Source organism: Magnolia sinica, chromosome 2 (genome assembly GCF_029962835.1).
Source record: "Magnolia sinica isolate HGM2019 chromosome 2, MsV1, whole genome shotgun sequence".
Lineage (NCBI taxonomy): Eukaryota > Viridiplantae > Streptophyta > Magnoliopsida > Magnoliales > Magnoliaceae > Magnolia > Magnolia sinica.
This window is the reverse complement of record NC_080574.1, coordinates 133,949,620-134,062,957: the sequence shown is the minus strand read 5'-3', so window position 1 is coordinate 134,062,957 and position 113,338 is coordinate 133,949,620. Positions and strand designations below refer to the sequence as shown.

Sequence of the window (113,338 nt, the reverse complement as noted above, 5' to 3'; positions counted from 1 at the left end):
AGCTTCATCCAAAAGGTGGCACACCATGCATCCAATTTTCATGGTTGGATCAACTTGATTTTTGGGACATTCTATTTTTATGATGGGACAATATTATTGGATGGATCAGATGTCATACAAACAATATGGTGAGCCTTATATGCTAACTAGTTGGACGTCCAACTAGTTGTGTTTGAGCATTCTAGTTGTATGTCCAACAGATTGGCGTGTGGGGCCCACCTAGCATTTTATGATATCATTCCTTGTCCCAGCACGAATGCCCCAAAAGTCAAATCAATTCCATTGTTAGGTGGGTTATGCCATAGAAAACTATGACCAACCTCTCAGAAAACTCCCAATTCCCAGGAGCATCCCATTATCGGGCGCTGCTTCGATGGATCCGAGGAGGGTGGGATCCCTGACTGTGGGGCCTACCATGATGTATTTACCTTATATCCATGCCGTCCATCTGTTTTGAAAACTCGCTTTAAGACATGATCCTAAAAATGAAGCAGATCCAAATCTCAGCCGGACCATAATACAGGAAATAGTGGTGATAGACCCAACTTGATCCGACCCGTTCATGACTGTAATCAGGGTCCTAAATCCAACCGGACCTGTGTTTCTAACCGGTGCAAAACGGTGAAACCCCCATCAATCCAAACCCGTTGAAAACCAGGTTGGGTCCATCAGGTACCCACAGACGAAGCAGATTGCTGCCCAGCATGGATGTACGTGGCATATCCACACCATCCATCCAATTTTTCAGCTCATTTTAGTGGTTGAACCCAAAATTGAAGAACTAAAAATCTGTAATTGGACCACACCACAGGAAACAGTGGGGATAATGACATCTGCCATTGAAACCTTCCTAGGGCCTACAGTAATGTTTATTTTTCATCCAACCCGTTCATAAGATTACAAAGATACAGATGAAATGAAAACACAAATATAAGCTTAATACAAAACTTCTATGGACCCTAAAAAGTTTTCAACTGTATAAGATCAATTCACACTGTTTTCTTTAGCTTTGGATATTATTGAATTTTAGGACCATCCGGTTTAAATGACCTAAAAAAACAGACGGACGGCATGGATATGACACATATATACATCACGGTGGGCCCCACAGAGTTAGTAAGCAATCCAATTTCCCAACAGACATTGACAGCCATAGTAGGGGCGGGGCCTACATGATGGGTGGATTGGGTTGATTTCTTGGGAGATGCAAAATCATGGTGGGACGGCATTTTTAGGTTGTAATGACACAAACAACAGCTAATACTGCCAACTTTCCAGCCAATACTGTTGAATAAGTTTAATTTGGAAGCCCTTACACAGAACAGTCCTTTTTTAATGGGCCGGCGTAAGAAAGCAAGAGACCTATTCGCTGGCCAAAGGAAAAAAGGAAATATTAATGTATCAATGCAAGGTAAACGTGTTTATTGATAATCCAAACTACTTAGAATTTTCTATCAAAGAATCTCTTTTCCCAATTCCCATACATTTAACAAGCCCCTTACAATACAAGAGTCTGTACCATATGCTTCAAATCTATGCATGCATCTTAATTCATAACAATGAGCACAGCCCTATGCATGCTTCGAATGTGGCTGGTTTGGTTTGGTGTAAATACTGGTAAATGAGTGGTAAAAGCAAAATAATGAGTTTCCTTCTGTTCTTCACTTATCTTTAGCTAGGCACAGGCACATTTGTGTGAGGCCTACCTTGATGTATATGTTTATCCAGGCTGTCTATCCCTTTTTTTCAAATCATTTTAAGGTATGAGCTAAAAATTGAGTCAAACTCAACGCTCAAGTAGACTGTACCAAATAGTAAGCTTGTAAGCTTTGGTTGCATTAAATATATAGAGCATTAAATGCAAAAGTAATATGTAGTGTGATATATTTAGCTTTGGATCTACCTCATTTTTGAGGTCATACATTAAAATGATACAAGAAAAGGGATCAACGGCATGGGTAAACAGATGCATCACATTAGGCCCACACAAATCTGCCCATTTGCGGCTAAAGATGGGTGGGAGTAGGATGCAATATACTTACGTGTTTGGAAAGCTTTTGTGTAGAAAATCAGGTTGAAGACTTTGATGTATGGGTTATTTCTACACCATCCATTCATTTACTCAACTTATTTTAGGACATAATAATACGAAAGGATAGGTCCAAAGTACAAATAAACTATGCCACAAAAAATAGTGAGTTCGACGGGTGATGTCATTTTTCCCACCACATCCTATGGTGTGGTTCACTGGAGCATTTATATGTTGTTTGATATTCTCATATTACATATTTATAATTTCCGTAAAAAATAAGGAAAAAAACTGAAAATATTAAGAATAAGCTAAAGCACATGTGATTACGTTGTCTTTAAAATATTATTCACCCCTTCTCAAAGTAATTGAGATTGCTAACAAGTTGTAATAAAATAGTTTCTACGATACAACAAGCTTGTGTGATTTTGCGTTTAGCAAGCACGAAAAAATCACTACGAACTTTATAAACATAATTTGTTTGCGGATAAAATCTTAAAGAAAAATTTCCAAGTCAGTAAAAGATAGAAAACAAAATTATTAGCTTACACCACTACACTGGTCTAGCAACTCTACAACCACACTATCTCACATTCCCTCACACCTTGCTCGCTAAAACACCTAAGCCTCTATACTCCTCTTATTCACCAAGAAAAGAGTAAGTTACTCAACACCCTACTTATTAAGAAAATATTTTCTCCTCTCTTTTTCAATACAAGACTATTCCCAAAATACAAAAAGTCAAGTTTTTCACAAACTGTTTTTATATATTTATATATAATTTTTTTTATTTAAAACATTTTTAATCAAGATATTTTCTATAACATTAGATTTATCTTATTTTTGAGTTCATGTCCTAAAATTATGTGGTAAAATGAGTGGATGGCATTGATAAAACACATACATCATGGTGGGGCCCACAGGCTCTACATACCTTTCAGAATAGGAACATACCAAAGCCGTAGATGCCCCACATACCTTTCAGAATAGGAACATACCAAAGCCGTAGATGTCAACATCTTGCATCTGATGAATTTTATCAGTGAAGCATATAGCGTGGCCAACTTAAGTTTTGGATCTCCCTCGTGATTGGACAGAGTGGATATGACACAAATATCACGGTGGCCCCACAGTGCATGGGGTTGCTTGAATCCCCTATTAATGGTTTCAGGCAATCTTCTTTCGTATCTTAACAAAGTGTTTTATTCAAATCCCATCATTAAAGTCACGTGAACCGTCATTGGCTCTTTAAGGCCCTTTGTTTTTTTTTTTCTTTCCTGGAACTTGTGTTTCTATATTATATTTTTAGAACAATTTCTTTCGATACTCTGGCAATTATGATGTTTGATACACAGGCATTAAGATATTGCAAATGTGATATACAAGTAACTTATATTAAACCGTTCAAATCATAGGTTCCAATTTAGAAAGATATCAAACGAAAATTTAGACTGATGTATTTTATTATTATTTTGGCTGATTGGTGGACATTTATTTGACGGTTGTGATCAAAGATAGTTAATGGCAAAAATTCAGCAAATAAATTCCCATTGATCAGAAGCTAGGATTTCGGAGTTAATGTGACTGTTGGATGATGACCTATCTATATTGGGTAACGTATTCCATTCAGGACGGCCTGCGTATCAACCATCATGCTTTTCCGGAGTATTAAATAGCTCCTCTTTTTTAATGGCCAAGCACCCAAGAATACTGGGTACCCATCCAGTCAAATGTGGAGAATCCGGACTATTCATCTTTGTCTACTTCCTGAGAAAGTCAAGTGGCACATCTCAGGGGGAATAAAAATAGTATGGTTGCACGTGAAGATTATGAATGGTTATCATGATTGAGGTGCTCTATCCAAACCGTTCATATGATGGGACCCGGTGATAACGGAAAATGAAGAAAAGGGGGATTGGAGTACCTTTTACTTTCAATATGGATAGTATTTCTAACCGTTGAATAATTAAAGGGTTCAAATATTTGAATTTTCAATACCCTCCGTCCATTGTAAGGCCCATCATACCAACGGTTTGGGTCATTGACTATAATCCAATTGCTAAAGCGCGATGTATCCTATCACAATTAGCCAGTTAATGTTAGGACATGAGTCCAAAAATGAGGCAGATCCAAAACTCAAGTGGGCCGCACCACAGGAAACAGTAGACCGAAATGCCTACCATTGAAACTTTCCTGTGGCCCACCATGATGTTTATCCACCATCTAACTCACTAATAAGGTGATTTCCACCAGGAGGAATGGAAAATACAAATATCAGCCTCATCCAAAACTTCTGTAGCCCCTGAGAAGGTTTCAATGCTGGGCGTTTCATCCCAACTGTTTCTTGTGCGGCCTACTCGAGTTTTGAATCTTCCTTATTTTTTAGCTCCCATCTTGACATGAGCCAGAAAAACTAATGGAGGAAGCCGATATAACACAAGCATAACAGTGGGCGCCACAGAGCTTATGGTCACAACGACTCTGGCGAAAAGTCAATAGGAAATTCGTTGTTGGGGCTGGTTGTGTCTCCTACTCTGAAGCATGCGTGGGAATGGGTCGGGTTTTGGCTGCAGCACTGGGTGGGTCCAGGTCTATTCACCAAGCCCATGCCCAACCCAGCCTGAAAACTTCTGGTCAGACCATTGACCAGTCTGTCCCAAAATTTAATAAAATGCCTAATTTTTCACTTATATGTTCCTAATCCATACCATTGATCAAGTGGGCCAAACAGACACTTACAATGAACAAAATCAAGAGTCTACATTCAAGATATATGGATTGCCTGACAGGAGATGAGAATGATGGCATAAGATATCCACATATGAAGTAAAAACCTGGATGAGCTAAAATGAGTAAAGCCTACGCCTGCTCTGAAAATTTCATCAGCCATGCATGCCAGACCCAAGCCCAGAACATAGGCCGAGCTAATCGGTCCAAAGCCAGGTCAGGCTCGTCAGCCAGGCGAACCTTACTCTTGTGCTGCCATCCTTCTTAATGCGAATCTTAGGCCTGCTTGCATGCTACCTACCCATTTATATTTTTTTAGTACCTGTTTAAATGCAAATCAAATTCATGAATTTGGCAAAATTAAATTCAACTATTATGAAGTAATTTGTTCAAGTTGGCACCAATTGATAAATCTGCTAATTGCCAGTTAGCAAAAGGGCATAAATAAAGAACATGGTAATTGTTAAAAATAAAAATAAAGTACATTGGATTGCAATAAATCAATTCAATAAAGAGATTACCACCAAAGTGCCTGTTGCACCATTTTAATTCATAATAATGAGCAAAGCCCTAATCTACAATTCCATAAGTTTTGGGTTAAGACTTCAATCTCATGGATAGCAACACATTTCCCCTACAACAACTGGCATTCGCATTTCATTTCATTTCAACCATATTTGTATCAACTAGAGTTGGGTTTTGAAAATTTGATTTTACCAAATGAGCTAATTGTAAAACAAGAGCTAGAACAGAAGGAGCTTATTAGAGTAGCTCTTATTTGATAAGCTTTAATATCATGATGCTCAACATCCAACCATCATCCCATCGGAGTAACTTTTGTCAATGTTCAATGCAGGATGAGGCCCACTAAATGAACATTCACAAATTGTGCTCTAATATCATGATAGTCACTATCCAACCGTTGAAAAGAAATTACCTAATCTAGGAGTTGAAATGAGAGGAATAATGGTTTTTGGCATAAATCAATCCCGGCTCATCTGCAAGACAACCAAACACTGCTAAACAGGTCTGCTAATATGCGATCCAACATGTTTTCCCCAGCACAAGCACAAACATATGGCTGCCAGCCTGCCAAAGAAGATTGATTGCACGAGTACTGAGGATATGAGAAGCATATGATGTATCAGATAGTAACACCCAATCAACTTTCAAAACAGTGGCCCCCAATGTTTTCCTAGTGAAACGCTAAAAGAAACAAACTCAGACACTGGAATCTAAATCATCTACAAACCAACAGGCTCTGGCGGGGAAGATTGAATTTGCAGGGGAGCACACTAGCAAGCATGACAATGGATACGTTCAAGGTACCTACCTCACAAGTTCATCCATCACCTCGCGACTGTGGATGGTATCCATTTGGAAAAAAATGCTACTCATGCCAACGTGTGGAAGGTATTCATTTAGAAAAAAAAAAAAATGCTAGTCAGATGAAAGGATATGTCAGGACAGAAATTCAAAGGCGATCGAACACTTTTACCAGTTTGTCATCCCAATACTACCCCTACTGTTTCCAGGTTTCAAGATAAACAATGGACAGCCAATTTTTTTTTGTAAAAAACAACATTTGGGTTTTCAGTTTGTACTTCATACTTGGTGGGGCCGTGCTTCAGCGATCCAAACCGTTGATATTATGGACCCCCATTGCACAGCCCCCGCGATAAAAATCCCCAATATAACAACCCCTCAATATTTGGCCAACATGTAAACTAGTAGATAAAACAATTATTCTATAGCATCTTCAACATCCCGTTTATCCTGGTTGCATGTCTCATATCAATAAATAATAATAATAAGAATAAGAATAATAATAATAATAATAATAAACAGCAGGCCTGATGTGTTTGCCAATCTCTCCAGTTCGGTATATTTTCATCATAAAGCTTTAACTGTTTACAATTCTTTGTCCACTTTTGCAATTTTTCAATAAAATCGCTGTTAAAAAAAAAAGCCTCCAAATTGTGATACAATGAAAGTAAATTGCAATTGCAGGAACGGATTTTTCTTCATCAGCTTGTGTCCTTTCTCATAACCAGTCACGGAAATCCAGGGTTTCAACATTTTAAGACGATGCCACAACACCCAATCCTATTTTAACAGTTGAAACTGAGAATACAATTTCCCAAAGCAGTTCTACAGCAAACACTGCCTAAGCAACCAAAACTTGTGAAGACCCTTACCTCAATCAAAAAAGATTGATTGGCCTCCAGATTGATGACAAATAACACGCATTAGACTCGTGCAGAATCCTTTTATTGACTGAAGAACCAAAGTTTTCAAAATTTTCCCAATGGTACTACTCTGGAATCATTTGCTCATTATCTGCATCTCCTTCTTCCTCGACTTGAGGTTTCTTTGGAGTGGGACCGGCCCCAGGAGCCTGCTTCTTCTTGATCCCGCTCACAATATCATCGATCCTCAGAAGCATGCATGCAGCCTCAATCGCCGTCTTGAACGTCTGTGCCTTCACATTGTAAGCATCCCAAATCTGAAAAGCCAAAAGAGAAGGTCAATATAGCTGTCTCAAGAAAATGTTAGAGGCTGACACTGCCAAATAAAGGAGAGAATGTCAAGGCCATTCCTGCCAAAAGGAATTAGGGTTTCCTTTGCAGTTCACATGCCACGGGGAGATCCAGGCCATTCATAAGGCAGGATCCACTGTGATGATGCCCTCTCCCAAAAGTAGCTAAGTACACTCAAAAGGTGGGCCTGAAATCCTCATCGAGTATGGAACCACAGTGATGTTTGTTCTCAGCCCATTGTTGGGATGATGCAGTGGAGTGAGAAGAAATGGAATATGGTAGATCATTCTCTCTACAGTCCACATTGCAGGGTGATGTGCAATTGGGTCCACCTATGTGCAGGGTCCCCGCATGGATTGTTTGTCTTAAAAAATTTACATCTGTTAGACAATTATATCCATCTGATCTGTGGCCATTAAAGTAATGGTGGAAAACAAAAACAATTTCGCAGTCAAATTAGCAGCAAGATAAACTGTAGAAGTGATGGATAGGATTATCCCATGGGTTCTATGTTTTTAAAGGTAAACCATCCATCCTGATGCCAGTATATGGGTGGACCCAATCAATACATCACACTGTCACATGTCCTGTGGAAAGATGGCTCTACCATATTCCGGTTCCTCCAGCTCTATTGTATCATTGTATTCCATTGTTATCATGTACGTAGATCCACCCAATTAGCAGGCCTGATTTTTGCGCCCATGCATGTTCACACTGGGTCCTGTAGAACTGCCCCAACCCCGCATATGGATGCCTGCTTAAGGGCATGCTATCAAAAAAGAAAGAAAAGAAAAATCCCTCAATCCAGTACATGCAAATCTCCTCAATATTACTTATAGATGAAAGAGTATTAGCACTAAGCATGAAGGCAAAGCAGCAGCAGGTTCAGATGTGGATGCAGGGAAGTTTCTGTTTCAAAACGTTCAAGTATTAAGCGGGAGCAGGAGCAGGAGCGCAAGTATTAAGTGGGATTCAGAGGAGTGGCACCTGGATAAAAGGTTCATGCAACTAAGGGAGAGTCATACCTTCCGCTCTTTCATATCGGTGATTGCACCAGTGTTTCCGTCTATGCCAATCCACGCATTCTCACCATTTGCATGCTACAAAAGAAATAACCATTTTAAGAAGAGGAAACCACATTTCAATTCAAATTTTTTTTTTTTAACCAAGAAGAATCAAGAGCCATGGCATCATGGTATGAACTATGGAGTATATGTTGAGACCAAAGGTTTCATGATTTGCATCTTGCAAAAGAAAAAAACGAGAACCTAAAGTTAAAAGATATAGAAGATCAAAATGACAAAGGCTCGGGTCTGTGGTTTTACCTTTCCTTGCAGGGCAGTCATTGTTCGAATCACATTCACCCCACGGTTTTGTGCCAAGGTGCATGGGATTGCTTCGAAAGCTACAGCAGCAGCTTCATAGGGCCACTGTTCAAACATGAAAAATCAGAAAGATCAATATGAGAATCATTGGAAGTAACAGCCCAGTGACCAAACTTCAAATTGCAGGAGCAGATTCTGATTCCATGCAAATTGTTACTAGTTCCTTTAACCAAAATAATGATTTGGATGGGAAAAAAAATTGAAACCTGCTTAATGCAGGTTTCATGTGTCGCTAGCCGCCAAGCACCGCAGCAACTCATTTTGGGGTGGTCACAACTCACAACCACATATTCATGCAAATTGCAATTTTCATGTAGATCCAAATGCACTCACAGGATTAACACAATAATGTCCCAAAACAATATGCATGGAAGGATGCCCAAAATGATACTGAGAACCGAAGTTTACCATTTTTATGAATCATCATCATCATAATCATCTTCTAAACCTTATCACAACTAATTGGGGTCAGCTACACGTATTCTATCTCACCATTCCACTATCACGGACTATATCCTCAGTTAAACCATAGATCCTCGGGTCTTTTCTCACTGCCAGCACCCATGTCCTTTTTTTATGAATGATGCAAAATCATGGCTAACGAAAAAAAATAAAAATTTAAAAAATAAAAATAAAAATGGGAACTTTACCTTTTCAACACCTTCAATGGATGAACTATTTTGCTTCAATGTTGCTGATACAGTCAACTCCGTAGCACCACCGCCAGGAACAAGCTTAGGATTTTTTATAATGTTCCGCGCCACAGACATAGCATCCTGTTAAAGCAATGCAAGGTTCAGAACACAATCCAAGTATATTCATATTTGTGTGTGTGTGATTGCACACATACACACACACACACACACACACACACACACACATGTAACACATGCTTGTGTATTATAGGCATCTTCCAGGGTCCTAATGCATCAAACGTGAATAATAATGTCCTATTGCACCTGGTCCTTATAAAAGCGGAAGTGATTCAGATCATTTATTGGATGCGCCCTTTTTTTTTTATGACGGCTAGGTGTCCCTGCCCCTTTAAGGCGAGACTATTCCCTACAGATGCACGCAATCACCCACCAACCACGTGCATCGGGTAATCCACGGGGAGGAGAATTGAACTCGTGTCCATGGGGAGCAAACCCACGACCAAAGCCATTCGTCCAAACCATGACAGGTCTGATGGGCCCTCTCCTTCCAGATTTGAAAATCCTAATCATCCAATCTTTGGCCTTTTTCATCCAGATGAAGTTATTTTCTAAACCATCTATTTCTAGGCCACTAATTGAAGGGCTTGGATCTTCCAATCTGGGAGACTTTTGGGGTATTCCCCATCCATGGTGGGACCCATCATATCGACAGTTTGGATCAGAAAACCATGGATCCCCTCCAGCACAACCTGGTGCATTAGCACATTATGACACATCTTTCCTCCATCCAATAAACCATAAATAACAAGTTACCTGCAAGTTTCTTTCTACTTCATTCAAAAGATCCTTACTAGCGCCTCTTAAAAGAACGGTGCATGCTTTTGGGTCTTTGCAATCAACAATAAATGCAAAGAACTCATCACCAATTTTCTTAACTTCAAAAAGTCCTGCTCCAGTTCCGATATCAGATTCTTGGAGCTCCTCTGGTCTATTGACGACAACTGCTCCACAAGCCTTGGCAACCCTGTTGTTGTCAGTCTTCCTCAACCTCCTTATTGCACTGACACCAGCCTTACTCAAATAATGGCATGCCAGATCACTAAGCCCTTTTTCGGTGATTACCAAGTCTGGTTTGAACTTCAGTATCTGCATGCAGAGGCCCTCGATGTATTCCTCCTCCATCTTCAGAAGGACACCCCTGTTAAAAGGATTAGCAGTTAGTTCTTGATGCAATGTTTTAAATCTCAGTTTCAGGGTACAACCTGCCAAGGGGCCAAACCATTGCAACTCTTTTGGACTCAGCCAAAGACCAATAATCCATGCAATAACTCGTACTGAACATATACATGTTTGTGGAAGCAAGATGATCTGTGGCAGCCATTTCAACTCTTTTGGATTCAGCCAAAGACCAATAATTCATGAAATGATTCGTCCTGAACATATAAATGTTTGTGGAAGCAAGATAATCTGTGGCAGCTTCGTTCATCCTACACTGAAACCAAGTGGACTCTGCTCTGATGAGCAATGAGTTTTAATAACAATCGCTTTAAACAGAGTCAATCTGATCTGGATCCCTCAAGTGCCGCCTTTGGTGGAAAACGCAAGTTCAAAGCTAAATCTATTATCAAGCCAAGGTCCTTTTTGCTTACAAGCAGTCATCTGCAATAAAGATGCGTGTATGGTGGATCACATTAAGAAAGGCATGCATGCCAGAGGAATTATAGAGTGCCGACCAGGTATGGGAGTACATATGGTGCTATGGTTCTGCGATCCAGATTTTTTATGTGAGTATCCCAGTGTTACCAGGACACTTCTAAGGATTTTGCCATGCTGACACTCCTGGACGCGACACAACACTTCAAAACTCATACGGACAGTTTCCTAGTTATGTCAACGAAAAACGTCGTGTTGGAAACTTTATGTGAGGTTTCCATTCACCTTCCTCAAATTTTTTCATTATGTAAATTTGTTTTTATCAAGACAAAGATCTCTCACTCTTAGCCCGTGAGCTTGCCTCCATTCACTTGTTCAGTTGTTCTTTCTTGTTTGGGTTCTAATATTTTAACAGAATAAGTTATGCTCACAAGAACTGCTATTTCCTGATATGATAGCTGTGATTTTTTTGTTTTGATAATCAACTATTTGTTAGTTTACACCTTTCAAAAAGAAAAAAAAAAATTGTTTCTTAATTTAACAACCTGTAATGTGTTTCTATTGACCTGAATATTCTTTCTAATTTCTTTCATATTTATTTTTTTTTTGTTTTATTTAATATTATTTATTTTTGTACGGAAGTGTACCCCATGCCTAGATTTTTGAAGTTACCAGTGCTGGATGCTTCAACACTTGGCACCTGTGCCATGTGTCTAGGTAATACTGGAGAAGCCCCGAAAGTCTCTTATATTTCCGATCCCACCAGACAATCTTTGGTCTTTTCTGAACCTTTGCTGCATTTTTTTCTTAACCATGTACTTAGTGGGCTACTGCCAGAAAGGTTAGTATCTTACTAACTATGAAATATTTGAGACATCCACCATCCATGGAGGGCTCATCAAAACAACAGTTTTGATGGGAACATCACGTGCACGCGCACGCCCCCCACCCTACGCACATACGCAAGGAGGAGAAAGGCCTCATTATCGATCTGGATCGACGACAACTTCTATGGAGGACCTCTTAGTTAGGGGGCTGTACTATGGAGCATTGGAGTGGACCCGATCATCATCAGGATTCCACCATTGGATCTCATGATCGTGGCCTACTACCCTAGATGATCTAGGATTTTGAGTTTTGGTTATTATCATTATTAGAAACATCATGAACGGTTTTGATTGCTTTGATTAGTTGTTATTTTTGTTACTTCGTATCTAAGCAATAGTGTGCGCACATGGCACGGCTTTATAGGTTGAGGGTTTTCTTATGAATAGGCAACCCATGTAGGTTTTTTTTCACTGAAGTTTATGAATAAAATTCTGCGTTTTCTTCTTCTCTAGTTCTCTGAGTTGAAGAATCTAATTGGGTGCAAAACCCTCCCTTCTCGAAGGGCTAACTACCATAGTGCGAAGCCACAACCATCTCATATTGTCCCTACCCCTACACCCCACATCTCTCATCTCCCACAGCCATCACATCTTCAAATTTATCCTTTTTTGGCACTCAAGTTCTCTTCTACAGCAGGTTTCCAAATTCTGGCCCACCAGGGGGCTGAAACTTTGGCGGAGCACCACGCACTCACCGCACATCAAATCGGCCCGAAACTTGGTGTGAGAGTGGGCCTCCCCTGGCCAACCACACCCAAGGAGTCCTTTTTCAGTTTCGTAGGCCCCGCACACGTGTCCAAGTGGGCCTGCTGTCCGCATGCAGGATCCTTCTCAGGTTCTTCTCTCTCCTCTATTCCTCTCCTCTCTCGCCTTAAATCCCAAATCCTAACCCTAGAAAATCCCAGATCCTAAGTACTTCCAACTTTTGCAAACCCTAGGTTTTCCCCTATTTGTAACATGGTGAATCTCTTAAATTAGAGAACAATCCTTTACAGGATTGGATGAATCTACACTCCACTGGGTATTGTTTGGTTTATAATTCTACTTAATCCAGCCTTAAACGTGACTAGGCTTGGACCCCCATAGATTTTCCCTGTTGAATGTTTGAACGTATGTGGGATGTGATTTTTTTTGTGATTGTTTAGAAATTGGTATGATCTAAAGCTTGAAATCTTGCACCTCATATTTAATTTCATGTCCAGCATCAAGTTTGGATCCACAGATAAAGCTCAATGTGTACAGAATCCTGCACCTCAGCAAACTCTACATTTGCTGAGGCAACCCTATATTGCTCCATACACCATTTCTTTAGAACTTTAGAGCCAGAAGGTATGAAAACATACGTGAAGGAATGTGCTTATTCTCAATAAACGAGGTGGCATGATTTTGATTATTATTCACCAAAATGTTGAAAAAAAGAGGTAAAGAAAAACAGCAAAGGAAAATAAAAGCAGATAAATGAGCAGAATGAAACAAAAAACAAATCCGGAATTGTTTATCTAGTAAAGCATGTTAAGCAAGAAGTGTAGAACTCTTACCAGTCTTCTTCTTTAACCAACTCTGCATTTGTTTGATTCTCTCCTTTCTTATATTCAAGAGGGCAATCAAGAAGAATAATTCGTGGGTTCGTAATCTTCCTTCTCATTTTTCCAGGGGCAACAATGTCTTTGTTAATCAAAACTCCTTTAAGAACTTTAGAGTCTTCCAACTGGCCTCCAGGAACCTTCTCAACTTTTATGTATTTCTTTATATCCACATCACGCAAGCCTTGACCAAGGTCCACACCAACCATTGTGGTAGCATCAAGTGCTAGATCCTGGTAACAGAAAAGCAGACCTTAACGACTAGGACCATTTATGTTGGAAGTGTGAAGAACCACCAAATAAGAAACAGATAAATGCAACTGCCAAGAAACCCCCAAAATGGTTATTATCAGTGTTGTCGTTACTTACAGGATTAAATGTTCAAATCTAACTTCTGGAGAAATAGAAAGAATAAAAGAAAAGAACAGAAAGTTCAAATATAGTACATTGAAACTTCAACTGCAATAAATTGTATGTAAAATTCACATACGATGATACAATGCACCCACACATGCCAAGATATCATGTCTGTATGGCATCCTAGACAAGGAAAAGGTGGACCCACCATGAAGATTACATAACAAAAATCAGTCCAGCATACACTTAGGCTGGCCATCCTGTACAAAATAAAAGGACTTCAAATCCTGGCTAGTGGACCAGCCTGATTTTTGTGGCAGGTGATCTTCATGGTGGGGCCACATTTTGCATGGCTTAGAGTCATACACACTTGGCACTCGGCAGCCTTAAACATATTGCATGGAAAGCCCACATACAATGCATTGTAGGTGAATAATCCCCAAAATTCTTTATTCAATTGAAACACCATGTTGGGTCCCTACTCATGGCTCGATGGTAGACCCTATGGGTTTCAACACTAAGGTCATGAGTTTGAGTACCAATGTGTTGTGTGTGAGTGTGAGGGTGTGTTAAAAAAAGAAAAAATTTGAAACACCATGTAGCATCAAGAGATCAAAGCCAGAGCAAGCTTGTCACGTATCCTAGACACGAGAAAAGGTAAGTTGGGCTCAAAGCCATGACCTCAATGTCAAAACACACCATGTACAAGCCCAGAACCGCAAGCTTTCCATCAGTGTTCTAAATAGTATAGCCTACACGCTATGTGGCATGCAAAAAAAAAAAAAAAAAAATCCCCTTTAATGTATGCTACATGAGCCCTAGTGTATGCTACAAGCTACGCAGCATGTTCGTGTATGTAGCATACGCTACATCATACCTTTAGCCTGCGACCCTATGGCTCAGTGGTAGACTCACAAGAGTTTCAACAAGAGGTCATGGGTTCGAGCACCCACTGTGGTCGTGTGGGGTGTGTGAGTGCATGTGGGAAAAAAAAAATCATACCTTTAGAAAAAACACATTTTTATATGTCGTTAGTTCCGGATTCGATGTAAAATGGAGGTGAGTCTGGTGACCCATTCTTCTCACATGCGGCAATGATGTTGAGCTATCCAAACCATCCAAATAGTGGGTCCTACTATAGATGGAGAATACTTATACTTTTACCCATATCAAACAATCTTAACCATCTATAAATGGGTCTCCACTCTCCTTGTGTATGCCTGTGGATTTATGCCATATCATAAATGATATAGAACCCACACTTAACAATAACTTGAAAAGTAAAAAACAAAAGGCTTTTCGAAAGAGAGTTCCAAAAACCCTCTTTTGAAACCCTAAGTCAACACAAGCACCCTCCGCCCCAAATCCCTTTCTTCGAATCTCTCGATCCACAAAGCCATTGAAGAGGACGTTTTGGCCGATCAACCCTCCGCAAGGTCCATATATTTTCAAGATCTTTGGAGCTCAAATGAAGGAGAAACTTAAAAAAATTTCCCCTTTTCACATCCATACGACTACGAAGCTTAAAAATCCAGTTTTTTTAATGATTGAATATCTTCGCAAGCTTGATAGGGATATGTTCTTGCCCCTTATTATTTTTTAATCGGTTCTTTTTCATTTTGATTGAAGATTTATGGTTTCTTTGGGATTCTTCTTTTTTCTTTTTCTTTTTAGGATGTCAGTTTTTATGCAATGTTGTAGCATAGGGGTTGCTTTTTTTTCTTCTTCTTTTTTTTGGCTTTAAAGGCGTGTTGGGGGTGTGTGGCATGTTACTATCCATGTTTTAAATTACGAATGGTGTGCAGCGTAAGCTACACATTACTTCTAGATTTTTCATCAAGGTTGCACTTGGTTGCATCAATTTCTTGATATTCACCAAATTAGACTGATTAATAATGAAATTTGACAAAAATTAATGACATTTGGTGCAACCAAATGCAACTTAAAAGTAATAGGAAAGGATAATCATTAAGTATAAAGGTAAAGAAAGAGCAACAAAACTGATTTAATACTATTACGTACATTATTTTTACTAAAAGTATTAAAAGGATTAACTTATTTTTTATTGGAATAGAAATTTGTAACAACTAATTGAAAACATTAATTGATTTTATTGTCGTAGTGAAAAATAACTTGTAGCGTGAGCTATGTAGCGGGCAGTGTAGTCCATGTGGCATGTAGCATATGCAAATTATCATGTAGTGTAGGCTACATGCGACTTAAGCTATTTTCATGAGCTACGTACCGTTAAGGCTAAGCTATGCTACGTAGCATAAGCTACATGCTACAAAGCACTGCTATTTAAAACACTAGTTACTATGCAATGTTGTAGGATAGGGGTTGTTATCATGGTTTTAAATATCAATATCGGGGGGCATATCGGCCCGGCCAAACGATAAGATTCGGACGTCGTGTATCAATATCAGTCCTTATTGATCCATATCAGCCTGTATCAGTCAGGAAAAAAAAATTTAAGGAAAATATCAAGGGAGAGAGAGAGAGAGAGAGAGAATAATGAGATATTCAAGAATCTATCTTTTTTTGTATTTTGGACATACATGTGATGGTGTATCGGACCATTCTTCGATGAGAATGTTGTTTGTTGGTTTGACTTGTGGAAGGTCAACTAAATGACCCCTATTTTTTTATTTTTTACACACACTTACACTCGCACACACCACGTGGGTACTCAAACCCATGACCTCAGTGTTGAAACACATTGCATCTACCACTAAATGGGCCCTAATTGAACACAAATCAATCATGATTTGCTGAATTAGGGCCTATTGCATTGAAATATAACAAACAGAAGATGAAAATATCAAAAAGAAAGTGAAGGTTTACTTGTTATGCAATTTTTTTTTCATTTTTTCTTTTTTTTTAGGGGCCTACTATGGTGTGTATATGGCATGCATGGCATGCATGCAACCCATGCTTCTTCGGAGGTGTTTGGGTGGCGTACGTGGGGCCCACTGTGGTGTGTATGGTATGGGTTTTAACCGGTCCAGTCCAACATGTGGGCCACCACTTGGTTTTTTAGTGGTTGCCTTGTGGTGTAGTGTCCACGAGACGATGGTGGTGGTCTTGTTGTAAGCTCTTTTTTTTTCTTACCGTTTATCATATTTTTTCCCTATTTTTAAATTAAAACATAGAAGTATCGTGTAGCGTAAGCTACACACTATAGAGGATTGAACACTATGCAACACACTACACCCTATTTAAAATACTGCTTGTCATCTACCTAGGCAATATAAGTTTGTTTTGCCTTTGTTGCGACTCATGATCCAATTTGTGTCGCTACCCACTGGGGCCCACATGCTGAGATTGTCCCATGTTTTGAGCAAGTTTCTTACAGTGAACCATAGAGCATAGAGTCCACCACATGGACAGATCCAATCATCAGACCACTAAGCATGGGATCCCAGTGGCCACCGACAAGCTGGATACTGAGTCGTGATGGAGGCAAAATGAACTCGTTTAATATCATGAGCAGAATCTACAAAGAGATGCTGAGAGAACTTTGGCTAGCATAGATGGAAGGGGAATTTTGCAACATGTGTGCCAACCTGGCACAAGTGAGTAAAAGCAGGGCCATTCACCATGACTTGCCTCTTCAACCTACCTTCACAGTTCAGACAAATTGCCTTAACACTGCTCCATATACAAATGTTGGTCTAGAACTCCAAATAACATCTCAAATACAACAGAACAGAGAATAAACAACAAGAATATGTGAATAACAAGTGGCTGCATATTGAACACACCAAATTAACTGGCCATTATACAGGGTGTGATAAAACGCTTAACAACAAAATATGGAGAGTGGAGACATCAAATATGAGGAGATTACTCACAGCAATTAGGTTCCCAAATTGACTTGTAAACTTTGTGCCAATACAACTTTTAACTAAGCCCAGCATTGTAGCACCTGCCGAAATAAATGTCATAAATGTCTCCATGTCAAGTATCATAAATAAGCATAACATTAGAAAATAGGTTATTGGTATCTATACCAAGCCCAGTGGATAGATACGCTCAAATCTCTCTACTTACTGAAAATAGACGGAAATGGGAATACTATCAGTTAGGGTGGGTATAAATAGTGGCACCCTAAGAGGTAAAAACATGGACTCTAAAATAGGAAAAGAAGTTTGCAGTCTTGTAGAAGTACTACAAAGAGCATGCAGCATACTAAAAGGAAAAACAGAAGAATAACATAGAATATCATGAATCACAACAGTACCAAACACCCAATGCACAGACATCAAATAGGGGAAAAGAGAGAATTAAAGTTTCGATGACGTGATGGGAAGAGATCATAGGAACTCACGATCATTCACATCAATGGACATAGCTATCTTGTCAAGCACAGCAATCGAATCCTCAAGTGCTTTATTGTAGGCTGCGAATGGGCATTAAGTTCACCATCAGCAAAAACAAAATCAACTGCCACGGAAATTTAGGACAGATAACACCCTCCACTGCATCAGATCTTACCTCGGCAAATGACAGTAGGATGATATTTCTTGTTAATAAAGGCCTCCGCCACATGCAGCAACTCACCAGCTTCAACAATTTTTCACTCAAAGAATCAGTGATGAAGACAGATGACTAAGATAAAACTTACCACACATATATACTAAACGATAAATTTTGCAATGACAATGGAAACCCTAGTTTGCCAGTGTTAATATTATTTGACACTGCCCGTAGCATTCCTGATTTAAAGAGTTAATAGTTCCTCAGAATTTGATAGTAAATACTATAGTTTGACACTACATATAGCATAAATCTTGTTAAAGCCCCTAAATATAAAGAAAAGTGTACTCGTAAAATATCCATACCATCATCTTGCTATGGAAATACTAAAAGATAGTCCCTTGATAGTAAAACTATATGTACAGAGTCATCTTGGTAATCTGATCTTTATTTAGAAGACAAATACAAATACAACAGAATGCTGGGCATGCCAACAGGCGAGCCAGAGGCACAGTGCCTGACAACTAAAAAAAGATTACGGCGACATAAAGGGATCATGAGAATGTTAAGACCTTCCTCTACCAAAAAAAAAAAGGGAGTCACATTGGTCATATTAATGCATTGGGTTTAGAGCAGATAGGAAGCATATTGTTATTCCATAAACAGGAGTCGTGAGGCTTAAATATCAAAAGCAAAGGACATACCAAGAACAATGACAGATGTTGTTCCATCCCCTACTTCTTCATCTTGTGTGCGGCTAAGTTCAATCATGGACTGTCAACTCCCAAGAAGAAGGCATTAGAAAAAAAAAATGGAGAAACTTCCAGTTTAGAAAATACCACAAGGTAAATTGCACACACCCCTAAGTGGCACATACTCCATTACAAATGGCATGAAAAGAATGCACCAAAAAAAAAAAAATGAAACAACAACAACAACAACAACTCATTATACGATAGATGGCAATCAAGAAGGTCACAAAGCATACATGGTACATGCTCATAAACATTCTCATGCCACGGGATTCAGAGATATGAGCCATACCTTAGCAGCTGGATGGCCAATATCCAACTCACGTAGTATGGCATTACCATCGTTAGTGACAACAATTCCTGTTAAAGAAATATGAAAATCATATCAATAACTTCAATATATCTGATTTCCAACATAATTGAAAGATATATCTGATTTCCAACATAATTGAAAGATGATATTGCATATCAAAAATGTAACAGAGAGGGATAGCATGTGTACCGCATTAAGGAGTAACCAAACATGAAGGAATTATGGAACACTTAATATTTCCCACTTTTTAAAACACGGAAGCCCTTTTTCCCATGATGCTTACAATGGATCGAAATGTACAAGCGTTAAGTTCCCATCCTCCCCAGACAAAATAACAGCAAAAAGAAAAGCCAAGATAATGCAAAACCTTTACAAAACCTTTCAAATATGCATTGTTCACACCAACATCTATTTCAGAGGGAAATGCCAATATATTGCATTTGTTTGTTTGCAACAGCAAGCTCTCTTTTCACAGGCATTGAACACAGTAAGAATTGTATCAACGATATCCAATGAGGTAAGAAGAGCACCTCCTGCAGCATCAAGTAGCATCTTCAACATGGATCGAGGACCCAAAGTAGTACGGATAATGTCAGCCACAGCCTGCAAGGAATGGGCAAAAAGCAAGCAAAATTAACAGAAAAATACAACTCAATACAGAGAATCATTTGCCACTTGGTATTCTGTAACTTAATGATTCAAATATATAGGACAAACATTGAAAAGGCTATCACAAGTCATGTTTAACAGTGACAAAAGCTAGAAGTGATCCTGATCATTTCAATACGGAAAAAAGGAACACCAAGTGAAGTAATGCAAGAGGGGTTATTTTCACTAAAGATTTTTGAAACATTGGTTTTGTTGAAAGAATATTCCAAATGCATATGTGAATAAAGAATGATCCACCGAGGGGCAGACATTACCCAATACAAAGAGAACGTTTTCCTCGGAAAGACCATCACTACGTTAGCCTCAAGAGGCAGCAATGCGAGTTGTTATGTCCCCATGTCCAAGAAATGCAGCAATATTCAAATGGACCATGCTTAAGAATCAAGCAGTGTTTTAAATAGCATACGCTACGCAGCGTCAAGCGTGTAGCTTACACTATGTAGCTCATGAAAATAACTCAGGTCGCATGCAGCCTACACTATTCATTAATTTGCATACTCTACATGCTACATAACCTATGCTACACGCTGCATGGTTGACATTAAAAGTTATGTTTCGCTAAAACAATAAAATCATTTAATATTTTCAAAGATTTGTAGCATTTTCTATTTTCAATATAAAAAATAGGTATTTTCATTTATTTTAGTAAAATAATAAAGTAACAGCATTAAATCAGTTTAGTTGCTCTTTCTTCAAATGGATCATGCTTAAGAATCACCAAATATCATAAAATTCCTAACCAGTCTAATTTGGTGCAAAAATATCATGAAGGTTCATTATATTTGGTGCAACCACAACCTTGGTTAAAAATCTCAAAATAGCATGTAGCTTACGCTGCACGTTGTAGCTTACGCCTCACACTTTAGAGGGGCGAATGCTACACTACATGCAATTTGTTATTTAAAACACTGGAATCAAGGGAAATTTAGGTAAAAAGGCATAAAGCACATCACATTGCCATCTCTTAATTAAGTAGAATGGAAAAAAAAAAAAAAAAGGGTAATGATCCATGGAAGTATTAAAAAGGAAAAGGGAAAAAACATAGTTCTCAAATTACAAACAAGAAAAAGAAACCATAGCTCTTCCGCCTCAAGCTCGCACATTGAGTGGTGAGTGCATAAACCCACGAGGCTAAAATTTGGGGAACACGTGCAAACATGGCAACATGTATGGGATCCATGCAAGGGTGGATCCCCCATGAACATGCCCTGGACTAAAACTTGGTCTGGCTCAATCATTAGGTGAGCGGTGAGCCAAACATGTATGATTAGACCATTAGCCCACCTGATTAGAGAACCTAATTTTCAGTCTAGAGCAAGATATTAAAAAAAAAAATATCATAACAGTCTTTACATAACAGTAATGATGGGAACAGTTATGTGATACGGGCCGTCAATGGCCCATAATGGCCCATTACGAGGCTGAAACAGGTTTTTTTTTTTTTTAAGAAGTCGTAACGGCCATTGCGGGCCATATTGTAACGGAATGGGGGTGGTCATTACGGCCACCATTACCGTTATCGAATACCTTGGTCTGGGGGCATATTCATGGTGAACCCCACAAGATGAGTGGCCTTGATCCAGCACATGTGAAACATATTACGCATGCTGCAACTCACCAGAACATTTTTCATTAAAAAAGGATAGATCTTTCATAAAGCTCCACTTAACAATGAACAAAATGCAGACTGCAGACTACAAACTTTGCCCTTACCCAACCTCATTAATATTGATGAAAATGATAAGTCATGAAGCAGAATGTTGCAAATACCAAGTTAATGTATGCTTGGTTCCAAGGTTTCAAACAAAAACATGCACAAGATTGTAACAAGTAGGACATAAAAACAATGAAACAGTGCCCTATCAGGCAGCAATGTCGTTAGATCCAAGATTTACCAATCATCAAGCAATATAAAGATCAAAGCTTACCTTTGATGCTTGGATATTGGCATGGTGCACCTTGCTTCCAGATTCCCTTGTCAAAGAATCTTCTGCTCAGTTCAGTTCAAACATACCATGAGACTAAAAAATTATTACTGCTACTGGTGACCAAGTCTTATTTGACAACAACAGAGAATCAGAGATCGTATTAAATTAAAGTAGAGACACATGGAACTTCAATATTGCAACAAGAAAGAAGAAAAGTGCATCATCATGTACTTCAAATCGGAAGTAAACAAGACCAAGCAAAATGGCAAGTAGGGGAATGTGATTATTAAGAGACTGGCTCACAGAAAATGCCTTCAACAGGCTACATAATTATCAGTAGTGCAATTTGATACGCAGTCGAAGCGAATTGCAATGATTAATTTAATGAAATTAGGAGACGAACCCCAGCAAAAAACAGTGAGTGAAAGTGAAGGAACTAATAAGACACCCGATGGGAAAAAACCACACAAATAGACCACATACCCTAAGCAATCAATAGGGTGCATTTTTTGAGAATTGAAATTTTATTAGGAAGGCCGGAAGGCGCAAAAGAACAGAAAAACAAAACAAAGAACAAACCAAACCCTGAGGGTTGGAACCCCCCGGCTATACAAGTAGGGCCCGCCCCGAAGAATCAAGATCCCCAGTCCTTTAGGAAAGAGAATCTTCCGAAGCGTAGCCCTCATAGTTTCACATCTAGCATTTCTCTCCAGCAATGTTGTCAAATCACATATAATCACATAAGCCATCAGCTTGGGTTGATTGCTTATGTGATCACATAATTGCATAAGCGTTCGCTCAAGATGATGGCTTTGTTAATTAAAAAATGGAAAACAAATAAAAAAAAAATTTGTCTAATTACTACAAGTGAATAGATTGGGCATTTTTACCTAATAGTAGTTTGACTATGAGACCATTTATAAGTTCATTTATGTTATATATATATATTAACAATCAACAAGTTACACTAAGAGAGAATTAATTATTAAAATTACTAACATAGAAATTTTATTGATAACTTGAATCTTAATGAGTTGATATATAAAATACAAGTTACAAGTACAACTTTACAAATTACAACTTATTACAATCTACAAGAAATATGATTGTTGGCCATTATGTCATGGCATACTATAGTATGCCATGGTTATACGATTATGCCATCTCATAACCATCGCATATTTTAGTATGCCATGGCATACTTCCTGTATGGCATATGTGACCAACACATATGAGATCTAAGCCAATGTATGCGATTGTACGATCGCACATGACAACACTGCTCTCCAGCAAGATGCTCCACAAGACTGCAAGACGAGTTGAATGCCATATGCTCTAGTAATATGCTCCACAACCTGTTCCTATCTCTGGAATAGGGGCCCAAATTGCAATTCCACTTTCTACTACAGGGGCATTTTTCACATCAGGCTCGAGTGGGGTGGCTTGTGTGAAGCGGTGCACCCTCGGAGTGGGCGGCCCGTGTGAGGCAAGTGGCTCGTGTGAGGCAAGACCCATGTGAAGTGGGGCCCACGAGGGAGGTTCAGCTGAAGACCTGACCTAGGCTATGAGATAAAGGGATTGATTCACCACGCTCTATCAATTCGAGCTTTGAGAGCAAGTGATTAGTTGTCCTGCGTCAAAAGTGGTAATAGAGCAGAAGGTCTCGTGTTCGAGACTCCTTACCGGGGGTGATTAATACAGGGGCATTTTCACACCAGGCTCGAGTGGGGTGACCTGTGTGAAGCAGGGACACACTCGGGGTGGCTAGCCCATGTGAGGCAGGACCCATTTGAAGTGAGGCCCACAAGGGGGGTTCAGCTGAGGGCTTTTTTCAATGCTAAAATCAAGGACATCTATCAAATAAATGTGGGGCCCTATGTGATATATAAGGCTTATCCACACCATCCATCCCCTATGCAGACTGATTTTAGGGCATGAGCATCAACATGATATTTGTGTTTTCCCCATGTCCATGTCTGTGTGAAGTGTGACGTGTGAACTTCGAAACAGGTTAGATGACAAATAAACATCAATGCGGGCCCAGTAAAGGAAATAACTTTCAATGGTGGACGTCTTAAGGCCATTGTTTCTGTTGGTATGGCCCACTTGAGCTTTGGATCTACCTCATTTTTTAGCTCATACCCCGAAATGTTTTGGTAAGATGGATGGATGGCGTGGATATGCCACATATATCATGGTGGAGCCCAAAAGTTTGAAGTCAGTGTTTTTGAACCAATTTTCAAGGTGGAAATACTCCCATATTTTCAAACAAACTGAAATAGTAATAATTACATATTTACAGCCTATTTACAAAGGAATTGAAAAATCAAACAGGCCCTCAAGTTTGCTTGAAAGGAATGTAACTGCAAAATGAGGGCTCCTGCCTCATGATGAAAACTCATAAACATCATCAAATTTTGTCATTTCCTCTTGAATAAAACTAGGAGAAATGTCCACATGCAAAGTTCTACGGGAACCTAACATACAATGCTCTCTATCCCACCCATATGTAATTTGCCTGTAATAATTGAGTTGTACAAATGTTGGGACGCATCATAAGATCGCACTGAATTAAAATTAGGATGGACCATTCAATTGCCAAGCTACACCGTCGAAATCGACAGAAAGCCCCTCATCCAACTCGATGTACATGTTCAACCCACCTAACGAGTGGATCACTCCAATTTTTCACTAGGTGATCTTCATGGTATGTTGCACCATTTTCACAGCTTGGTCTTCCACCCAAGTGACACTCTCAAAAAAAAAACTATTGCTTGTTAAAGTTCCCATACAATGTTGTATGTGAACATTTCACTAAAACTAATGTTTGCAATTCAACTAACTAGTGCATCAATGTGGAGCCTAAGATAAGTAAGAACATCCTGTTATCAGTAATTGTGATTTACACATAGTCCTTTGACTATCTTTTCAATTAAACCACCATTCTCCAATGTCAAAAAATCACCCATCGATCTAATGCAACCTTACATGATCATTACCTTTGGATGATCTAAGCCCATGTTTTAGTTTAGGGAAAGAAATCTAGATTTAAAAGTAAATATCTAAGTTAGTTATCAACCAGTCAATCCCCATACACATGGAACATGTACAATAACCGAATCTTTCATATATTAGGACCTGCTATAGATGGACCACACACCAAAAAATCACACCTAACAGATTTGGTGAAAACCTGCCAGTTGAATGTCAATCATTGGTCAGACTCCTTTTCTAACTGCCCTTTTTTTCCTTTTGAGAATAAAAAACGAATACTTAAACCACTAAGCTAACAGCAAAATTCATCCTAACTGTCTATTTACAATGATAAATAAAATCTTCAAACAGTGGCTAGGATCACTCAAATGGTATGGCTTTTGGGGGATGGCGCCTCCATGGTAGGTCCCAGCAGGTGAAAGGTCTATTCCCAGACATGTAATGTGCCTGATATGTGCAGCATAAAAGTTCTTCATAGCCAGAGAGCATGCAATTCTTTCTCTTTAGTTCATCAATCCCCAACATTTTACTCATTTGGTTACTCAGATTTCTCTTCATCCAATGTACAAAAGTAGAAGCATGCCAATCCCACACCTGTGGTACAGCCCAGCACCTCCAACTGAATTCAAGCCACCCATCCAATCGACCCAGCATGCAGACACTGGAAAACCAGCCAGGCCAACTCATCAAGTGGGCGACAATGTACAAATCAACCCGACAGCTAAAACAAGTAATTCTTAGCCGTCCGTATGTCCCATAAACTGAAGCCAGCTTAACCCTGATTGCTGGGCCAGTCCGGCCAACTGATGAGGACCCCACGCAGACAACCAAAAATCATCCCACCTCGTCCACTCATCAAATTGGCTTAAAACAAGTCTTTCTTAGCCATCCCTTTGATCCACGCGCCCGGATCCGGATCCCTGGGTCATCGCATCGAAACGATGGGGCCCACCTGATGGAAACGCTTAGATGTTGACACTCATTCACTTTTTTTTTTCAAAAAAATGGAAAAAGGAAATAAAAGGCTGTTGCCAAGATCTCCAAAATAGAATTAATCTTTTCTTTTTCTATCGTGATATCGTGCTGAAGAGATTAAAAAAATTATAGAGAGAGAGAGAGAGGAAAATGGGATCATCTGATGGCAATGAAATATTCAGATGCAGGATTTTTCAGCATTTTTCAAGAGTAACTTACTGAGAACGAGTACTGGAGCGTGCATCGCTACAGAGAGAGAGAGAGAGAGAGAGAGAGAGAGAGAGTCTTTCTTCTTCTGGCGGTTTGCTGAGGAAGGTATGAGAAAACCCTCGATGCTTTTGCGGGCAAAGGAGGCACGCGTTAGAGTGTTCTAGTTCTAGGTGGTCATGTTGGAGGGCAGTAGCGGGAAAATGAAGAAAGACAAAACAATGGGGTACGGAGAAATTCCGTACGCACACGTTGCCACATGGACTGTCTTGCGTCCGTCCGTTTCTCCGGCACATTTCAGTAGGACGGGTGCGTTTGGATGCCTGTAATTGGAATCAAAAAATTATATTTGAATACCCATTATTAAAATTAGTTAAGTAAATCAGTATTAATATCTTATATTAGCATTGATAACATTTGACATAATTATAAATCCAGTTTAGCCAAAGATATTAAAAATTAAAAATAAAAATTGTAAGCTTCAAGTGAGCCCACTTTCAAAGATCCAATTATTTCGGGACTTCCGATACATACGTATTTATGCAATTTTGTTGCATTCTATTTCACAATGAAAGAATCATACAACCCCTTAACCTCTTCTCTGGATTATTAAAAAACATTAAACCATTATTACATGTGTGACCCACCTGAAATGTGGGGCTACCAACGAGCTGGCCTGACAAGTTGGGTTTATGGGCCAGGGTTAGACTGAACTATTTGGCCCATGGGACTGGCATAGGCAGAAAACTTAAGCCAGCTTTATTAATAAGACCAAGCTGGGGCCGCGCCTAAGAACCTGTCAGCTCGAACCAGATTCGTATTGGGTGGTGACACATTCATCATCCACCTGGGTGCTCACCCGACGCAGCAGGACGCAATTGGCAGCCAAGATAAAGATGGGACCCGCATCTGTGCAGGGCAGATTGGCTACTACCCGACTAAGACTGTAGGGCTCTCTGTGATGTCTGTGTTTTATCCACTCCCGCTAATGCATTTTGACGGATCATTTCATGGCATGAGCATAAAAAGAGAAAGGTCGTAGGCTCAAGTGGACCACTGCACAAGGAGTAGTGACAATGATATCCACGTTGAAACCTTTCTAGTAGGGGTGCACCCGGGTTGGTTAGGTCCAATCCCAGGGTGAAACCGGAACCGAATCGTTCCTAGCAGTTCTAGGATTTTCGGAACCGGAACTGGACCGTTAACACCCTATAACTGAACCGGAACCGGACCGTGAAAACCGGTTCAGTTCCGGATCGGTTCCACTCTTCTAGGCTTTTTAAAATCAAGCCCAATTGCACTGAGATCGAAACCTTGAACAATTTCTAAAATGTATCAAACTAATTTTTAGGAGACTATATTCCTAATCTCTTAACAATACTATTAAAGTCTTGAAACCATACAACCAGGAGTGTACTGGTATTGCAATGAAATGCAACATGTAGGCCTTAAGTGCAAGATGGATTCTTAGTGAATACTATAAGCTGCACGACGGCAACTGCAAACAATGTAGAATGGGTAGAATAAACATTCAAAGAATATATTTTAAATGTATGTGCAGGCATACTCTAGTGGCACCCTGATTTCACATAAATAGTGTCTGCTAGTTCTGATTAGAGTAATGTTTCAACTGTTGCCCATTCCAAAGTTTAGAATATGAAACATTCTTGAAGTGTATTTTTAGTATGGTTGCTATAGCATGACTTTTGATTATTTTATCATGTTAATTTTGAGAAATCCACCACTGCCAAAACCTATGTAGTAATGCAAGATAAACAAGAATTTTAGTCTGTGATTCGGATCCAAGGTTCGGATCCACAGTTCTGGGCCACGGTTTGGATCAACGGTTCGGTTCGGTTCTACATGCCCCCTAAATCAAAACTGAACCATATCCAACGGTTCTTGTAATTTTGGAACTAGAATCAGAACCGGTGCTATCTAGAACCAGACCAAACTGGACCATTGGATCGATTCCGGTCCAGTTCCACGATTCTACCGGTTCGATGTGCACCCCTACTTTCTAAGGCCCACTGCGATGTTTATTGGCCATTCAACTTGTTTATAAGGTCACACAGATCTAGATGAACCGAAAACATAAATATAAGCTTTATATTTATGGCATAATCCCAAAAATGAAGCTGACTCAAATCTTAAGTGGATGCCACCACAGGAAGCAGCCGTGCTTGAATCTCCACCATTAAAAACTTCATAGATTCCACTGGAATGTTTATTTACCATCCAACCTGTTAATAAGGTCACAAATACCTAGATGAAGAGACCACACAAATATCATCTAGATCCAAAGCTTTAGTGACCCACGAGAAGTTTTTAACAGTCAATTACCACTGTTTCCTGTACTATGGTCCATCTGGGATTTGGAACTGAATCATGCACTAAATGAGCTTTCAATATGGATGAACCGTGTGGATGTAGTCACATACATCACAATAGGCCCCACACTCAGGGTTCCACCCACCTTGGTGGATCCGGGGAATACCTAATCCGCTCATGGGTGTGTCACACACCTCTTACATAGGCGGTGTGTTTAGGTCATCAAGTTCTGTGGCCCCACCACAATGCATGTGTTATATCCACATTGTTCATCCATTTTTCAAGAACCAAAAATGAGGTAAATCCAAAACTCAAGTGGTCCTCACCAGGTAAAGCAGTGGGCATTAAAAAATGAGGTAGATCCAGAACTTAAGTGGTCTACACCAGGTAAAGCAGAGGGGATAGAACGTCTACCATTGAAAACTTAACTCAAGTGATCCGCACCACGTGAAGAAATGGGGATTGAACGTCTACCATTAAAAACTTATTAGGGATCATATAAGTTTTGGGCCAATCTCATATTTGATTTTTCCCTTCATCCAGGTCTTGGTGACCTTAAGAACAGCTTCGATGGCAAATAAATATCACCATAGCCCTAAGAAGGTTTCAAAGGTAGGAATCATTGTCCCCACTGCTTTCTGTGGTACGCAAGCTTTGGATCTGACTCATTCTTTAGCTCGTGCCTTAATATTATCTCACAAAATAAATGTACGGTGCGGATATAACATATACACCATGGTAGGGCCACGGAATTTGGTGACATAAACACACCAAGAGCACACCACGCGATCCATAATCATGACGGGTTGGGTTTCGACCCGTTTGTTTTCACCTAACATCACATCACGGACCAATCGGGTTCGGGCCTAGATTTTTCTTCACAGGCCGGGCTTTGACAAAGCCCAATTGCACTGATAAGACGTACTATGATAGGGTTATTCATGGATCGTACAATAGCATGCAACTATGCATTTCAATTCCTTTATGCTCACACGTGCCCAACTGCCACGTGTCTATATAAAGTCCGAAATAAGAAACACAAGTGCAACAAGATCCAGCCGAACCAAGCCATTGAAGAGGTGGTCACCATCATGAACATTTTACGGCACGAAAATCACGCCAGATCACCCATCCTCAGCAAGACACGTAATATTGAATATGGGCCGTTGGTATGCTCTTTTCCAACTAGATGCTAGATCATCTACCCACTTAGTTCTTCTTAACTGTAGGTTTCAGCTAATGATTTGAGATTAATGACTGATTACCAACAACCGGCTGTAGGTTAGTTTAACCGACAACTCAAGTTCACAGGCACAGAAACGAAAATTCTGAAGCCCTGAAGAAATTGACTGTAGCGTGCTGCCGGTTGTATGCGATCATTTCTCCATCCCAATACAGCCATTCGGTTTGCTAATTTCACACGCACGTGGAGCGCACGCATCCACATGCGGATACACGTTCGTGTGAGATCTGACCTTTTCATGAGATTGGGAAAAAAAAAGGCCGAATCTTCTGCCTTAAAAATCAGATAACTTCATTTAGGTGGACCACAACCTACAAAGTCGACGGTTCAGATTAATTTTTTTTTTCTAGCCATTACTCTGTCCTGACAGTCTGTGGCCCACCTGAGGTGTGAAATGGCCGGCATTTTATGGAAGATCTAAAACAGTTCAGCTCACCTGTTGGAAATGGCCAGCATTTTATGGAAGATCTAAACAGCTCCGGCCTGCCATCATGTGTTCGATGGAAACAAGCTCCCTTCCCCTACACAAAACTGAGAAAAGGTACTAGATGCATATAGCAAGGGCCTCAAATAAGCTATATTCTTATTCTTTCATTAGAGCAAAAATAGAATTTCAACTACACCTACAGCTGTAGTACAACCACCCGCATAAAACTGTAATCACACACACTCGTGGATACCGTTCACTTTCCAATAATTACACTTGCTGTACAGACCATCGCATTCTGAGCCCAAAAAAAGCATGCTCTCTCTCTCTCTCTCTCTCTCTCTCTCTCTCTCTCTACTTGAAGAAGAGACCCTTCTTCTTTTTCCTCTTCTCAACAGCCTGCAATAAAGAAATGTGTGTTGTAAATTTACTTGCACCTTTCTGATGACACTTCAAGATTTCCAATAAGAGGTTTGCTACTGGAATACCAGGCATCCAGTTTCAACCCTACCCTTTGCTTCATGATACGTATGAATAGCATAGCATGTAAACACTGTAACAAGGACATTGCAATTTATTCTATTATGTTGTGTTGACATGCGTGTTCCCGCTTGACACTCCAAAACACAGCTCAAAGGAAAACCTAATGTTTGTCTAATTATACTTCTTTCTTACACATTTAACATAAAAGTATTGATTTGTATGTTATGTTATGAATCTATACAATATAAACAATTACAACATCCAATTTAAGTATAAAGAATTTATTATGTGAAATATTTGTACAGCAGGTAAACCGAATTTTGAAAGCCACCACATTGACACCAACACGTGCATATGTCCAAGTTCCATAGAATTTAAAATATTTCCATGAAATTTATTCTTCAGACACTCAAATTATCATTTCAAACAGCTGTTTATCCCACAATTCTATAACTCGAAACTGGACTCAACTCTATATCCAGTTGGGTTGGATCGAATCGAAGACTTGATTCGACTCAAATTGAGTTAATCTGACTCGATGAGTCATGCCAAATCTGAACCGAGTTCCCCTCCCTCCCTCTCTTGTCAATAAGGTTTTTCATCAATCCTCTCCATTTTCTTAAATAAAATAACTTTATTTGGTCCACTCTCCATATTGATATTGATTTGAATGTCATCCTTTGTATCTCCAATGGTTTTATTACTAATTTCAACGACCCCCATTTTTATCAGCTGTGTTCTCTACCACAACTGAAAAGAGATTTTTGCTACAAGAATACGCAGTGGATGCAATTAATTGCATATGGTGATTCCAAATCGAGATTCTGGTGTTTAAGCTTACTCTGTGCCACATCTCGAGTTTGCAGGTCCAAACCCAGCTTATAAAAATTTCAAATTACGATGTTAGAGCACAAATCATATAAAGATTGATTATCGTAACCCATATGTTCAATTCCCTAAATTTCCTTGATTTTATATGATCTTCTAATATCTGTACCCTTTCATTTAATCCTAAAGAATCCAGTTGGGTTGGGTCGAATCAAAGACTTGATTCGACTTAAATCGAGTTAATCTGACTCAATGAGTCATGCCAAGTCTGAACCGAGTTCCCCTCCCTCCCTCTCTCGTCAACAAGGTTTTTCATCAATCCTCTCCATTTTCTTAAATAAAATAACTTTATTTGGTCCACTCTCCATACTGATATTGATTCGAATGTCATCCTTTGTTTCTCCAATGGTTTTATTACTAATTTCAATGACCTCTATTTTTATCAGCTGTGTTCTCTACCACAACTGAAAAGAGATTTTTGTTACAAGAATACGCAGTGGAATAAATTAATTGCATATGGTGACTCCAAATCGAGATTCTGGTGTTTAAGCTTACTCTGTGCCACAACTTGAGTTTGCAGGTCCAAACCCAGCTTATAAAATTTTCACATTACAATGTTGGAGCACAAATCATATAAAGATTGATTATCGTAACCCATATGTTCAATTCCCAAAATTTCCGTGATTTTATATGATCTTCTAATATCTTTACCCTTTCATTTAATCCTAAAGAATAAAGGTCTCCACAGCAATGAAGTGGGATCCATTAACGAGTCTTCTAGTTGTCTTTCAAGAATTCCACTACCATATTCATGGAAGGTCAGGAGCCACTCCTTCGTTAGAACAGAGACAGTGGGCAGTAGCTAAGCAAAGCTACAAAGGTAGCATATCTCCATCCCATCAATCAACTTGTATTATGTATTCAAAAAACATTGTATGCAATCTCAGCCCGGGTGTTTTATGTCAAAGCTGTTAAACAAAACCTACTATTCCTGTAGATTGTCCTAAATGCGCTCCATTTGTTTTTTCTTTGAGAAGCTCTCTCCATGTCTTGAATTTGGTTTATTATTCAAATGTCATTTATTAGATGACATGAACCTCAGTGTTAGCAAGAACGGAAAGAAAAGAAGAAAAAGAGCATCATAATAGGATTCCTGTGAACATCCTACATCTAGCACTATGGCATTTTTGAACTGCGTCAACACAATGCAGTTAGAATAGCTTTTAGGAAACACAACGCACTTGAACAGATCTACTGGAAATGCTTGAAAATAACTAGAATGCAGGCAAAGCCAGAATAGTGCCAAAGGACAAAGTCTAAGCACCTCTACAACCATTCTACCCTCTTAAGAGATTTCAAAGGACAAAAATGAAAATAAATATCCAAAAGAATATTAAAAAAAAAAAAAAAAATGAGTTGGTTGTAGCTAGCCAGTCAACGGGTCAGGTTCAGACTGGGCCAAGGTCAGTCCAAGATCAGCCCACATTGTAGGACTTAAGCCCAAGCCCAGGCCAGGCCCGTGAAGGACCAAAATCAAAAGGCCCATGACCCAGCCCTGTAAGTTAATAACCGTCCCAGCCCCGACCAGAGCCTATTTACCAACTCTGGAATAATTTCATCTACGAGAATGTTAATTGATATTAATTGCTAATAATAAGTTGTCTAATCCGGGAGAATGTTAACTACCATGAATTGCTATTAATAAGCTTATTTAATTTTGTTGTTAATTGCTATTAATAAGTAGTCTAATCTAGGAGAATGTTAAGTGTTATTAATAGTTATCTATTCATCTAGAAGAATGTTAATTACTATTAATAAGTTGTCTAATCTAGATTATCCATCAAATATTTCACAAAATATATCAAAAGAGAGAGAGAGAAGATCTTTTGAATATACCCATGGAAACCATAAACAGACCAAGCAGGGCTACACTCAGGCCGGGCTGACAGCCCCTTATACACAGCCCAATCCCAACCCAATTAATAAAGGGGCTTCACTTTTAGGACGGGCCCAGCCATAGGGCCACATGCCATCCAGGTGCACCGGCCTAGCCCATTGACAGCCCTAGTTGTAGCATACAACCTGTTCTAGTTATAATCCCTCCCAAGGGCATTACAGGAAGGTACATATTTCATGTCTACCATAGGTGATAAAAAGTCTTGGCAACCAAAGCATCTCATCTAAATGGTCAACTAATATTGCAGATAACACATGACCGTAATTTTAAAAATCACAGAAATTATAGATGGTACGAGTGGCATTTTCATGCTTCAAATGGATACCATCAAACTCAAGCATCCAATGGGAAAAGAGAGGTTTGAATGATTGTGGAAGTGCAAGTCATACACCCAGTTCGGTATCCCAATTAATGAGTATCACTGTCCTAATACGGTGTAGAAACACCACCGCCAAACCACTCCCCCCTCCCCCCCAAACACACAGAGAAGTGTTGAATGGAGGCAGGTGCACGAAAAATGCTATAAAATTTGCACCAAACCCATTTAAATGTACTAAAGCATTCTAACTATTAACTGCAAAAGAAAAACATTAAGTTAGGAATTATACCCTCATGATAAACAATCTCATTGCAAGAACAATGGTATCTCTCATCCTGTACAATCAGAAACAGATAGCAACATTAGAGATAACATCAGAGGCAGATCCTGAGTCCTGAAACAACCTTGGATGGATGTTCCTTTCGCAAATTATGACATAAAAACCTAACAAGACAACCAGGAGTGTAAATGGGCCTGGACAGAGCTTAGCAGAATAAAAAATTTGAGTAGGGCCGGACTAACCTCAACAAAACAATATACTTGGATGAGGTTGCTAAATAATCTACTGCACAGTTTTGGATGACTGCTGCTTGAACAGAAACATACAAATGGTAGAGCTTTGCCAAGCGCACGCATGTTTGCAAGAAATACCATCAACACATCACCACATGTGCCAATGTGGTTGACGTGTGCAAAATCCAAGTCACCCATCAGATGAGTCTTAATTGTTCTCGCTCCAAAGTAATTCAGGTCCATGCAACAGGTGGGCCACGATGTTAGGAACAGTTAGATATGTAAAACCACTTCAGCCAAGTTTTTTTTTTTTCCAGTGATATATTTGTTTTGCATTGTCCCCTTGACAAGCCGACCTGGTTCTTGTGCCACAGCATCTACATAATGGTACCCATCGGATGAATGGATTGGATCTCACAACCATGTACCATGCTATCATACATGTGGCATGTGCATGAGCTGCCTTACCCACATGCATGAGCTTAGCAAAGTGCCATTTACTATTATGACAAAAACATCCAGAATATTAGTAACAAGCGTGACCTTCCATGGCTGTGTCACTCGAAGGAAAGAAAAAAAAAAAAAAAAACATACGAAAACAGTTTGTGCAATAACTATGATACCCAGAATATTATTTAAATACATGAATCCAAATGTTACTCTAGTGGTGAGGTCATATAGTACTTACGAGCTACTCTCAGCAGTATGTAAAAGATACTCAGGTCCACCAGAGCTGACTATTGAAAATTCAGCAGTTTGTCCACATGGGATTGTAACCTGCGTGAAATAAAACTTTAGATGCTAGTACAAATGTATAAACCTACTTTGAATCAACGCTTCAGCCTCAAGTAATAGACAAAAACTAAGCAGTCATCACAATATCAGTAAAATATGGCAAAATGGCAGCTGATCCCATGCCACTGGAGCCAAGGCAAGTAACATCCTTCCACATCAATACCGTGAACATGCCATACACAAAATGAGAACGCAACCATTCATTCAGTAGGCCATATAATGAATGGGCCTGATGGATCCAGGCCATCTGATCATCCAATTGAAGCAGAGTGATCCAAACTGATAGTAGATTGTGTGATTAGGAGGCCCATTTAAGAGTACAGATTTCAGATTGGGCACATCCAAGGGTTCAGAATACAGATCAGGCCCATCCAATTGCCCAGATTGGAGATCAGACTTAACAGCTTCCTTTGGAGCACATTCGGAAGTACCTAGGGCCATGCCGATTTCTTTTTGCAAATTAATATTTTGTTTGTGTCGAATAGTACATGAAAATAACAAAAATTTTATTCTGAGGCAGATGGGCACAGAAAATTCATAACCCATCAATTCAAAAAAATAAAAATAAAAATCTTGAGAGGTAACAAAAATCTTTGTTAGAAAGCCCACCAAGCAAAACAAGGCAGGAAAAGAATACAATGCTACCGCAGAAAACTGAACCTAAAAACAAGAGAAAAGGGAGGCAGAAATGCGCCTCCACAACATTGATTTCTGTGCCACCCAAATGCTCCGTAAGTTCAAAAGAAAGTCGCACCAAAAACATACTCAACCATATGTCAATTTATAGGTACTACCAGGCATTATCTACATTCCCTCCTGACCTTGATTAGTGCCTTCTTAAAAGCTGTCTTTCAGATCCGTATCTGTTGAAAAACTGGAAAATTGATAGAAAACCTTAATTCTCGATGAACAACAAAACTTTTATTTAAAATGGGAAGGGTTTCTTCTTCTCCACCTCGTGAAGGTTAAATATTTAGGCTGGCGTGATGATGGGTGACGAGAAATCAGAGCTGGTGTGATGGTGGGATGTGAAAATGAATCATCGAGGAAGGACTAGTTTCTCTCAATGATCTTCTTCGGCACTGTCATGGGGTTAATTGCAGAGAAGTTATCGTCGGGAAAGAGTTGCTCTACAAAGATTGTAGTGAAGGTTATGCGAGTGGTGGGATTTCCAATGAATCTCTTTGGAATCAGAGGAAGAAAATCGAAGATAGCAGTAGAGAAGAAAGAGGGAAAGAAATCCTTTCTTCTGGTCGAGATATCAGAGATCAAGAGGAATGCCCGTCTAAATATAGATTTTTCAGGGGGCTAAGGAAATGGGAGAGTGGACCAACCCAAAAGGAAAATCTGACAGTGTATTATCGGCAGGGCCAGGGAAAAAAGAAATTGCAGGAATGTCCGAAGGTTTTTGTCAAAAAATTCTCTGCAAACTGGAACCATCTGAACTTCAGGGAGATCTCTTGGGATTATCGTAAGGTTAGAGAAATCATAATACCAAAAAAGAAAGGGACGATGGAAGCATGGGGATTTCCTTCATTCGGATGAGGGTGAGGGAAGCGACAGAAGAAGCTGTTGAAGCCATCTACAGAGTTCATGTGCAAGGGAGAGGACGTAGGGTTAATGTCACTAGGTATGGCTCGGAGGAGATAAACAACGGTAAACACAACAAGAAGACAGCGGCAAGGGAGGACGACTGAAGTAGGAGAACAGGGAGGGTAACAAAGTTCCTGCGCACCAATTGAAAGAAAAAGGGTGGGAAGGCTGAAGGAAGGTAAATCTTCTAGATATGCAATCAGTGGTATCCCTAGCCATGGAAAAATAAGTAGAAAAAGAAATGGAGAAGAAAGAGGAAGAGGGGAAGATACAGCAACAGGATGTTCCAAAGGAATGGGTTTGGAGAGTGGACATGAAGGATGTTCCGACAGTGCAAGTGCATCCAATGGTGGTACAAAAGGCATGGGAATCCTTTCAATGTATGTCAGGCCCGGAACGTGGCAGAGAGAGGTTGAAGATTGGCTTCTGCAGAATTGCAATGTGGAAGGAGAAGACAAAGTGATACAGCTAATGTCTGATTCAAAAGTGTGGGTTTTGTTGCACTCGCAGTATGATCCGAGAGGCGTCAAGATGGGAGGAATGGTCAATGTTTGGCAAGGAGTCTTGGTATCAGATCTGTGGAGCTCCCTTTAGAGCTCTGGATTAGTGAAGTATTTGAAGAGGTGGGTTCTTGCCTTGGAAGGTGGTGGGGATAGATCCTTCGTCTGAAGAGTGCAAGATATTGCAAGCGTATCAAATCTGCATTAGATGAAAGAAACAGGATCCGGTGCTGGAAACCGCTGCAGCAGGGGTTGGTGAAGATCGGACCTCAATCAGAGTGGTGAAGGAGGGAGAAATAGGTTCTGAGGAAGAAAATCAGGAGTTTCGCTATGAAAACATTCATTGCAAGAAGGGGAGCTCCTTTGAAGTGGCGACAATGGCAGCCTCAGGTGTTGAAGCTCAAGGAGTGCAAGATGGACATTCCTCAGGAGTACGAGATCATGACCAAGGGACGTGGAAGCAGAGAATTGGTCAGGACTCAGGATGGGATTGGTGAGATGAGATGGATTGAGGAGATGACGAAGGGGGCAGTGGAGTCAGGGAAGTGAGGTCAGTGTCTGCTAACAATGGACAAAGGGAGGGGGTACATGGCGGACAGGGGGGTGATGGGGTGTCTGGAGGGGCTGCTAACATCAGCGTCCTTAATGGTTCTTATGCGAAATGTGACATGTGGCTGGGGTTGGTGGAGAGAGTGAACATAAGTAAAACTGAATTGTTGGGGATACAGTTGTCTAAGGCAAAGGTGGGCAAATATGCTAGAATCTTTAGCTGTCAATCAAGCTCATTTCCTTCGACCTAATTAGTTTTACCATTATGCATATGTAAACCGGCAAAATACTTCTGGGATAAGGTAGTGGAAAGGTTTGAAAGGAAGTTATCGAGTTGGAAAAGAAGACATCTCCTTGAGAGGAAGATTGACGTTGATAAAGGTGATTATGTCTAATCTTTCGGCCTATTTTTCTGTCTTTATTCAGGTACCCAAAGTCGTTTTTAGATCTTTTTAATAAAATTTGGAGACAAAATGTAAATATCATTTAATGAAATGAGAGGAGGTATGCAAGCCATTTCAAGAGGGGGGAGCCGGCATAAAAAGTCTGAAATTGATGAACTTTGCGCGCTATTGAGGAAATGGCTCTGACGGCTTGGTGGAGAGGAAGGTCATTTATGGAAACTAGTCATAGTAAAGAAATATGGATTAGAGGAAGGAGGTGGATGGATTAAAGCATCAGGGGGTTTGGAAAGCAATAGCAGGATTAGGAAGGAAGTTCGTGGAGGGGATTGGCTTTTCTTTGGGAGATGGAAGAAGCATTCATTTTTTTGGAAGATGTTTAGATGGAAGATAAGCCTCTTTAAAAAGTTTTCCCTAGTTTGGCTAGAACATCAATAGATCTGAATATCTTGGTTGCTCTTTGTTACTCAATCAAAAGAAATGACGCGATTTGGGCCCCTCCATGAAGAAGGAATTTGTTGGAAGATGAAGTAGAAGAGATGATTAAATTGTTGGAAATGTTTCGAAAGATAATGTCAGTGGTGAGAGAGAGGGATTCTATGGTGTGGATTAAAGAAAATTCTGGAAAATTCAAATCATTTTATAATTTCATTTTTGGGTCTTCATCGGAGAGGTAAATTAGCCATAGAGCTTTTGTATGGCATTATAGTGCTCCCCCTAAAGTGGTGGCTTTGGCATGGCTTGTGGGAAGGAATAAGGTGCTAGCAGTTGATACTCTTCGTAAGAGAAGGATGGTATTGCTGAATGTATGTTTGATGTGAATGCAAAATGAAGAGTAGGAGGACCATTTTTTCTTTATTGTTCTTTTGCTAGAGAAGTATGGGGAAAGTTTTTTGAAGTATTTGGTATATCTAGGGTTATGTCAGGATCTATCGAAAGTTTCTTCCAGGCATGGCAATGGGGAGGTATCGGTAAGGGAAGGCAGTATAGAAGATATCTTTGTAGGCTGGAATTTGGAATATGTGGGAGGAGAGAAACAATAGATGCTCTCAAAATCAACGCAATCAGGTACTGGATGCATTCAATAGGGCTAAAGCAAATGTATCGGAATGGACAAATGCTTTTAAAGCTGTAGGATAGTTTCTATTTTTTCCTTTTCTTTCATGTACATTGTATATTTGTATTCTTTTTGGATTTAACCTTTCTCTTATAAATTATTGCCTTGCAGAAAAAAAAAAAAAAAAAAGATAGAAAACCATACAGCTATGCTTGGTGAAAACTTTTCTGTGATAACAACACCACGTGGTCCATTGCACTTGATGCTGTACCCTTCCCTTTTAATGGCCAAAATAGCAGGTTCCCAGATATCTAAACATCCTGCCTGTAAATAGAGGTAATTGAAATAGTTAACAGCAATATTTTAAAGGAAAGTGGAATTTCAGCCAGAAACCACTTCAATGTGAAACCTTCTTCCGAGTAACTAAAGAAATGAAGCAACAAACCTACCGACAATGAAACTTCAAATGATGTATGTCCAATGAAAAGAGTTTTCTCTATCTCCTCTTGCATTACAGAATCTGTGACCAGGAAAAAGAAAAATCACAAGCTGTTCCAAACTAGTTAAAATGAGATGACACGAAAACACACACACAAAGCATCTGAATTCATCCACTACAGGGCTGTGATGCTAGCTTCATATTCTCAAAGATATGGGTATCAAAACACAATCAAAGAACTGTGAATTAACAAAAATAAAAAAATAAAAAAAAAAATCTGCAGTCTCTATGCTGCATTGGTATCACGGACATATCAGGAGCAGAGAGAAATAATTCATGATTCTGGAACTTCTAATCTTCTTGAAATTTCAAATGTTATCCACACAAGTACCATTTCATGACTACTGAAATTCTAAGAAATCAAAAAAATCATGAATTATTTTTCTCACAGCTGACACAACCATAGCCATACTTAGAAATTTTGATACAAGAAAATGCACATATTGAAGCGACAACTGGTTCTCAGGGAGTTCTGGGAGCTATCAGCTAGTTGGTGAAGATCATGATATGGTGGTAATGGAGAAAGGAAAAATGGAATTTGCAGTCCAGATCTATCTCGGCCTTAGAATGGTTCACATACACACCTGTGTCCACAGATTCGAGTTTCCAACACTTGCCACAGATCAGATACTCAATTCAACTCCTTAATCTCTACAACAATACCATACGTGGGATGGATACTAGTGTAGAAACCCAGGAATTGGAAGAATGAAAGCATAAACATGTAGAAAGGACAGATACTTGGAGAATCACATCACAAGCAAGGACATCTAGAGGAGTCTGTCTCACAGATATCAGAAGCATCTCACTCCTAAAAATTAATTCCCATTGCATAAACTAGAAAGAAGAGGACTTCCACTCAATTGCATGTTATCAAAATTCTCCAATAAATAATAATCCATACAATCTCCATTTGTGCTTTAATAAAATTTTGATCCTTACTCTTCCAAAAAATAATAATAATAATAATCCATATAGTCCAAACACATGGTTCATATAACCATAGGCAAAGTCCTACCTCAAATCAAAGAAGCCAATATTAAAACAGTATTGCTCTCACATAAAATGATCCTAAGAAATCTCAACTTGAAAAATAAAAATAAATAAATAATAAGGCACCAAATGGACGACAGCACAGAAACTAGTTTCTGAAAAATTATTCTCTAGAAATACTCTTTGGAAAACAATCTGTTCTTTTCTTCTTCTTCTTCTTCTTTCCCCCTTATAATACTGTTTGAAAGCCAATGTTTGAAAATTCATTTTATGAAAAGTTAATGCATTTATCAACACCAATCCAACTTTTGAACATGCACAGTCAGCAAGTTCTTTAAAACCATCCACTGCTTTTGGACAAGGATGGCCCACATGATGATTGGACCAGCTTTCATGAAGAAGACCTAGTAGAGAATGGTTTGATGATTATAATGTGAAGAAAAGAGGAGAAATTGAGAGAGGAGGAGAGTTTGGAAAAGATGTTGTGTTAGGCTATCTTGCCCTAACACACAATATTTTATTATAATAGAGCATATAGTACACCGCAGGAGAAGAGGAAAGTGTGCAAATGCACTTACACCAAAAAGGGCCACTACACTATACACTAGCATTCTCTATAGACCTCCTTATGCTCTTGTCAACTTATCCTACCCATGTGCTTGACTGCACAAGTGCATGTAGGAGAGAGGATGCACTAGGGCTAGCAGACCACACAATTCTTTCATACAAGGAGTTGCCTGCTGATGAGTACATTAGCATGAATTTTTGGAAGATATTTAAACATTTTATTTGCCTACATAGAAGAATGGCTCACTTGAAAAGCAGACTAACTTGATTGTCGGGATAAACTTCATGGTGGAGCCCACCTTATGCATGTCAAAGGCCCAACACGTGCCACATTCCCAAGTGTGCAGTGTATAAAGTGCATGTGGATGGCTAGCAAACCTCCATCTATATTTACGCTAATGCAACTCCTATGATCGTTCTCTGCCATTTTAAAAATGGTGGAAGTCTTCCACTGTACACAAACCATAGTTATACAACAATCCAAACTGTCCAATCACTAATCTAATTGTGTGCAGAGCATAACCTAAAGATCACACCAAGTGGATGATACTGGTAACCATCTGATTTTACCATAGATTTTTTTAAGGGTGAATTGATCTTTGTTGAAAAGGAAAATAGAAATACAACAGAACACTGGCCCAAACAGCACAGGCACAGTGAAATCACTGTCAATGGCAAGACAACTAAAGTCCAGGGACAAATACAATGACATGAAGACTCCCCTATGAATATCTGTATCCTTGATGCTCCTGCTTTAACTTGATAATCTGATACATCATTCGTGCCTCCGCTCAACTGGGCAAAGGAAATCTGTTTTCCTCTAAACAGATCTAACATTTCCTCTATCAAGTCTGATACTCACCACAGATACTTCTCTGACGTTGCCCAAGCTATTGCACTTGAGGAGTCACACTCAACCATAGTTACAAAAATTCGTTTCAACACTGAGGTCTTGGTATCGATCCCTAGTGGGGGTGGCCAACAGTGAAGTGTCAACTGACAGTGGGGTGTACTATCAAGCTGACAAAAAAAAACAAAAACCATAGTTACAAAAATGTTTCATATGCTGTATTTTTCAAAAGACAGCTTGCTTCACATATCTCTGACATGCAATGTATAAAATGAGCATGATGTGTGCTTAAAGAAGTCCTAACTAGTGTTCGAAATTTTGGTATCACATTACATATCGCATCCTTGGGATAAAGATACGTATTGGCTATCGCATAGGATATATCATTTGTATCGGGTAATTTATCGCACTTTTTGGGAAACATAGGGAAACATTAGGAAAATGGTTGAATTTTTCAATGAAACTTCAAGGATTGTCAGAAAAGACCTTAATATACACTTTTAAATCATAACATCTCAAAAAAGAAGTGCACATACTAGGTTTCCTTTGCATAGGTCCCAAGTTGTGCGCTAACTGAACTAATGTAACTATATTCAAATTGAATGCATAACATTTAGAGTGCATGTGTAGGTGGTGAAATCCCACTACAGCGTGTGTGGGTGTGTCGGGTGCGTGTCAAAAAAAAAAAAAAAAAGGTGCATGTGATGATCATTTCATCAACTGCTAAATACTTCTAAATTATCACAATTGACAATAGCAGGTTGAAGGGGAATTTTGAAAAATAATAATATTTTAATCATTTTTTATTTTAAAAAAAAAAATTGAAAATTGACAAGGACTTAACAAATCAGTAGATCAGCCCTCATACATGTTTGATTTCATATTTAGAGTGCAGCATTAAAAACAATTTGGGAAAAATTGGGGAAATTTTGAATTTTTCCTATATTGGACCACCTACACTCAAATTTTGAAATTAGAATGTATGTGATGATCATTTCATCAAATACTCCTAAATACTTCGAAATTAGTCTCAATTGACAGCTGGTTGAAGGAAATTTAAAAAAAAAAAAAAAAAAAAAAGAGAACATGAAGAACCAATGGATATCGAAATCAAAGCCCCAACTCCATAATTTTTCATGCAAAATATGAAGAACTAGTGGATTTATAACCATTTGACACTGATTTAACATAATTTTTTATATATATTAATAAAAAAAGATCGGAAACTGAAAATGCTCATCGGATCGAACATGTGGGATATATCAGCACTACCTGTGTGTTTCGTATCACGCAGGTGGGATACAAGATATAATGTAAGATATATCGTGGGATATATCAGCAGATATCATCGATATTTAAAACATTGGTCCTAACCTAATTCACAACAATATGGCTTAGAGAACCGGTATATTTTCCTTTCTTCTGTTTTTTTTTGTCCATCCACCACTCAACTTGTACCCTCCTAAAAACTCCACGGCCGACCCAGGGTTTCCCAAGAGAGACTATTGTTCCTCTCACCCCACAAGACTCAAACAACCACCAACAACACTAATCTCCAAGCCGCCCTTCCTTGCTACTCCTCAATGTCGTGCAGAGCGAAGACCACCGATGGATCCTGGGATCACCCAGTGAGTGTTGAAGATTGCAAAGAGGCTATTCCATACCAAATGAGACAACATGCAGTGAATGAACAAGTGGTTCACTGACTTCGCATCCCTCATATACATGACACAACAAGTGGGAATCACCATTGCTTGCTTTTGCAAGTTATCAATGGTAGGCACTCTATTCCTTCCTGCCAACCAGACAAAGGCCGCCCCCTTGAGAGGAGCCCCATAAGACCAAACAAAGGAAGTAGAAGAACATCCCGCAAGCAAGACGACAGCTGCACATAAATGGAACTAACTGAGAAAAGACCGAGAGATGTACCATTTGCAACTAACCCTGTCCACACTTGTTTATTAAAATAGGACCATTAGATTTTTCTCACTTTATTCATCAAACAAATGTCCGCCAATCAGATAGTGGGATAATCAAATAAGTTTAATCTTTGGTTCATGATACATTTAAATGAAGAGCCAAAATTTGGACAGTTATATTTGAACTACTAGTTTTCGTGTGTGCAATTTCTAAGTGCCTGAGTATCATTCATCATACTCTCCCAGATTTGTGGAACAATCTTAACCTCAGATTTGTGATCATTTGCTTGTCAAACTAGGATTTAGGAGTTGGAATGTTGAGCATTAATCAGTTCAACTGTTCACCAAATATCATCAGCTGTGTTTTTTTTTTTTTTCCTTGAAAGATGATGCAACTTTATTGAGAAGCAAAAGCCAAAAAAGAAAAAAAAAAAAAAAAAAAAAAAAAAAAGAGAGAGAACAACAACACAAAATATCATTAGCTAATTGTGTGATTAAATTTGTATTTTTTATGGACGGTCCATTTTAATTTGGATAGTTAAATTTGAATGGTTATCATTACAATAATAAAGCAATCTTAAGGTCATACCATTCAAGTCATGGTTATCCAATAAACAATAAAAGTAAAATAATTAGTGATCCAAATTTCAAGGGTAAACTGCAATGGTTGCTATCAGTCTCACTGTAGTTTTTGGGTTACGTTCCATTGACGATTGGGTCAGATATCTGAACGGTTTGTCTGCCATTCACCTATGATATGCATACGTTTGAAGAGTAACCACCCTTTTCAAACAGTGTAAAACTATCACGCGAGTCTAATCCACAATAGTTTGCATAATTCTCAGAATACGTGATGGGGACATCAGAGGACCTACTCGGGAGTATCAGAGACGGAAACAACCACCCACATAAGCGCGACTTTCTTTGTGGATGGGAGATGAGTTCCAGATGGGGCCCGTCGGGCCATTATGAAGACCCCACATGCATTGGACGTACATCAAGACGACCCCACTTTGGGATGATGTATGTGGGCTGCTTAGGAGACCATTCTAGTCATACGATTTTTATTTTGTGTTGATCTGACCGTTGGATCTTGTTGATCAGGCCATCAGGCCACCAAATCTTCCTGATCTGAGCCCTTTGGACTCTGATCTTGCTTTCTTTATATTTTTTTTATTGCTTTTAGGATTTATTTGATAGTTGAGATTGATAATAAATGTTTTAGTTTTCTTATTTTTGATAATGGGTCACTTCACTTAAGTGAGTGGCATATTTGTAATTATGTTGAATTTTTTATTATAAAACCACAAGGGGGTAGAGTTCCAACCCTAGCAGTGTTATTGAGGGGAAAAAAAAAAAAAAAAGTTCTCGTGTGAAGGAATTTTTCTCCTTGTATTTTAGGATTTGTGAGAAATCCTCTCTTCCAATTGAATTATGTAATGCTAGAAGCATGCTTGGTGGTGGATTCCCCAAGGTACATCATTCATCTTCCTCTTCTTCAAAAGGTAATATTCTTCTTACATCCTTCCTCTCTCTCTTCTTCGAAAGGTATTGTTCTTCTTCTTTTCTTGTCTTCCTCTTTTCCTTTTTATTATGACCTTCTAAACCCTAGATCCTTTGAATCCCTAAAAACCTCATTCTTAAATTTCCATCCCTGAATCCAAAACCCTAATCAAAATTTGAATTTTTTTATTTTTATTTTTATGAAACTTTCCTAAAACCAGAATTTTGCTTGCATTATTAACTATCCAGGTGGTTGTTGCACTACCTACGCTAGATTGGAAGTCCCTACTTTCCAAGTAGGCCACTGTTGAACAATTTTATATTTTCGTGCACCGTGTATGTGAAAACCTAGGATCTTCATGTTATAAATCTGAATTTCCGAATCTATCATGAGGATATGCTTGATTTTACATGATTGATTACTGAAATTAATGTGTAATTGATCTTTCATCTTGAATCGTAAGATAGTTTCCATCATCTTGCATCAATACATACATATTTATTTTTTTATTTTATTTTTTCAAAAGGATGATTGTATTTCACAAAAGAGGAATTTACAGGGCCTTCGGGCAGGCATCACAAAAAGGACGATGCCTCACCTATCATATAGGGAGCATGAGCTAAATCCCTCTCAAGTATCCTAAGCCTACTCTATCCAAAAAGAGAAGGCCTATAGCAATACGTACATACATCATCATCATCCAAGCCTTATCCCAAGTAATTGGGGTCAGCTACATGAATACTTTTCCTCCATTCCATTCTATCAAGGCCATAACTTCAGTCAAATCATAGGTCATCAAGTCATTTTTTACTACCTACACCCATGTCCTTTTGGGCCTTCCCCTAGCCCTTTAGAGCCTTCAACTTGTAAGAACTCACTCCTAACCAGTGCAATTCTGTCTCCATTGCATATGACCATACCATTTAAGTCTGGTTTCCCTCATCCTACTACCCATTGGTGCTACTCCTAAATTCCCTTGAATGCATTTATTTCTAATTTTATCCTTCCTTTTCTTGTCACTCGTTCATCTCAACATCCTCATTTCAGCAACAGTCATCCTATGGACGTGTTGCTCCTTAACTACCTAACATTCTGTGCCATAAAGCATGGCTGGTCTTATAGCCATCCTACAGAATTTCACTTTCAGTTTTGAGTGGTACACAACGATCACATAAGACTGCAGAGGCACTCTCCATTCCTTCCACCCTGCTTGAATTCTATGGGCAGCATCCTTCCCAATCTCTCCACACTTACGAATTATCGACCCAAGATATTAGAAGTGGTCATTTTGGTGAACTTCTAGGTCAGCCATCTTTACTAATTCCTAGTTCCCACTCCTATTGTTACTAAATTTGCAATCCATATACTTTGTTTTAGTTCGACCAATTTTAAATCCGTTAGATTTTAAGGCAGCTCTCCATAAATCCAGCTTTGTGTTACGCCCTCCCTCGTCTTGTCAATCAAAACTATGTCATCTACAACACATACACCATGGGATCTCTTTGTGTAAATGCCTCGTTAACTCGTCCATGACCCATCCAAAAAGGTACAGCCTCAATGCCAACCCTTGGTGCAAGCCTACAATAATTGGGAACTCACTTGCCTCTTCACTAGTGGTCCTCACATTTGTTATTGCTCCCTCATGCATATCCTTAGTCAAGTTAACATAACCTCTTGAAAAGTATTTCTCTCTCAGCACCCATCAAACCCCTCCTGAAACGTGTTTCTCTCTTAGCACCCATCAGACCCCCATCGTAAGCTTCATCAAAGTCAATAAAGACAATGTGGAGAACCCTTCTCTAAGTCACATAAGTCAAAACACACAGACACAGACACAGAGAGACGAATAGACAGAGAGACAGAGACGAACAGAGAGACACACACACACAGACAGAGATAGGGAGACACACACACACACACGGTGTTGTAGGACCGATGCATAAACTCAAATATTGTGTCAGATCAACCAGCAAAATTAAATTAATAAATAAAAAGCACAAAACTTACTATCATCATCACAAATACCAAAATTCAAAGAGAAAATCATGCATAATTCTAGCCCAAGTTAACAAGCATCATCCTACAAAACCATTAAATAAGGGAAACTAAGATCTAATGGATGTAGGAACATCCACATAACATAGGGTTAAGCCTATTTCAAAGGGGAGTGTCTAATACTACCTAGGGTGAAATTAAGATTTAGGAAAATTGGGGAAAACTTGGAATTAGGGTTAATGGGGTAAATTAGATAAAGGGATTAAAGGGTTTAGGTACTAGGATAAGGGAATTAGGGCTTTGGATGGAGGGAAAGTAAGGATTTGGGCGTAATTGAAGAATGTGAAGAACTAGGGTTTGGTAATTTGGGAAAATAGGAAGATTGGGGATTTATAAGTTTAGGGTTAAGGTTTGGAGAAGAGAGAGTAAGGTTTTAATGCAAGGGTAGTGGAAAGCCAAAGGGATAAGAGTGAGGCCATATGGCCAATTCTATGGGTTAACACATGTAGCTGTACGGTTACATGTGTGGGCTAGATATGTGAGGTTTTGGTTTTTAGGGTTTGGCTCGTCGATAGATGAATAAGGGATGAGGATCGGAAGGATGTTGATGGCTTGGAATGACGAAGATCGAAGAACTTGAAGAATACCTCGATGGTTGATGAAGGGAAGAGAGTGTGGGGGAGAAGAAAGCATCACACCTCCGTTTATGGAAGATTAACTTCGCACCAATCTTCCTTCCAATTCACATGAAAGTCACCCTCAAATAACATGCAAATGGGAGAAGGAAGCAATGAGTTTCTCTCTCTTTTTTCTCAAAAAACCAACTAAAGAGAGGTCACACGCCCCACTTCTTTTATAGCCTCAAAAACTTTTCAAAATTACAATTTAAACCTTGTATCATGAAATTTGACGAAAATGACGCTTGTCTAACGAAAAATCAACTAAAATCACTTATAAGGTGTCCAAACATAAAGAAATCATAAACTAAATCCTAAAAGATAATAATGTCCAAAAATGATGAAGACGATCCATGATCAATGGCCTGATCCACGATCAATGGCCTGATTATGTGATCCATGCAATCTAACGGTCCGATCGTCACGTCCCTCGAATCTGATGGTCCAAATCACTCCCTAAAGCAACTCATATGCATCTTCCCAATGTGGGGTCTTCCAGATGCTCGCACATGCACATGGGATCTTCAACATGATCATGGGTACTCGCTTAGCCACAGAGAAATCGGTGCGGCCTGCATTCTCCTCTGATACGTACGCAAAGGTATACGTGAAGTGATGTCCTCATCACACAACTTCTATGTAATTGGAATCTTGAATAGTTACAAGCCCTGAGAATTCCACAAGAAATATTCCCAAAGATGGTCTCAAATTGGATGGTGAATCCATCCATGGATGGCAGACTCATTCGAGTCCAATGTGACTCGTCCAAGTCAAACTTAGACTTGGCCAAGTCCAATCCACTTCAGTACTATGAGATCTCCCCAAATATGCTTGAATCAGTAAGTCACCCCCTCACTCAGACATTTCAAAAGTTGAGTCGAGAGTCAAAATATCATGATTCCTAGGAAAGGATGAAAAAGAAAAAGAAGAAGAAAAATGAATTAGTCATTTGGCACGTGGTCTTGCTAATAGTTTTGTGGAACATTTGGAAGGAACGAAAAAGAAGTGTTTCCTTAACAGTAAAGGTTTGTGGGAAGAGGTCGTTTGGAAGCCTAAAAAAGATGTGTTAGAGTTGATATCTGGGGTAAAGAAAGCCAAAGATTGTAATGTTTTTTCTTTGCTCAGGTTGGTATATGGGGTTGTATTCTTTTCTACTATGACTTTTGTCTCAGTGGCTTATCAATAAAATTAGAGTACTCTTCAACAAATATCATGATTCCAACAATACAATTTGTAAAGATCTCCAAAAGGGCCATACAATTTGGTATATGAGACCATATCTAGCAGCTCATTGATATACCTAGCCACCAAATAGACGCTGGGACTCCACTGACTAAAGCCAAGAACCGTATGGTCCATTCACTTGCATCTGTGGGCCCAGAAGTCCAATCAGACCATAAACATTGGCCAGATATTTCTAGAAAAGAAGTGTGGTCGGTCGATGGCCCCTAATTGATTATCCAACAGTGTCTTGCACTCCTACATCAAACAGGTCCATCTCATGCAAGGTGGATACTATAGACTCATGGCAATGGTCTTTGTTTCCAGGTCATATTAGATGATGAAGTGAGTTTGTGGGAAGAACTATGGGTTGGAGAAGCAATAGTTGTCTCCTCTTTTCTATCTCTCCACTGCATATCCACACATAAAGAGGCCAAGGTGGTTGAGATGAATATATTGGGGTCACCATTGTCTAGAATGTAATGTTTACTCATAATATGGAGGATGAGTAGATCGAGAGATTCAAAGAGCTTTTGGGCATTCAAAAGGAGGTACAAATATGAATGAGGATCGCGAGATTTACAAGGGCACCTTGCAACTTCTATTCATTGTCATTTTTTTGTGTAATCACGTCTAGCACCGAGGAGCATCCTCCAGGAAAAAGGACGTGGGGGAATCACTTCTGGGAGCGGAGACCTTTGCTTGGACGGATACCACTAATAAAATCTTAACTACCAATAATTTGTGAAAAGAAACAAAGCTTTTCCAATCACCTGCTTCCATTTTTCACCCATTTGTAAGTTGGCAATGATGAGTAGAACTTCTTTGATCTCTTAGAGATTAGTTGGGTTCAATGTGCCTCTTTGGGGATTTTAACAAAAATGTTGGTAATTAGCGACCATAGGTATTATAATTTGGAGAATGGTACCTTGACATAATATGGGGATTGTGGAAAGATAGAAATCATGGAATTGTCAGCATTTTTTCTTCGTGGAAGTCCAATGGTACCTTGGCATAATATGAGGATAGTGGAAAGATAGAAATCATGGAATTTTCAGCATTTTTTCTTCATGGAAGTCCAATGAAGAATCATTTCCTTTGTTCTTAGTTCGGCTTCCGTCAGACAAGAGTTTAAAGGGGCATCTAATAATGACTTCCACAAGCCTGAAAAGTAGTAATTGTCTTCAAAGAAAGTATCTCGAAGGCCAAGGCCTCCTTTCCATCTTAGGGCTACTTTTGGAAACTCAACCTTGGTGATAGCTCCATTGGAAACCTGATATAAGACGAGGCACAAATACATACTTAGCATGGCTGGACCCAAAGAAGGCCAAACAAAAACGGAAGTATTATGTCGAATCTAGGCCCAGACCTACGTAGGGCATGATGTAATTGGGCCCCAGACGTGTCCAATTCAAAGAAATTCAATCCAGAGAGGGAGAAATTGCCATTTGAAGTATGAACCACGAATTGGCCACAACTTTTGATCTAAGTATCGTTACGAGCAGTGTTTGAGTTATTGGCGAGAAATCGATAATATCACCGATATTATCGGTGTCGCCAGACCTGCGATACCAAAACCCCAATATTTCGTTTCTCTTCTGGATGTCGCTGATATTTTCGATATTATCGGCGAGATTTTTGGATCACTGGCCAAATCAGCCAACTCCCCTGTAGATTTCGATAAAATAAGCAAAACAAATGCCGTGTTTTCGGCGACAATAGGCGACGACCCTCTTATTTGGAAAAAAAATATAGAAAAGAAGAAGAAGAAGAAGAAGAAGAAGAAGCTCTCTTAACTTTTTACTCAAGATCTACCTAAGGAGTGGCCTTCGGCTGGATTCGGTTGTCCAATCGCGGTCCACAGCGCCGGATCTTTCACAAGAACGAAAAACCTAAAATCCCCTTTTCCTTCGAATGGAATAGCTTTGAAAGGAAACTGGATTCTACCTAGGCTTACGGGGATTTGAAAAAAAATTGGAATTTGGGGAGAGATTTTTGGGAGTTTTAACAGAAAACCCATCGAAATCGCCATGGTCGGTGTCGGTTTATCAAAAAAAGGGAAGTGGAATGGGTGGTGTACCACACAGTAGCTATATAGCTGCTATAGGTACGTGGCGTGCGCAGACGAGCACTGACGCTCCTCGAGCTCCGAGTTGTACGAACGGTTCAAAGGAGATTAAAGTTACGTGGGCCCCACAGTGATGTATTTATTATATCTACACTGTTCATCTATTTTTAGAGATTATTTTAGGGCAGTATCCAGAAAATGAATCATATCCAAAGATCATGTGGACCACACCACAAATAGCAGCGGAGATAATGATTTTCACCGTTAAACAATTCGTTGGGCCACCATAACGTTCTGTAGGCGCCACCATTATGTATGTGTTGTATCCTTACCGTCCATCTATTTTTCGAGACAATTTTAGAGTATGAGTTCAAAAATGAGGTATATCCCAATCTCAAGTGGACCACATTACAGGAAACAATGTTGAATGAACGTAGACCATTAAAAACTTTTTGGGACCTATAAAAGTATTGGATCAACCTAATATTTGATTTTTCCCCTCATCTAGGTCTGTATGACCTAATCATACAGATTGGATATCAAATAAATAGTACAGTGGGCCTTAGGGGGATTTTAACGGTGGATATCCAATCATTATTGTTTTCATGTGGTGTGGTTCATTCGAGATTTGGATCTGACTCATTCTTTATCTTATACACTAAAATGATATCTTCAAATGGTTGGACGGTGTGGATACGAAACATAAACCATGGTCTGGCCAGATAAAAGCTACACGTCACTTCGGTGGCAAGTCTCCCTGCTCAACCCATCGTAGCTAAGCCGCGTCCCTACCGACTCGAGTACATATGTGTTTGCGTACTGAGTAAATTATGTGGGGTCTATCATGATTTACATATTTTATCCACTCCGTCCATCCATTTTAGCAAATAATTTGAGGGCTTTAGCCCAAAAACCAATTATATCCAAATCTCAAGTGGACCTCACCACGGAAACAATGTGAATTGAAATTATAACGTCTAAAATTCCATGAGGCCTAAGAAAATCTGGATCAATCTATTATGTGTTTTTCCTTCATCCATGTCTCTGTAATCTTATGAACAGGTTAGATGACAAATAAACATCACTGTAGGCCCTACCAAGGTTTCAACTATGAAAATCATTATTACCAATGTTTCATGTGGTGTGGTCCACTTGAGCTTTGGACATGCTTCAAATTTCGAAACAACTATTAAAATGAGCTGAAAAAATGGATGGCCAGCGTGGATAACCCGCGCACATTCATAGTGGGCCACAGTACTACTCTCAACCGCCACGAGATCCGAACAATGATTACGAGCCACCTCGTCATTCTATGTGGGGATGAAATGCGGCCAGAAATGTGTATTTTTTTTAAATTCATTTACTTTTGCATGTCTTAATTGTTATAAGCTTGCATTTGTATTACATAAACTCATTTTGGTTATTCATTTTGGTTATTATTTGAGTGATTTCTTACGACAACGCATGCCTTTTAGCCCCCATTAAATGGAAACTTCTTATTTAATGCATTCTTTTTGCAATTTTTTCATTCCTAAATATGTAAATATGTGTATTTAGACATGTCATGAAGTTTCACTGAGAAATTCCACCATTTTCTCCATGTTTCCCCCTTTTTCCGTGCATTTCCAGTTATCAGCGATAACGATATTATATCTTTATCTCCGGCTAGCGAAACTTGTAGCGATACCGACAACTCGAACACTGGTTATGGGACGCACGACCTATCAATCTTTACCATAATGGGGCATCCGGGGTCAACCGACCCACATGGTGGGTTGCATCTATCCATTTCGCGAAAAAACACATGCTTCCAGTTCAAAAATGGGATTTTGGGGAAATTTTATTATTTTTAGTAATTCTGGTTCTTGTCATATTTCCTTATTTTTGGAGTTTTAGAATTCCCTTGTTTTTTAGAAATTACTTGTAATCATGCTAGGACTCCTCTAGTAAAGTTTATCTGGACTTTCTATTTTTGGCAAATTAGGTTTAAATGAGTTTTACCATTTGGGTAACTTTCAATTAGGGTTAGAATTTTGCTATGTTGAGTTATTTCGAATTAGGATTTTATTTTTTTCCTTTATAAGTGATGTAATTGGGAAGCCCAGCAATATTAATTAATAAATTTCGAATTTTCCTTTTCATCTTGTGGATTCAAGAATAACCTTGAGGATTCAAGGTTTTGCATACTTTAGGTAGATAGTGATCCTCCTCGCACCCTTCCCTGTGTCAATTGGTATCAGAGCGAGGTTTTTACTCGGTTCGATGGCTTCTAACAATTGTTTGAGCACCAACCCCACAAACGGTGCTCCGGGTAACAATCATATGACAGCGGTGATAGTGTTTATAGCCTTCCAATAGGAGAATCTGTGAGCCATGCAAGGACTACAAGCAACAATCAACCGTTTAACGGGAACTTCAGGACAAATCCATGTTCGTAATGATGGACAACATGAGATCAGCAATGGAGCTCGTAGTCATCAAGTTAGTGGCGCGACATTGGTGATAAATCACAAGCCACCACCCGATAATGGTGAATCACAAGCCACCATTCTGATCGTGTGTAAGTTATTGTACACACCGAAGGAGGAGATAGATCCGTAACAGCACAACATCTTTCGAACGAGGTGCACGGTGAACCAAAGGGTTTGATCTAATCATAGATGCAAGAGCAATGAGAACGTTGTGTCGAAGACTATGGTAGAAAAGTTGCAACCGAAGACAGAAAGAGACCCCTCTCCGTACACGATTAGATGGATTAAGGGGGTCAACGAAACAAAGGTAATTGAACGATGTCGTATACCCTTTTCCATTGGTAAATATTATGACAACGAAGTAGCGTGTGACGTGGTTGACATAGAAGTTTGTCACATGCTACCTGGTCAACCATGGCAGCACCATGTTGATGCCACACTTAAAGGCCAGGACAATATTTTTATTTTTGTTAAAGATGGTAGAAAGATTATCAACGCCCTTATGAGAATGGAGAACCAACCCAAGATTTCTCAAGTGGAGGGGGGGTCTCCCGTAGCCATACCAGATTTCATCAAAAATCTAATAAGATGGGGGAGATCAATGCATTAGTTCAAAATGGAAAAATAATAATAATAAAAAAAAACAAAAAAACAAAAAAACCAAAAAAAGAGAATAGAACTCACAGACATTCCAAAGAAGTTGAAACTAGTGTTGCAAGAGTTCAAGGAAATTATGCCCGATGAACTTCCCGACAAGTTGCCCCCCATGAGGGATAATGCTTTTACTTAAGTGGAGCTCGCCTTCAACAACATACAGAATCGATCCACCAGCAAGTCCCCATTTGAGGTTGTGAATTGTCGTGTTTCCAAACATACACTCCACCTACTCTCTTTGCCCAAGCTACCAAGTATGAGTATTGCTGCAGAAAATATGGCAGATTGAATTGTGACTGTGCATGCCAATGTCCAAAGAAGTTACGGGAGTCTAACATCAAATACAATGAATAGGATACTAAATATCAATGCCAGAAGATGTTTGAAGTGGATGATGATGCGCTAGTTCACTTGCGCAATGAGAGGTTTCCGACTGTGACATATAACGGGATGAGGAATAAGAAGATAGGCCCTGTTTCGATCCTTAAGAAAATCAGTAATAACACCCATATTGTTGATCTTCCCAAGGGCATAGAGATCTCATAGACTTTCAATGTGACAAACCAGTATAAGTATCATGAGCCGAGTCCATTGAATTACTCGATGATGAGTTCTTTCCAAGTGGAGGGGACTGATGTAAGACGTGGCACAAATACATTCCAAACATGGTTGAACCAAACGAAGGCCAAACGGAAGTGGAAATAGTCCCTCAGATACAGGCCCAGTCCTATGTAGGGCATGGCGTAATTGGGCCCCAGGCACGTCCAAATGGAAGAAATTCAATTCAGATAGGGAGAAATTGTCGTTTGAAGTGTGAACTGTAAATCAACCATAACTTTTGATCCGGGTATCATTACGGGACACATGACCTATCAATCTTTACCATAACGAGCCATCTGAGTACAACTGACCCATATAGTGGGTCACGTCTATCCGTTTCGCGAGAAAACACACACTCCCAGTTCAAAATTGGGATTTTGGTAAAAATTTACAATTTTTAGTAATTTCGATTTTTGTCATATTTCCTTATTTTTGGAATTTTTGGATTCCCTTCTTTTTTATAAATTACTTGCAATCATGCTAAGACTCCTCCAGTAAAGTTTATCTGGACTTACTATTTTTGGAAAATTAGGTTTTAGATGAGTTCTACTATTTCGAGTAATTTCAATTAGGTTTAGAATTTTGTTATTTTGGGTAATTTCGAATTAGGAATTTATTTTTTCCTTTATAAGTGATGTAATCAGGAAGTCTAGCATTATTGATTAATAAAATTTGAATTTTCCTCTTTATCTTGTCGATTCAAGAAAACCCTGTGGATTCGAGGTTTTGCATACTTGAGGTAGACGGTGATCTTCCTCCTCACACCCTTCCCTTTAGATGAGTTCTACTATTTCGGGTAATTTCAATTAGGTTTAGAATTTTGTTATTTTGGGTAATTTCGAATTAGGGATTTATTTTTTCCTTTGTAAGTGATGTACTCAGGAAGTCTAGCATTATTGATTAATAAAATTTGAATTTTCCTCTTTATCTTGTCGATTCAAGAAAACCATGTGGATTCGAGGTTTTGCATGCTTGAGGTAGACGGTGATCTTCCTCCTCACACCCTTCCCTACGTCACAACCCCATTGTCCAAGGTTGTAGGTGTTTTGAGGCTTTAGTGGTTGGCAAACTGACGGTCCCAGTTGGGTCTCTTCTGGTTAATCATGGTCAAACTATGAAGCATTGGTTGATATATGGGTTTGTGTTTTAATAATACTTGTTTGTTTTAAGTTGGGTTGGGATAAGGATAGTTGATTAATCAATTGTCATTTTAAGTTGTATTTCTTAGTTCCCAAGAAACAACTAGAAATGGTAGGAGGTTGTTAAGAGTCATTTTTCAAGATTAGGAAACAATTTGAAGTTCAACTTTCTAAGGTCTAGCCAACCAAAGATTTAATGAAAAAGTCAGAAGTAGCAATGTGGAAGTGGGAGACTTGAGAAGAGAACATAAAACAATTACCATCCATGTCAGTGTGCTCATTGTCAATTTTCAGAACATTGGTAATTTGGTTCATATAGGAGTCAAGAATACATAAAACTATTTTCTAGTTGTTTAATCTCTCCACCCTAAAACACTTAATTTCTATTGCTTTTTGTTGCATTTTATTCCATTCTTGCAATCATAAGCTACTCGAAGCTCTTGGATTGCCTCAAATAGGCCAATCCAACCTAAGTCAAACCATCATCCTGCTTTTTCTTCGAAGATAAAACCAGTTACTGCTCCTGGTTTTGGTTAAGACTTCACATCAAGACTAACTTGTGCCTAGGACAGTAGAAAGGTTTTACATTTGGATAGAGGAACTGTAGTACGACAGCAGTATTGAAGCATAATGCTTGTGTATCGTTGAAAACATTGACATTTCACTACCAATCAAATGCAACAGTGTGTATCATTGACAACATTGACATTTCAATAACAAGGTAGTTAAGGCTACCCATATTGGCTACCATAGATAAAAGGAAAACCATGCATATGACACAAAGCAAGTAAATAGCTCCATCTCGAATACAACAATTACACCAATATTGAATTCGGCAGCTCACCACAAGTTATTTTTCTTTGCTCATTGGCGAAGACCTTAACGAGTTCACCCTGTACGGCATAAGAAACAGGTTGTCAAAATCAAAAGTTTGTATCAATAAATAATATATTACCATGACTAAATGTAAATAACCACCTTCACACTTTTGTTTCCCATTCTTCTTTTAGAGCTAAATTATGTTAGCATTGGCAGACTATTCATCAAAAGATATCAATTTTCGTGAACTTGTGGGAAAAACCATGACCTCAAAAAATTTCAAATCAAATGATTCGCCACATATTAATATATTATAAAAATTATAATTGCTTAATAAACATATCTAACTCTGCAATGACCTACAGTACAGTGTTATCTTGAAAGCAACAAAGAAAATACATCAAAAGGAACTCTCCCACATTCCTTAGTTCTTACATAACATTCAGTGAACTATAGATTTCACTATCACAAGTAGATCACAAAACATGTTAGTGGGAAGTATATAAGATTAGTACCAATAAAAGACGAAGAAGAAGAAAGAAAGAAAAAACGACAAGAAAAGAAAATTAGTAGCAAGTCTTAAACAGGAACAAGACATTGGAAAGTTGGCATAAGATCTTACAGGGATAACTTGCAATAACAGGAAGATCTGAAATTGACCATACAAGGAATCAAGGACAACTTACGATAACAGGAAGATCTGAAACCGATCATGCAGGGATAACATAGTCATACATGCATTCAGTTCAGTTTGTGTTCCTTATTTTAGGCCCCAACGGGCACCCCATCAACAGTTACACACTTTCAAGAGAGTCACATGATGATCGGGCACAGTTTGATTAAGGATGCATCAGTAGCTTCTGCAATACTAGATATACTGAAAGCTACAACTTGAGCTGGAATTGCATGTGTTACTGATCCCCATGATCCACATCCAACTTGACAACCTTGTTTTATTATTCAGCATTACTTTTAATTCTTTTCACGTTCCCTGTTTCTTAGATTCATCACTGTAACAATGTTTGAAGTTCCAGATGTAAATTGAACAGCTAACCACAGGAAACATGTTGAAAACGAGAATAGAAAATCACTGGGGGAGGAGTTTTATCCACTAAACTTGTGCAAGTGAAATACCTTCCTCTTCCTGTCATCAAGGGGCTGTACTTCAATGGCAAGGTATGAATCAACATCATCAGCAGTAACCAGATAGTCAGGTTGCTTCGCTCCTGTTGCCAGAAATATTTTTACGAACTGGATATTCAGGAAAAGTCAGCAATGATAGAAGACTAGAAATAAGATCCATTACCAACTATGTAATTCACAGACCCGTCCTCGAAAAAGCGTACCCACTGGCAGTGCAAAAATAAGGAAGAACTGTCAGTTATAATGGAAAGTGAACCAAAACACTCTCTAATATCAGCGACTTGGAAGCACATCCTAGGTGCTTAAATAACCAAACATTCTAATAAACGAACTCACAAAGAAATGAAAGTGGGAACCCAGCACATACCTCAAAATTACAACTAGTTGTTCCATTAGTAGAATATCCACATGCTTGAAGTTCTTGTCCAGGGAAAGCATCACCAGTGATCTGAAGGCCTTCTATGGCTGGTAAAGGATCATCTTCTGCTGCTGTGGATTGAAGCCTCTTCAATGAGCAACAGACAGCAGATACAGTTTTGCTAAGCCCACGCGCCGCCTCAGACATACATCTGCACTCAGCCACACATGCCAACCTGACACGAGAAGGACATTGGAGTCATGCATTACTCAGACCCCATCACATAGATTACCTGACCCAAGAATAAGGCCAATCCACTCATCAAATGGGCCACGTGTACAATGAACGTTGAATGAAGACTACTGTTTAAGCCATCATTTGTTTTAGTACATGTGTGGCCCACCAGCTGAATTGACTGGCCTGACTTTTGGATCAAGCCATCTACACGGTGGGACCCACGTGATGCAAGGGTCAAATGCATCACAAGTGTGCCAAGTAGGTAGTGGCCACGTGTAAAGATGCGTGTAGGCTTATCAAAGTTCCAGCTTTAAAAAAATGAAAATTGAAGGGTTCAGTTAATCTAATACCTTCAGAAAATGAGGAACTAGGTTCCTCTAGTACTGGAGGCAAATATGGAGAAAACGAGGAATTCGGATCGTCATGTGCAGGTGCCAAATAAGGAGAGCTGCCAGGACCCCAATGGACTGAGGGTTCTCTCCCATTCTGGAGCCCAACTCCATCTGAATCATCCATCTCATTGCTACTCACAAGGTCATTGAAGGATGGATGTTTGTTGAAGTTAGCTTCACCGAAACGTGTGACATCATGAGAATCACCCTGAGTTAGCACATGCCGAGCTGGGCCAGCTGGTCTGTCTTGCACCGCAGGATTGCTGGCAATACAATATAAATGCTCAAAATAATGGCAAAGAAAACAGAAACCATCAACAAAGAAAAATGGCTTCACACTGACTTTTCCCTGAGAGCATTCTCCCCTCAATTTGACAAATCTCACCTGCTTGCAGAAGGAGAAGACCTTCCCAAGTTCTCATGGTCCAGATTTTTAGTAGCAACACCACCAATGTGATGATTATGGTATCCTAATGCTTCCCAATCAGCTTTTGTTGTCTGGGCATTCAAAGGAGACGAAATTGGCGTATATGTGTGGGCATATGTTGGCTGAGGCACGATTTCGAGACTTTTGTTCTGAAAGATGAACACAGAAATTTAAGGAAACTATCTTCCAATAAGGGGGGAAAAAAAAGACAAAAGACACGTGATCATACTGAAGTATTCAGTGCGGCACCAAAGGAATGAGATGGAGACTGGGGTGCAAAACTAGAGTTGTTCATTACATCTGAACGGCATTGGGCTAACTGGTACTGAGACTCCTTTAACTTTGCCTGTAACATTGAATGTAAATACAAGGCCATATTAAAAGTCTGTAAAAGGATGCCAACTATTTGATGTGCAAGATGATAACGACAATGGAACAAAAACAACAATGATAAAGAAAAATGACCCTTAATTCAACTTAGTAAAATAAAAGATGCCACCAGCCATACACAGATAAAAATTAGAAAGTTTATCAGTAACACATAGTGATATAATTTTTTAAGGACTTAAAATCTACATAGTGCACCTCAGTAATGATGAGCTTCTCCTGCAGATGCTTAAATAAAACCTGCAAAAAGGAAGCACAGTAAGAGAGAATACGCACTGGGCATAAATAATCACATACTTCTAACTACAAAGACTTGATCGTTTTTGGGTCAAATTATGTTAACTAATATAAAAGAAAATAAGGAAGACTGCCACCACCTTGAGATTACTTGTATGAAAAGCAGTCTATAGTAATTGCTCCATACAAACCTTAAGATCGCTAACAATGGACTGAGCATCGTGTACAGGTGGCTGCAGACTGTACTCTACCAGAAGAGGCAGTAATGATGATACAAATGTGGATCTTTCTTGCTGTGCAGCCTGAAAAAACCCAACAGAAGATCTCAGGAAGTGTTTCAAACTCTTTGGTAAAACTAATTTAATATAGCTTCAATTAAATATTAACTCGAGGCACCAAAAATTTGCTCCATAGCAAGTACCATATTGAGCAACTTATTTCAAGCATAAGAGCCAAAGTTGTCAGTTTTACTTTTACAAGACAATGAAGATCAAGCAATCCAACTTAAACCAATTCACAAGGGATGCTCATAACTAGGAATTCGATGCAAATGAAATGTCCATTGAACTCGTACAAGTCTAATAAATATTCTAGACAAGTCAATCTAATAAATGCTATGCAGATAGTTTCCACAATAACACAAGTGCGACATCTAAGAAATTTGGAATACTTGATTTGGCTACATGAAAAGAAGCCAACAAAACAACAAAAATGTACCTTTAAAATGCATTTGAAGGTTTAAATATAACTCAAAAGTAATAACATTACTAATGCTACAATGGTTAAGGTCATTGCTTCATTTAGATGGGGTTGGGGATTCAAATCTCCCCTTCCCAACATTATTATTAGGCGAGTGATTCGGTTCGAGTCACATTGAGCCTAAGCCTAGGCCAAGTCAAGCCCAATCCAAGTTTCCCAGAGACTAGGCTCAAAATCACAACGAGTCAAGTTCACTTAGCCAAGTTTCGAGTCGAGTTGGCGAGTTTTAGAACTATGACCTAAACCATCCAAGTCTACTTCCCTTCATCTTATTACCAATTGGTGTTAATCCTAAGTTCCCTCGAATGTATTCATTTTTAATGCTATCCTCAATTGTATGCAAGTGATTCAATTTGAGTTACGCTAAGTCTTGAGTCCAGCCCGAGTCAAGCCCAATCCAAGTTTCCCAAAGACTCGGCTCGAAATCACGCCAAGTCAAGAAGACTTGGCCGAGTTTCGAGTCTAGTCAGCAAGTTTTTGAACTATGGGCCAAACCATCTAAGTCCACTTTCCCTCATCTTATTACCGAATGGTGTTACTTCTAAGTTCTCTCGTATGCTTTCATTTTTAATTCTATCCTTCCTCTTCTAGCCACTCATCCATCTAAACATCCTCATTTCAGCCACACATCCTATTTGCATGTTTTCCTAATTGCCCAACAGTATGCCCCATAAAGCATGGCTGGTATTATAGTTATCCTGATGCAACCAAATGGCCACAAACGCTGATTGATCAAGATTTTAAAAATCCAACCTTCCGAACTGTCTCGATTGATAATCCAGTCTAGATCCGAGGTCTACTACTCAATTTGATGAGATCAACAGTTAGATTACATTATGGGGCTGAGAGGATCAATGGATGGTCATTATATTTCTAAAGAGGTGTTTGGCATCTCTACAAATAAGAGCTTATTAGTTTATTTCTAAAAAATTAAGCTTTTAGACTATTTGGTAGAAGTCTAATAAGAGTGCTTATTTGTTTAGAAAGTACCTAATAAGTTCTGATTATATAAGTTGGGGAGGGGTTACTTTTTGAAACGGAGCATATTTGGCTTAAGCAGGTCGACATTTTGGACTAATTTTTTGACAACTTTGTCCTTAAACTTTCCGAGTAACTCCCATCTTATCCTCCTCTTCTCTTTACATATTCTTTGAGGTAGGCCCACATGATGAATGACCCATATTGAAAGTAGGCCTCACATGATAAATGGTCCACATCAAAGGTGAGCCCGCATAATGCACGATCACATCAAAGTGTGGGCCCACATGATGCACAATCCACATCAAGCAAGCCCTACCTAATGGATGGCCCACATCAAAGGTGGGACCCACATGATGGATGGTGGACATTGAATGTGGGACCACATGATGGAAGGTTGACATTAAAGGTGGGCCCACATGATGAATGACCAATATTGAAGGTTGGGCCCCAAATGATGGACAGTCCTCAGCAAAGGTGGACATCAAAGGTGGGTCCCACGTGATGGACTATCCACATCACGTGGGCCCCACATGATAGATGGTCCACAACAAAGGTGGGACCCACATGATGGATGGTGTACATCAAAGGTGGGCCCCTCATGATGAATAACTCATATTGAACGTGGGGCCCCACATCAAGGTGGGCCCACATAATGAACAGTTCACATCAAAGGTGGGCCCCACATGATAGATGGCCCACATCAAAGTGTGGCCCAACATGACGGAACATGCATGTCAAGTGGGTCCCATTTGATGGGCGGTCCACATCAAAGGTGAGACCCACATGATGGATGATGGTCATTGAAGGTGGGCCCACATGATGGTCGATTGACATTGAAGGTGGGCCCACACAATGAATGGTCCACATCAAGGTGGGCCCACATAATGGAAGGAGTGGGCTTCACATGATGGATGGCCCACATTTAAAGTGTGGCGCCTCATAATGGACGGTCTACATCAAGTGAACCCCACCTAATGGGCGGTCCACATCTAAGGTCTCGCATGATGGATGACCCACATCCAAAGTCGGCCACATAATGGATGATCCACATCGAAGGTGCGCCCGTGGATATCAAAATTGGGGCCCACATGATGGACAATCCATTTCAAAAGTAGAGCCCACACTATTGATGCATCAAATGTATACTCCACGTGATGGGTGATGGGTCGTGGACATTGAGGAGCCCTACATAAAGGATAATTAGCATTGATGGTGGGCCCCACATGATGGATGACCTACATCAAGGTGGGCCCCTAATGATGAATGGTCCACATCCACGACGGGCATTGCATGATGGACGGCCCACTTTGAAGGTTTGGCTCACACAATGGACAGTCTACATCAAAGGTGGGCTCCATATGATGGTTGATCCACATCTAATGTACCACATAATGGATAGCCCAAACGTCTTAAAATATGAAGATTGTAGTCATCCATTCTTTTGTCATTTGAGCGTGGTTCATCTATGGTGAGATCCACCAAAACAACCATTTGGATTGCTCTTATAATAGAGTTGTTGTAATTTTTAAAAATGACGTCAACAACCCCTTATAAAAAAGCTCTTGTTTGAAGGTTTTACCAAACGTGCTTATTTCAAATAAGAGCTTTTTTTTAACTTCAAAAAGTGATTTTACCAAACGAGTTTATTTAAAACAAGAGCTAGAACAAAAGGAGCTTATTGGAGTAGCTCCTATTGAAAAAGCTCTTATTGAATTAGAGTAGACATGCCAAATAAGTCCTAAGATTTATATGTTTTAGTTCATTATCAGAGTTTGATTGAGTATTTAATAATGTTCCCTTCTTGTATTTTCGTCACTTTTTTGTGGGTGACTTTTGGGTATCGTATGATGTCCAAATGATACAAAATTGGTCCATTTTAATAGCCCATTGAGTTAGCTTTCAAACGAGCAAACATCTGCAATTCTAACTACATTTGAGTGAATTATAGCCCATTTATAAGGCCCATAGAGTAGTGATGGGATTCGAGGGCATTTTGTTCCTTTTATGTTATTAGGGCTTCTCTACTTGATTTAAGTCTATATCAAGCTATGTTATGGAGGTGTCATGCATTATTATGATGATTTGAATCACACTTCTTTATTGTTTCTTTACTTTGGAGGATGTTTTTTTCCTTGGAGAACTTTTTTTATTGTTTCTTTATTATGATGATTTGAATCAAACGTCTTTATTTTTTCTTAAATAATCTTGTTTCTATATCTTTGATCCTTCGCATGATTACATCCTCTCTGAGGTTTGCATTATATCCTACAAAATTTCCCTTTCAATTTGATTGGCATGAGACGATCACATACAACTCCAAAGGCACATGTCCACTTTGTCCACCTAGGTTGAATTCTATGAGCAATCCCTCATGAACCACTAGGAATCTCATTTGGAAATTTTCAAATCCTAATCTATTGTTGAACCAGTCGGATCGCTAATCTACAGTCCAACCAACAGATAATTTCCACCAGGTCAAGTGTGTACAACATCAAACCTGTCCAAAAGATTGGCTTCACCATGAGGATCACCTGGAGCAAAAAATAACCTAATCTATCAAGTGGATCACAGTCCTTTTTTTTCCTTTTAATTATATCGAAAACTAGCAATTGTTTTCTGTATTGTAACCCCAACCCAAGCACGCACATAGACACACAAACATGCTCATGTCCAACCAGTTGGTCCACTAACCTACTGCCCAACTGCTTTCATGTGAGCACAACATCCAACATGTCCAAAATGGTTGGTTGCCCCCACCATGATGATCACATTGTGCAAAAATCAGCCTAACCCACCAATCAAGTGAGCCCTACTGGCTATTTTAATTACATCAGTGGTTGCCCATTGTTTTTCTATATCATGACCCACCTAATAAGTGAATCAGGCTGATTTTTGGATTAGTCAGCAAACTACTTGGAGGGTTGGATGTGACAAATACATACACACAGTCACACACAGAATGTCTTAGGTCCAACCAGTCAGAGCATAAGTTACCATCCACCCAACAAATAATTTCCAATCTGTCATCCGAGTGTGACATTCAACCTGTCTAACTTGTTGTCCCCACCATGGGGATTGCCTTGGATCAAAATCAGCCCAATCCACTCATCAGGTGGGCCACAACATAGAAAACAATGTATAGCCATTGACAAAATACAAGTGTTGTCCACATAATGATCAAGTTGATTTTCACAAGATGGTCCTCATGGTGAGGCAAACCTATTGGACAGATTTGATGCCACAAGCACTTGACAGTTTTTAACATATCCTCTATGTGGATGGGTAACTTATGGTCCAACCAGTTACCGATTGGACTTGACATGCGTGCACTGTTGCATGCATGAGGAAACAACACACACTGTTGCACACACATGACAGGTTGGAAGATATCTACTAGGTGGAGGCTAAGTTAAGATCCAACCAGTTGGATGGGAACTTATGGTCTAACCAACTGGTTGGACTTGAGACCTCACACACGCACGCATCTGTCTGTGCATGCATCCATGTGTGTCTGTGCATGCACACACGCGTCTATGTGTGCATGTAGGTGTGGGTGTGCTTGCATGTGTGTATGCATGTGATCCTGCATGAGTGCATGGACCTGTGGTTGGGTGTGTGTGCATGTTTGTGTGTGCGCATATATATAACAAGTTAAAAACATAAAATTAAATAAGAGGAAGAGTTATCTTGAAAGATTTGGCATCAACTTCAACAAGATTATAATCATGAGTAAGAATGGGAGATTGGAGACAAGATAATTTTTATAAAAGAAACAGTTGCATATAAAGGGCGAAAAGAGCCCAATATAATGATCAGAAAGAAATAGTACTTGCAATGCATATGTAAGACGTATGTTTTCCTCGATTATCTCTTGTCGATATGAGAGAGCTTTTGATGTGGCCTCAACAAGGTCTTGCTGCTGCTGATCAAATACCTAATTGCAAGCATTCAATTCAACAATCTCATTAATTAGCCAAGAAAGATAAAAGGCACAGAATAGAAATTTCACTTACCATGCGCATATGAGCAATGCGTTTTTCCAAAATGTATTTCTCGTTGCGTATTTGTGCTTCCTATTAGTAATCAGAATGCAGGCATTCAATTAATGTCTAATTATAAATAAATAAATAAATAAAGAGAGCAGCAGATCAAGGAAATGATGCATATCCATTCAGGCAGAAAATCAAGTTCAGATATGATTTCCCTGCCTTCATAGAATAGTCAGCAAGATGTTTCCGAAGCAGCACAATCTCCTCTTCATGTTCTCTGACTTTAAGTACAAGATCCTGCATTAAAGGAAGCATTTGGTACAACACACAGCAAGCAATTGAATAGAAGCGCATCACCATTCCTGTTAGTACCTATACCAAAAACACGGTAAGAAAATACCTGCTTCAAAATATTGCTTGAATTATTTACTTCAGACGCTTGCATCAGCCCATGACCTGATGAGCCAAACTTAGGATCATATTCTCCTTCCTTCTGGTACCTATACCAACAACATCAGAAGTTAATAACGGCTTCCTCATGTTAGATAGTCACGGAATGTCTTATCAACAATTTAAATATATCACTTCCAGACTCTAGTTGAATAACTATGAAAAAACAACTCAAAGTTGATGTCTAGCCAAGTTGGGTCAACTTGAAGACTTGGTCCGATTGACTTGAAGACTCGACTAGGCATTTAAACAGTATTTTAAACATTATATATAATCCATGAATTAACATATGAACATAGCAAAAGTAGAAAGATAGTTATGCAAAAGTAATACTGTAGTTCCAATATAATGTAATAAACCTTTTATTTTCCCATTTAAATTGGATAAACTAAACTGGTTCTACTGGAAACTCAACCAAGTTGAATTGCCTCAGCAGAGTGAAAGAACCATGTAAAATACCTGCTCGGAGAAAAGGATCTTGAAGATGGTGAGAACTGAGAGAGCCCAGCATTATCAACACCTGCCTGTCCACCAGGAAGTCCCTTCACAGTTCCATTTACCTTGCTGCTCTCAGAGTAGTGCTGGCTTTCCACATGATTTTGTAAAACCAGATCCTCGATTTTTGGCAGTATGTTTTGGTGGATAACTAGTGTACCTCCAGGATCCAGAGAGGAATTGTGGTCCACCCATCTGACCCTTTCTTCTTCATTCCCTACAGCAGAAACTGGTGGTTGTGCTTTGTAATGCCCCAGGATATGTTCATCCCTTGAACCATCTGCAGGTGATCTTAGGCCTGACAAAGCATCTGACTTCTGCCAGAAAATAAATAGCAAAACACTTCAAATGTGACCACAATAAAACATCTCATGCACAACAAAGAATCAATGTTGCAAGGCTGTCAAACAGGTGCCCAGACCTGTGGGTACCCAAGGGATGTGAGCCATTTCAACAGGCCTGGGTCCATTGCCATAAACCCATTTGGAAACCAGGTCTGATTGGATCGGTTATCGGGTACCCGACAGGTACTCAATAGTAACTGATCAATAATACAATATTAAAAGCATTGATAATATTTGTGGGTGTAGAGTTCAGATGTATCAGGAATTAATGGTTTTAGCCTTTTTATGAGGAGACATATTAGGAACTAATGGGTGGAACCTTTTTACAAGTAGATGTATTATAAGTGCTTGAATTAGGAGAGGATTTTGCTAAGCTCACTAACATGATTAATGGCAGAAGCCATGTTGAATTGGGAAAGGATTTTGCTAAGCCCACACACGTGAATCCCAATCACACACATCCAAGCACACATACTAATAGAACATGTGTTTGATATCCAAACTTTCCATCTAGATGGATATTCTCCTGCCTTGAAAGATCAGACCATTTCACCTCTCAAATGGACCACAATGTACAAAACAAATAGACAGTTCAAACAAACACTTCTAGCCATTGTTTTGTACATTGTACTAAACTGCGGATTGAAACAGCCTGAATTTGAAGCCAAATATCTAAATAATGTGGCCACCTGTTGGAAAGTTTGTATCTTGCACATGTTTTACATATTGTACCATGTGATTGTGTGCATACTGCCAGGGTAACACATGCGTGTATACTGAGCAAACCTTAAGGAGAGGAGTGCCAGCTGTTTACAAGGTGAAAGGTATGTGAGTTAGATGCAACTTGAAAATGTCGACTCATTTTTGGGGCCAACTGACCGAGGTTGTGATGCAAGCCAACTGACCGAGTTTGTGATGCAAGACCGATGCATGAACCAATTAACTTGTGAGATAAGTAGCCGAATTAAGATATTTAACCAAAAAAAAAAAAAAACAAATATCGCTATAATCATCATAAATATCATGAAAATCAAACGAGCATCATGCATAATCCTAGCCTAAGCTACCAACATCATAACACAAGATCATTAAATAAAAAGAAACTATGATCTAATGGATATAGGGACATCCAATTAGCATGGGGTATAGTCTATTTCAAAATAGGAAACCTAATACAACCTAGGGTGAAAATTAGGATTTGGGTAATTTGGGAAAGTAGAAAAATTATGAATTTTATGTTTAGGGTTGGGGTTTCGAGGATAGAAGAAATGGGTTTTGATATAATAATGGTGGGAAACCAAAAGGGGCAGGTGGGATTCATACGTGTGGCCGTACGATCACACGTGTAGCGTGGGATAATAGGTTTAGGTTGGTTAGGATTTGGATTGTGAATGGGTATGGGAAAGTTGGGTTTGGGAGAAGAAAAAGATCTGGGATGGGAAGAATGAATAACCTGAAGAAAATACTTGGATAGGAAAGAAAAGAGAAGATGGTGTTGGGATAGATGGTAACATCGCACCTCTGTTGATGAAGATTAGCCTCGCACCAATCTTCCTTCCAAATAGTGTAGAAGTACCTTCAAATCACAGGAAGATGGAAGAAGAAAGCACGAGCTTCTCTTTTTTTTAATCACAAAATCCAATGGGAGAGAGGTCACACGCCCCTCCTCTTTTTATAAATTCAAGAAGTTTCAAAATTTACAATAATCCCCGTCTTGTGAATCTTAACGAAAATATCCCTAGTCTGATTAAAATCAACCAAAACACTCATAATGTATCCAAATATAAAATAATAAAACACTGAATCATAAAAGATGATAAAGTCTAAAATTGATGTGGACGATCAACGATCAAAGGTCCAATCATATAATCTATGCGATCCAATGGCCTGATCGTCGCGTCCCTCCGATCTAACGGTCTGGATCACTCCATAAAGCAGCCCATGTGCATCTTCCCAGTGTGGAGTCTTCTAGATACTCGCACATGCACATGAGGTCTTCAGCACGATCATGGGTACTCGCCTAGCCACAGGGAAATCGGTGCCGCCCGCCTCCTCCTCTGATACATACTTAAGGGTGTACCATGTATGTGACGTGATGTCCTCATCAAGTTGACACCATGAGTCGTATTCCTAGAGGATGACTCAGGCCGACTCAGATGACTTGGGTGAGGCATGGATGATGCAGCTGAGTCTGGCCAATTCGATCCGACCCAACTGGTCATAGACCCTCTCTCTCTCCCCCTTACTAGTAGAACTCTCCCCACTTCGGGAACCCTCTCTCCCACCTTACTGCTAGAACACCCCTTGCGTTAGGAATAGTCTCCACATATGGAGAATCATTCACAGGGTTGACAAGATACAACGGCCACGTACCACAGTATGTACAATGGCTGGATTTCGCCCCGAATAGTATTTTAAATGATGATCTAAACTGTTCATGTTCTGGATTCTATGCTACCCAAACCATGGTAAGAAGCATATGTTGAATGGATGATTGTGCAAGAAGATGAATATTTAACAGCCCACATTCAAATCCGAGACTCAAAGGTTAGGATCATCAATGAAGCTTGACTATAAGAATATAGCTTCTTTATGATGTTATTGGTAACATGAATGGTTCATATCATTCCAAGGGTGCAACCTGGGGGTTGAAACCAGCCACCGTACCCTAGCAAGAGCCTCATCTACAACACCAGTTTAAGCAGCACCTAAAACACCAAGCTTATGGGGCTCACCATGTTGTATATGTGAAATCCACTATGTCCATCAAGTGAAAACTATTATCCTCATTATATGTATATGATAAAAAAAATTTAAAAAAAATAAAAATAAAAATAAAAATTCAGCCTGATGAGAAAATTGGTTGGGCCACACCAACAGGAACAATGTGAAATCATGCCTAAAACCCTTTTACAGCTCATTTAGGAGCTTGTATTTGGAATGCATTGGAATCCAAATCACAATTACACTGGAATCAAGGTGATTCTAAATCCTCAATTGTGTTTGGCAACTTGAAACTAATTGGAACACACTAGAATCCAATAATTGTGTTTGGATGTCTGTAATTGGAATGCATTGGAATTCTTTACTATAGTCGGAAGAACCTGAATTTAATTAACTAAATCAACTTTAATATCCCAAATTAGTGTGCATATGTGATATTTAACACAATGATTGCTATAAACCCATTGAAATATTTTGGCCAAAAATGATGAAATTTTGAGCCTCGGGTGGGCCACAAGCGTAAGGATCACAACCAAGCGACTCACCAACATTTTTTAACCGTCCATTTAGATGGCCAAGGTTTGTGCAATTCTGATTATTCTCCTTATGTGATTTTAGTGTTGCAACCAATAATTGGATTGTTTTGGGGTATCATCAGTGTGCCATGTGTATAGAAAATAGTAGCCTAGTGACGCCTTTGTTAAACTTGTGACTCTCTTGCCTTTAAAAGGGGGGATAAAATAGCATTTAACCCCAATTATACCTAAATCATAGCAAAAATGTGAGATTTCATAACACACCAAAATTGTGCATTTCAAATAACTTCAATTCCATTTACCTCCAAATATCTCGGCACTAACCACAAAAAAAAAAAAAACCATGTGGAATCCATTTACCCTAAATACATCCAAAACAGGGCTACCAAATGACTTGTTATGATCATGCGGTGTGGCCCACCTAGCATTTGGATTATGCTGATTTTTATATGTTACCTTCATACCTGTGAGTCACACCTAATGATCAAGTTTGATGAAAATACACACCCCATGGGGGTCCCACATACAAGACTATGGTTGACATGACATCCCATTGCTCCTTCTGGTGTGCCCAACTAAGTTTTTTATCCGGCTGATATTTTGCCCTATGCCGCAACATTAATGACCACACCAGATGGATGGAGAGGGTATCACATAGCAATGTGGACCCACTGAGTGAGGATGTTTTATGCCGTGCGTAAAACAGTTTGTAGAGGATTCTGGTCCAAGGATTTTGTTGGTGCAAGGATTCCAATCTTGCGTTTGTCAATGCTTTCTAGTTATTAGATGCAACTAGCAATAGCATACGTAGTTATGTAGCATCTTAAATTTTTATGCATGCAATCCAATCCATCCAAAATGTTGGTCTCATCATTAACGGCAGATATCTTTTTCATAAAAATTGAAACAATCAGAACCCTAAATTAAGATATACAGGGCAAGTCAGCCCAACTCGTCTGGGCCAACTCGACTTAGGATTGAATGAATCGATGCATCTTTTAACCATGCAACAAAAAAAAAAAAAAAAACTGTAGGACCCACCTTGACATGAGTGTGTGACATCCAGTGTTTATGACAGGACTTGAGGCCAAAAATCAGGCTGATCCATATCTCAAGTGGGTCACATCACATGAAAAAGTGTGGACAGGGACACCCACCATTGAACCTTCATGGGGCCTGCCATGATGTTTATATGCCATACAACCCATTCATAAGGTGAGTCCCACCACGATGAAGGGAGATACCAAATATCAGCGTCATCCAATGGTGAGCCCCAAGAATAGTTTGACGGTAGGCATCCCCATTCCTACTCCTCCCTATCGTGTGGATCGACCTGATCTTTTGGCTGACATGCTAACATAAGCTGGCACAATGATAGACGAACTGGATTTTACAAACACATTAAGGTGGAGACCATTAAGCTTTTTGTTGCAAGGTTACCTACAATGATTGTAGGAAATTGGATTTCATAAACACATTAAAGTGGCCACCATAGAGCTTTTTGTTGCATGGTTACCAACAACAACGATTGTAGGAAATTTGCGCCAGAGAGTTTCATAAGAATCATTCCATGCATTGGCTGAGTATCAACCCATGCACCTATTAATCTCCCTGTGATACACATGGGAGCATGATTTCAAAACAACCAAGGACGTTAGTTAGACCCAATGGAAACCCAAGACTGACCAGACTAGGACCAAAAAGCACAACAAAAGAAACTACATCTCACTCAATAGGCTGAGATCATACAAACAAAACAGCATTTATCTCCTATCAGATATGAGGAGAGACTCCTTAACTAGGCCCACTTTAGCAAGTCATTCCGCCTCCAAATTCACTCCTGAAGCACATGAGAGAAAGACAACTCCATCGATAGGCATAAGTCCACCTCCTCAATCAAATTGGTCATCCTCAACTTGCAATGACTAGACGCGGCCCACTTGATAGCGTTTATCAAATCTACCTCAATTATCATCAAAGAAACGCATCCTTTGGCAAGGAGCTGCGGGCTGTAACTTCTGCAAAATGAGAATATTGCACTCACAGCAGCCCGGAGAATTCAATCACCAGGAAACGATGATCATTACAAATGATATCTTCAATCCCAGAAGGGTCAGGATTCCCCTGAAAGCACCTATCAAAATTCAGTTTACAGATCCAGCAAGGAGACTTCTCCATCTCTCTTCCACCTTCACTTCCAGCCAAACAATAAAATGTCTTCCCAATCGGTCCAAAACATATTCTTCGAATGTGTTCCATTCTTCTATCAGCCTTTTCCCTTACCACCATACCAAATATCTTCCCAGCGACTGAATTTGCTGATCTAGATTTCTCCACAATGATCCTGCAATTCCTTTGTAGCCACGGACACCAAAGAGTAGCTTAAACAGCCATAGACCAGAGGAACTGATAAATTGGCTCCACCAAAACTTGAATAGTGCTGTGACTGATCCTGTATCACCCACTCAATAGTGAATTTGCAAACCACATCGACTGAGAAAAAGATCAATGCAGCAGTAGGTGATGCACCAATTCCTCTGAGATACAAAACATGACACATATGTTGGGCAACCAGATACCCCAACTATTCAGATGGTCAAGCAACAATCTTTTATCTAAACAAGCAGTCCAGGTTTGGGCAGCAGGATTTTATTCTGGGAAGATCAGTGGTGTTGTGAGCTTCCACTGTGCAGGAAATTTGAGAGGAGGTATGCTATGGCAGTTAATAGGAGGCCAGCAGTAAACAATTTGTATCAGCGATTTGGTAGTAGATGTACAGGGGCCAACATCTAGGCAAAATCTCAGAAAAAGGAGATTACAATGTTGTCTCAGTTGTTGGCAACACTTGAGGAGGTTTATATTCATCAATCTGGTGTCAACAGACTGCTATGGGAGCTTGACACTGATGGGTGTTTTTCAGCCTGCCACTCTAATGGAGCATTCATGAGCGTGATTTGTTGTGGTCCCTTTGAGAAGGAATGCAAATGCCCTATTCTTAACATTAGCATGCTTTCACACTCAAGAGTACCTTCCCCAATAATCAACATCATGCTCTCTAAAAAACCTATAAACCAAGCTTCAATTGTAAGGAATAAAAAGTTCAATCAATAAAAAAGATGCTCCAAGGTAGGATGGCCAACTTCATCCGACCACAAGCATACATCTTTTGATTATAATGGAAGTCCCATCTTGTGCAGCATTTGGGGAACATATCATGCTAGAGTCCAAGGCAGGTGCCATTTAGCAGAAAACAGTGTAACAGAAGCCCTCACTCAACAGAAATCTATCATTTCTCAAACCACTTGTGTGCTCCTTGACACTTTGAACAAGGTTTTAAATAGGGAAAATTACAGTAACAAACTTATATCTATCATATAATTATGGTTATCCACTTATTAATCAATTAAACAAACTCATGCCCTAAAAATTTTATAACACATTCTTTTATACACTCGGTCAAAGAGTCCACAATGAATTTCATTTAAATGACCAAAATGCCCTTTTCTAAACCTAGTTTATTGTTTTGTTTACAGGACCAAAATCATCTAGCATGGTGTATGTGTGAAATCCACTATACCCATCAGATGATAACTGATAACCCTTATGTTCACCATACAAACACAATACCAGCCCAACAAGAAAACTAAGGTTGGTAACACCAACAAGAACTATTTAAAATTGGCACTAAACAATTTACGCATTGTGGCCTGCCTAAGTTTTGAACCAGACTGGTTTTTGTACAGACCTCATCTTTGTGAGTCACACCTAATGAATGGATTTGGTGAAATATAGACACCATGGTGGCCCCACACAAACCTATAGTTGGCATCCCATCCCCATTGTTCCCTGTGGTATTACCCACCTAAGTCGTGAGTACAACTGATTTTTTGCCCCAGGGCATTGTTAAACAACCATTCACTCCAAAAGCTCAAGCTGTTAGAGTGTGGTGTATCAATGTATATCAAGGGACTTTATCACTTCAACACCCCCCCGCATGTGTGAGGTGGGAACTCCGCACGGGAACATATTGACGAAGGTGGAGGGACACTCAACCCATAAATAGGCCGGGCTTAATTTCCCGGTCCCTGGGCCGGACCTAATTTTCCTGACCCCCCGTGGGAGAATAATATATTAGCAAGGCATATTTGCTGCTCTCGAGATTCAAACATAGGATCTTCCTCTCTGATACCATGTTAAACAACCATTCACTCCACAAGCTCAAGCTGTTAGAGTGTGGTGTATCAATGTATATCAAGGGACTTTATCACTTCAACAGGCATAGCATCAAGGAGCACACCTGATTAACGGAGTGGAATTCACATATATAATGGGTTATGAAGAGCTTAGGGCCTGTCTGTTGTTGCTTTCAGCAATTGATTATCAAGAAACAGTTCTCTGGAATTGTTTCTTGAAAATTGCTTATGTGAAAAATTGCATGTTTGGTAAACATGCATAAGAAAAACGATTTCCCCAAGAAGGTTTCAATGGTAAGCATTACATCTCATTGTTTCCTGTGGAGTGGACAACTTAAGTGTTGGATCTACCAAATGTTTGGAGTCATACCCTGACATGATATGGTGAAACGTATGGATAGAGTAGATGTTGCATGGTCATTGCAGTGGCCCCAATGTGCTGCATGCGGGGGTTATCTGAAAGTCTTGTCTGGCCAGCTTCTCCAGAGATGAGATTTGTTAAGCCCATGCATGCATGCAATACAACTCATGTACACGCCACGCTTTTTGTCATAATGGCACATGGGTCCAAGATCCAATCCATCCATCAGAAAGGCACCACTATGTTGATGCCCTAGCCCAAGAATTGGGTCGATCCACTAGTTAGGTGGGCCACAATTTGCAAAACAAATGTACGGCTCTAAAACACTTGGCTGAAGTTTCCAAACCCGTCCACCTGTTCCAAATATTGGGGCCCACCTTCCTAGTGGACCAGATTAATTTTAGGGAAAACATGGTCGGACCATACAGTGGATGGATTTGATCTTGGACCAACATGCCATAATGGCACGCATGGAGTCGTATGGCTCTATGCTCATGTGCAATTAACAAACCTTCCAACAAGAGATAGATCTTCACTTTTATGAGTGTTTTTCGTAAGTTCGTAGAAGCAGAAACAACTGTAGGAACCAGGAGGCTAGGCGCTACCAAAAAAAGGCACAATTTTGGAATTTTCTTTTTCTTTAAATTGATTAAATAAGTTGTTAACTAAACACATTTAAAGCATAAGAAAGTGATTTCAGAATCAAAATCACAACAAAAAAAAAAAAAACTTCTTTTACAAAACCAAAGAGGCCCTTGGGAATTTATGCTGCCTAAAATAGGTATTGTTCCTACCAAACAATACATAATGGAGATATGCTCAGACAAATTTCTTCCACAATCCTATTCTTAAAGGGTAGCATAGTATTAAAATATGCTAAAGACATAAAGTCCGTTACGTAAAGGAAAAGGTGACCCCTGTAACACAGTACGGGAGTGAATCAGTCCGTCATGAAAAAAAATTGTGTTGTATAGCCCCGCACAATGTTGTCGAATCGCATATGCGATCATGTGTGATTGCATATGCCTATGCGCTCGCACAATCGCATATTCGACTGCATTTTTTAATTTGTTTTTTGAAATATATATATATATATATATCATAGGGAAATTTTCAAAAAAAATGTAAAAAAATGTAAGAAACTAAGGAGAACTTTTCTAAGTTAATAGATAACTAATTTTACATATTTAAAATACATTTGAGAGAGATAAAATCAATTAAACAATGAATTAAACATCAAGTCATCCACATTTAACAATATAGTTAACAAGAAGTAACAACAAAATCAACAAGCTATTTATTTATTATTGTAGAAAATCGACAAGCAATCTTCCTTGAAACTTGAAAGTGCTTGAATCTTGATTTTCCAACTTCCAAGAGAGGGAATGTAGGAGAGAGAGATTAAGGTCACTTATAAGTAGGAAATACAAGAGAGAGAGAGAGAGAGAGAGAGAGAGAGAGAGATTAGGACCACTTGTAATTAAGAAATGTAAGAGAAAATTAGAGTAAGAGAGTTTTGGAGTGAGAATATTGCAAATGGAGGAGATTTGGAAGCCTTTTTATAGGCAAAATGTTGTTTTTTTTGCAAAAAAAATAAAAAATTCAATGTGCCATGGCCAATATGCGATTGCATATGCTGTATGCAATCGCATACATCGCATATTTTCACATATGCCACATATGCGATCGCATATGCAATTTGCATATGGATATGTGCATATGCGATCGCATATGCGCATATGTGGTCACACATGACGACACTGGCCCCACATAGGCATTGTTAGGGGGGCCGATAACAACATGTCGTTATAGACCAACATAATCATAAAGGGCCCATTTAGAATTATTTTGATGATCAAATACAAATTTGAGTGCGATTCAATGAATTCAAGTGGAGTGGACCATATTGCCAAATATCAAAAGGGATTAAACTATTACTTTTTTCTCCATTTTTCTATCTTCGTTTTATTGTACTTGTAAACAATAGACTCTAATCCGCCAAATCATGCCTGACTTGTCTTCAGAACCAAAATAATGCTTACATAACAAACCTATAATTGTGTCATCAACGCATCAATACTCATACGTAGACTTGTAATCTTTATTAAATATTAATATTAACTATTTAGAAGCCTAAAAATATGTGAGTTTTACCGTTTTAGAGTCCATCTCAGGTTAATAGTATGAGGTAGCCCGAGACAGCATTCTTAACAAAGAATAGCCCATTACACCATCAAATACAAGTTTGAAACCAGAAAAAAACACATTTCGAATTCTCACATTTTTATGAATTTTTCCAATATCTTTTATATGTTTTTCCTCTAAAAAAGAATTTGACCGTTTACATGGCCGTAATGGCCATTACGGAGGTCGTAATAGCTGTTATGACCCGTATTGTAGCGGTCACACTTCCAGCTGCTACGCCAACAGTTACCGTCACCGAATGCCTTGAAGGGAAGGTATTTGATGCTCTGGTAGCTTATGATACTTGAACATGCAAGCTTAAAAAATGTGTGACTCTATAACCTCGAATTAAACCGACTATATTGTACTCATTGTCGCTAACTCACAATCCCAAAATAAGAATGGTTGAACAATCCTACACTCTGATTCATGGACAATTGTTTATTGTAATAGGACCATTGGATACTTTTTATTCTCAGCTGTCCGATAAATATCCACCAATCAGATGGTCAGATAATCAAATAATCTTAACTTTGGTTCATGATACATCTCAACCAGACCCATCATTTAAACAGCCTACCTTCAATCTCTTGTAAGTGACGTATGCAATTTTGCTGTGATTTTTAAGTACCTGTGTATCATCCATCACTCTTTCCTAGAGTATAAAACTTGCTTATCACATCCCACGAAGAGGAATTACGTCATCCTTGACCAAGGATGTGCATAGTATAGTCAAGGCTTTCAATTTGTACAACTGGAACCCTCTGTTGGACCCCCACCATGAATGGACCATCCTAGCCATTCAATTTTGCTCCTCTGCATGGACGGATAGGAAGAGAGGTACAATAAAAGTCTGCACTTAACTAAAAACTGTCCTCTAAATGCACATATGCCATTGTTGAAGAATGTGTTCAAGATCCCATCAGGTGATCCACACTATTTAGATCTTTTGGCAAAAACATAAGCTATTTCATTCCTCAAGTGGGCCCCGGTATAATAGAGATTGTAGCCTTCCGTTTTTTCTCCCTGTTCATTGTGGTCCACCTAACAAGTAAAACGGCTTCATTTTATGCCAGAGGATCCAAGTAGTACGGCCTACATAGAAAGCTTGGATATCTCACGTGTATGCAACATTAGCCCCCGTACTTGAGTGTGGATGGGCAGAGCTCTAAACACATGTGGGCTAAGCACTCTTCTTAAAAGAGTTGCTTAAAATTCACCTCTAAATAAAATAGAGTTATTATTTCTTCAACAAGGAGAAGGATTTTTTCGAGGAATTATGAATAAATTTTATTGCAAAAAAGCATTGATAAAGCCAAGCCAAAGAATACAACAAAAGAAGGTTACACTTCCAAAATGCAACAGACTACATTCAGATCTACAAGAAGACACCCAGTAGCCCATTCTGCTACATCCCTTTTCTCCCTCCTAAGAAGCTGAAGAGGAGATCTACTCTTGCTATCAAAACACCGGCCATTGCACTTGAGCCATATATTCCACATAGCAGACATGAGAAGCAGCCTCCACACAGAAGACCTTTCTTTGGAGAGCTGAACATCGTTCCAGGCCCACAAAAATTGCTGAACTGATTGGGGGCATGGACCATCTGATCTCAAAAGGACTGAAAATATGGTGCCAGATCTGGCTTGCAAAAGGGCAATGGATAAGAAGATAATCTACAGACTCCGCGTGTCCCATACATAGGAGACAAATGTTTGGGAGAATCATGCCCCTCTTTTGAAGGTTGTCTAACGTTAAGATCCATTTTCTACCCACCAGCAAGATGAAAGAAGAGACTTTGGAGGAAGCTCCGAAGGACCAAAAATGAAGAGGGGAGGATTCGGGAGAAGATCGAGGAGGCTGGATAATATTGTAGAAAGATCTAACCGAGAAAGACCCTGAAGCAGACTCTAGCCAAACCAAAGATTCGGAGGAGCCTGGAGAAGCGCTCAGGTGCTGGAGATGCTGTAGAAGGCTTGCGTATTGTTCACATTCTATGTCCGACAGCCCTCTTCTGCATGGAGGACACCATGCACCTCTGCCTTCAGGGGGAAAGCACTGTTCTACTGTGATATTTGGATGAGAAGATAGCGCTGCCAGAGACGGGAAATCCTCCTGCAGGGGCCTCAATCCGCACCACGTATCCTCTCAAAGCCTGATTCGGTCTCCCTTTCCTAAAGAGTAGGCTGAAGAGGCTATAACTGATGGGGACACTGCAAGAATGGCTTTCCACATCGCTGAGGTTCAATATAACGAAGACTTCTTTGTTTCCCAGCCTCTTTCTTCCAACCCATATCTGTGAGCTAAGAAGTCTCTCCAAAACTAACTTCTTCGACCCCAAATCTGCACTGCCACTTGCCAAGCAACGCTGCGTTCATAGACTCAAGAAGAGGTTGTAGGTGGATAACAAGAGGGTATTTTGGTCTTTCAATGATGTCTCTTCATTGACTCTTTGACCAATTCTTAGGATATAAGTGTAATTGGGTTATTAATAGGTGGATAACTGTAATTATACCTCAAGGAAAGGTGTTTGACTGTACTTTTCCTTTTTAAAGCCCGTATCAGCTTTTCTACCAAAAAAATTATCGGGAAAATAGGAAAAATGTAAAACGCCATAATCGAACTTTTTTTAACATGTATTCAATGGTGCATCAAACTATTATTTTTCGTTCTTTTTTTTTTTTTTTGAAAGATGACTATTCTTTGATAAATTACGTCAGCCTAACATGCTGAAAGTCAACCAAATAGACCCTAATCAAACACAAATAAAGCGTTATTTGGTGGATTATGGCCCATAACATTGAAATACAACAAAAAGATGGAAACGGGTAGGGGATAAAAAAATTTAAATAAAAAAAAAAAGGTGATGCTTTACCCCTTTTCTGATTTTCCCAAATGGTCCATTCCACTTCAATTTGTCGAATCCCACCCAAAACCTTTTTTTATCCCCAAAATGGGCCTAGATCTACTCTAGAATCAGTTTCTAGGCCTCTCCTCTAGGGTTGAAATGAAGAAAAGAGCGTTTGTGTGCCTTTAAAGGTCATCTCAGCTATCAGACCCAGTACAACCCATGTATGGCCCTTTTTTCTGGTTGGCCGATTCACTACCGTATCGCATAACGGAGGACCCAATACGGTTACAATACAACCAATACAGCCATGCCATAATGATTTTCTAAAACATGATGTAAAAGCAACTGAAGCATGATGAAATATCAGTGGGATTCAAATAAGAAAGGGCTTATCCAGCATGCCAATGGATTTCAAATAACAAGGAATTTCTAAGCAAATTAGAAGAAAAGACGAATTTAAAAAACATACTTAGAAGGAATAATGCATAGAAGAGAACTTACATATTTTTCCAGCTCTTGTGTTTTTCTCAGAAGTTCAATCCTCAAGTGGTTATTCTTGTCCATCTGGAAATGAGTGACAGTTTACCAGATAATATTCAGATGCCCTTCATGAACCGTAAGAAGTTAAATCTCGTAGGCCAAAAAAGCTTTTCCATGTCAGACAACAAACAATTTGGAATAAAAATGGCATCCCAATGCCCCCAGTGAACTTTAAAACATTAGAAAACTAAAACGAGGATGCATAGTAAATTAATGGTCATGTGTTCTAGGTCGCAGGCAGATACAATAAACCAAAATTTTGCCAAGTCAATATGTAACCAATATATTTAGCAAATCCAGCCAGCAAAATTGTGTTCTAAGGGTATAGAGACATGTATGCCACACAATGCATGAGCAGCTGATACAGTTTGAGAGAGATCAAAATATAGATTCACGATTCAAGGGATCAAGAATAAGAACAGCTGACTAAAATGTTTTGATTCTGAAACCTAAGGTGCAGTGACCTAATCAATCCACACAGGCAGATAAAATCTTTCAACTTAGGTTTCTTTTTGGCAAAAGACTTTTCCTTCTTTCAATCCACAGGTTTTTCTCATTCCCATAACAAAAAACAAAGAAAAATGCATTTCATAAGCATTACATTGTTCAATTAACAAGTGCTTTTCAATCAAAAACATCTTCAACACACAAAAACTAAAAAACAAACAAGACTGATAAAAATCAGCATTTGTTTCCTCATTGAGCTAACACCTCCCCTGACAAGCTATCAAGGAAAAAAAATAGTCTAAATAGGGGAATCAACATATACTACTAATCGTTTCGCCTCAGCTTGCAGGGACATGGAGCAAGATCATTTTGGAGCAGCAAAGAGTGCTAGGGGAGCATGAGGAGCAATAATTCATTCCCTGCAACCTCGTGTACACATCACTGCCAAATAGGCAGACAACAAGTTGGGGAGGAAAATGGATTTCCACAGCAGAAATCCAATTTACCGGATATAAACATCCCGAATGAATAAAGAGTTTTTTAGTGTGAAATGATTTCCAGTGGAAATCCATTGCACATAAACATCCTGAATGAACTGTGAGTTACGGTGGGAAATTAATTTGCGTAACGGAAATCTGATCCCCTCCCAAAGGAGCATATTCACGTATTTCCAAAAACAAATATATATGTTATATAAATGAATATCCAAATTTTCCCAAAAAAAAAAAAAAATTTAATTCCAAGAATTCCAAAACTTTCAACATTCCTAACTTCTAAATATTTTCAAAATATAAATTTCCAAAAGAAAATATTTTCAAAATCCTCAGTGGTGCTGCCAAAAAAGAGCCTTCAAAGTTTCTTAAAATCCCTAGTGGAATTTTATCCCAAAAAAAAAAAAAAAAAATCCCTAGTGGTGTCCTCTTTCAAAAAGAAAAAAGAATTTCCAAATTTCTAAAATCGTTCCCAGTGAAGCACCCAAATATTTCAAAAAAACACCTCAAAATTCTCCCAAAAAACCAAATCTCTTCACACCGCACTCATCGTCCAAGGAACAAAGGAGTCTTTCATAAGTCCTCAGTGGCTGGGTGGCTGATGGTGCGAAACCAAACCTAAATTTGCTCTTCCCGAATTGGCCTTTCTGAATCTTCAAGCAAGTCGATTCAGTAAGCTGGAATAAGAAGTGTTAGCTTAATTGCAACACATCGATATCTTTTTTTCAAAAGGTAACACTACCAAGGATTGAACCCCGGATCATTGACATACACTACACTATCTCTACCGGCTCATCTAACAAGCAGGAGACAACTAATGCATCAATATCTGGAAAGTTTGTTTTCTATTTCACATATCCCCAATAGATGATTCATCCCAGCAAGTGTTGAAAATCGAAAGTCTTAACAGTGAATGACAACTAACACATCAATTAATCATCGATCAATCATTTCAATCTACAGCGGAGGTCTAGACCTTTACAATGTATGCACCGCTTGGGCCCTCCACCTTGCAAATGGATCCCCATAAGGCCGCAAAACTCACAGGGCATCTGTTGCTCACTCATTTCATCCCCAAGGATACGTGAATCTCAATCCACTAAAACGATAACCATCATGAAATCAAACCAGAATGCATCTCAATCCAATTCTCGAAGTTCCATGAGTGGTGGGGTACCTAATGGCTTGCCAGTAGTTACATGCAACCTTTGACAAAGAGTGGCAACATTAGACACGCCCAACTCGCAATGAGGTCATCAAAGTGTTTTGTAAGGCCAGATCAGGAGGGCCCAATTCTCAGGAGGATCCCAATCGTTGATCAGCCCAATTTTGTGTCCTCTTTAACCTGTTCAACCAAAATAATAAGGGTGCAGAAATTGAGAATATGCACCCATGTATCAACTTCAGAAGCCTCCACATGTCATAAGGGGGACCGTCGAGGTGTTAACAGTGGCCACACCCTGCATGGAGAATGAATCTCCACCCTTCACACACATCATTATGACATCCTTTTTCATCCCTTTATTGATTCCTTAGAAACCACCTAACCTCCCCCATTCCTCCCATTACTATAGCTTTAAAAATACCCAAAATGCTACCCGTCATACATTATACCTTCACCCTGTTAGTGCCGCAGTTTGTCAATGATGTGTGCTAGAGTGTCTTGAGTCGGTTGAGCCCTCATTGGACGACAGACATCCAAAGACTCGAAGACTTGCAGCATCAAGGCTTGAAGACATAGGTAAATTGAAGTGCCTTTGAAACTAGCCTTAGACCCCTTTAGTTCCAAAACAACCTACCTCTAGATGATTCATTTTAATAGGTAAACAATTGATTCATCACCCCAAGCCTTAGTCTTTAAATTGAACATAGTCAGTTAGGCTTGTAAGAGGTTCAAAGCTTCTAATGGTTGGAAAACCAAAACCACAGAATTCATAGCTATGTCGATTGAATCGACAGTCTATCGATTCGAGTCGATCGAATCGAATGTGGCTAAAACTGTCCAGCAAGCAAAAACAATTAAATCAGGAAATTGTTCGATCGAATCGACAGTCCAATCAACATCTATCGATTCGAGTTGATCGAATCGACAGAGTTGTCGATCGAATTGACGGTTAACCATTAAGGGCCTGTTTGATTTTTCGGCTCAAATGTGATTACCATGTAAATGGGTAATAATTATTTACCTAAGTAATTACCGCCTCTTTCCCAATGCAAATGTAACAAGTTACTTTTTTAACACTTAAATCGAAAAATCTACGAAATCAATGTGGGACCCATCGTGATGTATGTGACCTATCCACACCGCTCATTTGTTATGCAAGCTGAATTTAGGGAATGAGCAAACAAATTAGGCAGATCCAAATCTCAAGTGGACCACACCACAGGAAACGGCAAGAATTGAACGCCTATCATTAAAAACTTCTCAAGGCCCTTAAAGTTTTGGATCAAGCTAATATTTGTGTTTTCCCCTTATCCATGTCTGTGTGACCCTATGAACAGATTAGATGATGAAAAAAACCTCAACGTGGGCCCAGTGAAGGAAAAAAGTTTCAACAGTGGACGAATTAAGGCCACTGTTTCCTTTCATGTGGGCCATTTGAGCATTGGATTTGCCTCATTTTTCGGCTCATGCCACAAATTGTTCTAATAAAATAGATGGACAGTGCGGATATATCATATACATTACGGTGGGGTCCATAGATTTAAGTCAACACTTTTATATCGATTTTCGAGGTGGAATTACTCTCACATTTTCAAATAGGGTGAAAAAGTAATAATTATTTATTTACTAGAATTTAAATGTATCATGGAAAATCAAACTGACCCTAAGTATCCATTGGGGCCTTTTTCTTATAAAATGGGCACTCGGAGCTTTGCGCATAAGATTATTTTTTAGTGGTTTTACAGGCTCTATGCATACAACTCCTATCATATGCTTCTAGACTCTAAGCCAAAGATATTCATATCATTTTCCTTATGATTTATCACTCTAATGAGCATTCTGAGCTCCATTTGAAGATGTACATGTTCTCTTGCATTTTTTATAGGTTAGACACTAATCGTATAGGTAAATCTTATCTATCATCCTCTAGAATGCACATCTAGGTGAATCCTCAATTGAAACCAACTATCTCATTAGTTGTAGGAGATTCCACCACCATCCCATTACCTTGCCATCCTCATAGGTACATTATTGCAAGGTAGCCAATCATTGGAGCTGAAGAAGATCCACGTCAAAGATCAGGGGGGCCCAAGAGAGGAGCCGCATCAAGATTGATCGAGCATCTCAAAAAAGGGGCTATCAACAAGGCTCATCCAAACTAGTAAGAGTTTAATTTAATAGTCCATACAGTTTGAAACCCAAATTCAATTAGGTCATTGTGTAGGACAGCCTCCGACGAGAGTATATGTAGGTCCTTGTGTAGTACCATATCAGTTAGTGGTGAACCTATAGAAAACCACTAGATTATTGGTGAGCCTATAGAAAACCCTTGAAGTCTCTGAGGGAGCCTCCAACAGGAGTATACGTAGGTCCTAGTGTAGGATCGTCTCTAACGAGAGTGTACGTAGGTCCTTGTGTAGGTCCACATCAGTTAGTAGTAAACCTATAGAAAACCACTAGGTTATTGGTGAGCCTATAAAAAACCCTTGAAGTCTACGAGGGAGCCTCCGGTAGGAGTGTATATAGTCTCGGTGTGAGCCTTTGGCGAGAGTATACGTAGTATCTGTGTGAGCCTCCAGCGGGAGTGTACGTAGGTCCTTGGGTAGGACCGCAAAGATTTGTGGTGAACTTATTGAAAACTATTGTAAAGGTTAATGGTAAACCTATAGAAAACCATTAAGATAGTGAAATCCCTAAAACTCAAGTTTGAGTTCGTCATCCGGAGTGGAGTAGGGATTTAGCTGAACCACTATATATCCTTGTGTTTGTGATTGTGTGCGTATGCAATTCTATTATGCTTATGTTGTGATTTGTAAATTTCATATGAATGCATGATTAGATTGAATGCTAGGTGCTTAAAGCATTGCACACTCTAGATATAGCTATCTCTCGTCATAGACTAATTGCACAATTAGTTGTATCCTTTTAGTCTATGATCTTAGACATAATTCACCTTGTGTGTGTGTGTGTGTGTGTATACCCCCCCCCCCCCCCCCCAAAAAAAAAAAAAAAAACACTTAGCCATATTTAGAAGCTCTACTTAAGTTTTCACGTGCTGCGATATCATATTAGATAACCACGCAACTTCACACCCATGAAAACCCCCAAAATTATAGACCCTACCACTCACAAGCCCTACAAGAACATGAATGTGTCCAAGTGTGTTCAAGAGCCAATGAGATTGTGACATGTGCACTTTTACCTGCAAACCACTTCAAAATAACCAAAATGTCATTACTTGCATCCAGTGTTCAAAATATCAGTATCGCGTTACGTATTGCACCCTTGGGATACGGATACATATCGGTTATCACATGGGATATATCGATTGTAGTTGTATCGCGTAATGTATTGCTATTGTTAGAAACATGGGGAAATATTGGAAATTGGTCGATTTTTTCAATGAAATTTCAAAGATTGTTAAAAAAAAGACATCAATACACACAAATCAAAAAAAAAAAAAAAAAAACAAGTGCACATAATAGGTTTTATTTATATGCATTGTCTAACTAAATTGATGCAAGTATATTAACAAAGTTTATTCATGTAATTTATAAATGTAAGAAGACGTGTCGAAACACAAGCAATACATTCAAAAGAAAAAAAAAATCACTAAATCAGGTTACATACATGTTTGATTTTATATTTGGACACAAATATTGCAACCGATTTATGAGAAATTAGGAAGTTTTTAATTTTTTTCCAATTTTTCGCAACTTAGTCCTCCTCCAATTCTCAAAATCAAAGCTCCCAATCCATGATTTTTCATGCGAAACACGAAAAAACATGGATTTGTCACAATTTGACACCGATTTAACATGATTTACAGGGGGAAAAAAGGATCGAAAACTTAATAATAAAAAAATATGCTCGCCGGAACGAACATGCAGGATATATCCCACTATTTGTATGTTTCGTATCGCACAGGCGGGATACAAGAAATATCATGGGATATATCAGCCAATATCGTCGATATTTAAAACATTGCTTGCATCTATAAAAAGGCAATTCCAGTACATTTAAAGAGGCCTTTCACCCTTAGAATTCTTTACACTCTTAAGTTCCTCCTCCCTTTCCCCTCTCTCAACCCCATTGCTCGCAAAAAAAGAAGATGTGTGTGTAAGGGACAATTAGAAAACTAACGAAGGGGCATTTTTACATCGGGCTCGAGTGGGGTAGCCTGTGGGATGCGGGGACACACTCAGGGTGGGTGGCCCATGTGAGGCGGTACCCATGTGATGTGGGGCCCACGAGGGGGGTTCAAACAAGGTCCGAACCCATGCGATGCGGGGCCTAGGCTATAAGATAAAGGGATTAATTCAACATGCTCTATCAATTCGAGCTTTTAGAGCAAGTGGTCAATTGTCCTGCATTAAAGTGGTATCAGAGCGAGAAGTCTCATGTTCGAGACTCCCCACCGAGGGTGATTAATGCAGGGGCATTTTCACACTAGGCTCGAGTGGGATAGCCTGTGGGATGCGAGGACGCACTCGAGGCAGGTGGCTCGTGTGAGGTGGTACCCATGTGATGTGGGGCCCACGGGGGGATTTGGCCGAGGTCCTAACCCATGCGATGTGGGGCCTCGGCTATAAGATAAAGGAATTAATTCGCCATGCTCTATCGGTTTGAGCTGTTAGAGCAAGTAGTTAATTATCCTGCATCAAAAACTCAAATAGTTTAGGAGCCCACCCTTATGAGACTTGAGATTAAGGTTAAGGATTCAATAGCTTCAACAAGCTCCTCTTAAGGTGTTTGAAGAAGGGGTGTGCATCTTAAATAATTGCCCTCTCACCAATTGTGCAAGGAGAGGTGTTGAGGTCCTTTCCCTACTCACATCTCTAGTCAAGGCCCTCCATTGGACCCACGGGATAATTCTTGGGGAATTGCATATTGCATTGTTGCACTTACTTTCTCTTACACCCCCTTGTGACTCGCATTTTTTTTATTTGAGCTATGGATTGAAGCCTAAAAGTCTAATCCAGTACAGACCTTACACATAAGTTGCCTACAACCTTCCTCCTCCTAATTAAGGCCCTTACTTCGAATCTATGGAAGTTAGACCAAGTGAAGTTATTCAATCAAAATTGTCAGTCTTGACCTTTGGGTCATTTGGCTCTACGATTTTTAGTCGGCATACATTTCGAAATTTTAGCTAGTGGCAACTCCTTTGCTTTTATATTTTTTGTTGAAATTTCGCAGGCAGATTTTACCGATCTATTCTACACAATCTTACAAAATCAAAAGTTAGCATCATTGTCATCATCGTCGTCATCGTCATCATTATCTAAGCCTTATACCATTCCCAACTAACAGGGCCGGCTACATGAATCTTGTTCCATCATTCCATTCTATTAATTTAGGCGCCACAACTTCAGGTAGACCAAAGGTCATCAATTCTTTTCTTATTACCTCCATCCACATACTTTTGTGCCACCCCCTTGCCTTTTTAAAGCCCTCAACTTGAACCAGCTCACTCCTAACCAGTGCAGTTCTTGGTCTCCGTTGCACATGACCAAACCATACTTTCCCTCACCTCTTACCTACCGGTGCTACTCTTAAGCTCCCTCAAATGCATTCATTTCTAATTATATCATCCTTATCTAGCCACTCATCAATCTCAACATCCTCATTTCGGCTACACTCATCCTCAACTACCCAACATTTTGTCCTATAAAGCATTGCTGGTCCCAGAGCTATGATATAAAATTTCCCTTTTAGGTTGAGTGGGACACGACAATCACATAAAACTCCAGAGGCACATTATAAGTTTTGAGTGGTAACTCATTGATTGTAATCAACCTATGTAATAGGCTATTAAATAGCACTTGATTGTAATCTTATCAACCTATGTAATAGCCTATTGCATTGCACCTATGGGCATGATTTATAATATCGATATCACATTGGCATGATACAATACGTGATACAGGTCTGTGTTGGGCTGTTTTAAAAAATAAATAATAACAAAAAAGAATTGTGTATCGTATCAGTTGCGACCGATACACGTATGTCATGTGGCAGCCATTGTTTCACCCTTTTCCTTCTCCTTTTGATTTTTTTTCTTGCTATGCTAATTTCCAGCCACCTCCATGCTTGTTTTGAAGATCAAAAAAGGGGATTTGGGCTCAAAATCGAAGAGTCAAAAACCCAGTGGCTGCTTTGGGGAAAAACTTTAAAACGAGTAAAAAGCTACTTTTTTAAAAATATTGTTGTAATCTTGTCAAATCAAGACTATAACCCCAAATCAATCAAATCATGCTTGATTTGTGTTCGATTTGAGGATATTTGTTTTGTTTTGTTTATTTGGTTCTTTTTTTCTTCTTTTGTTCTTTTTTTTTTTGTTTGAATTTCAGCCTTACCTTTTTAGCTTTTTTTAAATAATTCTTGTAACAATGCATGAAAATAATGTTACTGCTATAGATCTACACATCATTGCTTAAATAAGTTTTTACAACATTTTTTGTATTTTCAAGCCTTTTGGGGGGGCATTTTCTGAAATTTTTATTTTTTTCCCGAAATAAGTTTAGGGGAATGATAGATTTAAGTAAATCTATGTTTTTTTAACATAGATCTACCACTTGCTACTAGATTTTAATTACAAATGTATTTTTGGACCATGTTCATTCATTTCTTGAACATTCTTCCTCAAAATATATTTAATTTTTCAAATTTAGTTTAGGAAAATGATAGATCTAGGTAGATCTATGTTTTCTGAACAGAGATCTACCTTCTATGTGCTGGATTCCAATTAGATGTGTATTCTCAGGTCACTTTTGGCCATTTTTGGGCAATTTTTTTTTTTAAAGGATAACTGCATTAAAAAAGGGGGGAAAGATACAAGAGAAAAAGGAAAAAGAAAAGGAAAAAGAAAGAGGGCAAGGGAGAAAACCTAGCCCCCTAATAAAAGCAAATCTACATCCTTAAGCCCAAGAACAATTCCCCCCCATTCGAAAATCAAGTTTTTAGCTCTGGACCAGACTGATTGAGCCGACGTAACCTTATCATTAAAACACCTCTCGTTCCTTTCCTCCAATATAGACCACCAGATAGCAAGAATAGACAACCTCCAGATGCAATTCTTTATTTTATCAATCTTAACTCCGTGCCAAGCCGAGAGAAGGTGGCATGCTGAGGAAGGAGTACACCAGTTCATGTCGAAACGGTGGAGAAATTCAGCCCAGATTTGCGAGGCGAAAGAGCAGTGAATGAGGAGGTGGTCCACGGATTTCTCGTCTTTCATGCAACATAAGCAGATGTTAACTATCTGCATGCCCCTTTTCTTGAGGTTGTCCACGGTCAAAATTCTGTTTTTTCCTGCGAGCCAAGCAAAGCAAATGAATTTGGGAGGGGCCGCGTACTTCCAGATGAAAGGCGCAACGGAAGCCGCGGGATTAGGAGAGAGGGATAGCCGAGCGTAGAAGGATCTAACTGAGAAGACTCCATTCTTTTCCGGAGGCCATGTCAACTTGTCAGGGGCGTTGATAGCTAGGGCAGCTTTGGAGACGACGGTGAGAAGATCTGCGAACTCAGAGATCTCCCATTCGTGAAGATTCCTAACGCATTTGATGTCCCAAACTACATTTTCGTTCGTGAGAGAGAAGCTGTTAGCCACAAATGACTTTTTGCACAGAGATAGCTGGTATATGTTTGGGAATCGATGCATCAGAGGTGTCACCTATCCAACAGTCTTCCCAGAAATGGATGACGTGACCATTCCCCAACTCGAAGAAGATGTTTTTGAGGAAGTCTTTTTTGGCTCGCAGGATACCTTTCCAAAGGGGAGAAGCCCTATAGGCTGTGGAATCTTTAGTCCACCAATCACCTGGGGAGCAACCATATTTGCCTTTGATTATATTGTTCCAAAGAGTGCCTCCTTCAGTACCCAATCTCCACATCCATTTGCCTAGAAGAGCTTTGTTCATAGTCTTCAAATTTTTGAAACTGGCTCCCCCCTCTTGAAAGTGTTTGCAAACTTCCTGCCAGTCAAGCAAATGGAATTTTTTCTGATTCTCCTTACCACACCACAAGAAGTCACGTCTCAACTTGTCAATATTAGATAACACCGAGGCAGGGCATCTATAAAGATTAAAGAGACATAAAATACATCGGGAGATTAGATAAAGCGGCCTTGATAAGAGTCAGGCGGCCCCCTTTCGACAAGTATCTGCATTTCCATCTCGCAAGGAATTTCTGAAATTTGACCAGGATTTTGTCCCACATAGAGTTCGGGGGGGTGCCTGCAACAAGGGGAAGACCCACAAAATAAGAAGGGAGGGAAGCGGATTTGCATCCTATATGCTTTGCATATGTGGAGGTCTCTGCTTCCGAGAGATTCACTCCAAATAGTTTTGACTTGGCCAAGTTAATCCTCAATCCAGACACCGCCTTAAAACACCGCAGCGTGGTATGAAGATTTTGGATGTACTCCCGGGAAGCCACTGACAAAATGAGAGTGTCGTCGGCAAACTGAATGTGCGAGATAGGAGAGGACACCCCAGGCATCGAAATCCCATGAAGAATACCTGAATCCTGGCCTGCAAGCAACATTCTAGACAAGGCTTCACCGACTAAGAGAAAAAGAAGAGGAGATAAAGGGTCGCCCTGGCGCAGACCTCTAGAGCTATTGAAGAATCCAGAAGGGGTGCCGTTAAGAAGAATCGAGAAATGGGCTGAACTGACACATTCTCTGATCCAATTTCTCCATTTTTCGCCAAAGCCCATGCGGCGCAACATGTAGCGTAGAAAACTCCAATCGACATGATTATAAGCCTTCTCTGTATCCAGTTTGCATAGGATTGCTTTTTCACCAGACTTGTGACAGGGGTGGAGAACCTCGTTGGCGATCAGAGCATAGTCAACAATCTGTCTTCCTTTTATAAACGCGTTCTGGTTCTCAGAGATGAGCTTCCCCATGACCTAGATAACCGGGAAGAGAGCACCTTGGAAAGGATTTTATAAGGGCCCCCAATGAGACTGATCGGTCTATATTCAGAGAAGGAGTTAGCTCTCGGAACTTTTGGAATAAGGGCGATGAATGAAGCTCCTAAACCTTTGGACAGTCTGCTCCTATTGTGGAATTCGGACATGAATTCCATAACATCGACACGGATGATTTCCCAGTACGATTGATAGAATGCCATGGAGTATCCATCTGGGCCTGGGGCTTTGTCTCTACCCAGAGAATTTAAAGCCAGTTTCACCTCTTCCTCCGAGAAAGGGGTCTCCAGAAGGGATGCTTCCACCGAGTCTAGAGATTCGAACTGGATGCAATCCAGCCGGGGCCTGGACCAACCATCAGAGGATAGAAACGCCTTAAAATGCTAGATGGCATGATCAGTGATTTCCTTTCTATCTTCTGAACGGACACCATCCACCGTGATGCTGAAGATGGCCTTGGCTCGGGCTTGCATGTTGGCAACATTGTGAAAGAATTTAGTATTTTTATCACCCTCACTGATCCATCTCTCTCTAGATTTGATCTTCAACGAATTTTCATCTTGCAGCGCCCTTGCTGAAATATCTTGAATAATCTGAATACACCTTCTTTGAGTCAGGCTGGACATCGAGGAACCCTCTGCCTCCGAATCAATACGATGAAGATTGTGGAGAAGAGCTTCCATCTCCTCTTCTCTTTTAACCAGCTCACATGCTTTCCATTCCTTCAACTTCTCTTTTAAATGTCTAAGCTTGCATAGAAGCTTGTGTCCAGCAAATCCTTCAACCTTGAAAGAGGACCACCATTCCACAATTCTTTGATAGAGACCTTCGATCATCGTCCAGGAAGAGTTAAACCTAAATGGTTTTGGGCCCCAACTATCTTCTTCCAGCATCAGAAGGATCGGGCAATGATCGGAGGTCTTTCTTGGGAGAGCTACCTGCGATGCAGAGGGGAAAGCCTCCATCCACTTAGTTGATAAAAGGAATCTGTCGAGCCTGGACTGAATAGGTTGAAGACGACCGTTAGACCAGGTGAATCTAGCCCCTGAAAGAGGGAGATCCACTAGTTGATGAGCTTGGATCCAGTCAGAGAAGTCGTCCATAGCTAAAGAAACTCTCCTCCTCCTTGAATGTTCTTCCGCAAATATGATAATGTTAAAATCACTTACAAAACCAGATGGACCTGAAAATGATTGTTTAATAGAGTTTAACTCTTCCCAGAATAAAGGTCTACGAGTGTCCACCGTAGGACCGTAAACCGCCGAAACCAAGCAGACGAGTGAAGAGGACTTATCTATTATGATAATAGAAACTGAGAAATCACCAACAGAAGAGGACAGAAGGTCCCATCTGGAAGATTTCCAAGCCACAATGATCCCGCCTGAACTTCCTGAGGCATTAAGGGTGACCCACTTGGCATCCTTTGCCGACCGTAGAGAAGCGAGAAGAGAGTCTTTGAAGACAGGAACCTTGGTCTCCTGAAGGCAAATAACTTCCGGATTTCTACGACTAATGGAATCTTTGATCAGGCACCTTTTCTGACAGGAGCTCACCCCCCTAACGTTCCAGAAGAGGATTCTCATTGGGTGACCAATCTTCCCTGAGATCCCTTTCTTCCTTACCTGATAATGGAGGCCGATAACAATCCTGGGCTTGGTTGAAGCCTTTGGAGTTCCCAATTGCTGGCAGACCTTGGGTTGGGTCTCGTAGGAGTTCGCTAAGGGGCATTGGTCTTCCTCTATTCTCGATACATTGGAATAGGGCTATGTAATCTTCAGGTTTGTCTCCAAACGAAAGGCCGAGCGATCTTCCGACGCGACCCACAGCATCTCTGATCCACTTTTTATTTTGTAAGGAAACGATCTTCTCTTCCCTACTTGAATCTGCTATTGTAATCATGTCAGAAGATTCCTGTTGCTGATGGGAAAAATCAGCACACACCTAAAGAGGTTCAGCTTCAATCACATTGTCATGACCTTCCTCCTGAAAGAGGGTAATGGGCCACGAATCTGCCCAGTCACATGGGTGGGAGATGGAGTTGGGAGGGGAGGAGGGGAGGGATTATAAGGCTTGGGAATCGGAAAAGTGACTGGCAAAATCTTCGTTCCCTGAGACTGAATCTGTCATGATTTGGAGGTTGTGGAGATGGATGGAAGGAAGGTGAAGGAATGGTTGAGGTGAAGCTGATATGGGGTTGGTTAGGCGAGGTAAGATTTTAGGACCCATAGGGTGAGGCTGGGGTTCGGCATTTGGGGAAGGTGATGTAAGGTGAGGCTGAAGATTGAGGTTTTGAGAGGGATATAGACTCGGCTCACATGCATCCTCGCGCGAGACCACTGTCACGAGAGATGGAGGAGTGATGGCGTGTTGATCGAGGGAAGATCTGGCAAATGCAGTCGGGGATCTCTCCACGTGTCAAAGATCTAAGAGAAAATTACCATCAGACCTCGGGCAAGACAAGGAGGTTTGATGGGAGTTGCCACGTGTCGTGACGAGATCCACACACGGAGCCTTCTCCGTCAGAACATTAAGTGTGAGTTTATCTCGAGATATCGATGTATTAGAAGGCGGGGCACGTGTCAACTGCAGCGAGGACTGGGGTAGGCCTGAGGCGTATCGAGAAGGTAAAATGTCAGGAGGAGGCGGTAAAGCGTCTGCGCTCGCACCACCTAGATTTCGGACAGCTCGAGATGAAGCGTTTTCTTCGATGGGGTCAGAGGTTCTGACTGACGCTACGCCCGGTGGTCCGCGGTAGTCTGGATTTGGTGCACCTTCACTGGGCTGCTCCTTCTGCAACTGAGCCGGAGAAGAATCACTTTTCATCCTCCAGAGGTCTCCCCACCTAAGATACTCCATTTTGGGAGTTTCTGCCTGCGTCGAAAGAAGAATCTGACGATCATCTATATTGACGGTTAGGTGGGAAGGGAGGGGCAGGCCATTTTTGGGCAATTTTGTAACAATTCTTTTCAAAACTAATTTAGGGGAATGATAGATCTAGGTAAATCTATGTTTCATGAACATAGATGTACCAACTATGTGCTAGATTTCAATTGTGCATGTATTTTCAGGCCATTTTCAGCTATTTTAGGCAATTTTCTATATTTTTTTTTCCCAAAATTCCTTTAGGGGAATGATAGAATAGGTAGATGTATGTTTTCCAAAACATAGACCTATCGTCTATATACTGATTTTAGTTATGTATATATTTTTAAGCCATTTTTGCCATTTTTGGGCAATTTTTTATTTGTTTAATGATTGTGATTTTTTATATTTGGTGTTTTACTTTATAAATCACAAATATATAACAAAATTAGTAATATTAATATATCATATAAATTTATGTCATGTGCGGAAAAAAATTTATAACCAAAAGACTCAACATCACAACTTACAACAAGTCAACCCAACAGATAGCATTATTTCCAAAAATTGGTCTGATACAGCATTAGGCACATGTTCGAAATATAAAAATAAAAAATGATAGATTCTTGGATATCTCATTTTTTTCCTTTTTTCCATAATTTTTTTGCTCAAAAAAATGTATTGTCCAATGCGAGGCCCATACCGATATGCCGATATGAAACATAGCATCCTATAAGTTTCTGGTCGGGCTGATGTGCCTGCCAATACCGATATTCAAGACCACACATGTGAGTCTTGTGCTCTCATTGTCAGTCCTAAGCCTAGATAAAGGAGGAGGTTCGCGTCAAGTTGGCAACTGGCGTCAAATTTATTGAACATGAATCTGAACAACGTGACATTATGAAGTGAGCATATATAACATTGGTTGTTTTTTTTGTGATTATACAACGCCGGTTCCTTCTTTTGTAATTTCAGTAGTAGGCTAGTTGATGTAGACAAATAGGATTTGCTCATAGGCTTTTGCATTCATTAGAGATTTTCTAAAGACCATATAAATACATAGCAAATATATATGAACCAGAAGACAGATAATGATTGATTTGAATGGTTGATTTTGGTGTTTCGTTAGTATTAGTTGCTTCTAGAAGGAGTTGCTCCTCTTTTCTTTTGTATGTGTTGCTTACAATTTCCTTTGCTAGTTGAATCAACTAGAGGACTGTTGGATTTCTAATTTTACACCCACAGTCCATTATATTGGAACTCTCTAACAATTGAATGGCATCTTGAAGAGAATTTAGAGCTTTGACAGTTACATTCTCATCATCTATATAAAGTTCAGATTCTTTTCCAGTCTTGCTATGTCACTTTACAATTGCAATTCTCATTGAGACAATTGATGAATTGCGACATGTCATGGAAATAAAATGACTAATTAGTTGTTGGCATAGAATTATTCATGAAATTTTCTTTTCTTTTTTTAAGGATGAAATTATTCATGAAATTTTCTGTGGGATGTTGTGTGTGATTAGGGAGGCAAATGGGCCAAACCTGCAATGGGCACTTTTTTTGTGAAAAGTAACAATTTTATTCGACAGAAGAAGAAAGTGACATCGAGGAATGGGGAAGGAGTTCCCTATGATAAGACTCCGGATTTACACCATCCTCAGCAAAGACATCCAGGACCAGGTTCACCTCTCCACTCAAATGCACAAAGAAAATATTTGTCCCAGACACAAGGGCACCAATCTCATAAAAAATGAAGGACATCTTCCAAGGTTCCGACCAGTAAGAATAGATCCATGATACTCACATTTAGAGCATCCCCCTCCGCAAACAAGGACCTAGAGAAGTCCTACAAAAGTTCTTAATCTATCACAGGGCTGGCAATGGGTTGGGCCTGGGCTGGGCAAAATCAATATTTTGAATAGGCCCTGTCTGTGGGAATCCAGTGCCTCTGCTACTATCATCAGGCATGGTTGGTTCAGAATTCAACCCTGAACAAACCCAAGACCAATCAATCAAGATCCAGAGCGCCGGACCATGGCAAGTAAAACAGGGCCTGGAATTTATCATATTTGTGATTCAATCACAAACCAAATGAACAAAAAGACTACTACCAGTCGAGATGGTTTATACACCTGATATGTAGAATTTAAAGCCAGAGTTAATCAAGCTTTGTCATGGTGCAGTAAACCATGGATTCAAACACCCAATAAATCAATTTGGGTCTAAAACCTTTATCATGAGGAGTCTAAGACTTGCTAAGTGAGAAAATATACAGAGCTGGAAAATCAGAAAATGCCGGCACAAAAGAGAGACGCCATTTGGTGATCCAAGGTGCCACCGTACCATTCATCTGGTCGGATCATCGTGCATGTGCCATGCTCCAAAACGCCTCCGTTGGATGAACAAAACCATCCAACTGCAGCACTTCTCCCATCAATTTTACCTGCAGTCTGCATTGCATTCCAGCCGTCCAATCACTACCCACCGATAAGATCCCTAGGATAATCCGATGCATGACATTTTTCCGCATTGCCCATCACATGACATGGCCCACCAGGTTAATGGTATAGATAAACAAAACTAGGGCCCCATTTGTATTTTTGCAGGGCCATCAAAGCATCACATGATAACGCACACATAAATGGTCCAGTGTACCAATTCACACAACAGTAACAGAAAATTTAAACATGAAAATGAACTTCAAAAATGATAATAACAGGCAAACTATCAGAATCGAGGAAGAAATCTCGACCGTCGGATTCCGAAAACTGTATCGAAAAAGGAAACACTTACCTGATTCTTGATCATGTTCTCAGCAGCTTCGACAGCGTTCATGACCTGAAACAGGCTCTCCTTGGAAGGATCGTTGCCGCTGACACCGATACCTGAGAACCGATCGACCAAATTATCGATCGCGCCATCGATCGGAGGGTTCCTGTTGCCCCACTGAGATCGGGAGTCGCGACTGTAAGCGATTTCACTCGTCGGATTCCCGTCGTAAGCTCCCATAGAAGAAGAAATCGCTGAAGATTGTAGAAAATTCTGTTGAAGAGGGAGTGATTTTGTAGAATTTAGAGAGAAAGAGAGAGGGACGGACGGACGGACGGAGGGAAGAAAGGTTTCTGTGAAATGTAGAAGGAGGCTTTGCGAGAGCCAGTGTGAAATGTATATTTTGATTTTTTAAGGGGAGGAAATCTGTTGGAGAAATGGGCTTCGACTTTTATAACATTTACGGGAAGAGGTATTATTCAAGACAGAGACTTTGATACTCTTGTAGGGTGTGGCGGATGATACGCATGCACGGTAAAGAACGCGGATTGCAAACAGATCATGCCAGTGCCGTGCTATTAGGGTTTTATCCGAGACGTCCATCCTTTTTTCAGATCACTTTAGGGCTTGATTCTAAAAAGAAATCAGATCCAAATCTCATGTGGACCACACCACAGGAAACAGTGGTGACTGAACGCCCACCATTAAAAACTTCCTCGAGCCACGAAAGTTTTGGATGAGACTGATATTTGTGTTATTACTTCATCCAGGTCTCCGTGACCTAACTAACAGGTTGGATGGTAGATAAACATTACGGCGGCAGTCGGAAGTTTTTAGCGGTAGGCATTCCATCACCGCTGTTTGCCTGTGGAGTGGTCCACCTGAGATTTGGATCTAAATCTTTTTTAGGATCATGCCTTAAAATGATCTGAAAAAATGGATGGACGGCATGGATAGAACACATAGATCATGGTGGGTCCCACTTCGCCACTGGCAGGGTCAGCATGTAATCCTCGCTTATTACACCACGTGTGCAATCTCCGAGTGCCTGCGTAGCAAACGTCCTGTAGAGTTCCTCATTGTCAATTCTGGGTCCGGGAGTTTGTACAATAGTCGTATGTTCGAGTTTTGAGTTCGTACAAGTGAGGCCCATTGGCTCAATGATCAGATCCATTTATTCGACGACTTCTTTGTAGATGATCATCCACTAAAAATTTCACATATTGAATGATCCGTAAGTGTATAATATTTGCCCATTTTCTCTGTTTAATGTCGGCCGTTCATCTATTTTCCCTCTTAATTGTCTGTTACTCGACTATCTACTAGAAGGTTCGGATTCTTCCAACGTGGGAAGTATGGCCCAATCACAATGATACTCTTGTTACGAACGGTTCAGATCATAAAATCTTGGGTCCTACATACCCCCAATGGTACCCTGTTAGACGGGACACGACTCTCAGCACGGTATACACGCGTTTTCAGCACTGACGCGCGGGAGTCAATTGACCTGCATGTCACATATGAAATTTCTAAGTACGTGCGTATCATTTCAAACAATGCCAGAGTATCAATATTTTCTCTCGTATGTATTGAAAACCCGGCTTGTGAAGGCAGGACGGATTTGGGCATCGTTTAGCTCCTCCTGAATGCGTTAAGGGCAAGAACGAGGGTAATCCATTATTCAAGTAAGCCACGCCTTATGCAATAGTGGAAATTGAGTTGCTGATTAGGTACTATTGTCACGCTCCAAATTCGGAAAACGAGCTTACAAAATTTTCGATCGTCAAATCCGGTACCGACAGCCTCCGTAGTGCCCCATTCTCGGATCCCGGCACTCACATGCTAAATCCGATAATATGATCCTACATGGAGGATTTTCAGTATAATTTTTTTTTTTGTAATGGAGCATAACCACAAGCATAACCAAGTCACCAAAACAACATCACCACATATCCACTCAATCAAAAACTTTAAGTACAATGCGGAAAGGGAAATACAGGGTGATCAAAAAGCTTCAAAATAAACTCATGCGCACTCCTGCCTCAGCGCTGCTGCTGTCCAACGCTACCTGCACGCAACGGTCGTGCATAAGCTTACAAAAGCTTAGAGGGTGGTGTGAGTATGTGCGCAAGCCAAGCGCCAAGTGTACAATATCAGAGTAATGCGGAAATATGCGAGTAAGCCCACGAATGCAATCAGCTGTACCAAAACGATGTGATGCAAGACATGAATGCTATCGGCCATACCAAGGCCATGTGATGCGAAGCCTATGTAGCAAAATGTCATATGCGAGATGCAAAGCAAACATGTCAGTCCTCATCAAGTACACATATCAGTACAGTTCCTCTCTGGATATCACCGGAGTCTAATACACCTCACACTGACTGCCTCCTCTCTAGCTGCACAGTCAAGCAAGTGGAAGAGACCACACTATCCGCCTGACCAGTAGTCTGACAATACCTACCTGGCTCGTTGATAGCGGACTCATTTGCGAGCTGGTCAAACTCAGCCTAGCTTATGGCCCCCTCACTCGGGCGGATAAGGCCATACCCCCTTCCAAACGACCACGACATAGTGGGAGACGCGACCTATTGGTATTCGACACTCGGGCACTCGTGTATCCACTCGGTCTAGACATTAGAGCATCTCCTGGTACTAAAAAGGTTATGGGATTTTCACTCAAGGACATCCTAAGTGCCCATAATGCTAGAACCAATATTTTAGGTATCCGATACGACCATTCACGATGAGTCTGTGGAGGCCACGGCCCTGATGTCGCTAGGGCGTGTAGTGATCAAGTCACACATATGCGAAATGCATGAGTCACATCGTCAAATCATGCAGTAATCTTGTGCGTACCACGCACTCATGTGGGGGCACTCCGTCTTATAAGGAGTCCCGTAAATGCCTCAGCCCAATGGCTTATGCTATAATCAAACATTCCTCATATCAGGCATACATATGATGTGTATGAGCATGTATCATGGAGCTATACTAAGCATGTTATAAAGTGATTAATTATCCTTACAACGCAGATGGGCCTAGACGGCCTACACACAACAAGTACGGCCTATCAATGGGCCCTAGGGAGAGTCGTAATGCGGACATTTAACCAACATTATACTTGCAATGTGGACGTCAAACCAACATTGCTCCCAAGGCATAGCCTGCCACAAACCATGGAGAAATCACGCATTGCAATGGACCCTAAGGACAACCCATTGGGCCTCGACCCATGGGCCTTAGGTACATCAAATGGGCCGTATCACATGGGCCTTACATTCATCAAATGGGCCGCATTAATGGGCCTCACCAACAAGCCTTATGTACATTGCAATGGGTCATAACCCATGGGCCTTGAATACATCAAAATGGGCCTTATAACATATCAAGGTGGGCCTCAACAACGGGCCACAATTACATCAAGATGGGCCTAATAACATGGCCATTTATATTAAATGGGCCGCCCCAACTGGGCCCTATGCATATCAAATGGGCCATACACAAGCTAAGTGGTGATAATGAATTCCACCATTTAAAATTCTTAAAGCCCACCATAAAATATGTTTCTCATCCAACCTAATCATAAATTAACATAGTGATGGATGAAGTGGGAAACAAATATCAACTTAATGGGAAGCTACTATGGCCCTTAGAGGTTTTTAAACGGTGGGCATCATTGACCACTACTTAAATTGTGGGGTCCACTTGAACTTAGATCTGCCTCATTCTTTAACTCATGCCATGAAATGGTCTTTCAAAATGGATAGACGGTTTGGATGCAACATATGCATCATGGTGGGGTCCACTATCCGTCCAGCAGTCAGCAAAATGGCTGGACGGGGTGATAAAACACATACATTAAAGTGGGTTTCACCATCCACGGCAAAGAACACACATACATTTCAGTGGGCTCCACCGTCCGCCCAGACGGTGGGCATAAGACACATGCATCACTGTGGGCTCCACATGGGGCCCACCATAATGTTTATATGCCATCCAATCCGTTCATGAGGTCACACGTACCTGGGTGAAAAGGGAGAACAAATTTCATCTTGATCAAAAACTTCTGTGGCCATAAAAATGGATTTGATGGCCGTTTGAGTTTGAGGGCATATCATGATGTGGGCCACTAAGCATCGGATCGGCGATCTTCGAGGGGGCCCACTAAGAGGATTCCCACCAAAATGGATGGGGTGGATACATAATATACATCGATGGGAGAACTGGCCGTGGGTCCGATGTCCCGCCATTACAAGGAAAGCTTCCTTGATTTTTTGTTAAACGTTTTTGGAGGTTTTTCATATGTGGGGTCCGCATCAGTGGAATCTGACCCTGCCATTGGGTCTCACGGCTTAATACAAGCCAAACGAGCCCAATATTGAATATATTTTGGTGAATAAACACAGCGGTTGGTTTTTCAACGGTAACCACTACAGTTTCCCATGCTATGGCCCACCAGATACTCGGATCAGCTTCATTTTTCGGCTCAACGCCTAAAATGAACTCAAGAATGGAATGGGCGGCGTGGATTGAATGCTTACATCAAGGTGGCGCCTACACCAGCAGCCCACCCAAATAGCCTTGAACCAAGGCTAATATTTATGTTTTCCTTTCAACGTCCAGCGTCCCTGGACGCTGGACAGCTTTGGCATAGTACATTGTTTGAGGTGGGGCCCACCTATGGACGTGGGCCACCAAAAGAAAGGGTTGGGATGGCATGGGAAATACATACATTAAAGTGGGGTCCATCCAAGTGGGCCATTCAACTAAACCATCACACAAAAGGAAAAGAGAAAGAGATGGAAAGAGAGAGGGAAATAGAGTGGGACGTGTATGATGGAGGGACCCCGGCACTATGGGCCCTCCCTTGCATAATTTAAAACATGCATCAAATGGGTCCCATTGCACGTGGGCCCATTAAATTGAAAATCAATGGTGGAGATCCTTTCTCCACCAAAATGAAAGGTCTAGATGACCCTATTTAAGCAAGAAAATAAACATCGTGATGGGGTCCATGGAGAATGGCCCCATCATGGAATGATCATGAGCATCAAGGTGGGCCATCGGCCACACCTAGGGTCCAAAGAGAGATCCATACCATCGATCGGTAGGACTCACTTGGCTCATCATCAAAACAAGAAAATCTAGCCTATGGAAGCACCCACCATTCGATCTTCTCGGTCCGTTGGAACGCCGGTCACCTTGTGCTTCACTTTGATAGAGGGTGATGAGGGATGGATGGCTAGGATGAAGGTTTTGGGATGGAAAAGTGGGCCACCAAAAATCACTTTTTCTCTCTTGAAAATGGTTGGACATGGGAGGCTCTTGCTTGCTTGGGAAATGTGATGAGAAATGAGAGAGATAGAGGGTTGTAAGGAGAGAGAGTGATGGATGTGAGTGATGGGTGAGGTAATGGCGTACTTGACATGTATGGGTGTGTAAGAGAGAGGGTGAGAGAGGGTTGACTTGGTGGTTGCTTAACTTGTGGAGAAAGAAAGTATAAGTGCTCTTGTACTTGACATGCGGTGATAGATGGGATTGATTTGACATGTTGTAGAGATTCTCTTGGGATTGCAAACGCACGATGTTTTCTCAAAATATACGTCGGCTCACATCTTCCTGTTAGGGTATCGGATCGATGCACGAGTTGCGGCAACGGTGCGATCGCAATGATACAAGTCTTCAATGAATTCGACTCAATTCTACAAGATACGACTTAAGGTCATACGCAAACGTTGATTATCGGTCGCAGGTTGCCGGAATTCAACAGGAAGGATCGCGGGATTCGACGGAACAGTACGGACTACGATACGGGTCTTACAACTATCCTACTAGGGGCACTGTACTACGTGGGTTTTATCCGTACCGTTTATTCTTTTTATCTCCTTATTTTAGAGTATAAACCCAAAAACTAGGGACTTCTAGTGATATTGCAGTTTGGAGGAACTTGAGAAGATCTCTAATCCCCTAGTAAATTTGGCATCATAGAGCAACCGGGGTTTTAAATCCCCTCAGACGGTTTGAAATCCTTGGTGAAAGCTTGGATTACATCTAAAATACTTCCAATGCCCACTTATGATATCCCAAATAATTAGATTATCAATTGCATCACTAAAATTACTTTAACATGATGATTTGCATTGTCCAAACATTATCCATGTAAATAAATTAAAAATCATTGGTTAGTCGCTCGGATGTAATCTTGTGTTTGTGGCTCATTTAAGACTTGGAATTTCTTCATTTTCAGGTAAGTATATATTTCAAGGGGCTTGTTGCAACTATTGTGTCAGACACTATATACATACCCCAGTTAGAGATGTTGAAATTGATTATTCTCGGTGCTAGACACAATGAGAGGATTTCAAATTTAGGGGGTTTCAAATCCAAGGGGTTCCAAAATCCACACTCCCAAATTGGGCTTAATCTAGCATTCAAGTGAGCCACACCACATGCAATAACATAAATTGAGTTGTAAATTGGGTACTATCCTATGAGGGGCATTGTGCTGTATGGATTTTATCCATACCATTTATCCATTTTACCTTGTTATTTTAGGGTACAGGCCCAAAAACTAGGGACTCATGGTGACCCCTTCGGTATTGCGGCTAGTGCTAGCCAAGTCGGTATTGGTCAAAGCTTTATGAGACTCACCATGATGTATGTGTTTTGTTCACGCCATTCATCCATTTTTAGATTATGTTAGGTCACGAGCTCAAAAACTATGCATATCCAGACTTTAGGTGAACCATACCACTTAAAACAATGAGAAGCAAAATTACACATTAAACCGTTTTGTGTTTACTTCCATATGGGTCTGTGTGATTGTATGAAGAGACTAGATGACAAATAAACATTGGGGTGGGTGTTATTATCCACGTTGATTCCTTCTCTTGATAAGGTCTCATTGAGCTTTGTATGAGCCTCTTTTTGGGATTATGTCTTAAATTTGTTGGAGGACTGCGATAGCAAATTTTGAACTCATATAAATGACAAAAAAAACAAATGCAAACAAAGCAGATACGAGTACATATGAATTGATGGGGATTTTCTCCTCATTGCTGGGTTCGATGAAATCGAACCAGTTTTGATATCATCGATAATTGCTTGATTTTTTACCGCTGGTCGCTAGACAGTTTTTTGGTCCTGTCGATATCATCGATGGACTTTAGATGATATTGAAGACTGTCATCAAGAGACCTTCGATGACATCGATAATTGTTGAAATGTTTCACCCCTGGTCGCTGGACAGTTTTGGTCCTGTTTCAATATCATCGAAGGACCTTATATGATATCGAAGACTGTCATCGAGAGACCTTCAATATCATCGAAGAGTTATGCAGATGCGATTGCGGAAATGCAGATTCTGCGGAAATTATTTCCTGTTTTGATTATACCTCTTTCTATTCTTATATAAATGGGTGTATGCGAGATTGGGGTGCATTATAGAGTATTTTAGGGTTTCCTAAAGCTTTACAAGGGTTTACTAAAGGACTTAGGGTTATCAAAGGTGTGTGAGAGAGAGAAAAAAAAAGCTTGTGGAAGGGAGACTATGCTTGTAGAGGTGATCTACCATATCTCAGCGTTTCCACGTCCTCGTAATCGGTGAGATCTCTCCGTCTTCTTTGTTTCTCTTATTGTTTATCCACTCCTGTGTAAGTGAAGAAGGTTTGATCTAAGCAGTGTATGTTTGTGATCGGTTGTAACATTCTACTTTATAGTGGATTGTTGATCTAGACAAGGTCCCGTGGTTTTTTACCTCTTTGAGGGTTTTCTATGTGAAAATCTCTAGTGTGGTGTAGTTTATGTTTTGATTTAGTTCATTACATTATTATTTCATAATTCTGGTTTATTTCGGGAGGCTAGATCCTCAACAAAGTGATATCAGAGCTAAGTTCATTGAATGGGTAGGAATAGTTTTGATTTATAGAAGGTGGCTCATCAAGGATGATCAGCTTCAATGGTTCTAACTGGACCATATGGAAGGCTAAGATGGATGACTTGCTTTATTGCAAGGACCTATATTCTTCAATGTTAGGCATATCAGCAAAATCCAAGGATATGTCTGATGATGATTGGAAGAAGATGGATCGAAAGGCGGTAGGGTTTATTAGACAATAGTTGGATGATTCTGTATTCCACCATGAGTCTACAGAGACCTCAATCGTTAGCCTATGGCTGAAATTAGAAGGGATTTATGAAAGGAAGACAGCTGGTAATAAAATTTTTCTGATAAGGCAACTTGTGAATCTCAAGTTTAAGGATGGTAGTTTCGTGGCCGAGCACATAAATGAGGTTAGCAATATAGTGAACCAGCTCTCCGCTAAGAAGATGGTCCTGGATGATGAATTGTAGGCTTTGTTATTACTTAGTTCATTGCCTAACAGTTGTGAGACATTGGTGGTGTCTCTAAGTAACTCTGCGGCAGATGAAAAGATATTCATGGAACAGGTAAACAGTTGTCTCTTCAATGAGGGGATAAGGAGGAAGTCTCAGGGGTCTGCTCAGCAAAAGGCCCTTGTGACACAGGAATGGGGTAGAGGAAAGAACAGGAAGGGCGAGAAGGCCCGAGATAAATCAAAAGGCAAGTCGAGTACCAGAAAGGATGTTGATTGCTGGAATTATGGCAAGAAGGGCCACTATAAGCATGAGTGTCGTAGTAAGAAGAACGATAAGAAAGGAAAAGGAAAGGAGAGGGAATATGAATCAGATTCCACTGCGGTCGCTACAGATGGTGAAGTTGTTATTATTCTTTCGGCAAATCATGATGTCTGTCTCATGCCTATGAGTCAGGACACCGACTGGGTGATTGACTCGGGAGCCTCTTTTCATGCGACTCCACACAGGGACTTCTTCACAAGCTACAAGTCAGGTGACTATGGGACCGTGAAGATGAAAAATTCTGGCGTATCGAAAATCGTAGAGGTCGGTGATATTTGTGTGAAGATCGATGTGAGCTACACATTAGTTCTCAGGAATGTGAAGCACATTCCAGACCTTCACCTCAACTTGATGTCGACGGGAAGGTTGGATGATGATGATTATGAAAGTCGGTTTGCTAATGGGCACTGGAAGCTCATCAAGGGTTCGTTGATCGCAGTTAGAAGAAAGAAGTGTTGCACTCTTTACAAGGTAAGTGTCAGTGTGTGTAAGGGTGGGTTGAACGCAGCGGAAGATTCAGCTATTAACATGTGACACAAGCGTCTAGGCCATATGAGTGAAAAATGGCTTTAGCTATTAGCAAGGAAGTAGCTCATTCTAGACGTGACAAGTACACCTCTCAAAACCTGTATTGATTGTTTATCAGGGAAACAACATAGAGTTTCATTTATTAAAACCGCTTCTCACGTTAATAAAATGCATGCATTAGATTTGGTTTATTCTGATGTTTGTGATCTTACGAGGACAAAAACCTTGGGGTATCGTATTTTGTCACTTTTATAGATGATGCATCTGGGAGGGTTTGGGTTTATACTTTGAAATCCAAGGATGAGGTCTTTGGTGTGTTTAAATTGTTTCATGCTATGGTCGAGAGAGAGACAGGTAGATCATTAAAGTGCATTCGCACTGACAACGGTGGTGAATACATTGGCGACTTTCATGAGTACTACAAGTCCTTGGGTATATGGCATGAACAGACGATTCCCAAGATCCCCCAGTATAATGGTGTAGCTGAGCGAATAAATCGCACCATTGTAGAAAGAATCAGATGCATGTTATCCCATATAAAGTTGTCTAAGACGTTCTGGGGAGAAGCAATGCACACGGCGGTGTATTTGATAAACAGGTCTCCATCAGCCTCGTTGAATGAAGAAGTACCTGAGAAGGTGTGGACTGGACAGGATCCATCGTACAATCATTTTAGGGTGTTCAGATGCAAGGCATCCGTTCACGTACCAAAGGAGGAGAGGTCCAAGCTCGATATGAAGATCAGGCAGTATGTATTCTTGGGGTACGGTGATGAAAAGTTCGGTTACAGATTGTGGAATCCGACCGAGAAGAAGCTCATCAAGAGCAGAGATGTGGTATTCTTTGAAGATCGGTGTATAGAAGACATTGGTAAGCTAGAAAGAAATAGCCTAGTTCAGGTGAGTTAGAGGACATGAATCCGGTTATTCCTCCCGTGATGCCTGATGACGGGGGAGTACAGTAAGGTGTAGAGGACAGGGGAGCAGCCCCCACTTGATCCACCTGTTGAGCCACATGTGAGGAGGTCATTTAGGGCCAAACGGCCGTCCAAGAGGTACTCACTTCATGAGTACATTATACTCATTGATGGGGGAGAGCCAGAAGATTATTTTGAGGCCCTAACCGACGAGCATAAGGGGGAGTGGTTGAGAGCTTGCAAGAGGAAATGAGATCCTTACATAAGAACCCCACTTATGATATGGTGAAGTAGATACTGCGGTATCTAAGAGGCTCATCCAGGTTGAGCTTATGCTATGGTGACGAAAAACCTGTGTTAGAGGGCTACACAGATGCAAATATGGCAGGTGACATAGACTCTGAGAAGTCTACATTGGGGTTCATGTTCACGTTTGCAAGGGTAGTGGTTTCTTGGCAGAGCAAGCTACAGAAGGTAGTAGCATTGTCGACGACAGAGGCCGAGTACATTGCAGACATAGAGGCATGTAAAGAGATGCTTTGGATGAAGAGGTTCCTACAGGAACTTAGCCTGAAGCAGAAGCAGCACGTGGTCTATTGCGATAGTCAAAGTGCTATACACTTGAGCAAGAATCCAAGTCAGCACTCTAAGTCGAAGCACATAGAGATTCGGTATCACTGGATCAGGGATACTTTGGAACAGAAGGTGTTATAGCTTGAGAAGGTCCACACGGACGATAATGGATCAGACATAATGATTAAGGCTTTACTCAAGGGCAAATTTGAGGTTTGTAGAAACCGGGCTGGCTTGAAAAAGGTGGATTCCTCCTGAGTCGAAAAGGAAAAGATTTGATGGGGATTTTCTCCTCATTGCTGGTTTCGATGAAATCGAACCAGTTTCGATATCATCGATAAATGTCGGATTTTTCACTACTGGTCGCTGTACAGTTTTTGTCCTGTCTCGATATCATCGATGGACTTTAGATGATATCGAAGGCTATCATCGAGAGACCTTCGATGACATCGATAATTAACAGAATTTTTACCCCTGGTTGCTGGATAGTTTTGGTCCTGTTTTGATATCATCGAAGGACCGTCAATGATATCGAATGCTGTCATCGAGAGACCTTCGATATCATCGAAAAGTTACGAAGATGCGATTGCGGAAACACAAATTCTGCGGAAATTGTTTTCTATTTTGATTCTACATCTTTCTATTCTTGTATAAAGGGGTGTATGTGAGATTGAGGTGTATTTCAGGGTATTTTAGGGTTTCCTAAAGCTTTGCAAGGGTTTGTTAAAGGGCTTAGGGTTATCAAAGGTGTGTGAGAGAGAGAGACGAAGCTTGTAAAAGGGAGACTATGCTCATAAAGGTAATCTACCATATCTTAGCGCTTCCACGTCCTCGTAATCGGTGAGATCTCTCCGTCTTCTTTGTTTCTTCTATTGTTTATCCACTCCTGCGTGAGTGAAGAAGGTTTGATCCAAGCGGTGTGTGCTTGTGATCGGTTGTAATGTTCTGCTTTATAGTGGATTGTTGATCTGGACGAGGTCCCGTGGTTTTTTACCTCTTTGAGGGTTTTCCACGTAAAAATCTCTGGTGTGGTATGGTTTATGTTTTGATTCAGTTCATTGCATTATTATTCCATAATTTTGATTTGTTTCGAGAGGCTAGATCCGAAGGTTTTGTGCAAGGCCCCCAACATGAATTTTATATGAAAAACCACTACAGTAGAAAACCACAGCACAAAACGACAACGATCAATATGCAAAGTGATAAGTACAAAAGATGAAAGAACTTGCAATTCAGAAAACTCTCATTTGCTCATCTTTAAACCTTATAAAGATTTAAGCCCCAATTGAAATATCACAATCCTGTAATTATACTCATATATACAGCATAACATCCGAAATAGGAAACTAATTGTGTGATTACGCAAAATTGTGGGCATCGTTAATCTAAGCATCAATCGATCGACATCGATCAACCACCACATGTTCGATCACTTGAGTATGCTCGATAGTGTCCAAAAAGTTTATAAGTATTTTTGAATGTTATCGATTGATCGACCAAACAGTTCAATCAATCGAGAATATCCAGAATTGTCCAATGACCAATCTGTATAATTCGGACTTCACTCGATTGATCGAACCTCAGTGTCATGCACGTAATGAAGACATCTGACAACAATATTTACCATGGTTTCAATCATCATGAACCATTGCTCCATCTCGAATTGCCTCCGTTATAGTTTTACTATCGCTATTATTTTTCACGTGCACTCCATCTTTATTAACCTTTCACTAGACTCAAATAACTTGAACAAGATTGAAACTTCTCCGTATGAACTACCTTAGTAAACATGTCCACCGAATTCACACTCGTGTATGTCTTCTCAAGAGTAACACGAGTGCTTGTTGGATAAAACGATGATTAACATCAATATGTTTAGTTTTATAATGATGAACTAAATTCTTCACCAAATTGATCGCACTTTCGTTGTCATAGATATAACGTTTTGAAAATCGACACTCGAGTACATAGACTCCAATCCCAAGTTCCTGGGTGTTACCTTGATAAAATGTACATGTGTCCTCATTCAGATTCACATTCATTTCACACATATTTAATTAAAGTAATACATTTCAAATTAACATAACCAGAGCAAGGTAGAGATAACATAGTTTGAAAATATAGGGCTAACACTCAAAAGTTACAGTTCCAAGAATGGTGACCACTCATGTAAAAATTATACGAAACATAATAATCACAATAGGAATAGATAAACAAATACCAAACGGGAATAAACTAGTGATTTATTGGGCACCCCCAGAGCACCACTGATTGGTCATATTCCTAAGTTATTTGTATATATTAAATAGAAGGCGTTAAACGCTAGAATGGTGAATAAATATATTTAAGATTGTTACTTGGAATGTTTTAGTAATTAGCAGGCAAGTTCACAACAAATATACATCCATACATGTGATATACCTATGCATGTTACATTTAATTCACAAGTAGTAAGCAAGTTACACATGTTTTCAATACAACCAAACGCAGGTAATGGTGCCATAGCAAACAAACAGTCTTATAATATAGTATTTCATTCATAAAATTCAAAATCAAGGCTTGCTGGGAGGATATAGTCTCCAACAATTTCCTAGGAATCTACTGTTCCAACAAGGACCAAACCAATTAGGTCACAATCCACCACCATGGCTGAACCTCGGTGAGTGGATCACGATAAATTTATTCAAATGGTATATGAAGTCGCAAACCAAGTACTCAGTTACAATACTATTCCGGTCTACCATAAGCCATATCCTGAATGGATTGATCGACAACATTCATTGGATTAGAACACCCTTCCCGTTCTGATACAATATTGGAGGAATGTTGCATCGCCCACCGAGTTCAGCCAACTAGAGTGGGAGGTCGGGAATTTTTTCCCTTAAGAAGAAAACCAATGTATATATATGAGGCAACCCTTCCATGGAAATACATTGTATTATAAAAGACAAAATCAGGTAGGCCCTTAATCACTTCCAATGGCCAAATCAAGTCATTTGAATCGTGACCAAATTATTCAGATGGTTTAGGAAGTAACAAGCTAAGTTCATAGCTGTATTAATACCTCGTTTAACCAAAAACTCTATTCAGAATGGATTGATCGACGATCTCCATTGCCATGCTTGATTTTTCTATATTTTAATCATGATGACCGAGTTCGACTAAAATGACCGAATTTATAACTAAGTTTAACCAGGATGACCAAATTTGTCATTTTGTTATCACAATGGCCGATTCGACCAATACGGCCAAATTTATTGTCTCTCGATTATAACGATTGAATTTGACAAGGATGACCGAATTTACCATTTTTCAATCATACTGGCCGAGTTCGACCAATATAATTGAATTTATCCATTTTTAATCATGATGGTCGAGTTCAACAAAGACGGCCAAAATTCGTTGTCTCTCAATCAAGACGGCCAATTCGATTATTACGATCGAATTTTCCGCTTTCCTATCACGATGATTGAGTTTGACAAAGGTGACCGAATTTGTCGTTTCTCAACTAGGACAACCAAGTTCGACCAGGACGACCGAAATTGCCCTTTTTTTTAATCACGACGGCTGAGTTTGACAAAGACGACCAAATTTGTTGTGTCTCGATTAAGACGACTAAGTTCAACTAGGACAACTGTATTTGTCATTTTTCAGTCAAGATGGTTGGCCGATTTGGTTTTTTTTTTTTAAAATTTTCGATCAAGATGGTGAAGTTCGGCCAAGTCAGCAAACTTTGATGCTTTTCGATCAAGGTGGTTGAATTGGACAAAGATAGTTGAGATTGGTATTTTCACATGGCCGAGCAATCACATTTATTATGTTAAACAATAAATTAACATCGCATTCACCTTTTACCAAATGCGAAGTAATGTGAGAGAGGGGTGTTGTACTATATTTCTAGTTGCTATTAGGAATCTTAATTGGAAATGACACATGTTATAGCAAAGGAAATATTTCGTATGTTAAAGATCTTCAAGAATGCTTGGAGTGTTTTTTACGAAATCACAACTAACAAGATAACAATATATGAAGCAGTTGAGATAAATTCAAAAGCAAACTAAGTAGTTGACCAAGCGGCCAGTAGTCATCTAGGAGGTCGATCAAGCATCTAATATTCATCCAAGTGGCCAACCAAGCGACCAATATTCATCTAGGAGGTCGATCAAGCAACCGAGCATTGAATGGTTATATAGAAGGCATACCATGCGGTTGATGGTCATCCATTAGCTCAATCAAGCGGTCGATGGTCATCCAAGAGCTCAATCGAGCAGTCGAATAAAATGCAGTTAAGTTAACATGGATGCTTGTAGTGGTTACTAAGACAGGTGGTAAGGAAGTCTCTAAAAGATTATATAGTGCCGAACGGTTACATCAACTATTATAATGTGAGAAGTATCCAAAAAGTTAAATAGTGTTAAAACAGTCATAGCAACCGTCAGAACACTAAAAGCATCTAGATGGCTAGATTGAGGCTATAAATAGTAGAGGAATTAAACTGAGATAGGGCGCCTCACACCAACCAAATCAAACCAAACATTAATTTTCAAATATTCTTTCAATTACCAGTCTTTTACATTTGATAGTATAATCATTTACTTTTCGCTTCCTGTTTATATTTCATAGTGTAACCCGTAGCGTTAATTAAGTAGACGATAATATTAGTTGTAAGTCAAGTATATGCTCACACGTTGGATTTAGTTCTTTAATTGGAAAGGCATTTTGCAATTGTTCTTCACAATTGACTATAATAATCCATTTATCACCCCACTTTATCTGCACTGCAAAATAATTTCATATGGAAGGTAAATATGTAACCCATTATCAGAGGTTGAATCCTACCCTTTAAATATTGTTTGATATTTGTCTACACATTGAGCGAGTGGCTGAATAGATAGCCAACCACATCAAATATTAGTCATACAGTACTATGTCTGCTGATCTCAGTACTTGTGCTCGTGGCTGTTCAGTTTGAATGGAGCTGCAAATCCAATTCTCGCACCCCCGTACAGGCATCCGAAGAGGGAGCAACAACAACACCAAAACCTTCAAATGTCAAAATCCTTCTAGTAGCATACCACAAAGAGTGAGGATGCTACCATTCATACCTTTACTGAATCATGGCCACCACATGCAACCACCGTGCTCCACATGACTCCCTTCGAACTTTCATCTTCTCTATGCAGGACTTGGATTCGGTAGTGACTCATCTAATAGAGACGTCGGCAGTGCTGTAAAAGCTACGTGGCCCCCGCCATGTTGCATGTGTTTTGTCTATGCCTCCGTGCATTT

General features: G+C 39.8%; 2 protein-coding genes across 11 annotated transcripts; both read right to left on the bottom strand.

The window, feature by feature from the left end:
• Positions 1-4,926: 4,926 nt before the first annotated feature.
• LOC131237737 (T-complex protein 1 subunit gamma-like) lies at positions 4,927-26,317 on the bottom strand. Of its 5 annotated transcripts, none has more exons than XR_009167388.1 (15): positions 26,147-26,317; positions 21,959-22,020; positions 19,892-19,964; positions 19,341-19,408; positions 19,001-19,070; positions 18,315-18,383; positions 18,148-18,219; positions 17,672-17,745; positions 13,416-13,693; positions 10,151-10,535; positions 9,332-9,457; positions 8,622-8,726; positions 8,322-8,396; positions 6,955-7,262; positions 4,927-5,078 (listed from the first exon to the last, which is right to left on the bottom strand). XR_009167388.1 is itself a non-coding variant. In XM_058235686.1 (14 exons), the coding sequence occupies exons 1-14, from the start codon at positions 26,169-26,171 to the stop codon at positions 7,071-7,073; spliced, it is 1,674 nt and encodes a 557-aa protein (XP_058091669.1). In that variant the 5' UTR covers positions 26,172-26,317; the 3' UTR covers positions 6,721-7,070. The 5 variants fall into 5 exon arrangements, 2 of the variants coding, with proteins under 2 accessions (XP_058091669.1, XP_058091670.1); XR_009167387.1 differs by lacking the exon at positions 4,927-5,078 and adding an exon at positions 5,599-5,845; XR_009167386.1 differs by lacking the exon at positions 4,927-5,078 and adding an exon at positions 6,616-6,709.
• Positions 26,318-30,261: 3,944 nt separating this feature from the next.
• LOC131237736 (uncharacterized) lies at positions 30,262-97,803 on the bottom strand. 6 transcript variants are annotated; one of them, XM_058235683.1, is made up of 21 exons: positions 97,396-97,802; positions 80,656-80,718; positions 66,926-67,278; positions 66,417-66,516; positions 66,236-66,313; positions 66,041-66,100; positions 65,857-65,961; positions 60,479-60,589; positions 60,249-60,290; positions 59,893-60,009; positions 59,622-59,812; positions 59,195-59,499; positions 58,617-58,738; positions 58,413-58,455; positions 58,241-58,332; positions 57,132-57,180; positions 39,580-39,650; positions 39,335-39,454; positions 34,924-35,012; positions 34,012-34,057; positions 30,262-30,534 (listed from the first exon to the last, which is right to left on the bottom strand). In XM_058235683.1, exons 1-21 carry the CDS (start codon positions 97,609-97,611, stop codon positions 30,490-30,492), a joined length of 2,418 nt encoding a protein of 805 aa, XP_058091666.1. In that variant the 5' UTR covers positions 97,612-97,802; the 3' UTR covers positions 30,262-30,489. The 6 variants fall into 6 exon arrangements, 4 of the variants coding, with proteins under 4 accessions (XP_058091666.1, XP_058091667.1, XP_058091665.1 ...); XM_058235684.1 differs by lacking the exon at positions 34,012-34,057 and adding an exon at positions 96,946-97,052 and having other exon boundaries at positions 97,396-97,532; XM_058235682.1 differs by lacking the exon at positions 34,012-34,057.
• Between the last annotated feature and the right edge of the window lie 15,535 nt (positions 97,804-113,338).

What these genes read in the sequence shown, in the direction of transcription:
- LOC131237736 (XM_058235682.1), bottom strand. Translation starts at nt 97,611, where the DNA reads ATGGGAGCTTACGACGGGAATCCGACGAGTGAAATCGCTTACAGTCGC. An exon ending in GTCTTACATATGCATTGCAA is followed by an intron (nt 60,590 to 65,856) that starts GTACTATTTCTT and finishes GGGTTTTTTCAG; the next exon opens with GCTGCACAGCAAGAAAGATC. An exon ending in TTGATGACAGGAAGAGGAAG is followed by an intron (nt 57,181 to 58,240) that starts GTATTTCACTTG and finishes TATGCCGTACAG; the next exon opens with GGTGAACTCGTTAAGGTCTT.
- LOC131237737 (XM_058235686.1), bottom strand. Translation starts at nt 26,171, where the DNA reads ATGCACGCTCCAGTACTCGTTCTCA. An exon ending in CGCTCCAGTACTCGTTCTCA is followed by an intron (nt 22,021 to 26,146) that starts GTAAGTTACTCT and finishes TGAACTGAGCAG; the next exon opens with AAGATTCTTTGACAAGGGAA. An exon ending in GTCCATTGATGTGAATGATC is followed by an intron (nt 17,746 to 18,147) that starts GTGAGTTCCTAT and finishes TTATTTCGGCAG; the next exon opens with GTGCTACAATGCTGGGCTTA.